At 41.2% G+C, this 104,571-nt stretch overlaps 5 protein-coding genes and 1 non-coding gene across 22 annotated transcripts in view; 5 read left to right on the forward strand and 1 right to left on the reverse strand.

Annotated features, from left to right (window-relative positions):
* The window catches only part of LOC110492134 (tyrosine-protein phosphatase non-receptor type 1), a 13,965-nt gene extending 2,675 nt beyond the window's left edge, over positions 1–11,290 (reverse strand). Inside the window, exons 1-7 of the mRNA XM_021566170.2 lie at positions 11,036–11,290; positions 9,993–10,083; positions 8,627–8,727; positions 7,420–7,518; positions 5,817–5,954; positions 528–737; positions 184–345 (exon numbers count right to left, since the gene is read on the reverse strand). Coding sequence (XP_021421845.1) covers positions 184–345; positions 528–737; positions 5,817–5,954; positions 7,420–7,518; positions 8,627–8,727; positions 9,993–10,083; positions 11,036–11,092 — 858 coding nt within the window. The 5' untranslated portion in view covers positions 11,093–11,290. The remainder of the gene's footprint in view (positions 1–183; positions 346–527; positions 738–5,816; positions 5,955–7,419; positions 7,519–8,626; positions 8,728–9,992; positions 10,084–11,035) is intronic.
* Positions 11,291–14,211: 2,921 nt separating this feature from the next.
* LOC110492135 (kelch-like protein 12) lies at positions 14,212–31,119 on the forward strand. Of its 5 annotated transcripts, none has more exons than XR_002468955.2 (13): positions 14,212–14,455; positions 16,988–17,227; positions 17,962–18,115; positions 23,004–23,221; positions 27,678–27,827; positions 28,046–28,160; positions 28,288–28,394; positions 28,475–28,670; positions 28,835–28,993; positions 29,106–29,204; positions 29,328–29,514; positions 29,627–29,830; positions 30,003–30,136. XR_002468955.2 is itself a non-coding variant. In XM_021566173.2 (12 exons), exons 2-12 carry the CDS (start codon positions 17,045–17,047, stop codon positions 30,127–30,129), a joined length of 1,695 nt encoding a protein of 564 aa, XP_021421848.1. In that variant the 5' UTR covers positions 14,212–14,817; positions 16,988–17,044; the 3' UTR covers positions 30,130–31,119. The 5 variants fall into 5 exon arrangements, 3 of the variants coding, with proteins under 3 accessions (XP_021421848.1, XP_021421849.1, XP_021421846.1); XR_002468956.2 differs by having other exon boundaries at positions 29,627–29,806; XM_021566173.2 differs by lacking the exon at positions 29,627–29,830 and having other exon boundaries at positions 14,212–14,817; positions 30,003–31,119.
* A 530-nt stretch (positions 31,120–31,649) lies between these two features.
* tuba5 (tubulin alpha 5) lies at positions 31,650–39,700 on the forward strand. 3 transcript variants are annotated; one of them, XM_036945810.1, is made up of 5 exons: positions 31,832–32,013; positions 34,419–34,640; positions 35,462–35,610; positions 35,744–35,852; positions 38,169–39,700. In XM_036945810.1, exons 3-5 carry the CDS (start codon positions 35,479–35,481, stop codon positions 38,210–38,212), a joined length of 285 nt encoding a protein of 94 aa, XP_036801705.1. In that variant the 5' UTR covers positions 31,832–32,013; positions 34,419–34,640; positions 35,462–35,478; the 3' UTR covers positions 38,213–39,700. The 3 variants fall into 3 exon arrangements, with proteins under 3 accessions (XP_036801704.1, XP_036801703.1, XP_036801705.1); XM_036945809.1 differs by lacking the exons at positions 35,462–35,610; positions 35,744–35,852; positions 38,169–39,700 and adding an exon at positions 34,752–34,926 and having other exon boundaries at positions 31,650–32,013; positions 34,419–34,644; XM_036945808.1 differs by lacking the exons at positions 35,462–35,610; positions 35,744–35,852; positions 38,169–39,700 and adding an exon at positions 34,752–34,926 and having other exon boundaries at positions 31,806–32,013.
* A 130-nt stretch (positions 39,701–39,830) lies between these two features.
* kdm5bb (lysine (K)-specific demethylase 5Bb) lies at positions 39,831–75,874 on the forward strand. 3 transcript variants are annotated; one of them, XM_021567190.2, is made up of 28 exons: positions 39,831–40,192; positions 44,093–44,170; positions 47,440–47,562; positions 48,053–48,223; positions 49,268–49,324; positions 49,588–49,788; positions 50,033–50,132; positions 50,379–50,494; positions 52,259–52,417; positions 59,351–59,470; positions 59,556–59,714; positions 59,893–60,074; positions 60,296–60,458; positions 60,571–60,690; positions 60,791–60,985; positions 61,320–61,501; positions 62,865–62,989; positions 64,621–64,771; positions 64,967–65,081; positions 66,332–66,687; positions 67,947–68,085; positions 68,219–68,398; positions 68,513–68,662; positions 68,852–69,301; positions 69,438–69,522; positions 69,709–69,917; positions 74,781–75,044; positions 75,277–75,874. In XM_021567190.2, exons 1-28 carry the CDS (start codon positions 40,040–40,042, stop codon positions 75,403–75,405), a joined length of 4,632 nt encoding a protein of 1,543 aa, XP_021422865.2. In that variant the 5' UTR covers positions 39,831–40,039; the 3' UTR covers positions 75,406–75,874. The 3 variants fall into 3 exon arrangements, 2 of the variants coding, with proteins under 2 accessions (XP_021422865.2, XP_021422866.2); XM_021567191.2 differs by having other exon boundaries at positions 49,588–49,728; XR_002469072.2 differs by lacking the exon at positions 75,277–75,874 and having other exon boundaries at positions 69,457–69,522; positions 74,781–74,898.
* Positions 75,875–77,361: 1,487 nt separating this feature from the next.
* LOC110492736 lies at positions 77,362–87,995 on the forward strand. Of its 7 annotated transcripts, none has more exons than XR_005036382.1 (7): positions 77,362–79,435; positions 81,735–81,927; positions 84,324–86,962; positions 87,090–87,150; positions 87,246–87,353; positions 87,458–87,501; positions 87,648–87,995. It is a non-coding gene; the product is annotated as an uncharacterized LOC110492736 (transcript). The 7 variants fall into 7 exon arrangements; XR_005036384.1 differs by having other exon boundaries at positions 84,324–86,217; positions 86,447–86,779; positions 86,871–86,962; positions 87,246–87,995; XR_005036381.1 differs by having other exon boundaries at positions 87,246–87,501.
* Positions 87,996–89,644: 1,649 nt separating this feature from the next.
* Positions 89,645–101,966, forward strand: LOC110492737 (ras-related protein Rap-1b). Of its 3 annotated transcripts, XM_036945811.1 has the most exons (9): positions 89,835–89,989; positions 94,458–94,604; positions 98,529–98,617; positions 99,728–99,796; positions 99,881–99,937; positions 100,031–100,171; positions 100,612–100,755; positions 100,928–101,043; positions 101,228–101,966. In XM_036945811.1, the coding sequence occupies exons 3-8, from the start codon at positions 98,561–98,563 to the stop codon at positions 101,012–101,014; spliced, it is 555 nt and encodes a 184-aa protein (XP_036801706.1). In that variant the 5' UTR covers positions 89,835–89,989; positions 94,458–94,604; positions 98,529–98,560; the 3' UTR covers positions 101,015–101,043; positions 101,228–101,966. The 3 variants fall into 3 exon arrangements, with proteins under 3 accessions (XP_036801707.1, XP_036801706.1, XP_021422871.1); XM_036945812.1 differs by lacking the exon at positions 94,458–94,604 and having other exon boundaries at positions 89,645–89,989; XM_021567196.2 differs by lacking the exons at positions 94,458–94,604; positions 98,529–98,617 and having other exon boundaries at positions 89,901–89,989.
* The last annotated feature ends 2,605 nt before the right edge of the window (positions 101,967–104,571 follow it).

Raw genomic sequence — 104,571 nt, forward strand, 5'->3', positions numbered from 1 at the left:
TCCAAACTATTCAAATAAACGACGACCTAATTAGCCTTTTTCAATTTTTCATTAATATATATATATATATATATATATATATATATATATATGGCCAACGAGGAGACTATATTTGGATGTGCTTGCATGATCTACTATAACACTTTGGTTCGTGGCAGCAACTAAAAGAGAAATTTAATTTACCTGCAACGATGTGTCTCCCATGATGCACTTGGCACCTTCAATAACAGCGAGGTAGGAAAATCTGAGTTGGTCAGCGGTCTGAATCAGGCCCATCCGATAGCGTCGCATCTCCAGCAGCACGTCACGAATACGCACAGTTGATGGGTCTTTGCGCATGGACATCTGCAATCAGAAATGTCACAAAGTTAGTTACAAAACAATAAATAATAACCTGGCATGAAGTTATGAGTCTTCATAAAGCCAGAGAATGCACAACTCATTCTCAATACCACATTTGCACAATTTCCCCTTGTAGGAGGAATAAAGTTTGACATTTTTAATGGAATTCCCAGTCCAGTACTGACCAGTAAGAGGCAGGTGTCGACGAGACAGAAGGTTCCAGAGCGGCCGATGCCTGCGCTGCAGTGCACCACCACAGGCCCCTGGTCAGAGTTGAGGCACCCAGACTCCCGCACCTTAAACAGGAAGTTGAGGAAGGAGGCTGGAGATTCGGGCACCCCAAAGTCAGGCCAGGTGGTGTAGTGAAAATGTAGGATCTCTCTAGTTTCCAGAGTCTGTAAGAAGGACAAATAAAACAGAATAAGCATAAAATAGAACAGAGATATCGATTGCTGTATTGCCCTATCATAACAAGTATGAACAAGTAAAAAATGTTTAAAAAAATGTAATGTTATAAATGACTTTGGAACGTGATAGTCTGTAGTTGCTTGTAGAAGGAAGTCATAAACCCGTCGCTTGTATACGGATGTCATAAACCCACCGAAGCTGCTTCTAAACACTTTATTAGGTACACCACCCCCATTCACAAAAATGGTCCACGTGGCCGTGAGCCTATATAAAGCAGGAGGCATCGGCGTCGAGGCATTCAGTTATTGTTCATTTGAACGTCAGAATGAGCAAAACGAGTGACCTAAGCGACTTTGAGCATAGTATGATCGTCAGGTCCCAGTATCGCAGAAATGTCCGGCTTCCAGGGCTTTTCACGCACGAGCGACAAACAAAAAAAACAGCCAGTCAGCGGCAGTCCTGTGGGCGAAAACAGCCTGTTGATGAGATATCGAAAGAGAAATGGCAAGAATCGTGCAAGCTAACAGGCGGGCCACAAAACAGGCAAATAACGATGCAGTACAACAATAGTGTGTAGAACAGCATCTCGGAACGTACAACACATCGATTCTTGTCACAGATGGGCTATTGCAGCAGACTAACACACAGGGTTCAACTCCTATCAGCTAAAAACAAGAAGCGTCTCCAGTGAGAATGCGATCACCAACACTGGCCAATTGGGGGGGGGGGCCTGGTCCGATGAATCCCAGTTCCAGTTGCGTCATGCTGATGACAGGGTCAGTATTTGGCATAAGCAGCATGAGTCCATGACCCCATCGTACCTGTGTCAACGGTACAGGCTGGTGGCGGTGGTGTAATGGTGTGGGGAATGTTTTCCTGGCACACATTGGGTGCCTTGGGGGATGGGTGTAGCTAAGGGGATGGGTGTACCTAATAATGTCCACTGAGTGTATATACACAAATACCACACCCCCAAGACATGCTAACCTCTCACCATTACAATAACAGGGTAAGTTTTTGGGGGTAGGATATTTCTGCATCTGTAACTTTCTAATTTATTCACGATTATCAGTTATCATGATAGAATATATTTCTAAACACTATTCCTTTTTACAATAAAAGTGACTCAAATGACACAGTACGTTATTTACCATTAATTTATGTTGGGAACAAAATCATCTGAAACACAACCAAAACAAACAGCAAATGCATCCAACAAATTTGTCACAAACTTGATGTCATTGCGTGCTATGAACATGGGAACAAATACTTTACTTTTTACTACTTCAACACACATATACAGTACCAGTCAAAAGTTGGGACACACCTATTCATTCAAGGGTTTTCTTTATTTTATTTTTTACAATTCTCTACATTGAAGAATAATAGCGAAGACATCAACACTATGAAATAACACATATGGAATCATGGAGTAACCAAAAATAGTGTTCAACAAATCAAAATATATTTTAGATTTTTCAAAGTACCAACCCTTTGCCTTGATGACAGCTGTGCACACTCTTGGCATTCTCTCAACCAGCTTCATGAGGAAGGCTTTTCCAACAGTCTTGAAGGAGTTCCCATATATGCTGAGCACTTGTTGGCTGCTTTTCCCAAATCACCTCAATTGGGTTGAGGTCAGGTGATTGATGGTGACTGATGCAGCCCTTCATCACTCTCCTTCTTTGTCAAATAGCCCTTACACAGCCTGGAGGTGTGTTTTGGGTCGTTGTCCTGTTGGAAAAAAATTATAGTCCCACTAAGCGCAAACCAGATGGGATGGCATTTCGCTGCAGAATGCTGTGGTAGCCATGCTGGTTAAGTGTGCCTTGAATTATAAATATATCACAGACAGTATCACCAGTAAAGCACCCCCACACCATCAAACCTCCTCCTCCATGCTTCACTGTGGGAACTACACATGCGGAGATCATCCGTTCACCTACTCTGCGTCTCACAAAGACACGAAGGTTGCAATTTGGACTCATCAGACCAAAGGACACCGGTCTAATGTCCATTGATTGTGATTCTTGGCCCAAGCAAGTCTCTTCTTATTATTGGTGTCCTTCAGTAGTGGTTTCTTTGCAGCAATTCGACCATGAAGGTCCTCTGAAAAGGTTGATGTTGAGATGTGTGTTACTTGAACTCTGAAGCATTTATTTGGGCTGCAATCTGAGGTGCAGTTACTTCTAATCAATTTATTCTCTGCAGCAGAGGTAACTCTGAGTCTTCCTTTCCTGTGGCGGTCCTCATGAGAGGCAGGTTCATCATAGTGCTTGGTTTTTGCGACTGCACTTGAAGAAACGTTCAAATTTCTTGAAGTTTTCCAGATTGACTGACCTTCATGTCTTAAAGTAATGATGGACTGTCGTTTCTGTTTGCTTATTTGAGCTGTTCTTGCCATAATATGGACTTGGTCTTTTACCAAATAAGGCTTTCTTCAGTATACCACCCCTAACTTGTCAAAACACAGCTTAATGGCTCAAACACATTAACTTCTTTGATATAGGGGGCGCTCTTTTAATTTTTGGATGAAAAACGTTCCCGTTTTAAACAAGATATTTTGTCACGAAAAGATGCTCGACTATGCATATAATTGACAGCTTTGGAAAGAAAACACTGACGTTTCCAAAACTGCAAAGATATTGTCTGAGTGCCACAGAACTGATGTTACAGAAAAAACCCAGATAAAAATACAATCAGGAAGTGCCAGATTTTTTGAAACCGCCTCATGGCAATGACTCCTTATATGGCTGTGGAGGAGCTAGGAGTCAGCTTACCTTTTCCACGTTTTCCCCAATGTGTCTGCAGCATTGTGACGTATTTGTAGGCATATCATTGGAAGATTGACCATAAGAGACTACATTTACCAGGTGGTCGCTTGGTGTCCTCCGTCGCAATTATTGCGTAATCTCCAGCTGCAGTATTTTTCCGTTTGCCTCTGAGAAACCGACTGCCAGGAATGATTTTTCATCTAATAGAATTGTGAAAAACACCTTGAGGGTTGATTCTAAACAACGTTTGCCATGTTTCTGTCGATATTATGGAGCTAATTTGGAAAAAAGTTTGGCGTTGTAAGTGACTGCATTTTCTGTTTTTTTTCTTAGCCAAACGTGATGAACAAAAGGGAGCCATTTCTCTTACACAAATAATATTTTTGGAAAAAATGAACATTTGCTATCTAACTGAGAGTCTCGTCATTGAAAACATCTGAAGTTCTTCAAAGGTAAATGATTTTATTTGAATGCTTTTCTTGTTTTTGTTAAAATGTTGCCTGCTGAATGCTAGGCTTAATGCTATGCTAGGCTATCAATACTCTTACACAAATGCTTGTGTAGCTTTGGTTAAAGCATATTTTGAAAATCTGAGATGACAGTGTTGTTAACAAAAGGCTAAGCTTGTGTTTCAATATATTTATTTCATTTCATTTGCGATTTTCATGAATAGGAAACGTTGCGTTATGGTAATGAGCTTGAGGCTATGATTACGCTCCCGGATACGGGATTGCTCGACGCTAGAGGTTAAGAAGGAAAGAAATTGCACAAATGAACTTTTAACAAGGCAAACTGTTAATTTAAATGTATTCCAGGTGACTACCTTAACTTCTCTAGGGTAGGGGGCATTATTTTCACCTCCGGATGAAAAGCGTGCCCAAAGTAAACTGCCTGCTTCTCAGGCACAGAAGCTAGGATCTGCATATAACTGGTAGATTTGGATAGAAAACACTCTAAAGTTTCCAAAACTGTTACAATAATGTCTGTGAGTGAGTATAACAGAACTGATTTGGCCGGCGAAAACCTGAGAAAAATCCATCCAGGAAGTAGGGTTTTTACATTTTTGTAGTTTTCTATTCAATGCCATTACAGTATCCATTGACTTAGGAATCAAATTGCAGATCCTAGATGTCAACAGTCTTTAGAAATTGTTTCAGGCTTGTATTCTGAAAAATGAGGGCGTAAGACCAGTCTGAATGACTGGAACTTGAAGTGTCACAGAGCTTTTTCATGTGCAATCCCGAGAGTGCGCCTTTCTTGTTTACTTTTTATATTGAGGCTGTTATTGTCCGGTTGAAATATTATCAATTATTTAGGCTAAAAACAACCCGAGGCTTGAATATAAACATCGTTTGACATGTTTCTATGAACTTTACGGATACAATTTGGATTTTTTGTCTGCCTGGTGTGACTGTGTTTGAGCCTGTGGATTACTGAAGAAAACGTGCAAACAAAGAGAGACTTTATCGAACAAAACAAACATTTATTGAGTAAATGAATGTCTTCTGAGTGCAACCATATGAATATCATCAAAGGTAAGTGATTCATTTGATCTATATTTCTGACTTGTGTAACTCTTCTACTTGGTTGGTTACTGTTTGTAATGATTTGTCTGCTGAGTGATGTTCTCAAATAATCGCAAGGTATGCTTTCGCCGTAAAGCCTTTTTGAAATCTGACACCTGTGGTTGGATTCACAAGAAGTTCATCTTTAAACCTATGTATAACACTTGTATGTTTTCTGAATTTTTATAATCAGTATTTCAATTTCACTGGATGTTGGTCAGGTGGGACGCTACCGTCCCGCGTTCCCGTTTTACTTTATTCTACAATGTAGAATATAGTAAAAAAAATAAAGAAAAACCCTGGAATGAGTACTGTAGGTGTGTCCAAACTTTTGACTGGTACTGTAAGTGAACTTGTTCTAATACTTTTGCTCCCCTAAAATGGGGGGGACCATGCACAAAAAGTGCTGTAATTTCTAAACGGTTAACCAGATATGGATGAAAATACCCTCAAATTAAGGTTGAGAGTGTGCACTTTAACCTCATAGTCATTGTTTGGTTTCAAATACAAATGTTTGAAGTATACAGCCAAAAAAAGAAAAAATGCACTGTAGATCAGTGAAAATAGCACTGTAACACGAAGTGTAACCATTTGTTCAATGTTTGTTTTTATGCATAAGTATTTCATTAAAAATGATCATAGGATGCTGTGTTGGGATCCACTGGTTCTATGGGTAGATAAATCTGAGGAGAACAGAAGAGGGCACAACGAGGAAGAGGAATCTTACCGACAGATTTTCCAGCTCCAGCTGACGAACAGTGTAGTAAGACTTAATGTCTTCTGAAACAAGTGTAAGCTTGAAATTTGTGTCTTCAAAGATCGCCTCCCTCTCCGCTCTAGGTGGCCAGTACTGTGCACACTTCACCTGAAAACAGAAGTGCATACATCTGACAGGGATATTTACATTGAATATGTACAGTACCAGTCAAACGTTTAGACACCTACTCATTCAAGGGGTTTTCTTTATTTTTTCGTATTTTCCACATTGTAGAATAATAGTGAAGATGTCAAAACTATGAATTAACACATATGGAATCATGTAGTAACTAAAAGAAGTGTTACATCTAAATATATTTGAGATTCTTCAAATTAGCCACCCTTTGCCTTGGTGACAGCTTTACACACTCTTGGCATTCTCTCAACCAGCTTCACCTAGAATACATTTCCGTCAGTCTTGAAAGAGTTCCCACATATGCTGAGCACTTGTTGCCTGCTTTTCCTTCACTCTGCGGTCCAACTCATCCCAAACCATCTCAATTAGGTTGAGGTGGGGTGATTGTGGAGGCCAGGTCATCTGATGCAGCACTCCATCTCTCTCCTTCTTTGTCAAATAGCCCTTACACAGCCTGGAGGTGTATTGGGTCATTGTCCTGTTGATCAACAAATTAAAGTCCTGCTAACCGCAAACCAGTTGGGATGGCGTATCGCTGCAGAATGCTGTGGTAGCCATGCTGGTTAAGTGTGCCTTGAATTCTAAATAAATCATTGACCGTGTCACCAGCAAAGCACCCCGACACCATCACACCTCCAAACATGCAGAGATAATCCGTTCACCTACTCTGTGTTTCACAGACACGGCGGTTAGAACCAAAAATATCAAAGGACAGATTTCCACCGATCTAAATGTCCATCTTATTAGTGTCCTTTAGTAGTGGTTTCTTCGCAGCAATTGGACCATGAAGGCCTGATTCACGCAGTCTCCTCTGAATAGTTGATGTTGATTGGTCTGAGGGCTGCAATTACTGAGGCTGTTAACTCTAATGAACTTATCCTCTGCAGCAGAGGTAACTCTGGTGGTCCTCCTTTTCGAGCTAGTTTCATCATATCGCATGATGGTTTTTGCGACTGCACTTGAAGTAACTTTCAAAATTATTGACATGCATTCCAGGTGACTACCTCATGAAGCTGGTTGACAGAATGCCAAGAGTGTGCAAAGCTGTCATCAAGGCAAAGGGTGGCTCCTTTGAAGAATCTCAAATAAAAAAATATATATATTTTTGTTTAACACTTTTTTGGTTACAACAGGATTCCATAGGTGTTATTTCGTAGTTTTGATGTCTTTACTAGTATTCTAAAATGTAGAAAATAGTAAAAATAGAGAAAAGCCTGGAATGAGTGGGTGTGTCCAAACTTTTGACTGGTACTGTATAATATTGATATTTTGAGATAGGAAGAGGAAAGGCCCTTATGTGAACCACTTTTCATTGCCCCTCTGTCTTACTTAAACAGAGTAGCGCTCTCTAACTGGAGGCCCATAGTGGTTAATGAAGTTCAATATTCAAGGCAGATCATATGAATGAAATACTAATAATAATCATTGATATACTCACAGATCCTTTCTCAATGACACGGTTCAGCATCACCACTCCCATGGTCCCCTGCTCCCAAACCATCTCCCAGAAGTGGCCACATGTGTTTGGAAGGGGTCCCTTTAGAATAAGAAGAGGGGGAGGAGGTATTGTTAGAAATAGCCCCAAGTTATGCTGCAAGCACCTCTCATCCGTTCTTTTTACGTCAATCGGTAATAAATGTGACCGGCTACCCGTAGAAGGAGCATGTCGGTGAAGATTCAAATGAAGTGTTACCCACTTTTGATATGGATATCATGACACTAAAGACAGAGTGACACTTTTACACAATCCTAAAATTAAACCTCAGTGAGTGTACATCTTAGAAAATAACCCATGTGATGTTAATATGATAAAACATTTATTCTTTATTAGCAAAACGGAAAATACTGATAAACTGGTATGTATGTAAGTATGTAAACCTCAGTGCTTCAGCATGGACATTTGGTTAAAGGACTTCATGACTAAGGAATGAGCTGAATCAGACCTCCAGGACTATTACAATAGACTAGATGGTCATTGGGACATTATAAGAAAATATATAAACCAGAGAGCATAGCCTACTGTGGGTGCGTTCATAAATTGTCTCTGAGTGCCAGAAAGCACTCAGAGTGCGCTCTGGGTGATCATAAATTCAGAACTTTGTCAGATTGTCCGTTGGTAAATTCAGAGCGTTTCGATCTCGGAGCGTTTAGAGCGCACACTGGACGCTCTGGCAGAGGAGTAGGGTCGATCCTAAAGTTAGCTAGCTTGTTAGCTACTTTCAGACATAAATGAGAGAACAATTGAAGTAAGCTTTTTTTTTGCCAATGTTTACTGACACCGGCCATATTCAACAGGTATTGAGTGTTCGTAAATTCATCAGTAATTCTGCGCTCTGGCACACTCAGACGAGAGTGCTTTAAAATCGGAATAGATATCCAGAGTGAATTTACAAACGCGCCCTATATCAATTGTATACATGTTTATGAACTGTACCCCCCCACGCCAGGTCACACAGGATGCCCGGCTTGCTTTTGAAGGGTTTGCTAGATGTTCTTTATTGTCATGTTTGGATGTTTGTTGTCACTGTGCTGTTGTTGTCTTTATAAATTAGAAGTCGGACATTCTGAACCAGGTAAAATTGCTGTGATCTCTTGGCATAAAGACAACAATATATTCCCACAACCTTCTAGCCCAGAGTACAAACCTGAGTAAGAATGTAGCTTCTCTGTGCCTCGTCTACAGAAATTAGGCTGGCGTTAATGTAGTCGTTCGCACCCAGTTGCAGGCGGATTCTGCTGTGGTCAACTGCAGAGAATGAAAGAACTTTGATGAAAAGAAAACCCTTTTGACTTTGCAATTTGTAATATCCTAAGGGACTTCTGTTTAGAGATCCAGTTCTCAAGAGACATGTGTACAGTACATCCAACAGGTCTATCTGTGACTGAAACACAGCAGTGTTTATTTCTTCTCCCATGTTCTAATCCATTCAACTAAACAGGAAATACTATCTCTTTCTTCTAATCTAAATCAAAAGATAGAGTTGGAATGGGACTAAAGTAAATAACCAAGATTTAAAATACTTCAAGTCTAGTGTATGGTTGTTTCACTTTACCTCAAACCAGGAAACAAGAACATATGGACACCCTGGTTGACATGTGACTGGTCTGTCCCATAGGGTTTAGGTTTGGTTTTTGCATCTTTGTGAAAAGAGGAAACCACAACAGCTTTGCTGTGTCGAGTTACCATGAAGGAAGATTAAAAATATATACTTTAAAAGCTTGTTCTGTTGAACTGCTTCTGAGGAATCTGACCTTGAAAGATCCATCTGTTGCCATACATGAGATGTTTCAAAGACTACAGCTTAACACGGTTCAGTCACAGTATATAGCACCTAAATACAAAAACAGTGTTGATTTTGAAGAGAAAATTGTGCAGGTATCAAAAGCTGTCCTGCATAATGCATCAACTTTATTATAAACTGTACTTTTATCAAATGTGTCAGCCTGTTATTATTGTGTTATTGGCATGTTTTTATCTTATGTTATGCTTCTGTAGAGATTCAAGTTCCTTGGTGTCCACATCACCAACAAACTAACATGGTCCAAGCACAACAAGACATTCGTGAAGAGGGCACGACAAAACCTATTCCCCCGCGGGAGACTGAAAAGATTTGGCGTGGGTCCTCAGATCCTCAAAAGGTTCTACAGCTGCACCACCAAGAGCATCCCGACTGGTTGCATCACTGCCTGGTATGGCAACTGCTCATCCTCCGACTGCAAGGCACTACAGAGGGTAGTGCGTACAGCCCAGTACATCACTGGGGACATGCTTCCTGCCATCCAGGAACTCTCTATATATTTTACTGCTGCCCTTTAATTACTTTTATTTCTTATTCTTATTTTTCTTACTGCATTGTTGGTTAGGGGCTCGTACGTAAGCATTTCACTCTAAGGTCCTGTTTTATTCAGCGCATGTGACTAATACAATTTGATTTTATTTGTATCTAGAACGAGGAATCTCAGCAGCTCAATCCTCATTCCTCTATATGGAGTCAAGAGTACAAAACTTACATGGGCTGACATCTCTGTAGCGATTCCGAGTTTTGTTTTCAGGTAATTTGGCAAGTTTGCAGGGCAGCTCACTTGATTGCTGACGGATTTCCTGAGAGCAAAAAACAACAATACATTCAAACTTAATTTCTTAACTTGGGAGATATCTTTGTTTTGGGAGGCAAATGGTTGTTCCTATGGTTGCACTCTCACTGGTATTCTCCCCAAAAGGTGCTCTGTTTATTACAACTAGTTTAAACTCTGAGCATGTACTACTGTGCAGATGTATGGTGTGTCTGGATGATTCTGTGTTTCTTGATGTTCAAATACCATTTTCTAAAACTAAGGTTGTTCTTTACAACACAATAACAGGATACTTGTGGTATCTATTCTTAGTATGACATCTAAAGGATATTTCCCTGAACCAAATTTTTGTCTGCAGTTATACAAATTATGCTGACACTATAATAGAATTGTCATCCACCTCATTATTCTCAAATATGACACATCTTGGCCACACAGTCACGCTTAGGCAATGTCTGTAATGCAGAGTATTTTAATAGTTAATAGATGTGTTAGTTAGATAAATGTGATTGAAATTGTGGTGTGCCCCTTTTTGTAGTAACATTCATGATGTCTGAACTGTGGCATGGAGTAAGTAGGGGAATCTGTCTACATTTAACTATCGATGACTCCGTCAATGACTGCCAATGTAACAACACTAATCTTCTACAAGGTTTCAACCACGTGCAGGTAAACGTTACAAATGTGACAACCTGCGCTACATGGCCTACTCGATTTTACAACTGTATCATTCGAAATAGTGGGGCTTGCTAGGACAGCACCGAGGAGATTGGTCATTAAAAAAAACTCGGAACAAGGTAATCTAGTTAGCTGGCTATGGTATCAAAATTGGTACATAATACATCTGAAATAATACTTTATAACCACGACACACTTGTAATAAAGTCGTTGTAAACCCATAATGTTACCATCTAGCCGACTAGGCACAGAACATGAAACTTCAAAGCCACCTTGATTTGCCAAGACGAACCTAACGTTACCTGGTAAATGGCGTTCCAACTCCCGGGTTCATCGATTTTCCGAAACTCGGCTTCCATTGCCTTGCTACAGCCGACTCTTTTCCCGACGACCAATCGATATCTATTTGTAAAGGTTAGGCAAATTGGACAGACGTTGTCCAACAAAGTGGACAACTCTTTCTATACTGTTTTTTATTTTCAGTAGCTACATAGATTACTGTTACTATTTTCTCTCTCGGCCTGGTTTTACCGGAAACACGCCGTTACGCTCCTCCTTATCAAGACTGTCCTTGGGTGGTTCTAATCCCCGCCTTCATTTCTTGATATTGGCCAATCGAGTAACGTATTTGACGGAACTGTCAGGAACGAAGCCAACCAGTCCAGTCCAAATAACGGGGGTGAGGCCCCAAAAAACTATGGGTTAATCTTACTTGTTTTATTTTTTCAGGATTTTTCACAAACAAATAGGAACATTTTGCGTACAAGAAATAAACACTTGTTCTAATAAACAGACCCAGCAACTAGAAAATGCATAATTCATAATAGAAAATATTAGTTTACTTAAATAAACAAAACTAAGACTCAAAGTGGTCTAATCAGGGATCAGAGTACAAAAGTTATTATAAAGACGTAGTGCTTGTTTAGATTGAACTAATTTCAAAGATATCTTGATCAATGTAGCCTAACCTCATTCAAAAATATTACAAACAAAGAGGTCGTTTTTAAGAAACTACTATATTTACCATAATAATCAAATTATTGTACATACATTAATCATGTATGTCCTCCATTAGGAAACCAAATATGACATTATTATAACTTAAAGTGGGTATAATAAGATCATTATAATGTAATTCAGTATTGAAATGCATTCCAAAAGGTTTTAGTGAGTTGACGTGAAAAAATATGTTATGCCATTTCAATAGAGTTACAAATAACACAATGATTAAAGTCAAAGTTACATCTCTGTCTTAAGAAATCATTACATGTGTAAATGTAATTCATTGTTTTGAGATGAACTTATTGAGCTTTAGGTGATAAAGGAAAATAACAGTATTTGGTCCTTATTCTGACTAAATCCTAATAAAATCTTGTAAAATACAGTGCATTCGGAAAATGTTCAGACCCCTTGACTTTTTCCACATTTTGTTATGTTCCCCCTAATCAAGCTACACACAATACCCCATAATGACAAAGCAAAACAGGTTTTTAGAAATGTTTGCAAGTTCATAAAATATAAAACACTGAAATATCACATTCACATACAGTACCAGTCAAAAGGACATTCCTTTTTCTTTAATTTGACTATTTTACTGTTGTAGAATAATAGTGAAGACATCACAATGATGAAATAACTAATGTGGAATCATGTAGTAACCAAAAAAGTTGTAAACAAATCAAAATATATTTTATATTTGAGATTCTTCAAAGTAGCCACCCTTTGCCTTGATGACATCTTTGCACACTCTTGCCATTCTCTCAACCAGCTTCACCTGGAATGCTTTTCCAACAGTCTTGAAGGAGTTTCCACATATGCTGAGCACTTGTTGCCTGCTTTTCCTTCACTCTGCAGTCCAACTCATCCCAAACCATCTCAATTGAGTTGAGGTAGGGTGATTGTGGTGGCCAGGTCATCTGATGCAGCACTCCATCACTCTCTTTCTTGGTCAAATAGCCCTTACACAGCCTGGAGGTGTGTTGGGTCATTGTCCTGTTGAAAAACAAATTATAGTCCCACTAAGTGCAAACCAGAGGGGATGGCGTATCACTGCAGAATGTTGTGGTAGCCATGCTGGTTAAGTGTGCCTAGAATTCTAAATAAAATCACAGACAGTGTCACCAGAAAAGCACCATCACACCACCTACTCCGTGCTTCACAGTGGGAACCACACATGCGGAGATCGTCTGTTCACCTACTCTGCATTTCATAAAGACACGGCGGTTGGAACCAAAAATCTAAAATTTGGACTCATCAGACCAACTTTCCACTGGTCTAATGTCCATTGTAAGTGTTTCTTGGCCCAAGAAAGTCTATTCCTCTTATTGGTGTCCTTTCATAGTGGTTTCTTTGCAGCAATTTGACCATGAAGGCCTGATTCACGCAGTCTCCTCTAAACAGTTGATGTTGAAATGTGTCTGTTATTTGAACTGTGAAGCATTTATTTTGCTGGTAACTCTTGCTGGTAACTCTAATTTATCCTCTGCAGCAGAGGTAACTCTGGGTCTTCCATTCCTGTGGCGGTCCTCATGAGAGCCAGTTTCATCATAGAGCTTTATGGTTTTTGTGACTGCACTTAAAGAAACTTTTCAAATTTCTTGACATTTTCTGGATTGGACCTTCACTGAACCTTCATATCTTAAAGTAATGATGGACTGTCATTTCTCTTTGCTTACTTGAGCTGTTATTGCAATAATTTGGACTTGGTCTTTTACCAAATAGGGCTATCTTTTGTATACCAGCCCTACCCTGTCACAACACAACTGATTGGCTAGAATGCATTAAGAAGGAAAGAATGGCATAGGCAAGATGCAGTAGATGGTATAGAGTACAGTTTATACATATGAGATGAGTAATGTAGGGTATGTAAACATTTTATAATGTGCCATTGTTTAAAGTGACTAGTGATACATTTATTACATCCAATTTTTTATTGTTGAAGTGGCTAGAGATTTGAGTCAGTATGTTGGCAGCAGCCACTCAATGTTAGTGATGGCTGTTTAACAGTCTGATGGCCTTGAGATAGAAGCTGTTATTTCATAGTTTTGATGTCTTCACTATTATTCTTCAATGTGGAAAATAGTAAAAATAAAGAAAAACCCTTGAATGAGTAGGTGTGTCCAAACTTTTGACTGGTACTGTATATATAGTAGGAATGATGTCCCAGGGACTAAATATACTCTTGTGGATGAGCACCGGTGTGCGCCAAGTTGACGATGTTGCACTTTTGGCACCATTCATAAGAAATCGAACTCCAGCGACCCTGCGCCTGCGATTTCAAGCAGGCGGTCACAACAATAAACAAACAAAAATTCCCTTGCTAAATTTGTTAAAAAGGGAGAGAAAAAAAATGTATTGCTTTGATTCTGAGTTTTTGCGGGTGTGTTTACATTGGTTCAGTGTTTACTTTCAATAGTAAAAACATGCACATTCACATTAGAGGTCTGCTTGTGCGTATGTGAGTCGTGACGTATAGTCATCGTGTTTTTGTCAAAGGCTACACTGACTGCGGAAGGCTTTCCCAGCAAGATTTGTTGCGACATCCTTGAAATTCATATTTTGTTAGTAATTACTTTGAAAAACGAATTCGCAATAGCCCACACTATTGTAGGAAAGCACACGCTACCATGGATCACATTTGGCATCTTCAACTCTGACTTGGACGCCTGCCATCATTGCATTGGAGTTAGCTAGATAGCATTAGCAAGCTAACTAGCTAGGTGGTGGGTAGTTGTATTGCTTGATACTGTGTGTGCCATTCGTGTTCCTTATTTGGTAGTTTGTCTGTCATATTCATTCAAACCATTAACTCGTAGTTAGCAACGGTTATCTGCGGCTAGTTAGCCTTGGCATAACCACCTGCTAGTTAGTTAGCTATTTGGAGTTGGAAAACGTCATAAGGTGACATCTTATTTAAAATCCTTGCTTTTAGTAAATCTAATTCAACTCGACTTGGACGTATGCCAGTGTAGCGTCGCTTATTTAACGAGTACAACTTCCTTCCAATTCGGCCTATACCTGGCACTAACTCGGAACCTCTGCCTTGCTGTTTGTTGACGCATGTGGGGACACTTCAGACTGAGGAGTAAGTTCCACACCAGTTTAGCCAAAGAAATGGAACGTTAGCTAGCTATTGGAATCCAGCTGTGTTCGAATACTCGTACTTAAGTATGTAGTATGATTATTGGTCATAGTATGGATATAGTTAGTATGCCAAAAGTTCCCGGATGTCATACTACATTCGCCAAAATACAAGTATTCTTAAGCATTAAGGTCCGAGGAGGTGTGGTATATGGCCAATATATGCCGGCTAGGGCTGTTCCTACGCACAACACAACGCGGAGTACCTGGACACTGCCCTTAGCTGTGGTATATTGACCACGGCCATATACCACAAACCCCCGAGGAGCCTTATTACTATTGTAAACTGATTACCAACATAATTAGAGCAGTACAACTAAATGTTTTGTCATACCTGTGGTATACTGTCTGATACGCCATGACTTTCAGCCAATCAGAATTCAGGGCTCAAACCACCCAGTTCATAAAAGTATACTTTACAAGATCCCTGTCATGCCTAAAGATTTTACAGTTGTTTAAGATGCCATTCCCTCAGGTGTTGCTTTATTATTCAGGAAAATGTCAAGACCTGATCCTCAGAACATGACCTTAACCCCCCGTCCCCGCAGTAGGGCTTTTGCCTTTTGGTAGGCCGTCATTGTAAATAAGAATGTGTTATTAACTTACTTGCCTCTAGTTAAATGAAGGTTAAATAAAAACATACCTATGATTAACCCTGTTGACTCATTGGTAGGAAAGATTTGTTTTTCTTTTGGTCCATTCAACAACAATAGAGCTATACAAGCCTTTTGTCAACAGGTTGTTGTATCTATACTTTATGTCATGCTTTATTGGAATGGTTTTATTGATAATATCGGTTGGAAAAAAGGTTGGATGTTGCCACACATACATACTTATTAACAAAATGAAGGAAGTTTCTTCTTTTTTTTCACTATATGAATTAGTAAAAAATATATATATTGTAGTGACCACCCAGAAACAGTGTTGAATATTTTTTGCCATTGTATTCATGTAAGAAATCTGTGGCAAGACATCAGTAGATTTATAATTGAACACATTTATGAAGATTCTTTACCTATGATAGAAATAAGTTGAAACAATTTTACGTAATTTTAATTTACGTAATTATTCTTTTGGCCAAAATTATTATTTATAAATGTAAATTTACAAATAAAACACATTTTCTTACCTTACAAAAATAAATTGAACTATATTTTAAAGACAATTAAATACTCTACCAACAAAAAAGCTTTTAGAATTATAAATGTATGTATGTCCCTTGAGGTCCTTGTGTAATGTGATATTGTACCCCCTAGCCCAATTGTCCTTTGCATATTCTTTATATGTACTTGTGTTCCCCTATGTAAAATAAATGAAAAATAATACAAAAATAAAAACAATTTCTCTAAAAAATAAATACAAATAAAATCCTAAATAAGCAGTGGATACAATTGCCGTGCTTTGAGGGCCCATAATGCAATTCTTCAGAAAATGGGCGTGCCTTCACAGCATTTTCAGGTTTGAAGAAAATGGTGCAAAATATAAGTATTTACTTTTCATATCAGTTACGTTACACATTATGTTGGCACACAATTTCATATCCCCCTCACCAGCTTTAAGCACAAGCTGTCAGAGCAGCTCACAAATCACCGCACTTGTACGTAGCCCAAATAAACCATCCAACTACCTCATCCCCATACTGTATTTATTTATTTATCTTGCTCCTTTGCACCCCAGTATCTCTACTTGCACATTCATATTCTGCACATTCTACCATTCCAGTGTTTATTAATTGCTATATTGTAATTACTTTGCCACCATGGCCTATTTATTGCCTTTACCTCCCTATCCTACCTCATTTGCACATGCTGTATATAGACTTTTTCTGCTGTATTATTGATTGTATGTTTGCTCTCTTGTATGTTTGTCCATGTGTAACTCTGTGTTGTTGTATGTGTCGAACTGCTTTGCTTTATCTTGGCCAGGTTGCAGTTGCAAATGAGAACTTGTTCTCAACTAGCCTACCTGGTTAAATAAAGGTGAAATAAAAACATGTATTTTGCCTGCACATTAAACAGCTGTAAACCTCAGTGGTCGAGGTCTCATGTAATGTATCATAATTTGTCATCTTTGCCTGCAAACTATGTTCAATCGCGCTTTTCTGTTTTTGCCAGATATTGCAGCACGTTGAGATTCTTGAAACTTGAGGCCCTCTTGTCAAGTACAGTACCATGGCTCCCAAAGACATCATGACCAACTCCCATGCCAAATCCATCCTCAATGCCATGAACGCACTTCGTAAGAGCAACACACTCTGTGACATCACTTTGAGAGTGGAGAATACTGACTTTCCTGTGCACCGCATTGTCCTGGCAGCCTGCAGTGACTACTTCTGCGCCATGTTCACCAGCGAGGTAACTGTAAGCACAAGACTGGCGATAATGTAGAGGTGACTCCTCAAAAAACCAGGACAAAAAAAGGTTGCCCGGAAATCTAATCCTAACCAGACTGATCACCAGTGTCATCAGCAATAATAACTTTCTAAATACTTTTGCTGGTGGTTCTCTTTATATGCAGAAAGAGACAGGGAATAATTGATTAACTGATTCTGAGGTTGACATTACCAAAATAGTTTCTACATATCCCTTGTGCTTAGAACCCAGCTAAGATTTGTGTAGGCTGAAATTAAACTGCTATTCATTTTTTGAGAAATATGTCTTTCGGTGTCTTATCGGACTGCCATCTGGTTATTCATTTAATAAAAACTTGAACTAAATTGCATGGATCATATTCACAACCTTGAAAAAGCCATGAAAGTGCATAGCAGAAATAGTCCAATGCTAATTATTTCTCTGCAGCTCAGTTGACCTAGTTTCTTTCCTTTAACATTTTTAGCTCTATGAATAATCAGGTGAGCATTGCTCTTTTACTAACAAAGCTGACTATAATTCACTGCTTCCTACACATGTATGACAAATAATAAACTATTTATATTTTTTGTGTGATGTATTCCCCTAGTCTAGTCTCTTCTCACAGCCAGATGGAGCGTGCGGAGCATCCAGGGTCTGGCGAGAGAGACTACAACTAGTACTACTAGTAGCTAGTCATTTAAGCTGACGTGTCTGTCTTTGCTGTTGTTCTTTTGCAGCTGTCAGAGAAAGGGAAATCCTTCGTAGACATTCAGGGGTTGACTGCGTCCACCATGGAGATCCTGCTGGACTTTGTTTACACAGAGACAGTCCTGGTCACAGTGGAGAATGTCCAGGAACTGCTTCCTGCTGCCTGTCTGCTGCAGCTCAAAGGTAAATTGAGCAGTCAAAAAATAATATGACAACCCTTGGACAGGGTGTGCTATATGCACTATACTTTACATCCACAGTATGTACTCTGCGGAATAAAGTACCATTTTGTTTTACTTAAAAAAAAAAAAAAATAACTAGGAAAGTCAGAACAAATTCTTACTTACAATGATGGCCAACCAAAAGGCCTCCTGCGGGGATGGGAACTGGGATTAAATATATATATATATATATATATATATATAATAGGACAAAACACACATCACAATAAGAGAGACACCACAACAGTAGATAAAGAGAGACCTAAGACAACATAACATGGCAGCAACACATAACACAGCATGACAGCAACACAACATGACAACAACATGGTAGCAGCACAAAACATTGTGCAAACATTATTGGGCACAGACAACAGCACAAAGGGCAAGAAGGTAGAGACAACAATACATCACGTGAAGCAGCCACAACTCTCAGTAAGAGTGTCCATAATTGAGTCTTTGAATGAAGAAATTGAGATAAAACTGTCCAGTTTGAGTGTTTGTTGTGGCTCATTTCAGTCGCTAGCTGCCATTAAAATGAAAAAAGACAAGCGATCCAGGGATGTGTGTGCTTTGGCGATCTTTTTTGACGATGTGCGCTGAGAGTCGGGAAGCAAGTTCAGGGAGTGAGTGTTTTAATAAATAAACGCAACATAATACAAAACAAGAAACACGAACAACGCACAGTCATGAAACAGAAACAAGAACGCCTGGGGAAGGAACCAAAGGGAGTGACATATATAGGGAAGGTAATCAGGGAAGTGATGGAGTCCAGGTGAGTCTGATGACGCGTAGGTGCGCGTAATGATGGTGACAGGTGTGCACCATAATGAGCAGCCTGGTGACCTAGAGGCTGGAGAGGGAGCACACCTTTAACAGAATGTGACTGGTGGAACGGGTGTTGTATGTGGAGAATGAGCGCTGCAGTAGATAGCTCAGATAGGGGGGAGTGAGGCCTGAGAGGGTTTTATAAATAAGCATCAACCAGTGGGTCTTGCGACGGGTATACAGAGTTGACCAGTTTATAGAGGAGTATCGAGTGCAGTGATGTGTCCTATAAGGAGCAGTGGTGGCAAATCTGATGGCAGAATGGTAAAGAACATCTAGCCACCCGAGTGCACCCTTACCTGTCAATCTATAAATTACATCTCCGTAATCGAACATGGGTAGGATGGTCATCTGAATAAGGGTTAGTTTGGCAGCTGGGGTGAAAGAGGAGCGATTACGATAGAGGAAACCAAGTCTAGATTTAACTTTAGCCTGTAGCTTTGATATGTGCTGAGAGAAGGACAGTGTACCATCTAGCCATACTCGCAAGTACTTGTATGAGGTGACTACCTCAAGCTTTAAACCCTCAGGAGGTAGTAATCATACCGGTGGGGAGAAGGGCATTCTTCTTACCAAACCACATGACCTTAGTTTTGGAGGTGTGCAGAACAAGATTAAGGAATGGACACTTTTTTTCCCATTTTTGCCTAAAATGATGTACCCAAATCCAGAAACAGCAGGGGTTCAAACTTTAAATCAAATCAAATGTATTTATATAGCCCTTCTTACATCAGCTGATATCTCAAAGTGCTGTACAGAAACCCAGCCTAAAACCCCAAACAGCAAGCAATGCAGGTGTAGAAGCACGGTGGCTAGGAAAAACTCCCTAGAAAGGCCAAAACCTAGGAAGAAACCGAGAGAGGAACCAGGCTATGAGGGGTGGCCAGTCCTCTTCTGGCTGTGCCGGGTGGAGATTATAACAGAACATGGCCAAGATGTTCAAATGTTCATAAATGACCAGCATGGTCAAATAATAATAATCAGAGTAGTTGTCGAGGGTGCAACAAGTCAGCACCTCAGGAGTAAATGTAATTTGGCATTTCATAGTTGATCATTAAGAGTATCTCTACCGCTCCTGCTGTCTCTAGAGAGTTGAAAACAGCAGGTCCGGGACAGGTAGCACGTCCGGTGAACAGGTCAGGTTCCATAGGTTCCATAGCCGCAGGCAGAACAGTTGAAACTGGAGCAGCAACACGGCCAGGTGGACTGGGGACAGCAAGGAGTCGTCATGCCAGATAGTCCTCAGGCATGGTCCTAGGGCTCAGGTCCTCTGAGAGCGAGAGAGAGAGAGAGAGAGAGATAGCATACTTAAATTCACACAGGACACCGGATAAAACAGGAGAAGTACTCCAGAAATAACAGACTGACCCTAGCCCCCTGACACATGAACTACTGCAGCATAAATAATGGAGGCTGAAACAGGAGGGGTCAGGAGACACTGTGGCCCCATCCGATGATACCCCCGGACAGGGCAAAACAGGCAGGATATAACCCCACCCACTTTGCCAAAGCACAGTGCCCACACCACTAGAGGGATATCTTCAACCACCAACTTACCATCCTGAGACAAGGCCGAGTATAGCCCACAAAGATCTCCACCACGGCACAACCCAAGTGGAGGCGCCAACCCAGATAGGAAGATCAATGAAATTCTAGGGACAATTAGAAGGGCTGCATCTTGTGACCGTAGCGTACGTGTAGGTATGTACGGCAGGACCAAATCGGAAAGATAGGTAGGAGCAAGCCCATGTAATGCTTTGTAGGTTAGCAGTAAAACCTTGAAATCAGCCCTTGCCTTAACAGGAAGCCAGTGTAGGAGGCTAGCACTGGAGTAATATGATCAAATGTTTTGGTTCTAGTCAGGATTCTAGCAGCCGTATTAAGCACTAACTGAAGTTTATTTAGTGCTTTATCCGGGTAGCCGGAAAGTAGAGCATTGCAGTAGTCTAACCTAGAAGTAACAAAAGCATGGATTAATTTTGCTGCATCATTTTTGTACAGAAAGTTTCTGATTTTTGCAATGTTACATAGATGGAAAAAAGCTGTACTTGAAACAGTCTTGATATGTTAGTCAAAAGAGAGATCAGGGTCCAGAGTAAAGCCGAGGTCCTTCACAGTTTTATTTGAGACGACTGTACAACCATCAAGATTAATTGTCAGATTTAACAGAAGATCTCTTTGTTTCTTGGGACCTAGATCAAGCATCTCTGTTTTGTCCGAGTTTAAAAGTAGAAAGTTTGCAGCCATCCACTTCCTTATGTCTGAAACACAGGCTTCTAGCGAGGGCAATTTTGGTGCTTCACTATGTTTCATTGAAATGTACAGCTGTGTGTCATCCGCATAGCAGTGAAAGTTAACATTATGTTTATCGAATGACATCCGCAAGAGGTAAAATATATAGTGAAAACAATAGTGGTCCTAAAAGGGAACTTTGAGGAACACTGAAATTTACAGTTGATTTGTCAGAAGACAAACCATTCACAGAGACAAACCGATATCTTTCTGACAGATAAGATCTAAACCAGGCCAGAACTTGTCCGTGTAGACCAATTTGGGTTTCCAATCTCTTCAAAAGAATGCGGTGATCGATGGTATCAAAAGCAGCACTAAGGTCTAGGAGCACTAGGACAGATGCAGAGCCTCGGTCTGACACCATTAAAAGGTCATTTACCACCTTCACAAGTGCAGTTTCAGAAACTTCAGAACCCAGTTCCTACATTTGAATATAAAATTTGATTTTAGCAAACAAAACTATGCTACATTTTTATCTCTGGGACCCTCAGGATAACAAATAAGAGCAATATTACTGAATGTAAGTACATTATTTACCTTCAGCGGTGAATGTTCAAACCATTTGCCGTGATAAGATTTTTGTTGTTGTACACTCTCCTCAAACAATAGCATGGTATTTTTGTCACTGTAATAGCTACTGTAAATTGGACAGTGCAGTGAGATTAACAATAATTTAAGTTTTCTGCCCATATAAGACAAGTGTCCTGGGAAATGTTCTTGTTACTTACAACATCATGCTAATCACATTAGCACATGTTAGCTCAATCATCCCGGTGAAGGGACACTGATCCCGTAGAGGATAATGACTTGGGGCTAGCCACTGTAAGTTCAGAGTCACTCGCCACAACAATGCGTGTGTGCTGAAGGCGAGCGATAGCTCGGGAGAGAGGGGGGAGTGTAGCGAGGGTACCTGTACCAGACAGGGGGAGACAGGTAGTAGGTGTCACACCCACTTGGGAGAAGCTTTTTTCTGGAGGCAGATTTCTGGTATAAAATGCCAGTGAATGGACTGAACAGTGGGAGGGGGCTTCAAAGGCCTCTCAATTTGGGTGGGGTAGGCTGTGAGAGACTCCTGCCATTGTTGGCTTTGGCCTTTGTTGTATTTGTTCTGTCCTAGCAAGCTTGTATTGTACTCAATTTGTATTTTTTCTTCTTGGCTTTCAAAACAGCTGAATGACAGTTAAATCTAAATCTGCTCCTTTGTAAAAGGAAATGCACACCCATCACCACCCCTTATCAGGTTTGTGCAATATGATTGGCTAATGTGTTGCTAATTTGATAATATAGTTGAAACATTGTTAATTTATCTCAACAAGTTTTTAGCAAAAATAAAGATGCACTAGGCAGAAATCACTCTGCCATTTCCAGGTTGCTAAAATACAAATTTCATTTTGTGAAAAAAACAAGCAGGTATAGTGTAGAGAATCATTGTACCATCTAAACCGCTGTGAAATATATTTTCTATAACCAAAAATATTGTATTTTCAGTTGTTTGAAGCTAGTGTACAAAACCAACAGTGAAAGACACAAAAACAACGGGAAGCAAAGAAATGACACACATAGAACATATATACCGCTTCTTAGACTTGCTTTTAATGAGAGTGACAGATAATATAACACACATTTCTATGTGAATTTTGTCAGGTTGCCCAAAAAGTTACATATTGCAGTTTTAAATACTTCAACATTATTTCACAAATTAACGTCCTGCACTTCTTTGTATTCCTCAGGAGTGAAAAGAGCATGTTGTGACTTTCTGGATAGTCAGCTTGATCCCACAAACTGCCTGGGCATTCGGGACTTTGCTGAGACCCACAATTGCCTTGACCTGATGCAGGCCGCTGAGCTCTTCTCTCAGAAGCACTTCCCTGAGGTTGTTCAACATGAGGAGTTTATGCTGCTCTGCCAGAACGAGGTTGAAAAACTAGTTAAATGCGATGAAATCCAGGTAAACAAAGGTGGATTTGATGAGGTATTATACCTGTGTTTTAACGCTCTAATTGGATTGTAATATTGTTGTTTTACATTGTAGCCTTTGTAAATTAGGTAGCCTTTGTAAATTAGGTAGCCATTAGTTAGCCTTTGTAAATTAGGTAGCCATTAGGTAGCCTTTGTAAATTAGGTAGCCTTTGTAAATTAGGTAGCCATTAGTTAGCCTTTGTAAATTAGGTAGCCATTAGTTAGCCTTTGTAAATTAGGTAGCCATTAGGTAGCCATTAGTTAGCCTTTGTAAATTAGGTAGCCATTAGTTAGCCTTTGTAAATTAGGTAGCCATTAGTTAGCCTTTGTAAATTAGGTAGCCATTAGGTAGCCTTTGTAAATTAGGTAGCCTTTAATGGAGTTTAATGGTTTTTGTAATAGGAAAAGTCACTGTTCCTCTTTTGTAATTACAACTCAATTTCTATGCAATTAAACTACAATTACTGAAGAACTAAGTAACAACATGCTAATACAATGTTGTTACTGGTGTAATTATGATGTTACTAAGCTATAAGAGAAACTTGATGTAAAGTGCTACCAAAGTTGAATAGTGTACCGAATTTGTTTGTGAATTCAGAGAGCACACAGTCATGCTGCCTCGGGTGCATTTCTGATCTCCATTCAGGGTCGTCTTTGAAAGCGTGGGGTCACTTTTCCCAAGTCTCAAATTGGAAAGGAACAGTGCAAGTGTAGACCTGCAATAATCTCCATTAATGGGGCCCCCTGTGCAGATTTTCCTGGCTCTGAAATTATGGGGAAGACAATTTGATTTAAGTATGCTTTCGTGCTCTGAAAATTCCTGTCTTTAACTGCACAGCGCATATCTTTCTTTATAAAAAATAATTCTAACCATGGGACTTTATTTATAGTTTACCTATGAATTCAAAGTATTTTTGTTTGTCATGATTTTCGTGATCAAATGTCTGTAATATACGGTGCATTTGGAAAGTATTCAGACCCCTTGACCTTTTCCACATTTTGTTACGTTACAGCCTTATTCTAAAATGGATTAAATAATTTCACCCCCTCATCAATCTACACACAATACCCCAGAATAACAAAGACAAAAACTGGTTTTTAGAAATGTTTGCAAATGTATAAAAAAAACAGAAATATTACATTAACACAAGTATTCAGACATTTTCCTCAGTACTTTGTTGAAGCACCTTTGGAGGCGATTACAGCCTCAAGACTTCTTGGGTATGGCGCTAGAAGCTTGGCACAGCCATATTTTGGGAGTTTCTCCCATTCTTCTCTGCAGATCCTCTCAAGCTCTGTCAGGTTGGATGGGGAGCCTTGCTGCACAGCTATTTTTAGGTCTCCCCGGAGATGTTCAATCGGGTGCATGTCTAGGCTCTGGCTGGGCCACTCAAGGACATTCAGAGACTTGTCCCGAAGCCACTCCTGGGTTGTCTTGGCTGTGTACTTAGGGTTGTTATCCTGTTGGAAGTTGAACCTTCGCCCCAGTCTGAGGTCCTGAGTGCTCTGGAGCAGGTTTTCATAAAGGATCTCTCTGTACTTTGCTCCGTTCATCTTTCCCTCATTCCTGCCTAATCTCCCAGTCCCGGCCGCCGAAAAACATCCCCACAGCATGATGCTGCCACCACCATGCTTCTCCGTAGGGATGGTGCCCTGGTTTCCTCCAGACGCGATGCTTGGCATTCAGGCCAGAGTTCAATCTTGGTTTTGTCAGACCAGAGAATCTTGTCTCTCATGGTCTGAGAGTTCTTTTGATGCCTTTTGGCAAACTCCAATCGGGCTGTCATGTGCCTTTTACTGAGGAGTGGCTTCTGTCTGGCCACTCTACCATTAAGGCCTGATTGGTGGAGTGCTGCATAGATGGTTGTTCTTCTAGAAGGTTATCCCATCTCCACAGAGGAACTCTGGAGCTCTGTCACAGTGATCATTGGGTTCTTGGTCACATCCCTGAACAAGGCCCTTCTCCCTCGATTGCTCAGTTTGGCTGGGCTGCCAGCTCTAGGAAGAGTCTTAATGGTTCCAAACTTCTTCCATTTAAGAATGATGGAGGCCACTGTGTTCTTGGGGACCTTCAATGCTGAAGAAATGTTTTGGTACCCTTCTCCAGATCTCTGCCTCGACACAATCCTGTCTCGGAGCTCTACGGACAATTCCTTCGACCTCATGACTTGGTTTTTGCTCTGACATGCATTGTCAATTGTGGGACCTTATATACTGTAGACAGCTGTGTGTGCCTGAATGTCCAATCAATTGAATTTACCACAGGTAGACTGCAATCGAGTTGTAGAAACATCAAGGATGATCAATGGAAACAGGATGCACCTGATCTCAATATCGAGTCTCACAGCAAAGGGTCTGAATACTTATGTAAATAAGGTATTTGTTTTTTATTTGTAATACATTTGCAAAACTGTCTAAAACTTGTTTTCACCGTCATGGGGTATTGTGCGTAGATTGAAGAGGGCATTTTTTTTATAGAATAAGGCTGTAATGTAACAAAATGTGGAAAAGGGGAAGGGGTCTGAACATTTTCTGAATGCACTGTACACTTAGTTAAATCAAAGGCACAATTTCCTGTTATTTTTGTAACTGTGCCCTAGTTGACTGTATCTAAAACCTGACTGACTTTTCTCTTGAAGTGAAGTTGATCTCAGTTATTTGGACACAGAAAATTGGCCAGTGTTACCTAGTGTTGATTTTTCGGTCTAAAATGTGTAGTGTTGATTCAGGAGTTAAATGAACTCTGTGTTAAATTAACAGTTATTGGTATAAAATAACCCCAGTGTTGGTGTTAATAACTAGTGATATTACATTTGATACAGGAGCTCAGAGGAATGTGTGTGTCGATGCGTACATCACTTTATCAGAAGTCAAATCAAATCATCAATGACGTCCGAAGCTTCATTTGATCATGTGCTTTTTCAAAACATGTGTTGGGAGATCCCACTGATTTGGCTGTGGTTTCGGTGCTTTCTTAGATTCTAAGTGGCTTTCAAACACCGACCTCTACTGGACACCATACTTACTTTATAGTTTTCTGTACAAAAACTTTCACCTGACCAGTAGCTTTGCAAGTAGAGTATGGAACATTCGGGGATGTGAGGGTGTGAGGTTATGAGGTCGAATCCTGTTGAAGACCTACTGTTTTGAAAATAGTTTTATGTGAAACCACACTTTCTGCATTGTTGTTGTTTGTTTTATTTAATTTTTTGTTTTATTTAGTATAGTAAAAGCTTATGTTTTAAGCATCCTAAATAATGCCATAGATTCAGTTTTTGAAAAAAAGTCAACTTGAAGGCAAAAAAGGGCAGTATGATATAAAGGTGCAAATATGGTATTCCAACTGATTATAGGCTACTAAAGCTAAAAACTTACCGCTGCACCACAGAGTTTTAATGAAAACAGTGGAGTAAAAATGTATATCTGATAATCACATGCTGCTATTTATTGCTGACCGGTTGATGTCACTAATGAGCATTGTGAACAGATAGTCGAAGCGCAGAGTAAATAACAATTTCAGAAAGCCTCAGTTTCCCTTCACTATTAATAATCAGAGTTGAACCAAAACCACGCCCATCATTATCATATTTCCCAGAATGCTCTATTTCAGGTAGATTTTTAGAATTGTTTGTTTCAATATCTATGTCTTGCATGTACGTTGATTTATTGATTAATTAATCTTATGCCACTTAAATATAAATAACAAATGTTTCTAAACTAATCCAATCTGTTACTTGGACTCATTGCACACGTTACTGAAATGGTTTTTAAAGTTTATATGCTTTAGGAAGTCTCATATCTTAGTCTTCCCAACCCTGGCAGTCATTCTGAATGCAGGTTGCGGGTGAATAAGAATTCCAAATGTTGGATATCCCCACTCTGGCTGGATTCCAATTGGAATTACATATCACTTTGCAAGCCAGGACAAGTGGACTTGAAGGCATGATATGGCCTGTAAACTGTGCATTTCAGACCACTGTATTAGGGTAAAACCAGGCCCTCAGTATAAGGCCTTATGAAATACCTATTGTATTGTCAAAAAAATGTATTATGAAAGCATTTTCGCTTAGAATCTCACTGGGTGAAGGCCACAGGACTGAAAATGAATGAATGCAACAATCATGTGTGTCTGTCACTAACAAATACGGTCTTGAAACACAATTCACTAGAAAGGCAAAGAACACTGGGAAATATGCAAATAAGGCTTTACACTGGGCAGTGTGTTAATTATAACTGAAAAGTGTGGACCCTTATAGACACTGGAACACTACTAAATGTAATACCGTGTTGATTTAAAACTGGAGAATTTACTGTGAAGAAATCAGTGTGATTGAATGCATGTTTGACCTTGGGTGGTTATACTCGAGGATTAACATTTTTACAACAAGCATGTTTGGTTTTATTGTCAGGGTGTGGTTGTCAATACATATTTTCTCTATTTGCAGGTGGACTCAGAGGAGCCTGTATTCGAGGCAGTGTTGAATTGGGTTAAACACAATAGGAAAGAGAGGGAGACGTATTTATCGGAGATGCTGGAGCATGTGCGGATGCCTTTGCTTACTCCGCGCTATATCACAGACATTATCGACTCCGAGGTGAGGCAGTAATACATCAACAGCCAGTTTCCCGTACATAAATTAAACCTAGTCCTGGCCTAAAATCCACTTTCAATAAAGATTCTCCATTGAGAATGATTAATACTGTGAGCCGGGAAAACACGCCGCAAGTGTTGAGCAGGGGAATAAACTTTTGTGTTGTTTTATGTGTTATTAATGTCTGGATAAAGTACTGTATATGTTCTGACGTGTTCCAGCCCCTCATTCGATGCAGTCTTCCCTGTCGAGACCTTGTGGATGAGGCCAAGAAATTTCACCTTAGACCTGAGCTGAGGAGTGAGATGCAGGGGCAACGCACCCAAGCCAGATTAGGTACAGCACTGCCCTCCCTTTTTTGAGGTGCTTTTCTTGTCCTAATAATAGGGATACAATACAAGCTTAGTGGGAGTTGCCACCTTGTTATTGATGTGAAGAAGTGATTCACTGTTGTTCTTTCAAGGTGCCAAGGAGGTCCTGCTTGTTATTGGAGGATTCGGCAGTCAACAATCCCCTATAGATATTGTTGAGAAGTATGATCCTAAAACTCAGGAGTGGAGCTTTTTACCTGTAAGTAGCATTTTTTTTCATTAGACATTTTGGCTCTATTCTCTGATCATGGTTAACTTATCCCAAGCATATTTTTAAAGAACATTGCTCGGAAAAGGCGTTACGTGGCTACCGTGTCCCTCAATGACCGCGTGTATGTGATTGGCGGCTACGATGGTCGATCACGGCTTAGCTCGGTGGAGTGCTTGGACTACACGGCCGACGAGGATGGTATCTGGTACAACGTCGCCACTATGAATGTACGGCGGGGCCTTGCCGGGGCGACAACACTCGGAGGTAAAGGATCTTCTCTGATTGACAGTCCTCATTGTCACGGGGTTTACAAAAGCAAATAGCACTGAAGAGAATGACTGTCCTCAGGTGTAACAAAACCCTGTAAGTGTTATCTAAAGCAGACTTCCAAAAAGTTGTTGGAACGTTTCTCACTTTTCTGCCCACAGATATGATCTATGTTGCTGGAGGCTTTGATGGTAGTCGCCGTCACACCAGCATGGAACGATATGACCCCAATATTGACCAGTGGAGTATGCTGGGGGACATGCAGACAGCCAGGGAAGGGGCTGGCCTGGTGGTGGCTAGTGGACTCATATACTGTCTAGGTGGGTATTAAAGATGTTTTATTTAAGTTTGTAATGGTGTTGATGTATAAATATGTAAAATACCACCTGTTTTCCCCCTGACCTTAGTAAGGATGTATGTAATTTGTTGCAGGTGGGTACGACGGATTGAACATCCTCAATTCAGTGGAACGGTATGACCCTCACACAGGACACTGGACTAATGTTACCCCCATGGCTACCAAACGCTCAGGTCAGTACTCCAGACTATGACAATATAATAGTATCAGGGCTGTATATAGACTATATACAGTATGGCTCTCTCTACATATGGCTATGGTTAGTATGTCTGAAGGGCCTGTAATCTTTGTTGCAGGGGCCAGTGTAGCCTTGCTCAACGACCACATCTATGTGGTGGGAGGCTTTGATGGAACAGCGCATCTTGACTCTGTGGAGTTTTACAACATTAGGACAGACTATTGGACCACAGTAGCCAGTATGACCACTCCCCGCTGCTACGTAGGAGCTACTGTCCTCCGGGGACGACTCTACGCCATAGCTGGGTAAGCCTAAACATCCCAAACCCTCTCCGACTTTAATATATTTCAAATATCCAATATTTTAAAGGAGTGGAAATTCACTGTCCTTTCATATGTTTATTGCTTTTAATGACAGACAGATGAGAAACAAATGGGGGAGACAGGTGAAGAGGAGATACAGAGTCAAGGGAGGACACAGGGATTGAACCCCGGTCTCCGGCTGAGAGTTGTACATGTGCATAGAGCCAGGAGTGTTACCATCCGACCGCGACTCTGTACCCAACTTCAGTATTGACAGAGATATAGATGCATTTTGGTTGGGATTATTCATATAAATTATGTATGACAACTCTTTTAATTGATTTATATTATTCTTGCTTAGATAACATTGTAATATCTGAATCATAAAAGCAACCTCCCCTTATGGTCCAGTCTTCGATTATGAGGATGTGACTGAACACAGCCATATGATGTTGTTCATTCTCCCCTGTGCTCTTTTGTCCTCTCTCCAGGTATGATGGAAACTCCCTTCTGAGCAGTATCGAGTGTTACGACCCAGTGATTGACAACTGGGAGGTGGTCACCTCCATGGCCACACAGCGCTGCGATGCAGGAGTGTGTGTCCTGCGAGAGAAGTGAGATTTACCTCAGAAAAGTCGGATGAAGCGGAAGAGGGCAGGCAGCTAGTCCTGAACCTGAATTTGATATTTATGTGCCACTACTATGGAGTGACACATGGATCACTCACTTGCAGCCAGTGTGCTATATGCCCTCCCCGAAGTCTCTTGATTGATTATTTATCAGACTTTCTCATCTGAGTTTGGTTACTTCTATGGGAAAACCCTTGGCATTCAATGGATAAGGGACAGGGGGTGTATAACAGAGATGAGTTATTTCAGTCTCCTCATCAACAGTTGTGGCATCCAAGAAGACATCCATCCCAACCCACTCGATCGCATGACACTCTTTTAGTGGTTCCCGTTGTTGTGGTTACCTATGAGGTACATTTTTGACTCGTCTTTTAAAGTGCAATATATTTCTCTACTTCTGTTATGAACCATGGAGCAGAAGAAACACAAGAGACTCCAGTTTGCTGCTGCTATATGCCTTATGCCCCTGTGGCCCACATTGAACATAACAACCATGATGCCTCATTAGGACTGTGATGATTGTTGTCATACCATCAAGTATGATGATTATTTAGCTTTTGCCAGGTTATCAATTAGAAAACCCTTTGTAGATTTTGTAATTATGTATAAAGTGCTTTTAGAAACAAATAACTTCTTGAATAATTGGTATTTGCCTGACACAGTCCTTATTTTCAATGTATCAAAGACATTTTAAAATGAATTACATTTTAGGGAAAGCGGTTCATAATCGCACATGATTCCTTGCTCTTTTGCTGTTCTGTCATCTTGTCAAAATCCCTTTGTCCCCAGCGACAGACTGAAGAACACTGCTAATAAAGCAAAAGAGCAAAAAGTATTTTTTTGATGTGTGTATGGTGCATGCATTTGTCCCCAGTGGATTTGTTTGGACAAGAAAAAAACTTGACTCCTATTCTCCAGGGCAAGTACAAAATACTGACTAGTCTTTGTTGTTACTTGAAAAGTGAATAAACATTGTGATAATTTAGCACTTTTATATTTGTATTCAGTTATGAAGGCAATTCAGAATGTTATGCTGATGTGTACTGTGGTGACCTTTAGTACAAGCCTAGTGATTTTGTCAAGGGGTTCGGACCTCTTGGTTTCATGGCTAAGGTGTTGGACTGACAGTCGCACCCGCAGGGACCTGGGTTTGAGTCCAGGTTGGACTAATCCCTGAACTGATTAGTCAGAAGTGGGATGACACGACTGTGGGGCTATCAGGGGTGTGGATGGATGTTTGGAGGGGCAGGGATGTGTTTCCCATAAGAGAGGGTGGTCTTGTGATCCTTGATAAGAGCTTTATGACCGACTCCCCCAATGCGAGACCTGGTTCAGTTCCAACCGGGCTACCTCCCAAATTCACAACAATATCTACATATAGATGGAGTATGAACCAAATCACATATACTGTATATGTAAACATTTGTTTATGTTGTTCAAACATCAATACTGTAGTCAGTTTATCAAATAAGGGGTCATCTTGTGACCCTTGATAAGAGCAGACTGACCCAAGGCCAGAGCCTGGTTCAGTTCCAACCTGGCTACCTCCCAAAATCACAACAATATCTACATGTAGATGGAGTATGAACCAAATCACATATTTTAGGTTGCATGTAAATCCCTTTTTGAAACGTCATCATACCTACACCGTCACCACTGGGATCCAATGACAATTCGACTGGAGTGCTCAGGTATTTTAGTAGTGTGCAAGGCGGTGTGCTCAAAGTGCAGCGCAGACCCAGTCTACATTCCTGTGTTGGCGGTGACCATTGTCGACCGAGCTGTAGCAAAACTTTTCGCGCCTTTTACTGTATTCATTTTCTAACCCTTTTTTACGCGTCTTCAATCATCCGAATCTTGACAGGAGGAAATGGTATGCCCGCACTATACATAACTATTTAATTTTTCTCTTTTTGCATTGAAATTCTAAATGGGGTTAGTGCATTTTCCCCAATTTTCAGTGTTATTATTAATATTTGCCACCCTCAAAGGCAAATGATTTGTTCATGCAGTCTGAAAATGTGGACCACTCGACTATTTCAGATGTTTCATTTGAAAAAAAGTTGTTATTGCCTTATGCATATAGCCTCGGCCGTGCGTAGGGCCCTACCCCTATCCATTGAATGTATTCATTAGTATGAAAGTTGATACTTTGTTACTACGTTCTTACAACAATGTAATACAAAAGACAGTGAGTAGCCTATAGTATGAAGATAGGCAGAAACTGCTTCTCCAATAGAAATCCCCAATCACACTTGAAGGCGATTTCATGGCGACTTCGGCAAGCTAAACGCATGCGCAGAAATATGTCATGTCAAACGGTCGTCTCGCACCGAACTGCGCATGTGCGGACCGCACTCCTTCGATATGTAGTTGATTTTTAGGAAAATGAAAACGTGTGACTTTCACGATGTTGGACCAATAACATGTTCAACTACTTAAGACATTGTCTCGAATCTAGGTTGTGCCTTTAGATTTTTTGAAAATGAAGAAATAGGGAATATTTTTTCACCTCTCTCTCATTTACTTCTCAACCCCTGGCCTGGTCTGCTTTGTTTATTATTATTATTTATTTTTTTCACTTTTATTTAACCAGGTAGGCTAGTTGAGAACAATTTCTCATTTGCAACTGCGACCTGGCCAAGATAAAGCGTAGCAATTCGACACATACAACAACACAGAGTTACACATGGAATAAGCTAAACATACAGTCAACAATACAGTAGAACAAAAGAAAACAAAAAGTCTATATACAGTGAGTGAAGATGAGGTAAGTTAAGGAAATAAATAGGCCATGGTGGCGAAGTAATTACAATATAGCAATTAAACACTGAAATGGTAGATCTGCATGCGTTCCCGGAAGTCTTGCGCTGTTGCGCCTCTGGATTTAGAAACTGTGGTAATACTGTATGCGTGGGAATGTATACTGTCTGTGTCTGAAAGAGTGGAATCCAATGAATCTGTTGAGCCTGTGTGAGGAAGCGGAAAGTGGTATGGTGTGGGCAAAGATGGTGGATAAATTAAGATAGTTCACTCAGGCCTTTTACCATTTAAAAAAAGAGTCAGTTCCGGTCTACTTTACTGGGTGTCCTCAAGACACCAATGCAATAGCAGCTGAGTCTGGTCTACTTAGTTCATTGAACCACAACAACAAAAAACAGCGAGTTGTCTTCCGTCTCTGGTAGGGGGCAGACGCAGCAGATTGAGTCACATGCTTGACAAACTTTTCAACTTTCAAATGATAAATACATCTGTTAAAAGATTAGCTTACTATACCTGTATTTAGGCAGGAGTCTAGGAAAGTAATGTACTGTGATACAGTAACTTCCAAAATCAGTTGTGTACATCAACGAAACATGTAGTCTAGTACATAGCCTATGGGCCTATGCATGATACCTTGTGCTTTTTAAAGAATCAGCCATTAAAAAAATATAACAAGCATGCCAAGCCCCTTTCACGTCATCATACAATAAGTTACTTTGTATTCCTAATTTAGGAGTTATATTTGTCTTTGTGACTTATTGTATCACGCATATTACACAGCATTTTAGTTTTACATTTTTCCAGATACCATTTCCTTTTCAAATGTCAGTTTATTACCACCTTGTGAGAACCTAGAATTCCCTCCCCCTGAGATCCAGTGCCAAGACTACGAATTTGGACCTGCTGAAACATGTGTCTGGCAGTTTGCCTAAAATATATTCTTTAAAGGTACAGTTTCCCAGAGTCAGATTAGGCCTAGTTCTGGACAAAAAAGTTCTGGACAAAAAAAAAAGCACCCTGATTTCAAGTCCAGGACTAGGGTCAATCTGTGTCTGGGAAACTGTCTATCAAAGGAATAAATCATTTTTATTTGACCAGATTTAAGTTCAGGATCTTTGGGGATCATTATTTAGAGTTGACATAGTTACTTTAAATTTGGAGCTACCATATTGCTCTCTACTTTTGGCATTATCTTTAAATACTTGAACCACGTGGTAATGTATTTCTTGATTTTTTTCTATATCCGGTTTTGCTTTTCTATCAACTTTAAATCGACCCCTTCAGTTGACTGTGCTTACTGAGGTGTAAACAACCAGCCAAAGCAGAAAAGATAACATACACAAATGTTGTTATTAGTAAATCCTAGATGTCAGCATAGTTGAATTCATTGTGTGTTAATATAGTCCGATTTACAGTATCTGTGTATCAGATGGGCTTTGCTGTTTATGTATTTTCCACTTCAGCCAGATGGTTTGAGGAACAGGAAGTAGTCATGCTGTCGTTTTTTGCCAACAGAGAGAGTGTATCTCCATCCACGTGGGCCAGGCGGGAGTTCAGACTGGCAATGCATGCTGGGAACTCTTCTGCTTGGAACACGGTGTGGGGCCAGACGGGGTGCTCAATGAAGAGGACCAGGGGCCTAATTCACGGACTGACCCCTCCAACACCTTTTTTAACACAGGAAGTTCTGGCCGCCATGTTCCCAGGGCCATATTTGTGGACCTGGAGCCAACAGTGGTCAGTAAGCAATTTCATTTGTAACATTTTGTTTCTCTCCACCCATCATTCATGTTTGTGTGTGTGATTGCACATGTGTAGTGTAAATGCATATCCATCCTCATGGGCCAGGCAGGAGTGCTAATTGGGAATGCATGCGGGGACCTGTGCTGGATGGAGCATGGTATCCAAGAGACAAGACCATTGGTGGTGGCGGTGATGACCCCTTTTACACTTTCTTCAATGAGCGTGGCTCAGGATAGCTTGTACAAAGGGCTGTATTTGTGGACCTAGCCAGCTGTAATTGGTAAGTGGTGGTGTAGAATATTGATACAAAGAAGAAGAGATGGTAAAATAATTAAATGTTGAATAAATGAGGGGTTTATTAGTGATACACATCCCAAACTTTCACAACAATAACAACTGGGCCAACAACAAAACGATGAATGAATAAAGAAAGCCCACACACAGCATATGCTGCTCCAAAGTACACACAAGTAGCCCTTGCCAAGTAATAATGAATAAAATGCAAGGTTACTTCTAATGAACTGCAGTATGTCTGTTAAGTAGTGTGCATTAATCAAAACACTAACACTACTGTAGCAGTTCTAGAAGTGTTACTACTGCACATTAATAAATACAAAAAAATCTGATTGTTAAAATTGTGAATCTACATTACACTGTGGGTGGATGTAAGTACAGCTTTATAGGCTACATAATATCAATGCACAGGACTGCCAACCAAGAGCAAATCAACAATTAATTGATACTACTGTGGTAATTTAGGTGACATTTCCAGTTGATGTCCTATATTTGTTGATGAGTGATTGTTTTCCCTGCAGATGAGGTCAGGACGGGAATGTACAGGCAGCTCTACCATCCTGAGCAGCTCATCTCTGGAAAGGAGGATGCAGCCAATAACTACGCCCGTGGACACTACACCGTGGGTAAGGAGATCATTGACGGGGTTCTGGAGCGTGTCCGTAAAATGGTAAGTATCACATTAAGACCAGATCTTGGTCATACAGTCAAAGGAAGGATTTGAGTCATAATGTAGTAATAATATAGGCTAAGGCCAATATATATGTGCATCACTGGTGTTGGTCAATTGTTTTTCTCCCTAGACTGACCAGTGCACAGGGCTACAAGGATTCCTCATCTTCCACAGCTTCGGAGGAGGCACTGGCTCTGGTTTCACCTCTCTGCTGATGGAGCGCCTGTCTGTTGACTACGGTAAGAAGTCCAAGCTGGAGTTTGCCATCTACCCAGCTCCCCAAGTGTCCACAGCTGTGGTAGAGCCATATGATTCCATTCTGACCACCCACACCACCCTGGATCACTCTGACTGTGCCTTCATGGTGGACAATGAGGCCATCTACGACATCTGTCGCCGCAACCTTGATGTTGAGCGCCCATCCTACACCAACCTCAACAGATTGATCGGTCAGATCGTTTCCTCCATCACTGCCTCCCTACGCTTTGATGGTGCCTTGAATGTTGACCTCACAGAGTTCCAGACCAATTTAGTCCCATTCCCGCATTCATTTCCCCCTGGTCACCTACGCGCCCATTATCTCCGCTGAGAAGGCCTACCATGAGCAGCTAACCATCTCTGAGATCACCACTGCCTGCTTCGAGCCAGCCAATCAGATGGTCAAGTGTGACCCTCGCCATGGCATGTACATAGCCTGCTGTATGCTGTACCGTGGCGATGTGGTGCCCAAAGATGTGAACTCTGCCATTCAAAATATCAAGACCAAACGTTCCATCCAGTTTGTGGATTGGTGCCCCACCGGTTTCACGGTACAGTGCCTTGCGAACGTATTCGGCCCCCTTGAACTTTGCGACCTTTTGCCACATTTCAGGCTTCAAACATAAAGATATAAAACTGTATTTTTTTGTGAAGAATCAACAACAAGTGGGACACAATCATGAAGTGGAACGACATTTATTGGATATTTCAAACTTTTTTAACAAATCAAAAACTGAAAAATTGGGCGTGCAAAATTATTCAGCCCCTTTACTTTCAGTGCAGCAAACTCTCTCCAGAAGTTCAGTGAGGATCTCTGAATGATCCAATGTTGACCTAAATGACTAATGATGATAAATACAATCCACCTGTGTGTAATCAAGTCTCCGTATAAATGCACCTGCACTGTGATAGTCTCAGAGGTCCGTCAAAAGCGCAGAGAGCATCATGAAGAACAAGGAACACACCAGGCAGGTCCGAGATACTGTTGTGAAGAAGTTTAAAGCCGGATTTGGATACAAAAAGATTTCCCAAGCTTTAAACATCCCAAGGATGCAAGCGATAATATTGAAATGGAAGGAGGATCAGACCACTGCAAATCTACCAAGACCTGGCCGTCCCTCTAAACTTTCAGCTCATACAAGGAGAAGACTGATCAGAGATGCAGCCAAGAGCCCATGCAGCCCATGATCACTCTGGATGAACTGCAGAGATCTACAGCTGAGGTGGGAGACTCTGTCCATAGGACAACAATCAGTCGTATATTGCACAAATATGGCCTTTATGGAAGAGTGGCAAGAAGATAGCCATTTCTTAAAGATATCCATAAATAGTGTCGTTTAAAGTTTGCCACAAGCCACCTGGGAGACACACCAAACATGTGGAAGAAGGTGCTCTGGTCAGATGAAACCAAAATTGAACTTTTTGGCAACAATGCAAAACGTTATGTTTGGCGTAAAAGCAACACAGCTCATCACCCTGAACACACCATCCCCACTGTCAAACATGGTGGTGGCAGCATCATGGTTTGGGCCTGCTTTTCTTCAGCAGGGACAGGGAAGATGGTTCAAATTGATGGGAAGATGGATGGAGCCAAATACAGGACCATTCTGGAAGAGAACCTGATGGAGTCTGCAAAAGACCTGAGACTGGGACGGAGATTTGTCTTCCAACAAGACAATGATCCAAAACATAAAGCAAAATCTACAATGGAATGGTTCAAAAATAAACATATCCAGGTGTTAGAATGGCCAAGTCAAAGTCCAGACCTGAATCCAATCGAGAATCTGTGGAAAGAACTGAAAACTGCTGTTCACAAATGCTCTCCATCCAACCTCACTGAGCTCGAGCTGTTTTGCAAGGAGGAATGGGAAAAAATGTCAGTCTCTCGATGTGCAAAACTGATAGAGACATACCCCAAGCGACTTACAGCTGTAATCGCAGCAAAAGGTGGCGCTACAAAGTATTAACTTAAGGGGGCTGAATAATTTTGCACGCCCAATTTGTCAGTTTTTGATTTGTTAAAAAAGTTTGAAATATCCAATAAATGTCGTTCCACTTCATGATTGTGTCCCACTTGTTGTTGATTCTTCACAAAAAAATACAGTTTTATATCTTTATGTTTGAAGCCTGAAATGTGGCAAAAGGTCGCAAAGTTCAAGGGGGCCGAAAACTTTCGCAAGGCACTGTAAGTAACATGATTGCCTCCTGTATATGGTTTATATTGCGATTTGAGATGAACACCATATTTCTTTCGCGGCCTAAGGGGTCATTTGTTTATTTTATTTATATCTCACCAGGTTGGGATCAACTATCAGCCCCCGACTGCCGTACCTGGAGGTGATCTAGCTAAAGTCCAGAGGGCTGTGTGCATGCTGAGCAACACCACTGCCATTGCTGAAGCCTGGGCCCGTTTGGACCACAAGTTTGACCTCATGTATGCCAAACGTGCCTTTGTGCACTGGTATGTAGGTGAGGGCATGGAGGAGGGAGAGTTCTCTGAGGCCAGAGAAGACATGGCTTGCCTGGAGATGGATTATGAAGAGCTGGGCAGAACAAGCACAGAATCTGATGATGATGAAGCGGGTGAGGAATATTAATAACCAAATAACCATGATGTCCAATCTGTCTATTAAAAATGTAATATTCTGTCTTTGTATTCTTTCTTATAACAATATATTGTTGTATCTGCCTGCCCTGAACAAAAACATCTGAAGTTGTATAAACAGCCAGATGCACTTTTTTTGTGGTTTATTAACACCTTGTTAATCGGTATGTTTCAAAGTGCCATGTTTTGCAATTGCAATAGTTTTCAGCTTCTGAATAAAATCGGTCTTGAGTACAACATTGCAAAATATATTTTTTGTTTGGCCCTAGCATGTTACAGCTAGGGCCAAACTCAACCAGGAGTAGAGTACCTTACCCACGTTCTGTTGTCATGTTCTGTTTCAGTAATTATATATTGAGGATTTATATTTAGGTTACTAACAGTATATTATGAGTCTATAGATGTATAAATATTTTATAATTATGTAATAACCAGTTGTAACCCATTGCTGGTTGCATTCAGTGAGCTGATTACTGTTGCTACTGGGCTATGGTCTCTGGATCATTATTGTGGAGCGCGTCGATGTAATTTGCGACTAGCCTCAAACTGTGTTACATATTAAAACTCATCAATGCTCGCCCCCTGCAAAGCAGATACATCCAATCAAAATACTCCCATCGGGGCTATTTAAAGAACAAGATCCGGCAGCGGTGAAGGTGTCACCTGAAAATATCCCTCCGCAATAATAAACAGTAGCCAGTGAGGATACAATGAAAAGCATTTTCAAGAATGAATTCTCTGAAATCAAATTTTACCAATCAAAATGGTGCACAATTACGGATATTCAACTTGTCAATAAGACGATGTTTTGTTAGACGAACAGTATTTGACACTATAATGAAGATGCTGGTTTGGATGTAGCATAGGCTTCAAATGCACTGTGTGCTACAGTACTTCACGGAGCACATCAGTCGGGTGCATTCAATCTTGTGACTTAATAATAGGCCTCTACATAGCCTATATATGTTTCATTACAATTTAGTTTTTAAAAAATTATTAGAGTCTGACTAAAGAAAATAGTAATTTATGCGTAGTTAATACTCAATTTTTTCCAACATAATTCTGTGTAAATTACACTAAATTCAACACGACAATGGTGTGTCAAAACAAACGGGTATTTGTATATTTACATATTCATGTATGTATGTATGTATGTATGTATGTGATTAACAGTTGAAATATTTAGAAATATATTGGTGAAATCGACAATAATCACAATCCATGTAATAAAAGCCTATAATATATCTTGATTTACGATGTTTAACATGCAGTACGATTGATGTCTAAGGTCAGAGAATAAGATTGCAAACATAAGAGGTTTTAGAAAAATTATATGGTATCTACTTTTTTAGGCGGACGTAGTCACTGCCTTAGAACATTCGTTTCACTGTGTGTGTATGTGTGTTTGGCTGAGCTGCCTCGTATTGTTGATCCCGATTGACTTCGAGAGACCCTGACATTGGAAATTAGAAGGATATACCTCCGGACAGACCATAAGATAGGTGACACACTGTTGTGACTAGGCTACCTGTGTTGTCTGAGCTCTAAGATTGGATCAAGACCATGACCCAGCCTCGGCCGGACGAGTTCAAGCCGCCTCAGGAGTGCCCAGTCTTCGAACCAAGCTGGGAGGAATTTGCCGATCCTTTTGCTTATATAAATAAGATTCGTCCAATTGCGGAAAAAACGGGTATTTGTAAGGTCCGCCCGCCTCCGGTAAGTGTGGTCGCGCTGCTGAATGGTTTAACATAATCTTTAAACCCGTTTTAACAAAACTGACAACCACAAACACGGGGGGTTAAAGGGACCTTTTCAACATGGCGGATGAAGGTTCTGCTGATTCTTTTGTATCATTAATGTTTATATAGCTAGCTAACTAACTACATAATCAAGCTAGTTTTAATAGTTAACGTTAGCTACCTGACGAACTGAATTGACGTTAGTGGCATTGTGTAACTGCAGCAGGCAGCGTTAATGAAAATAGCTTGCTAACGTAACCTGCTAAGACAATGTTGACTGCTTCTTCAATCACTGAAATCGTCGTGCTCGCTAATTGAGCTAGCTGGCTAACGTTAGCTGACTAACAAATCGTGAGATTATCCTTTCGTTAACGACTGATGTTAAACTAGCTAGTGCGATGACCGACAGTGAAGTCTGTCAGTTCAGTGTAAAACGACAAATCAGCCGACGTTAGTAGTAACAGCTAACGTTAGCTAGTTAACGTTACATAAAACAAAAAGCATTCAATAAACAAAAGCTACCAATGTCAGTTGAATTTACGTGGAGACTTACAGCTGGTTCCATTAGTTAGCCGCTTGCTATCAAGACTGATCAGCGTAGTTTTGTCATCAGGCGAGAAAACAATACACACGCATACACCATTTGTCTTTGGCAGAAGATACCGACCCTACCGTTATGCTTGTTTACACTCAGCTGCATTGGGATCTGAACGCAATCATGGCTACATTAATACACTGTGGAGCCAGCATGAAATATGGGTCGGAAAACTTACTTCAATGCAGGGATGGGATATGCCACTGTACTCCAAATTGTACCTATAAACACACTGCCCAATTGAGAAGATTGAAATACTGTTTTCTCCCCCCAGAAAACTTCCCTTTTTGTTTTCATGCTAGTTAACAGCAGCCATTATGGAATGGCATACGGAGTTGATTGGCTGACATTGCCATTCCAGAATGGCTACTGCTAGCTAGCATGCGATGAGGATGAAAAGAGCAGTTTTCTGAGAGAACTATAAGTATTTAAATCTTCCAGTCGATGTATCAGTGTGGATAAAGGTAGAATTTGGAGTACAGTGGCATATCCCATCCCTGCATTGAGGTACATTTTCTGACCCATACCTTCATTTAACCCCAGTGCAGCTCGATGTAAACAAGCGTAACATTAGGGTCGGTATCTTCTGGAAACTTTTGTCTTTAATTGATTAGCTTGGTAGATTAAAAAATAATAGGCAACCTTTTGACATTGTCGGACCATAGTCACTGGTAGGGTTTCAACATTTCTGTGAACTTTCAATACATTTCCAGGTTTTTCAGAAATCCTGGTTACTGATTAAGAATTTTTCCAACCAGGAGTTTGTGAAAACCAGGGAATTTATTGAAAGTGCCTAGAATTTTGCAACCCTAGTCACTGGTAATGCCAAAGAGCTGTAACTTTACAGAGATGGGTAATGTTGGTTGATTAGTTACTATGAATGATGTTTTTAATGTAATTCAGACAAACTTCCAACTTCCCACAACTAAGGATCACCTGTATTTATTAGTCTCCAGTTTGGTGTAGCCTAAACTTATTTATAACTGTGACCTTTTTGTAAGCTGAAATAAAAAGGCCCCATGAACCCAAAAAGATGGAATCCATAAATGAATAATAGGCATCAGTCAAATAACATATATTATTAGATAGGAGTTTATTAGTCACATGCACAGGATTGCAGATGTAATCCTAGGGTACACTAAAATTCTTATGCGCCGAGATCCAACACTACAGTAAAAAAAAAAGAAGAGACAAGTATTGGTTATAACTATCCATCAATATTGGATGTAGTCTAAAATTAGTGATAAGTAATTTCATTGATGGATGTAAATGTCCTGGTGGAATGGAATGTTAACTCAGTAGCCCTTGGCTGTTGAATTCCATCTAGCCATTTTGTTGGTCTTTAGTTAGTTAGGCTAGTGGGTTTAAGATAAGGAATCAATCGTGCTGTATGCTCTACAATGCTCATGTTGTAACCCTAAAATAACTAGAAAATTGTATTGAGAAAAAAGTAATGATGTACAGTTGAAGTTGGACGTTTAACAGACACTTAGGTTGGAATCATTATAACTCGTTTTTCAACCACTCCACAAATTTCTTGTTAACAAACTATAGTTTTGGCAAGTCGGTTAGGACATCTACTTTGTGCATGACAAGTAATTTTTCCAACAATTGTTTACAGACAGATTATATAACTTATCACAATTCCAGTGGGTCGGAAGTTTACACACTAAGTTGACTGTGCCTTTAAACAGCTTGGAAAATTCCAGAAAATTATGTCATGGCTTCTGATAGGCTAATTGACATCATTTGAGTCATTTGGAGGTGTACCTGTGGATGTATTTCAAGGCCTACATTCAAACTCAGTGCCTCTTTGCTTGACATCATGGGAAAATCAAAAGAAATCAGCCAATACCTCAGAAAAAAATTGTAGACCTCCACAAGTCTGGTTCATCCGTGTGAGCAATTTTCAAACGCCTGAATGTACCACGTTCATCTGTACAAACAATAGTATGCAAGTATAAACACCATGGGACCACACATCCGTCATACCAATCAGGAAGAGAGGCGTTCTGTCTCCTAGAGATGAACGTACATTGGTGCGAAAAGTGCCAGAACAACAGTGCCAGAACAACAGCAATGGACCCTGTGAAGATGCTGGAGGAAACCGGTACAAAAGTATCTATATCCACAGTAAAACAAGTCCTTTATCAACATAACCTGAAAGGCCGCTCAGCAAGGAAGAAGCCACTGCTCCAAACTGCCATAAAAAAGCCAGACTACAGTTTGCAACTGCACATGGGGACAAAGATCGTACTTTTTGGAGAAATGTCCTCTGGTCTGATGAAACAAAAATAGAACTGTTTGGCCATAATGACCATCGTTATGTTTGGAGGAAAAAGGTGGAGGCTTGCAACCGTGAAGCACGGGGGTGGCAGCATCATGTTGTGGGGGTGCTTTGCTGCAGGAGGGACTGGTGCACTTCACAAAATAGATGGCATTATGAGGAAGTAAAATTATGTGGATATATTGAAGCAACATCTCAAGACATCAGTCAGGAAGTTAAAGCTTGGTTGCAAATGGGTCTTGCAAATGGACAATGGCCCTAAGCACTCCAATACCTAGACTTGTTGTCTAGGTGTGGCAAAATGGCTTAAGAACAACAAGTCTAGGTATTGGAGTGGTCATCACAAAGCCCTGACCTCAATCCTATAGAACATTTGTGGGCAGAACTGAAAAAGCGTGTGCGAGCAAGGAGGCCTACAAAACTGACTCGGTTACACCAGCTCTGTCAGGAGGAATGGGCCAAAATTCATTCAACTTATTGTGGGATGCTTGTGGAAGGCTAGCCAAAACGTTTGACCCAAGTTAAACAATTTAAAGGCAATGCTACCGAATACCAATTGAGTGTATGTGAACTTCTGACCCACTGGGAATGTGATGAAAGAAATAAAAGCTGAAATAAATAATTCTCTACTATTATCCTGACATTTCACATTCTTAAAATAAAGTGGTGATCCTAAGACGGGGAATTTCTGCTAGGATTAAATATCAGCAATTGTGAAAAACTGAGTTTAAATGTAGTTGGCTACGGTGTATGTAAACTTCCGACTGTAACTCCATGACCACGGTAGACAAATAGACAGACTTAGAGTTGTAGGCTAAACATCTGTTACTGATCGGTGTCCCATACATGGCAAGGACTGGTTTATTGTATGATGTCTCCCTACTGCTGGGTGTTATGTGGTTCTTTGAATAATCTTTTCAGCTGTGCGATATACCTACTTATTATGTGTAATATTTAAGTCATTCTAATAATAATATTTTATTGTGTCCTCATAGGACTGGCAGCCTCCATTTGCATGTGATGTTGACAGACTGCACTTCACTCCTCGGATACAGAGGCTAAATGAACTGGAGGTAGGGAGCAATTTTCCCTCAATGTTTTCAGCACTGAGCAAATTTCAGGTCTGCTGAGCGCAAACTTGAACGTTGTGAAAATTGTGCAACTTCCTGCTTGCGTTTACTATGAACACTGAGGCTGTACCTGCTTTAAGTTAGTTTCAGACAGTGGTCAAGTAGGCTACTGTGGCTATTTTATCATAATGTAGGCCTACCAAAATGCATCCCATAACATTTTACCATGGAAATAGCTGATCTATCATTCAGCCTACAGTAGCAGCCAACGTGTGGTGTTCAATGTAGGCCTACATTCCATGAGACCTTTGAAAAAAAAACCTGCAGGGCTTGACATGAACCTGTTTATCCACTTGTCCTTCAGACAAGGTAACTGGAAATGTTTTTGTGGTGTGATTCCCATACCATTATTACAGAGAATCAGACAGATTATGCTACCCTCTGCCTATAGGCTACTTAGCTTATTCAAGCAGGGGAGGCAGGGTAGCCTAGTGGTTAGAGCTTTGGATGAGTAACCGAAAGGTTGCAAGTTCAAATCCCAGAGCTGACAAGGTACAAACAAACCTGTCGTTCTGCTCCTGAACAGGCAGTTAACCCACTGTTCCTAGGCCGTCATTGAAAATAAGAATCTGTTCTTAACTGACTTGCCTAGTTAAATAAAGTTTTTTTTAAAAGCCTGTCTCAAAATACAACACTGCACCTTTAAAGTAAAAAAAAAAAAAAAGCTCTTCACCTGCCTCGCTTTTCAATGTTGTCTAAAAATGCACAGGTTTGTGCTCTTGAAGGAAGCAATCACTCCCCCATTGCTGACTACAAATGATCTATAACTGGGCTCACTAACAAATGATATGAGCAAATGTGCACAGGTGGCTACATGCAGCTCTCACTTTGATCTCAAAACAAGCGCATCTACCTGGAGTGGCAGGTAGCCTAGTGGTTAGAGCGTTGGGCCAGTAACTGAAATGTTGCTAATAGAGGTCTACCGATTATGATTTTTCAACGCTGATACCGATTATTGTAGGACAAAAAAAAAGCCGATACCGATTAATCAGACAATTACATTTTTTATTTTATTTGTAATAAACCAAATTTTTATTTGTAATAATGACAATATCAACAATACTGAATGTACACTTATTTTAACTTAATATAATACATCCATAATATAAACTTAGCCTCAAATAAATAATGAAACATCTTCAATTTGGTTTAAATAATGCAAAAACAAAGTGTTGGAGAAGATATTGCACTTTTACTATGTGCCATGTAAAAAAGCTAACGTTTAAGTTAGCAGCGTTTCAAAGCAGCGTTACCCATGCAGAGCAAGTGGAACAACCACTCCAAGTCTCAGAGCGAGTGACGTTTGAAACGCTATTAGCGCGCACCCCGCTAACTAGCTAGCCATTTCACATAGGTTACACCAGCTTAATCTCGGGAGTTGATAGGCTTGAAGTCATAACAGTGCAATGCTTGAAGAATTGCGAAGAGCTGCTGGCAAACGCACTAAATGCTGTTTGAATGGTACGAGCCTGCTGCTGCCTACCATCGCTCAGTTAGACTGCTCTATCAAATATCAAATCAGACTTAATTATAACATAATAACACAGAGAAATACGAGCCTTTGGTCATGAATATGGTCGAATCCAGAAACTATCATTTCGAAAACAAAACGTTTATTCTTTCAGTGAAATACGGAACCGCTACGTATTTTATCTAACGGGTGGCATCCCTAAGTCTAAATATTGCTGTTACATTGCACATCCTTCAATGTTATGTCATAAATATGTACAATTCTTGCAAATTAATTACGGCCCAAACTGCTGCATATACCCTGACTGCTTGCACGGAACGCAAGAGAAGTGACACAATTTCCCTAGTTAAAAGAAATTCACGTTAGCAGGCAATATTAACTAAATATGCAGGTTTTAAAATATATACTTGTGTATTGATTTTAAAGAAAGGCATTGATTATGGTTAGGTCCATTGGTGCAACGACATTGCTTTTTTTCCGCAAATGCGCTTGTTAAATCATAACACGTTTGTCGAAGTAGGCTGTGATTCGATGAGAAATTAACAGGCACCGCATCGATTATATGCAAAGCAGGACACGCTAGATAAACTAGTAATATCATCAACCATGTGTAATTAACTAGTGATTATGTTAAGATTGTTTTTTCTTTTTACAAGATAAGTTTAATGCTAGCTAGCAACTTACCTTGGCTTCTTGCTGCCCTCACGTAACAGGTAGTCAGCCTGCCATGCAGGCTCCTCGTGGAGTGCAATGTAAGGCAGGTGGTTAGTGTTGGACTAGTAACCGGAAGGTTGCAAAAACAAATCCCCGAGCTGACAAGGTCAAAATCTGTCGTTCTGCCCCTGAACAAGGCAGTTAACCCACTGTTCCTAGGCCATCATTATAAATAGGAATTTGTAATTTACTAGTTAAATAAAATACTCACGACCCCTCATGCTGTAAACAGTCCATATCAAAGTGAATTGCACAGATCCATATATGGCAATGGTCTATTTGCATATAGGCCTACTGCAGCTCTGATTGGTTATGCTGCACCGGTCTGTGTAGAGTACTGGCTGTGTAGAGTCTTGCATGTCAATGCAATAGAATCCTAATCCGATGCGTTCTGCCTACAACAAAATCTCTTGCATAGTTAGTTTTACATACTAAGTCTTGCTCAGTTTGTTTTATTGCGGTATGTTGCATTGAAGGTGGCTAATATTGCGTTGATTCGATCACAATTCCCAGAGTAAAGGGAAACATTGAACTTTTCCCCCTTAGTTAACACTATCAATCTCGTGCTTCTCTATGCGGGCTGATATTTCTTCTGCGGGCCCACACATTCGCGCTGGTTAGAGGGAAAATTGGTACGGAAGTCACTTTGCATGATGTGTAGCCTAGATTTTAGTTTAATAAACAATACCCTTGAAGATGTGCACCACTTTGACACCTTGGCCTATAAAGGGGAATTAAACTGATTGGTCAGGGTCCCTGTCAATGCAGTTGTCTCGTTGACGTAGCACTAAAGGTTTTCTATTGTGCCTACTGCCAACCATTTATTAATCACCCCCTTCAGAAACTTTGGTGAAAGGAAAGGCAAAGGTTGCTTGCGCAGGAGCCGGTCAGCAGAAACATTTTATTTTCAGTGGACCGTTTTTTTTATTGCATCACATAGCTGAGCCAGGACACTTATCACCGCCATGATTCTCTAAATTAGAATTCCTACAGTGACTAATATATCACCCTTGTTTCCCTTTCCTAGGCACAGACCAGAGTTAAGCTTAACTTCTTGGACCAGATTGCAAAGTTCTGGGAGTTGCAGGGGTGTTCTCTGAAGATTCCTCATGTGGAAAGGAAGATATTGGACCTGTATCAACTCAACAAGGTTGGGTGTTTAGTAGTGATAGATTTGATACCAGAGCTCCGAGGCATGGGTCAAAATCGCTAAGCAGTTTTCTTCAAAGCAGTGTGCCGATTATAATTTTATCAGAATCATGTGATCAATGATCACATGGTCAACGTCTGAAGCTTTGTTTCATCAAACAACTACCTAATTGGCTTGGCAACGGTTTTGGTAGAAGACAAAGGCTACCCTGCGCACACGCTATGGCATGTGGGACGTTATATGTGTAATCATTTGGCTGCTCTAAATTATTTTGACCAGCAGGTACCACTAGTGTACACTGTGTTGATCATAGCCTTGAGTAATGAAACTATTTTCACACAATTGGCTGGAAAGCCTCAATGTTTCAAGAATTTTGTTTATCCATCACTAGTGTTTAGCGTTGTTTCAAACTACTATACATTTATTCCATCTTAAATAGCATTGCACAGAATCCACTGACTCTACCTAACTTTTACACATTTTATTTCAGAATGTTGCAGATGAGGGCGGATTTGATATTGTGTGTCGCGATAGACGTTGGACGGCGATTGCGCTTAAGATGGGCTTTGCTCCTGGCAAGGCTGTTGGCTCTCACTTACGGTCACACTATGAGAGACTTCTCTACCCCTACAACCTCTTCCAGAGCGGAGCCAACCTCCTGGTAAGTTGGACAGATGCCCCAACACCAATTATTTTCCAATGGTTTCGTTATGAACATAACCATTATATTTTTACGTTCTATTCCACTGTTTCCGACCAGCAAAATAAAGTTCTGAACTGATTCAAACCCCAAAAAAAGTAACAGTTTATATCGTTCTTTTTTTTACATTTCACTCGACTTTAAATTAGTTGACCAATGGATAGAGGAGCTTTCTATGGAGCGGGCAAGCTATGTACATGCATTGGACAGACAAGTGTAGTGTGCCCTTGGTCATGAATCTCGGTTCAATTACATTACACATAATGCTGCCTAGAGGTTTCAAGAGCTAGACCAGAGCTAGCTAACAAGCTTGTGTGTGCAGAGCGGCAACAAATTAAAAATACGTCTTTTTGTAGTTAATACATCTATTGTGAAACAGGAAGACTATAGTATCCTTAACTAGCATTTATTTCTGAATCACGGTAATGTCAGTAGCTACAGTAGACTATGCATGCTTCAGAAGGAGGGGAAGGTAGCATATACACACACATGCCAAACATTTTCAGCTGGCAGGCAGACACTGGAAAAAGTTTGAGTTGCGTTTTTTTGTGGGACTATGCGGGGAAAAAAGGGCCAGAACGTTATTAACCGGTTCACATGCTTTTAAAATAACATTTCTGTTCCAGAACAGTATAGATCACTTTTGTTCTCCGTTCTGTTCCTCAGAAAATGTCATTCTTTTCTGGTTTTCGGTTCTGTTCCCTGAATCGGTTCCAACCCCTGCCTAACTCTCATGGTTAATCTGTCTGTGTCTATTCGCATTGCACTCAGAGCTTTATGAATCAGCTAATGCTTTATTAAGCACTTGGTTGGCTCATCTGTAGGCAAGTTGAGCACTGTTCAACAATAGTTTTACTGCTGTTATGCGGGAAGTATGTTTGTCTAATGTCTAGTGAGGATCGTTTTCAATATTGAATACATTTATTGAACACTGTAGAGAAAGCGTACAGAGTGAACATAGATTGGGTCGTTGTTGTTAACTTTGGAAGCTCTCTCTTGCTTTAGGCACCAGAGCTTGCGTCCAAGCTGATGCGCTTAGTGTCTGCTCCTGAACTTGACACGGTATGTCTGCCTCATGGTTATTATCTAATAATTAACAGATAGCACATTTTTGGTTACACAGACATGTTAGACTGCAATACAACCATTCTTTGTTTAAAATGGTCTCATAGTGCTTTGTCTGTGCACCGCTGCCATAGTCTGGGTGTCCTTGCTGCAATAGATGTGTGCCATGTCTTTTGATTTGTTGTTGGTTGTACGTTTATTCTACATTTTGTAATGGATTAACTATGTATTGTATAACATTACATTGTATATGCCTGCAGTTTGTCCAGGAGCCAACCCTGCCAGTTGACACGAGTGACAAGGAGTGTAAACCCCCTGACCTGACCAAGAGGCAGCACTTTGTTGAGCCAACCGAGTCCTGCTGCAACAGCGCCCACAGAGCAAAGCGGATGAGAGCTGAGGTGGATGCCCTTGCCGCACAGAGCCACACACACTTGTCAGAAGAACTCCTCTTAAAACCAGTAATTCAGATTGTACAACTACCCTGTAACCATCTACTTTACTCTATCCCCTTCAAATCTTTAAGTCACAAAATGGAGGAGTTGCTTAAGAAAACCAATTTGAATGTAATTTGCCTAAAGCCTTATGGGCATTCTCAATTATTCATGAATGCATTGGCACATTTCTCTCTATTGCATATAAACTTTGTAAGATCATTAGTGGTATTTACTGTAGTTAAGTAGAACTCTATTTCTCCACCCACAGTCGGATTGTGTGAAGACAGAACCAGGAACTGAACCCTGTGAAAACAACAGACCAAATCTGAGGAGGAGGATGGGCTCTTTTGTTGCCAAGCCCGAGCCAGGTCAGTACTGACGAGGCTTTACTTTAACCACAGAAGAGTTGACACAATATGTGTGATCAGTGCCAATATCTACACACTTGTATACTACTCAATCCATGTATTGGGCCATGCATTAAGAGTGAATATTGGAAGTTAATGAATGATGTTCAGGCTAGGGTGTAAGATACACCGTGGGTAATTCATTAGTTAAATCCTCTGATGTTCCTCATTATGCTCATCATATGTCATTTTTCTTTACATAAAAAGACATTCCCATTCTAGTGAAACAAGAACCCATCGAGCCGGTGAGCGAGGCAGACAAAAACAAGTCTCGATATAAGAAAAAAACAAGTCTTGATGCCCCACCTCCTGCAGTGAGTGTAGTAAGTGTGGCTTTATTTAATCCATTCCTTTGAGAGAGAATACAATTAAATTGATTATCAACAGTATAATGTATTTATACCAGAACACATTGAAAAAAAATTGTGTAACAAACACTACCTGTCAAAAGTTTTAGAATACCTACTCATTCAAGGGTTTTTCTTTATTTTTACTATTTTCTACATTGTAGAATAGTAGTGAATAGTAGTGAGGACATCAACACTATGAAATAAGACATGGAATCATGTAGTAACCAAAAAGTGTTAAACAAATCAAAATATATTTTACAAGTGAGATTCTTCAAAGTAGCCAGCCTTTGCCTTGATGACAGCTTTGCACACTCTTTACATTCTCTCAACCAGCTTCATGAGGTAGTCACCTGGAATGCATTTTAATTAACAGGTGTGCCTTATTAAAAGTTCATTTGTGGAATTTCTTTCCTTAATGCGTTTGAGCCAATCAGTTGTGTTGTGACAAGGTAGGGGGGTATACAGAAGATAGCCCTATTTGGTAAAAGACCAAGTCCATATTAAGGCAAGAACAGCTCAAATAAGCAAAGAAAAATTACAGTCCATCATTACTTTAAGACATGAAGGTCAGTTAATACGGAACATTTCAATAACTTTGAACATTTCTTCAAGTGCAGTCGCAAAAACCATCAAGCGCTATGATGAAACTGACCCTAATGAGGACCACCACAGGAATGGAAGACCCAGAGTTACCTCTGCTGCAGAGGATAAATTAGAGTTACCAGCCTCAGAGTTCAAATAACAGACATATCTCAACATCAACTGTTCAGAGGAGACTGTGTGAATCAGGCCTTCATGGTCGAATTGCTGCAAAGAAACCACTACTAAAGGACACCAATAAGAAGAGACTTGCTTGGGCCAAGAAACACGAGCAATGGACATTAGACCAGTGGAATTTTGTCCTTTGGTCTGGAGTCCAAGTTGGAGATTTTTGGTTCCAACCACTGTGTCTTTGTGAGACGCGGTGTGGGTGAATGGATGATCTCTGCATGTGTATTTTCCACCGTAAAGCATGGAGGAGGAGGTGTTATGGTGTGGGAGTACTTTGCTGGTGACACTGATTCATTTAGAATTCAAGGCACACTTAACCAGCATGGCTACCACAGCATTCTGCAGCGACATACCATCCCATATGGTTTGTGCTTAGTGGGACTATAATTTGTTTTACAACAGGACAATGACCCAATACACCTCCAGGCTGTGGGCTATTTGACCAAGAAGGAGAGTGATGGAGTGCTGCATCAGATGACATGTCCTCCACAATTACCTGACCTCAACCAAATTGAGATGGTTTGGGACGAGTAGGACCGCAGAGTGAAGGAAAAGCAGCCAACAAGTCCTTAGCATATGTGGATACTCCTTCAATACTGTTGGAAAAGCATTCCAGGTGAAGCTGGTTGAGAGAATGCCAAGAGTGTGCAAAGCTGTTACAAAGGCAAAGGGTGATTATTTTGAAGAATCTCAAATATAATAGATTTTTAATTTGTTTAACAATTTTTTGGGTCACTACATGATTCCATATGTGTTATTTCATAGTTTGTCTTCTATTATTCTACAATGTAGAAAATAATACAAAAATTAAGAAAAACCCTTGGATGAGTAGGTGTTCTAAAACTTTTGACCGGTAGTGTATAGGAAGTTGAAGAAATGTGATTATGTGAACAAAAGTTGAATTGTAGTTCCCTTTGGTTATTCATTAGTTTTATATTAAACAACTTTATTCCCTCTGTTCTGTAGGTGGACCTGTATATGTGTCTGGTGTGTGGCAGCGGGAGTGACGAGGATCGTCTTCTGTTGTGTGATGGCTGTGACGCCAGTTACCACACCTTCTGTCTCATACCCCCTCTGCACGACATCCCCAAAGGAGACTGGAGGTGCCCCAAGTGCCTGACTCAAGTGAGTAGTGATGTCTAGTCACCTCATCACACCAATAACCACATTCAAATGGAAGAGACAAGTGGAAGGGGGAGAAAGTAAGGAACTTGTCTGTTGGCCTTGCATTAAAGAACAAAATTGGTTAAAGAAAATTGTGATAAATAAAAAAGAAAACCAGTTTAATTTAAGAACCAAAAAATAGTGCCATATAGATTGCGTCAACTTTGTTTTTCAATATAAATTATTATACAAAATTCTTGCAACCAATAGAATGTTATATACAGTATATAGGGGATACAACCATCCCAGCGCTGCAGATTTTGCTGCGAAGAGACAATCATTCAATCATTTGTTTTGGTACTGTCCGTATGAAGCTGGATTTTGGTCCCAGGTTCAGGAATGGCTGAAGAATTGCAACATTTACCTGGATCCAACTCTGCAAATTAGCACTGATGGGTGATTTGAAAAGTCAGTCAACCGATCAATAATATATACCGAACAAAAATATAAACGCAATATGTAAAGTGTTGGTCCCATGTTACATGAGCTGAAATAAAAGATCCCAGACATTTTCCATACGCACAAAAAGCGTATCTACATTTTCTTAGCACAAATTAGTTTACATCCCAGTTAGTGAGCATTTGATCCTTTGTCAAGATAATCCATCCACCTACCTGACAGGTGTGCATATCTAGAAGTTGATTAAACAGCATGATCTCAACAAAGGTGCACCTTGTGCCGGGGACAATAAAAGGCCACTCTAACATGTGCAGTTTTGTCACACAATGCCACAGATGTCTTATGTTTTGAGGGAGTGTGCAATTGGCATGCTTATTGCAGGAATGTCCACCAGAGCTTTTGCCAGAGAATTGAAAGTTAATTTCTCTACCATAAGCCTCCTCCGTTGTTTTAGAGAATTTGGCATCCAGTACATCCAACCGGCCTCACAACAGCAGAGCACGTGTATGACGTTGTGTGGGCGAGCGGTTTGCTGATGTCAGCGTTGTGAACAGAGTGCCCCATGGTAGGGTTATGATATGGGCAGGCATAAGCTACGGACAACGGACACAATTGCATTTTATCGATGGCAATTTGAATGCACAAAAATTCCATGAAGAGATCCCGAGGGCCATTGTGAGGCCCATCTGTGACCAACAGATGCATATCTGTATTCCCAGTCGTGAAATCCATAGATTAGGGACTAATGAATTTATTTCAATTGACTGATTTCCTCATATGATTTCCTCAGTAAAGTCAATGAAATTGTTGCTTGTTGCGTTTTATATTTTGGTTCAGTATAATACTCCTAGCAAAAAAAAAAAAAAGTACAATCTGGAGAAAATGAGAATAGAAAGGTTCAGAACTTTTGTGAAACGGCACAATTGAAAAATATATGCCAAGTAGAAATCCAAACTGGATGATGTTCAGAGATGGATGGGAGGGGATGAGTGGAGCTGAAGGACGGGACTAAAAATAACTCATGTAAAATATACTGTCTGTAAAAAATAGATATATTTCTCGTCATCAATCTACACAAAATAGCCCATAATGACAAAGTGAAAAAAGGTTAAGAAATTGTAGCAAATTTATAAAAAAACGTAAATACCTTATTTCCGTAAGTGTTCAGACCCTTTGCTATGAGACACAATTGAGCTCAGGTGCATCCTGTTTCCATTTATCATCCTTGATGTTTCTACAACTTGATTGGAGTCCATCTGTGGTAAATTCAATTGATTGGACATGATTTGGAAAGGCACATATCTGTCTATATAAGGACCCACAGTTGACAGTGCATGTCAGAGCAAAAACCAAGCCATGATGTCAAAGGAATTGTTCGTAGAGGTCTGGGACCGGATTAGATCGAGGCACAGATCTGGGAAAGGATACCAAAAAAAATATGCAGCATTGAAGGTCCCCAAGAACACAGTGGCCTCCATTATTCTTAAATGGAAGAAGTTTGGAACCACCAAGCCTCTTCCTAGAGCTGGTCGCCCGGCCAAACTGAGCAATCGGGGGAGAAGGGCCTTAGTCAGGGAGGTGACCAAGAACCCAATGGTCACTCTGACAGAGCTCCAGAGTTCCTCTGTTGATGGTTGTCCTTCTGGAAGGTTCTCCCATGTCTGCAGCAATCCATCAATCAGGCCTTTATGGTAGAGTGGCCAGGCGGAAGTCATGGCTAAGTAAAAGGCATTTGACAGACCGCTTGGAGTTTGCCAAAATACACCCAAAGGACTCTGGCCATGAGAAACAAGATTCTCTGGACTGATTAAACCAAGATGGAACTCTTTGGCCTGAATGCTAAGCGTCACGTCGGGAGGAAACCTGGCACCATCCCTACGGTGAAGCATGGTGGTGGCAGCATCATGCTGTGGGGATGTTTTTTAGTGGCAGGGACTGGGAGACTAGTCAGGATCGAGGGAAAGAGGAACAGAGAGATCCTTGATGAAAAACTGCTCCAGAGCGCTCAGGACTTCAGACTGGGCGAAGGTTCACCTTCCAACAGTACAATGACCCTAAGCACACAGTCAAGACAACCCAGGAGTGGCTTCACGACAAGTCTCTGAATGTCCTTGAGTGGCCCGGACTTGACCCCGATCAAATATCTCTGGAGAGACCTGAAAATAGCTGTGAAGCGACGCTCCCATCCAACCTGAAAGAGCTTGAGAGGATCTGCCGAGAAGAATGGGAGGAACTCCCCAAATACATGTGTGTCAAGCTTGTAGCATCATACTCAAGAAGACTCAAGGCTGTAATCGCTGCCAAAGGTGCTTCAACAAAGTACTGAGTAAAGGGTCTAAAGATCATCAAGGACAACAACCACCCGAGCCACTGCCTGTTCACCCCGCTATCATCCAGAAGGCGAGGTCAGTACAGGTGCATCAAAGCTGGGTCCGAGAGACTGAAAAACAGCTTCTATCTCAAGGCCATCAGACTGTTAAACAGCCACCATTAACATTGAGTGGCTGCTGCCAACACACTAACTGAACTCCAGCCACTTTAATAATGGGAATTGATGGGAAATGTAAAATATATCACTAGCCACTTTAAACAATGCTACCTAATATAATGTTTACATACCCTACATTATTCATCTCATATGTATATGTATATACTGTACTCTATATCATCTACTGCATCCTTATGTAATACATGTATCACTAGCCACTTTAACTATGCCACTTTGTTTACATACTCATCTCATATGTATATACTGTACTCGATACCATCTACTGTATCTTGCCTATGCTGCTCTGTACCATCACTCATCCATATATCTTTATGTACATATTCTTTATCCCCCGTGTATAAGACAGTAGTTTTGGAATTGTTAGTTAGATTACTTGTTGGTTATTGTCGGAACTAGAAGCACAAGCATTTCGCTACACTCTCATTAACATCTGCTAACCATGTGTATGTGACAAATAAAATTAGATTTGATTTGAATACTTACGTAAATGTAATATTTCATTTTTTAAATAAATGTGCACATTTCAATGCAAAAACAGGTTTTGTCATGATGGGATATTGTGTGTAGATTGGGGGGGGAGGGGGACAAACTATCGGAATGCACTGTATATATTGTCTATATTTACAAAAAACATGTGTGGGGGATTGGAAATTATGCAGACAATTACATTGATGGAAGCCACAATCTATCTGCAATAGTAAAGCTGATCTACCCCCTAAAAAATGTATAGAAGATAGAATAAATAATCACATTCACAGTTTAGAGTCTGTCTGTACTGGCTCCTGTGAGTGTATAATATGAATGTGTTCAGCGCTGTTACTTATACAGAGTACCAAAGTTGTTAGTGGTACCTATATGTGTTAGCTATAGACATTTTCAACTGTCAATAACACATTCTATATGCACACGCAACCAAGGGGTTCCCCAATAAACACACGGCGCTGCAGCATGCCATAATTGTACAAAATGACAAGATCGTTGTTCTTGATCCTACAAAAAAACAGAACAAACACATTGACTTGTTGCTACCAGATCCACTAAACAAAATCATCAGACATGTATTTCCTGTTTATTATCCATTTGCTCTGGTGGTGTTGGCTACATTTGGCTAGCACAGCAAATAACCACAGAACTAGTGTGATGTGAAGGTAGAGAAAGATCATCTTACCTTGTTAACCAGCTAGATATATGGATTTCTCTCACAACAGCCAACTAAACTAAATGTAGCTAGCATACGAGTCCAATGATTGACGGCCACATTGTTTCCATCAGAAGTTAGCTAGCAGCAGCAATTACCCCACTGTCGGCCTCTTTCCCCCCTCAATAATGTCTCTCCTTCGTTTGCTTCTTCTCCAAAACGCAACTATATTTTGCCCACTTAGTTTAAATTAAGAAACGTACTGTAATTTTATTGAACCGACAGTTTGTGATAGGCATGTATTCACTTCACGCGACATTGTTTAGTAAAGCTAAACTATATTACAAATGCTGACATCTTGTGGTGATAATGTTGAACTGCATATTAATTACACCAGGATGTATTACGTTTTTTATGTTACCTTTACTTAACTAGGCAAGTCAGTTAAGAACAAATTCTTATTTTCGATGACAGCCTAGTTAACTGTCTTGTTCAGGGGCAGGACGACAGACTTGTACCTTGTCAGCTCGGGGATTCGATCTAGCAACCTTTCGGTTACTAGTCCAACGCTCTAACCACCTGCCTCCCCATGAAGCACACAAGCAAGATGTATTTTAATTAAACCACATGAACCTTGAAATATAACTTTCTGCACACCCACATGATAGTGATATTTGCGAATAATGTCTCTCTCCTGTGTATGTTATCCTTATGGCCTACCTTCATTACAAGGGTAGGGCTCGCACTAATCCATTTCATGACTGCATATACAGTAGCAGTATAAATCAAATCTGGTAACCTTCAGCATGTTTAGACTCATTAATTGTCTAATGAAAAAGAAAAACCCACACACTGATCTTGCCAGTATGAGTAAATTATTAGCAAATTATTCCCACATACAAATTCTCAGATGTGAGTGCTTTTCTAATAGTATCATTTAAAATGGAGAAAGCGGCTCGACAAAATGTAAACAATGCGTGAGGGTTTGCTGATCTTGTTTCAGTATAGAAATGACAAGTCACATGTACAAGTACATTAGACATGCCCACGAGGCCAATACTAATCCCATCATATGTCTGCACTGGGCGTGCATGCAATAAATAATCTCACATCTGCTGTAACCAAAAGGGTAGAGCATGGATAGTGGAGGCAAGAGAGAAATACCCTGAAGGGCCACTTTTTTTTTTATATGAGCTGCAAAGTAGCCATGTAATGTATGAGTTTCGTCCTCATATGGCTGCCCGGTGCCGGGACGTAAACCCTAATTAAATTATACTTGAAGCTAGTATGCCAACCACAGGAGGAGGAGGACAGTGAGTGTAGCAGAATGGAGCAAATTGGCCCAAAATTGCAGGAGGAGATCCTCCCGTAGCTGAGATGCTTACGGTATTAAAATATAGATACATTTTTGATAGACAGGAGGAGACACCTCTTCGAGTCTCAAGGGGATCACATCACAGTTGCCACTCGAGCTCACCTCTGCTACAGTCACACCCTTTTCACCTCCTACACCACCGACAGTATAACGCAGCCGCCAACTGGGTGATCTGGGCCAATGTAGCAGAATGAAATACCCCCAAAATGTATTCTGTGGGTTGACTCAGTTCACAGTCTGCTCTGCTGGTACCTTCACCTCCAATACAATTGTGTTAAAATACAGGTGAGGGGATAGGATGCGAGTAATCAAGGAAAAACAAAGTGAGACAAAGCCCTAGTAGGCATAGTGTGGTGATGTCACCTGCTCTGAGACCTAAAGTACTGTTATTCTATCCCCGTGTTTCCCAACCAGGGTTAATAGGACTCCTGGGGGGGTGCTTGGCCTATCCACAGGGGGTACATGAGAAGACTCCTGAGACCATAGGCTTACTGGTAAAATTTACATGAGGGAGTGCTTCGGGGGTACTCCGGGCAGAGCAAAATATACTTGGTGGTACAGTAACCAAAAAAGGTTGGGAACCACTGTTCTAGCCCAACCAAGATCATGGTTTTGGTAGGATAATGGATGTTGCTTTGTGGGTATGAAGTGCTGTTATGTACAGGGGTTGTGTCCTATATCAGCCATACAGGGATTGTTACACCCACGCCTATGATCTAGGACATCCGCTGCAAATCTGTGCAATATCATCAGACAAAGTGAGAGAGTAAGTGACAACGAAATAAAACCGACAAACGGAATGTTAAATGACCCAAAAATACACTATACTTAATTCAAAGAATCAACACTATTTCATATCGTACAAAGAACGCCTCTGTAAATGGTTAGTGGGTTTAGACATTCATCTTACTCCAAAACAACAGAATAGTAATTTGAAAAGTGTTGAATACAAATAATAAGCAGAATGTCAGGGCTGGACTGGAACAGAAACCTTCACACCCAGTAGCTAGATTTCTAGGCGCAAGGTTGGCCGTACATGTTCTAGGTCTATGCATTGTTACTTTAAATTGTATATTTGTAGTCCTACAACCAATTCTAACAGTAAACCAGTAGCATATGTAACCCATTGGAGATAGACCCTTCAGTCTCTCCAGGACTTGGGACTTCCTTTGGGACTTTCATCTGCAGACTGGGTTTAGTAGCTTTCACTGATCTCTGTATCTGAGGTTAGGAAACAAGGAAATTTAGACTACGGCTTTCTTTGTTATTCTCAAGTGATATAAAATATGATATGTTTCGTTGCAATTGTGTTTTTGTATTATCATAGTTCTCTCTTTGGGACTGGAAATCTGAAAACCTCCTCAAAAAGCCATTTAAAAGCTCTATGCGGAATGCCGAATGCGTTTGTCTGTGAAAAGAAAACTGTTATTAAGGTGTGATTTCTACCCTTTTTTTTCTTCTTCTTTTGAACAGGAGTGCAGCAAACCTCAGGAGGCATTTGGCTTTGAGCAGGCATACAGGGACTACTCTTTGCGGGCTTTTGGAGAAATGGCAGACTCCTTCAAATCTGATTACTTCAACATGCCAGTTCATGTAAGTAGAATGTGTCTAATCCATTAAGGAAGGTCTTACAATTTTAACCTGTTGTAATTGATTCACAACTGTTTGTTTGTTTCAGATGGTTCCCACAGAGTTGGTGGAAAAAGAGTTCTGGCGCTTGGTGAGCACCATCGAAGAGGACGTCACAGTGGAGTACGGAGCAGATATAGCCTCCAAGGAGTTTGGGAGCGGATTCCCCATCAAGAATGGAAGATTTAAGGTTTCAGAAAAGGATGAGGTAGGCAGCTGTATTCAAATTAATGGGTAACCAAACCAATTCAGTATATCACACAGTAGACTTAGGATATAATGGAAAAACGTGTCTTTCAATTTTAATGTCTTGCCAATGTACCATTTTAATCGGAATAAAAATAGATTTCAAAAATGGCTAAACTCTTTCTCATGATCTCTTACAGAAGTACCTGAAGTGTGGCTGGAACCTGAACAACATGGCGATGATGGACCCGTCAGTGTTGACTCATGTCACAGCAGACATCTGTGGGATGACTCTACCTTGGCTCTATGTAGGCATGTGCTTCTCCTCCTTCTGCTGGCACATTGAGGACCACTGGAGCTACTCCATCAACTACCTGCACTGGTACTGATGTTGACCAACCACTCTTTATTTAGGGATGTTGAAACTAAGTAATTAGTAACATGGTACAATCATAACACAAAGTACCATTTAGCTTATGATCAGGGATTTTTAGTTTTCCACATTTTCTGTTTGGAGTCAGGACAATATTTTCAAGCTATTAATATCACCTTGGATACCTTGTTTGCATGATGTTCAAGAATCAAGTTTTTTGTTTTTGAAAGGGGGGAGCCAAAGACATGGTATGGAGCACCTGGCTTTGCTGCGGAACAGCTGGAAGCTGTGATGAAGAAACTAGCTCCAGAGCTGTTTCAGATTCAGCCAGATCTCCTCCACCAGCTGGTCACCATCATGAACCCTAACACCCTCATGTCCTACGGGGTTCCGGTAAGTGTCTCCCTCAATGTAACTAGACTTACACCCACGGATTTCCATAGAATACTATATCATTTCAGTAACAGAGACATCATCTTGAAAGCAATATTTTCTGTGTCCCCAGATTTACAGAACCAATCAGTGTGCTGGTGAGTTTGTCATCACTTTCCCCAGAGCCTATCACAGTGGTTTTAACCAAGGTTTTAACTTCGCTGAGGCTGTCAACTTCTGTACTGTGGACTGGGTAAGATACTCATTGGCTTTCTCATTGATATTATATTGCAGGGGTTAGTTTATGTGAAGTCGACTGTTTACTAATATAGTCTCTCTTTCGTTAATCTCAGATGGCATTAGGCCGCCAATGCGTTGACCACTACAGACTGCTGCATCGGTACTGCGTTTTCTCCCACGACGAGATGATCTGCCAGATGGCCTCCAAGGCCAACAGTCTGGACGTGGTCCTGGCGTCGGCTGTCCAGAAGGATATGAAGGATATGGTCAGAGAGGAACAGGACCTACGAGATAAAGTCCGCAAGATGGTAAAGAGCACCTACAACAGACATTTATTTTTCACTTTTCAAATCAATTAATCAAAATATTTTTTTTCTTCTAAAAAATAAGCGAGTAATAAGCAATAATATTATATCATTGCTTTATATTTCTGTATTTTCAGGTAATAATATATCACAATATATTATTTTGATAGGCAGAGCAAGGAGACCTAAACAGATCATTTTGATGTATGCATTTTTAGAGGCTTATCAAACACTAATGATATATTGTTCACTCCAATTAAGGAGCACAGCTGTCTGGTTCCCCCGTCTCTCGGGTCTTCGTTTATAACATGATTGGGTCTGTGTCTTTCTCCCCAAGGGGGTGTTGCGTTGTGAGCAAGCGGAGTACGATCTCCTGCAGGATGATGAGCGGCAGTGTGCCAAATGTAGGACCACCTGTTTCCTGTCTGCCATCACCTGCCCCTGCAGCCCCGGCCAGCTGGTCTGTCTCCACCACATCCAGGACCTCTGCTCCTGCCCTCTCACCAACTACACACTGAAGTGAGCCATGTCTCATGTCCTGTCCTCCGACACTTCTAGTCTATCCACAGCACACCAGTTTGGCTTTAATCTCCACAGATTTTTTTCCCTTTTCCACACTGAAGTGAGTCCCGGGGTGCATTCAACAGGGCACAATGTTGTCGAACGTTCAAATATAAATACTCTATATAAATAAAAATGTGTTCAAATTAGTGGATTCAGCTATTTCAGCCACACCCGTTGCTAACAGGTGTATAAAATCGAGCACACAGCCATGCAATCCCCATAGACAAACATTGGCAGTAGAATGGCCTTACTGAACGAAGACTCACTTTTAACATGGCACCATCATAGGATGCCACCTTTCCAACAAGTCAGTTCGTCTGCAGAGTGTTGAAGAATGTAGAAATCATCTGTCCTCGGTTGCAACACTCACTACAGAGTTCCAAACTGCCTCTGGAAGCAAAGTCAGCACAATAACTGCTCATCGAGAGCTCCATGAAATGGGTTTCCATGGCAGAGCTGCCGCACACAAGCCTAAGATCACCATGCTCAATTCCAAGCCTTGGCTGGAGTGGTGTAAAGCTCCGCCGCCATTGGACTCTGGAGAAGTGGAAACACGTTCTCTGAAGTGATGAATCACACTTCAACACCTGGCAGTCCGACGGACGAATCTGGGTTTGGCGGATGCCAGGACAACACTACCTGTCCCGAATGCATAGTGCCAACTGTAATGTTTGGTGGAGGGATAATGGTCTGGGGCTGTTTTTCATGGTTCAGGCTAGGCCACTTAGTTCCAGTGAAGGGAAATCTTAACACTACACCATACAATGACATTCTAGAAGATTTTGTGCTTCCAACTTTGTGGCAATAGTTTGGGAAAGGCCCTTTCCTGTTTTAGCATGTCAATGCCCCCGTGCACAAAGCGAGGTCCGTACAGAAATGGTTTGTCCAGATCGGTGTGGAAGAACTTGACTGGCCTGCACAGAGTCCTGACCTCAACGGCATTGAACACCTTTGGGATGAATCGGTATGCTGACTACGAGCCTAATCGCCTTACCTCACTAATGCTCTTGTGGCTGAATGGAAGCAAGTCCCCGCAGCAATGTTCCAACATCTAGTAGAAAGCCTTCCCAGAACAGTGGAGGCTGTTTATAGCAGCAAAGGGGGGACCAACTCCATATTAATGCAAATGAGATGTTCTACGAACAGGTGTCCACATACGTTTGTTCATGTAGTGTAAGTTGTAAACATGCCTCTGACATGTAGAATAAGGAGGCACATCAGCTCCTTTAATTACATTTCTGTAGTCCCCGGTGTCCTCAGATGGCTCATCTGCTCTGGCTTTGACCTCTACTGATATTATTCCCTTTTCCACTTTCAGTTATAGATTTACACTGGATGATCTGTACCCCATGATGAACGTGGTGAAGCAGCGAGCTGAGACCTACGACGAGTGGGCATCCCGCGTGACGGAGACTCTGGAGGCTAAGTTGGACAAGAAAAAAAGTGAGAGACAAATTCCGCTTGTCTATATTCTTCTCTCCGTTAAAAGTACTTTGAAATCCAGAAATGAACCTTAATCTGGGTTTGGAAAACCGCCCCTTAGAGTTGAACTGTATTCACTCTGAACAAAAATCTAAACGCAACGTGCAACAATTTCTAAGATTTTACTGAGTTACAGTTCATATAAGGAAATCAATCAATTGACATGAATTCGTTATGCCCTAATCTATGGATTTCACATGATTTGGGAATACGGATATGCATCGCTTGGTCGCAGATAATTTACAAAACAAGGTAGGGGCGTGTAGCAGAAAACCAGTCAGTATCTGGTGTGACCACCATTTGCCTCATGCAGTGCGACTCACCTCCTTTGAAAAGAGTTGATCAGGCTGTTGAGTGTGGCCTGTGGAATGTTGTCCCACTCTTCTTCAATGGCTGTGCGAACTGGAATGCGCTGTCGTACACGTAGATCCAAAGCATCTCAAACATCCTCAATGGGTGACATGTCTGGTGAGTATGCAGGCCATGGAAGAACTGGGACATTTTCAGCTTCCAGGAATTGTGTACAGATCCTTGCGACATGGAGCCATGCATTATCATGCTGAACCATTTTTATTTTTTATTTAACCTTTATTTAAATTGAACAAATTCTTATTTACAATGACGGCCTCCCCCGCTCATACCCGGACAACGCTGGGCCAATTGTGCGCCCCCCTATGGGACTCCCAATGACAGCTGGATGTGATACAGAGGTGATGGCGGTGGACGAATGGCACGACAATGTGCCTCCAGGATCTCATCACGTTATCTGTGTGCATTCAAATTGCCATCGATAAAATGCAAATGTATTCGTTGTCCGTAGCTTATGTATGCCCATACCCTAACCCCACCGCCACCATGGGGCACTCTGTTCCCAACGTTGACATCAGCAAACCGTTTGTCCCACACCTCTGCTATCTGCCCGGTACAGTTGAAACCGGGATTCATCCGTGACGAGCACACTTCTCCAGTGTACCAGTGGCCATCGAAAGTTAGTATTTGCCCACTGGCGTCGTTTACGATGCCGAACTGCAGTCAGGTCAAGACCCTGGTGAGGACGACGAGCACGCAGATGAGTTTGTGCAGAAATTATTCGGTTTTGCAAACCCAATGCCAAATTCTCTTAAATTAAGTTAGAGCCACCTTATAGTAGAGAAATTAACATTCAATTCTCTGGCAACATCTCTGGTGGACATTCTTGCAGCCAGCATGCTAATTGCACGCTCCCTCAACTTGGGACATCTGTTGTGTTGTGTGGCAAAACTACACATTTTAGAGTGACATTTTATTGTCCCTGCACAAGGTGCTTCTGTTAATGATCATGCTGTTTAATCATCTTATTGACATGCCACACCTGTCAGGTGGATGGATTATCTTGGCAGAGGAGAAATGCTCACTAACAGGGATGTAAAAAAAATTGTGCACAACATTTGAGAGGAGCTTTTGTGTGGATGGAACATTTCTGGGATCTTATATTTCAGCTCATGAAACATTGGACCAACACTTTACATGTGATGTTTATATTTTTGTTCCGTATAGTTGTGAATCAGGCCTCTCATAACCTATTGGTTGAAATGTTGACCTTCTCTCCTCAGGCTTGTCAGTCTTCCGCTCCCTCATTAACGAATCAGAGTCCAAGATGTTCCCTGACAATGACCTCTTGCGTCAGCTCCGTTTAGTCACACAGGATGCAGAGAAGTGCTTCTCAGTGGCCCAGCAGCTACTCAACGGCAAAAGGCAGACTAGGTACCACTAACACAGTCAGATGTAACAGGAGTATCAGCACTGGATCATTTCCCTCCCCTGCCCACACATGATCAACTATGTCTTGAATATTCAATTCCTCAACAAACCAACTGTTTATTTAAATTTCATTACCAGTTTGATTCAAGGGTTTGCATGATGCAGTTTGATTCAATTGTTGTGATAATTCTCTCTCAGGTATCGGTGTGGTGGGGGGAAGACCCAGAGCCAGCTGACCGTGCAGGAGCTGAGGTCATTTGTCAGGCAGCTTTACAACATCCCTTGCAGCCTTCCTCAAGCCCCCAAATTAAAGGTCCAATAGATACTACATGCCATGCAATGAGGAAGTTCAATATCTAAATGCCATGATATTGCAGCCATTAGAAAATGTCATTGGAATTGATTAGACCTAACTAAGATGACTGTGGAGCTATGTTTAACGTGATTGGTCAGAGATGGAATGCAAATTTCGGTAAATTTTCCTGCCAATTTAAACCGACCCTCATTAACCAGTTAACCAACTGCAAAAATAAATCCCAACAGTAAAATGACATGACACAAAATGTTATGCATGCATACAAGGAACAGACATTTGGCTCACAGCCAAAAGGCTATATTATTTAACATGCAACTATTGTAATGAAGCAGCTAATAAAACACAATTTTCAAACTTTCACCAGAATGTAAGTCGCAGTAAAACACAGTTCTTAACAGGACACCTGATGTGAGCGGTTCCATATGACAGAGATCAACATCTCTGTTAGAAACATGGAAAGAGAGGGAATCCAATAGCAACAACTATGATGGGTTGCTAATATGACTGGGATGGTGCCTTTGGCTTCTGGACAACGAAAGAAAGTTGACATGGAAAATAAATTCCATGTTTCTATGGTCGGATTTTGGCTAGGCTACTTTGAAGCAGGGTAAGACATGCCTCATAATAGGAAGTAAAACATTCAGGTTTCAATGAATGAAGTATATTTTACCAAATTGCATAGAGCCTCCAGCTCTGATTGCAAAGTGGTGGGTGATGCGCTTAATAGCCTGCCTACCGTTGCCTAATCCTATGCACTTGAATGGTGAATGGGAAGTGCGCTTCAATTACGAGTTGAGGAAGAAAAATAGTATAAATGAAAAGCTGGGACCCTCTTTTTAATCGTGGCCATCAAAACTTTGTTTTTTAACACGTGATTGCGTTTAGAATTGTTGCGCAATGACTGGGCTTTTCACTCCAGCAGAAACTAGCTGTTTGAGGAGCAGCTGCAGCTCTCGCGCTGTTCGACAGGTGATATTCCACTCAAACTAGGGTCTGTATGCTGTGCGAGTGTGATAAATAAAATGCATGACGACTAACAAAAACACATGCGGCAATGTAATTTCATTACATTATTCAAATTAACCTTTTGACCGATGTGCATGACCGATCAAATGTTAACCGTTAACATCCCTAATCAGAAAGTATTCCTCTCAAGGTTAAAGCATAAACCCAAATAAAACCCATCTGAATCCTCAATCATTGTAGAATCGTATTCATAATGATATGAATGACGTTTATTTTCTTAGGATCTCTTGAATTGCATCGAAGACTTCCAGCAGCACAGTGAGAAAGTTCTGATGGATGAGGCCACCAGCACAGCGGTGATCCAGAGTCTTCTAGACGTTAGCTTTGACTTTGATGTGGAGCTGCCTGAACTTCCAATACTACGGGAGAGGCTGGAGCAAGCCCGTTGGCTGGAGGGTGTGCAGCAGACCAGCGCCCAGCCCTCCACCCTCACCCTGGAGACCATGCGGAGGCTGATAGACCAGGGTGTGGGCCTGACCCCTCACCCCTCCGTGGAGAAGGGCATGGCTCATCTGCAGGAGCTACTCACGGTGTCTGAACATTGGGAGGAAAAGACCAGCATCCTCCTCAAGGCCAGGTGAAGGCCGCACACACCGAGGATTTCTTGTTTACATCTGTAATCTTAATCTGTAAACCAGGTATTTCAGGGTTGTTTTTTTTAGGAGTCCAATGTCAAAGAAGACAGGCCAAAATTTTAGATGAGTGGATTTTAACAATAGGTTTAAGGTCATCTTCTGGGCTTTGTTATTCTGGATCATTTAGACCTGAATTTACAATAATTGTGTCCTCAGAGATTCAACTCTGGGTCTTGAATTTGAACTTTCTCTACTCTTAGCCAAAATGAGCCATGTGGTTATGGCACTTGTATTAAAGCTAGTGAGGTTTCTCTTTAACGAATGTACAAACATACGGGATTACTGATTTGTACATTAGCAGAAATACAGTATGTCAGTGTCCCTGATTTTGCTTCATTTTAATTCCAGCTAGTGCAAAATGCTGCTGCTAGAATATTCAACAAGATCTACAAAAAGTGAGCATGCATATCTAGTTCTGCTTTCATCCCATTTGGTACCCAGTGCATTTTAATAATCACTGTCACCGGCGTTTTTTTCAAACAGCTTTTTTTTAATGGCATGGCTCTCCCAAGGAATGTGCATCTATTCTGTGCGCGCCACATATCCACACGGTTTTAGCAATCTTTTTCAGTCCAGTTTTAATTGTCTGCATCTTTCTAGAGCTAGAGTTCTCATTCAAATGTTCTGTCATTTTAGTGCTTAGTCTAGTGAGAAGTGTCTTTCTTTTTTATCTCCTCAAGGACGGATGGATAGTTTGTTTCTTTATGACTTTATCAGTATGTTGAACATTTTCTTTATTATAGAATTGTGCACAGCCCAGACCACGGTAACTGTATATACCACCAATGGTTTGAAAGTGTAAAAGTGTGTCATGGTTGCAAGGGGTCAGTATAGATGGCTATGTAAAGCTACTAACACTAAACAATCCATCAGCCGTCAGAGGAAAAACGTTGCATGGTTCACAACCCTCACAACAGTGATGTCTGCTTACGTCAGAAAGATCTTGAATTGACTTTTTATGAAAGATGGAGTGAATAGCAACAAATATTGAACAACAAGGGAAGTGGAATTGTCAAAGGTTTTTTTTTCTTCATGATAGTACATTCATATTTTTATGATTGACACACACCTGAGGACATTTCTCCATAGTCCATACAGATGGATAAATATGATATGTATGCTTCCTGTCAGCCGGATAACTGGGCCCCCTTGTGCTGGTGACTGACCAGTCTTTTGACCTAACTATTTTCTTCTCCACCAGGCCCCCCCCATCTATAGAAGTCCTCTCTGAAGCAGCTGAGAAGATGGTGGGTATACCTGCTTACCTCCCCAATTGTCTGATGCTGAAGGACTCCATCAGTAGGGCCAGGGAATGGCTTCAGGAAGCAGAGGCATTTCAGGTACGGAAGAATAAAACACCACGTTTTCACAATGATGTTATACATGATTTTTATAGAAACGATGCTCCCAGGTTGACATGTAAAGGTGGAACCATTTATGTATAGAAAATGTGTATTCTGTGTACTTTTATAGGATGGAGAGTCCATTCCATTGTTTGACAAGCTCTCTGATATGGTTCTACGAGGACAAGCCATCCCAGTCCAGCTGGACCCTCTAAAGCATCTGGAGTTTCTGGTAACAGAGCTGCAGGCCTGGAAAGAGTCTGCAGCTGAAACCTTCCTCATCAAAAACTCTCACTTCACTCTGCTTGAGGTAATCGGCTGTAATGCACCACCTATGAATGTTCTATGAGTGATGTACAATATAAAGCAGTTTATTTCCCAGAAATGCATTCACCAGAATTCACAATTTTGTTCTTGTCCACAGGTTCTGTGTCCAAGATTTGAGGTTGGAGCAGGGTCTCCGAAAAGGAAGTCGAAAAAAGCTAAAGACTGCAGTAAGAAGAAGATGGTGAAGCTAGACTGTCTCAGTGATGTGGAAAAAGCCCTCTTAGAGACCAAGGACACTACCTCAGCTGTAAGTACACCTACAATGGCCATGTCTCAAACTGAATACATCTTTTATTTTCCAACTCAGTTCAAAGTGCGGACCTTGGCTTTCTCTACTTCTTTCTAGTACTGGATATGTATTGTATCTCAATGAACGTTGGACATGAACTTGCATTCAAATTCTATAAATTAAAATGATTTTACGTTTATTTACCAGCTGGCAACTCTCGGGGAAGTGCGGTTACGGGAGATGTGGGCCCTCTCCTCCATCCGGGCAGCTAACGAGTCCAAGCTCCTCCCCACGGCAGACTGCATGGACCTGAAGGTGTGTGTGTGTCAGAATCCCCCCATGGGAGCCATGTTACAGTGTGAGCTCTGCCGGGACGCCTTCCACAGCGTGTGTGTGAGGGCTCCCTCAGACTCCCGTTCAACCCAGGCCTGGCTGTGTCCAGACTGCCGACGCTCGGAGAAGCCCTCCCTGGACAAGGTCCTGCCCTTGCTGGCGTCGCTGCAGCGTATCCAGGTGCGTCTACCGGAAGGCGATGCGCTTCACTATTTGGTTGAGAGAACAGTCAGCTGGCAACAGCGAGCACGACAGGTCTCTGCCTCCTGTGGCCTTCCAGACCTGGAGGAGAGTTTTAGATCTTCACCATCTCCGGTTGGAAAGGTCAGTCACACCCCTTCTCTGAAATGTAGTTATCTATCCATTTTAAAGTGATATAATTCAGAATTAACAGAGTTATGTTAATGACCAGATTAGTAATGAATTTGATATATATATATATTTTTATATATATAAACAGCCACCATGTTTGACTCCAGAGTGGAACAGGACAAGTCATGATCAGATGGTCTTCTACACCGAGCAACGATGCATTCCTCTGCCGGGTCAGTTCTGCGTTACAAAGCAGTGTTGTAGAATCATTTGTCATTCTTATCACCAGCTGGACTTCTTGATAACATCATTATATTGATTAGCGCTCTACTGATGACTACTGATTATTTAACCAGCACGGTAGTTGATTGAGAACATTTGTCTTTTACAATAACCTGATGTGTGCTGTGCTGCTGCAGGTCTGAGTGTGGAGCTGGAGGAGCTGATGGTGGAAGGGCTCCTGCTGCAGGTGTCTCTGCCAGAGATCACACAGCTCTACCACGCGTTACTGAACGGGCTGGGAACGCATCACACCCACGGACGCACGTCACAGCAAGAGGACGACCCCTCGGACTGTGACAAACGCAAGCAGTGCAACTCTCAGGGAAGAAGCTCTCCACAAAAAGAGGTGTGTGTGTGTCAGCATGCTAGCTATCAAGTACTGTAACTGAGTACTTGGTGGACTATATATTCTACTTTATGTTCGCTCTCGTGTGCTGATAAGGGCACAGATGACAAGACGGAGGAGTGCGGTCTAGGTGGTTTAATGACGCTGAAGATTCACAGTACGGGCACGGAACAGCACCGTGTATGTAGCATGGATGGGCCAAGGCACTTAGTGGTATGGCACCTTGCAAGAAGTGTGTACGTGGTCTGCAAGTAAAGAGAGAAATAAAGATGCAATATTGAATGCCAGATGTAGAGTGTATACAAAATACAATCTCTAGTTCACGATACGATAAACAATATGCATGTAATAATAACGTGGTTATAATGGCTTAATGCTATACAAGGCAAGACGGAGCCATGCAACATGACCCCACTAAGGTTCAGACCCAGGGCCCCAAGCTTAATGATGAGCTTGGAGGGTACTATGGTGTTGAAGGCTGAGCTGTAGTCAATGAACAGCATTCTTACATAGGTATTCCTCTTGTCCAGATGGGATAGGACAGTGTGCAGTGCAATGGCGATTGCGTCATCTGTGGATCTATTGGGGCGGTATGCAAACTGAAGTGGGTCTAGATTATCAGGTAAGATGGAGGTGACATGATCCTTAACTAGCCTCTCAAAGCACTTCATGATGACGGAAGTGAGTGCTACAGTGCGATAGTAATTTACTTCAGTTACCATTTCTTGGGTACAGGAACCATAGTGGACATCTTGAAGCAAGTGAGGACAGCAGACTGGGATAAGGAGAGATTGAATATGTCCGTAAACACTCCAGACAGCTGGTCTGCGCATGCTCAGAGGACGCGGCTAGGTATGCCGTCTGGGCCGGCAGCCCTGCGAGGGTTAACACTCTTAAATGTCTTACTCACATCGGCCACAGAGAATGAGAGCCCACAGTCCTTGGGGTCAGGCCGCGTCAGTGCCACTGTGTTATCCTTAAAGCGGGCAACGGTGTTTAGCTAATCCAGGAGCAAGACTTCCGTCTCTGCGCCGTGGCTGGTTTTCTCTTTGTAATCTGTGGTTGTCTGTAGACCCTGCCACATACAGTGCCTTGCGAAAGTATTCGGCCCCCTTGAACTTTGCGACCTTTTGCCACATTTCAGGCTTCAAACATAAAGATATAAAACTGTATTTTTCTGTGAAGAATCAACAACAAGTGGGACACAATCATGAAGTGGAACGACATTTATTGGATATTTCAAACTTTTTTAACAAATCAAAAACTGAAAAATTGGGCGTGCAAAATTATTCAGCCCCCTTAAGTTAATACTTTGTAGCGCCACCTTTTGCTGCGATTACAGCTGTAAGTCGCTTGGGGTATGTCTCTATCAGTTTTGCACATCGAGAGACTGAAATGTTTTCCCATTCCTCCTTGCAAAACAGCTCGAGCTCAGTGAGGTTGGATGGAGAGCATTTGTGAACAGCAGTTTTCAGTTCTTTCCACAGATTCTCGATTGGATTCAGGTCTGGACTTTGACTTGGCCATTCTAACACCTGGATATGTTTATTTTTGAACCATTCCATTGTAGATTTTGCTTTATGTTTTGGATCATTGTCTTGTTGGAAGACAAATCTCCGTCCCAGTCTCAGGTCTTTTGCAGACTCCATCAGGTTTTCTTCCAGAATGGTCCTGTATTTGGCTCCATCCATCTTCCCATCAATTTTAACCATCTTCCCTGTCCCTGCTGAAGAAAAGCAGGCCCAAACCATGATGCTGCCACCACCATGTTTGACAGTGGGGATGGTGTGTTGCTTTTACGCCAAACATAACGTTTTGCATTGTTGACAAAAAGTTCAATTTTGGTTTCATCTGACCAGAGCACATTCTTCCACATGTTTGGTGTGTCTCCCAGGTGGCTTGTGGCAAACTTTAAACAACACTTTTTATGGATATCTTTAAGAAATGGCTTTCTTCTTGCCACTCTTCCATAAAGGCCAGATTTGTGCAATATACGACTGATTGTCGTAGTCTCCCACCTCAGTCTCCCACCTCAGCTGAGTCTCCCACCTCAGTCTCCCACCTCAGCTGAGTCTCCCACCTCAGCTGTAGATCTCTGCAGTTCATCCAGAGTGATCATCTCTGATCAGTCTTCTCCTTGTATGAGCTGAAAGTTTAGAGGGACGGCCAGGTCTTGGTAGATTTGCAGTGGTCTGATACTCCTTCCATTTCAATATTATCGCTTGCACAGTGCTCCTTGGGATGTTTAAAGCTTGGGAAATCTTTTTGTATCCAAATCCGGCTTTACACTTCTTCACAACAGTATCTCGGACCTGCCTGGTGTGTTCCTTGTTCTTCATGATGCTCTCTGCGCTTTTAACGGACCTCTGAGACTATCACAGTGCAGGTGCATTTATACGGAGACTTGATTACACACAGGTGGATTGTATTTATCATCATTAGTCATTTAGGTCAACATTGGATCATTGAGATCCTCACTGAACTTCTGGAGAGAGTTTGCTGCACTGAAAGTAAAGGGGCTGAATAATTTTGCACGCCCAATTTTTCAGTTTTTGATTTGTTAAAAAAGTTTGAAATATCCAATAAATGTCGTTCCACTTCATGATTGTGTCCCACTTGTTGTTGATTCTTCACAAAAAAATACAGTTTTATATCTTTATGTTTGAAGCCTGAAATGTGGCAAAAGGTCGCAGAGTTCAAGGGGGCCGAATACTTTCGCAAGGCACTGTACGTCTCGGGTCTGAGCTGTGGAATTGCGACTCCACGTTTTGCCTGTTTGATTTCCTTACGGAGGGAATAATTACACTGTTTATATTCCCAGTTACCTTGCCGTGGTTAAGTGGTGGTTGCTTTCTGTTTTGCGCGAATGCTACCATCTACCTGCGGTTTTTGGTTTGGGTAGGTGTTAATAGTCAGTGGGAACAACATCCCCTATACACTTCCCGATGAACTCAGTCACCATGTCCGTGTATATGTCAATGTTATTCTCAGAGGCAACCCGGAACATATCCCAGTCGCCGTGATCTAAACAATCTTGAACCATGGATTCTGATTGGTCAGACCAGCGTTGAATAGACCTTAGCACGCGTACTTCCTATTTTGACTTTCTGCATATAGGAAGGTAGGTGCAAAATAGAGTCAATCTGATTTGCCAAAGGGAGAGTGGGGGAGGGCCTTGAAGCCATCCCGGAAGGGGGAGTAACAATGGTTGAGAGATTTTGTAGCACGAGTACTACAGGCAATGTGTTGATGGAATTTCGGTAGTGTGTTCTCAAATTCCGTTTTGTTTTAAATCCCCACCTACCAATAAGTGCGGCCTCAGGATATGTGATTTCCAGTTTGCAGAAAGTCCAGTGTAGTTCCTTGACGGCTGTCCTGGTATCGGCTTGAGAGGAATTTTCACAGCTCTTACTATAACCAAAGAGAATTATCTTGGAAGTTAATACTGTCGACATTTGATTAAGATATTCTAGGTTGGGTGAACAAAAGGACTTGAGTTCCTGTACGTTATCACAATCACACCATGTGTAGTTAATCATGAAACATACACCCCCGCCTTTCTTCTTCCCAGAGAATTCTTTATTCCTGTCTGCGCAATGTACTGAGAACCCAGCTGGCTGTATGGATGGGGATAGTATACCTGGAGAGAGCCATGATTTTGTGAAACAGTATGTTACAGTTCCTGATGTCTCTCTGGAAGGGGATCCTCGCCCTAAGCTCATCTACTTTATTGTCCAAGGACCGAACATTAGCGAGTAAAATACTCTGAAGTGGTGGATGGACTCGAAGTCCACTCTGAATACCTCTTCTCTGCCGGCGGCGTCTTGGAGCAGCCTCTGAAATAAGTTCAAATTGCCCTCCGCCTTCTTCCCGGAGAGTTCTTTGTTCATATCTGCACTGTGTACTGAGAACCCAGGTGGCTGAATGGACGGGGACAGTGTATCCATATACTCTGAAGTGGTGGATGGTGTTCACGCCTCCTGAGTCGGAAAAGAAGTCCACTCAGAATACCTCTCCTCCGCCGGTGGCATCTTGGAGCAGCATCAGGATTAAATAAAATTGCCTTGCGGGGAATGAACAAAGGATTCAAATTCGAGAAAGTCATATTTCTGATCGTAATGTTGGTGAGTTACCGCCACTCTGATATCCAAAAGTTATTTCCGGCTGTATGTAACAACACAAACGTTCTGGGCTAATAATGTAAGAAATGACACAAAAAAACGAAATACTGAAAAGTTGCTTAGGAGCTAGAACCAGAGCTTCCATGTCTGTCGGTGCCATCTTCTGGACATCTATACAGGGTATGTAAAAAAAGGCACTGAGGAACATTACACAATACGAATTCTAGGATAAATGTCAGAAATAATATGATCGGCGAGATGGAGCTAGCAAGCTTTGTTACAGTTGCTAGCTCTTGATGGCTCGCAGTAGAAATGCATAATTAGCGTATCCATAAAATGATATTGTCCCCAATTGTGTCTTTAGACAAACACCTGAAGGATATTAAAAATGTACTTGCATATCAACAAGGAGGCTAACACAATGAAGCTAACTTGTGGAAAACCACAGGATGGCTGGAACTTTCTCTCACTTGACTTCTCTGAGCTGGAATTGCCCAGCATGTTTTTCTCCATTTCACTGGTGGGCGGAGCTACAGCTCTGATATGACTAACTTCTATCTATTCGACTTTGATGACTACCATTTCTCCACAGCCTTTCATACAAATACATTAAATTAAATTGTAAGTATTTTTATTATTGGCCTATAAAAGCATTTAGTTTATTACTGTTACCGTATCATCACTGATGAAAATAAGAAATACAGTTTACTTACTTTAAGATGTTGTTTTTTTATCTCTTCAGGATGGCCTGAAAAAAGAAGTAGTTAACAGAGCAGAGAAGAAGGCCAAGCGACGCCTGGAGAGGGAGGCTCTGGAGACAGAGCGCAGGGACAAGGCCAAGAAGCTCCAAAACAAGAGACAGAAAATGAACAAGGAGAAGAACCTGGAACGCAGAGCAGCCTCGACCTCCTCATCTCCTCGTTCCGACTTCTCCCAGTCAGACGACTCTGAAGAGGAGATGGCCATGTGTCCAGCAGAGGGATGCCAGCAGCCAGAAGGAGATGAGGTCAAATAAATCACTCACTGATAAGAAAATATGAAATAATGAGCAATATTTTATTAATTGCGAAAAACCTGATTGACTGGCTGCTAGTGTTGGAGTTCAAATAAAGGAGAGAGGGACAGAATGCCTAGCAGTTTGTTAGTCGTAGAAATTGTCAAATGTACTGAATGTTCAGTTCCTTGTCTGTCTTATGTCACTTGAGTTTTCTTTATTTGGTGTTTTTGACTTATTTCAGGTGGACTGGGTCCAGTGTGACGGCAGCTGTAACCAGTGGTTCCACCAGGTCTGTGTGGGTGTGACAGCCGAGTTGGCTGAGAAAGAGGACTATGTGTGTGTCGGCTGTACAATAAGCGATGGCCGCTGAGGATTTGAGGAGAGAATGGATGGAGTTTTGGAAGGAAAGTCTGACGGTTTTCGGCCTACTCCGTTAGCAACCTGGCCACACAAGTCAGGATGTCACAGACACCTCACTTGTCCTCATCCCCTTTGTGACAACGGTGCTATCTCCTCCTCTTTATTGGGTTGTTGTCCAGAACTATACTGTTTGTTACTTTTTTTTTTTTTACATATTTTTCTTTCCTCCTTTGAACTGTTTGTGGTTGTGACATGATGTGGAGTCAGTGTGCTGCATGGGTTTCCATATAATGGGTGGTGCAAAGGAGTCAAACAATAAGGCACTCTGAAAAGATCCAAGGGTATATTGAACTTCCTTGCATGCAAAACCTGAGACAGATGGTTAAGGTCCCCTCCTTCCCCGTAATAAATCATGTGATGGAGAGAACTGTATTTTCTGGGAAACCCAATACTTAGTACTTCCATCATACTGACTTATATCAGTCGACTAAGTTTATTTATCTGAGCAATAATGTTTGTCTCAATTGAATTCAATGGATTGGTCTCCTCTGAACTACGTGTTGATGCTTCAGCAATGGTTTGATGTACAGAACAGAAAGCGTATCGACTGGGGTAAGTTACAGTTGTAGACTAGCAATGTAGCAGACAGAAGGAACTGGATCAACTGCCACATACACTATACAGTGCCTTTGGAAAGTATTCAAACCCCTTGACTTTATCCACATTTTGTTACATTATAGCCTTATTCTAAAATGGGTTAAATAAATACAAATCCTCAAATCTACACACAATACTACATAATGACAAAGCAAAAACCTGTTTTGGGAAATTTTAGCAAATGTATTAAAAAATACATAAGACTTCAGACCCTTTGCTATGAGACTTGAAATTGAGCTCAGGCGCATCCTGTTTCCATTGATCATCCTTGATGTTTCTACAACTTGATTGCAATCTACCTGTGGTAAATTCAATTGATTGGACATGATTTGGAATTGTCCGTAGAGCTCTGAGACAGGATTGTGGCGGCGCTGCTCGGGGGAAGGGTACCAAAGAATGTATGCAGCATTTGAAGGTCCCCAAGAACACAGTGGGCTCCATCATTCCTAAATGGAAGAAGTTTGGACCCACCAAGACTCTACCTAGAGCTGGCCGCACGGCTAAACTGAGCAAACGAGGGAGAAGGGTCTTGGTTAGGGAGGTGACCAATGGTCACTCTGTCAGAACTCCAGAGTTCCTCATGGAGATGGAAGAACCTTCCACAATGACAACCATCTATAAAGCACTCCACCAAATCAGGCCTTTTATGGTAGAGTGACCAGATGGAAGCCACTCCTCAGTAAAAGGCACATGACAGCCCGCTTGGGAGTTTGTTAAAAGGCACCTAAAGACTCTGACCATGAAAAACAAGATTCTCTGGTCTAATGAAACCAAGTTGAACTCTTTGGCATGAATGCCAAGCGTCACATCTGGAGGAAACCTGGCACTATCCCTGCGGTTAAGCATGGTGGTGGCAGCATGCTGTGGGGATGGTTTTCAGCGGCAGGGACTGGAGGGAAAGATGAACGGAGCAAAGTACGGCGATCCTTGATGAAAACCTGCTCTGGGGCGAAGGTTCAATGCAGGACTGGCTTCGGAACAAGTCTCAATGTCCTTGAGTGGCCTGTACTTGAACCCGATCGAGCATCTCTGGAAAGACCTGAAAATAGCTGTGCAGAAACGCTCTCCATCCAACCTGACAGAGCTTGAGAGGATCTGCAGAGAAGAATGGGAGAAACTCTCCAAATACAGGTGTGCCAAGCTTCTAGTGTCATACCCAAGGCGGCTCGAGGCTGTAATTGCTGCCAAAGGGGCTTCAACAAAGTACTTAGTAAAGGGTTTGAATACTTATATAAATGTGATATTTATGTGTAGAATTTTTATTTATATATAAGGTTGTAACCTAACAAAACATGGAAAAAGTCTAGGGGTCTGAATACTTTCCGAAGGCTCTTTTACATACAGAAGTATGTGGACACCTTCAAATTAGTGGATTTGGCTATTTCAGCCACACCCGTTCCTGACAGCTGTATAAAATCGAGCACACAGCCATGAAATTTCCATAGACAAATGTATGAAATGAATGGCTAGTGAAGAGCTCAATGACTTTCAACATGCCAGTACGTAAAATTTCTACCTAGAGCTGCCCCGGTCAACTGTAAGTGCTGTTCTTGTGAAGTGGAAACATCTAGGAGCAACAACGGCTCAGCCGTGAAGTGGTAGACCACACAAGCTCGCAGAAAGGTACCGTTGAAGCACATAGTGTGTCAAAATTGTCGGTACTCGGCTGCGACATTCGCGACAGGGTTCAAAACTGCTTCTGGAATCAACGTCAGCACAATAACTGTTGTTTGGGAGCTTCATGAAATGGGTCTCCATGGCTGAGCGGCCGCACACAAACCTAAGATCACCATGCGCTATGCTAAGCGTCAACTGGAGTGGTGTGAAGCTCACCGCCATTGGACTCTGGAGCAGTGGAAACACATTGCTCTGGAGTGATGAATCACGCTTCACCACCTGGCAGTCTGACTGACAAATATGGGTTTGGCTGATGCCAGGAGAATGCTACCGATCCCAAATGCATAGTGCCAACTGTTTATTTTGGTGGAAAAATAGTCGTCTAGGGTTGTTTTTCATGGTTCGGGCTAGGCCCCTTAGTTCCAGTGAAGAGAAATCTTAACGCTACAGCATACAATGACATTCTGGACAATTCTGTGCATTCAACTTTGTGGCAACAGTTTGGGGAAGGTCCTTTCCTTTTTCAGCATGGCAATGCCCCCGTGCAGAAAGCGAGGTCCATACTGAAATTGCTTGTCGAAATCGTGTGGAAGAACTTGACTGGCCTGCACAGAGCCCTGACCTCAACCCCATCGAACACCTTTTGGATGAATTGACTATGAGCCAGGCTTAATCGGCCAACATCAGTGCCCGACCTCACTAATGCTCTTGTGGCTGAATGGAAGCAAGTCCCCACAGCAATGTTCCAACATCCTAGTGGAAAGCCTTCCTAGAAGAGTGGGGGCTGTTATAGCAGCAAGGGGGGGACCAACTCTATATTAATGCCCATGATTTTGGAATGAGATGTTTGACGAACCAGTTGTCCACATACTTTTGGTCATGTAGTGTATGCTTGGGTGGGTTACTTTGGGAAGGAATGGAGAGAGGTAGTTTGAGACATTGCAGTTTATATTGTGGAATAAAAACATTTTCTCCTAATATCAAAGGGACTGTTTTATCTTTTAATTTGGTCCACTAGATGTCGTAATGTCAACACTTGTGTTGTACCACTATCCTATAAGCAGGTTTCTTGCGTGATGAATGCATAAGGATTATTGGTGTTAGTCAAAAGAACCTTGAATTAAATGGCCATAATAGGCTACAAAAGTATAAATCTCTTGATGACATCATGCACAAACTTATAATAGCCCCATACAAAATATAGATGATTTAATAGCTATCAATTTGCATTTTTCCTTGTGTTGTCATATGGCTCCAGTCCAGCTCCAGTGCGCTGATCTCAAATTGGGCATTGAGCTAAACAGTTATTCGAGAGGCGGCCCAGGCAGTCCTATTGATAGTTTGGACAAGGAGATGGTACTGACCTATTTCAATTGCACTAAAGGACAATTTCAAAGAGAGACTGGAGAGGTCAATGAACCTGAGATTAGTGTTCCAATACAACTATTATTATCAAAGGACTTTTGGAGACCGGACGTACCAATTACGCACCGGTTTGCCTAACAGGACATTTTCGTGGGAAATAATGTGGAATGTGCAGAATCAATGCCCCGTGGAGAGCGAGGAGGATTCCGATATTGACAAACTGTTAGCCGCTCTGACATCCGCCGAAGTGGAAGAGCTGCAGTGCGAACTGACCGTTATTGACCCGGATCCAACTCTGCCAGTCGGGCTCCGGCAGAGGAACCAGACAGACAAGCAGCCGTCAATAAAATACAAGTGAGCGCGAAACCAAGAAACTCATTCAAATGGAGCTGTCCTTTGAGGTATGATGCCAATGTCGTTAGTTTTGCGTAAAGGACAGCTTGTAACCAATAAAAAATACAATCGTTAGAAGTTATTTTTGCTGGTTGAACTCTGAAATGGTGTTATTACAGTGGTAATAGTGTATCCTAGATGTATGAACAGCTGTCAATTGAGTACTTTAAGTTGGCCTACCAATTTGACACCTTATTCAAGTGCCCAAGTATATCAGGACCCTCAACCTGTCAACCCTGGATTCCAGACATGGTGTAGTAATTTCAGGATTCAAGACCAGGGATGATGAATACTTTTGTGGGCAATATTTCACCCACTAACTTCAAATATAGCTGCTGTTAGTGTCTCTACTGGAAATAAATCTATAATTGTTTGGCGTTTGACAGAAATAGGAATACAGACATACAGTGGGGTCCCAAAATGATTGACACCCTTGCTAAGATTAGCAAAAATTACTATAAAATACTTAACTGAAATACTGAGCTGTATTGTACGCAACCCCCCCCAAAAGGGGAATTATATTTTATACTAATTAAATTGCTTAGAGAAGAACATTTTGCTTAACAAGTAATGTTTAGTTTTTCTCAAAAAGGTAGGAGTCAAAATTGACACCCCTGTTTTCAATACCTCACCTTGTGAAGGTAACTGCACTGAGCCTTTTCCTAAAATGAGTTTGAGAACACATTGGGAGGGATCTTAGGCCATTCCTCTATACAGAATCCTTCCAGATCCTTGGCCAGGTGGTGGGTTTGGTGTCAAAATGAGAGTGCATAAGCAGAAAAGAACCCCATACCTACTGTAAAATATGGTGGTGGGTCTTTGATGTTATGGGGCTATTTTGAATCCACTGGTCCTTGTTAAGGTCAACAGCATCATGAACTTTACCCAGTACAAGGACATGTTTTGCCCAAAACCTGGTTGCCTCGGCCAGGAGGCTGAAATTTGGCCGCAAGTAGATCTTCCAACAAGACAATAACCCCAAGCACACATCAAAATCCTCAGAAATGGTTAATTGGCCACAAAATCAAAATTTTGCAATGGCTATCAGTCTCCGGACTTGAACCCCATTGAAAACCTGTGGGTTGAATTGAAGAGTGCAGCCCATAAGTGCAGACTAATGATATCAATGATCTGGAAAGGATTCTGTATGGAGGAATGGTCTAAGATCCCTCCCAGCTCATAAAACCTTTTTTAAAGGCTCAGTGCCGTTATCCTCGCAAGGTGAAAGGCATTGAAAACAGTCATTTTGAACCCTACCTATTTTTATGAGAAAAAAATGACTTGTTAATCAAAATCTTTCTCTGAGCAATTGTATTAGTGTAAAATATAAATATGACATATTACACAAGTCTCAGATCTTGACTGTGACGACCCCGTGTCCTATTTTGTAAATGAAGTAAATTTTTTCAGATGATACAATAATATCCTAATGATTTAATAAGCTCACTGTCTAAGCTTCTCTTTATCTTTAGAGACCCAGAGTATGTTGACACTCGGCTGTTGGATAAAGGCTCCAACAGGTTGCAAGTAAGGAATCGTGAGCAATGTTGAAACAGCTGCGTGTATAGAGACTATAGAGAAGTCTTGTGAACGGGCAAAATGTCACCTACACACTGGGGCATCATGAGTCTGAGGAGTTGCTAGGCAGCCCCATTTTTTTCTTTTTAAATCCTAAACAAATGAACCCCTGAGCCATAAAGAGAACATGTATAAATAGCAGGATATATGATTCACACTGTATTCAAATGTTAACCAATTATGTAGCAGTAGTATAGTTATCAATACTTAATTTCCATCCTACAAAGCTGTACTTGGCCATCTGTAGGGTGTTTGCATGTCGTCTTGTTTTCACAAAGCCCCTTGAGATCTGGAGAAGGTTTTGATGAACAAGGTAAAATACAGGCTCATGGAATAATGAGTCTGGTTAATGCTGGCATGCTGGTTCCAATTCTAAGACGAATGAAATTCCAGAGCAGAACGCTCTGACCCATACTGCCTTTTAAGGAAACATCTGCCAGAGTTACTTACACAGTGGCTCGCAGATCCCTACCGACGCATCGCCCTGTAAGGGATGAAAAAATCCTGATTGCTATATGCAAGATATACAGTTTTACAGAAGGTGCTCGTAGAGGCAAAGTTTCATAGGTTTTACATAAGCTGTGTCCTGACTTATGGACATTCCAGAAGCATTCAGAAAATATATGAAATGAACATACACTACATTATTAAATAATGATTAATCTAATACTGCATGTCATACTTGTATGATTCATGCAACTATCTTTTCTTAAATACTTCATACTTAAGGAGCCAACAACTGACAGAGTGAAATGGGAACGCCTGAAGAAGATGGGGAAGAGCTGTGCTAGTTTCTTCTACTTCAAGTCAGATGACCTGGATGACCAGGATGTCATAGACCTAAACTTCTCTGCTGTGGAGACCACTAAGGAGTACATATCCAAGGACAAAGAGGAAAAACCAGAGAGCAAGAACTTGAAGGGTGAGGGAGGGAGTATCAAATCAAATCAAAATCAAATCAAATTTTATTTGTCACATACACATGGTTAGCAGATGTTAATGCGAGTGTAGCGAAATGCTTGTGCTTCTAGTTCCGACAATGCAGTAATAACCAACAAGTAATCTAACTAACAATTCCAAAACTACTGTCTTGTACACAGTGTGAGGGGATAAAGAATATGTACATAAGGATATATGAATGAGTGATGGTACAGAGCAGCATAGGCAAGATACAGTAGATGGTATCGAGTACAGTATATACATGAGATGAGTATGTAAACAAAGTGGCATAGTTAAAGTGGCTAGTGATACATGTATTACATAAGGATACAGTCGATGATATAGAGTACAGTATATACGTATGCATATGAGATGAATAATGTAAGGTAAGTAACATTATATAAGGTAGCATTGTTTAAAGTGGCTAGTGATATATTTACATAATTTCCCATTATTAAAGTGGCTGGAGTTGAGTCAGTGTCAGTGTGTTGGCGACAGCCACTCAATGTTAGTGGTGGTTGTTTAACAGTCTGATGGCCTTGAGATAGAAGCTGTTTTTCAGTCTCTCGGTCCCAGCTTTGATGCACCTGTACTGACCTCGCCTTCTGGATGATAGCGGGGTGAACAGGCAGTGGCTCGGGTGGTTGATGTCCTTGATGATCTTTATGGCCTTCCTGTGACATCGGGTGGTGTAGGTGTCCTGGAGGGCAGGTAGTTTTCCCCCGGTGATGCGTTGTGCAGACCTCACTACCCTCTGGAGAGCCTTACGGTTGAGGGCGGAGCAGTTGCCGTACCAGGCGGTGATACAGCCCGCCAGGATGCTCTCGATTGTGCATCTGTAGAAGTTTGTGAGTGCTTTTGGTGACAAGCCGAATTTCTTCAGCCTCCTGAGGTTGAAGAGGGGCTGCTGCGCCTTCTTCACAATGCTGTCTGTGTGAGTGGACCAATTCAGTTTGTCTGTGATGTGTATGCCGAGGAACTTAAAACTTGCTACCCTCTCCACTACTGTTCCATCGATGTGGATAGGGTGGTGTTCCCTCTGCTGTTTCCTGAAGTCCACAATCATCTCCTTAGTTTTGTTGACGTTGAGTGTGAGGTTATTTTCCTGACACCACACTCCGAGGGCCCTCACCTCCTCCCTGTAGGCCGTCTCGTCGTTGTTGGTAATCAAGCCTACCACTGTTGTGTCGTCCGCAAACTTGATGATTGAGTTGGAGGCGTGCGTGGCCACGCAGTCGTGGGTGAACAGGGAGTACAGGAGAGGGCTCAGAACGCACCCTTGTGGGGCCCCAGTGTTGAGGATCAGCGGGGAGGAGATGTTGTTGCCTACCCTCACCACCTGGGGGCGGCCCGTCAGGAAGTCCAGTACCCAGTTGCACAGGGCGGGGTCGAGACCCAGGGTCTCGAGCTTGATGACGAGCTTGGAGGGTACTATGGTGTTGAATGCCGAGCTGTAGTCAATGAACAGCATTCTCACATAGGTATTCCTCTTGTCCAGATGGGTTAGGGCAGTGTGCAGTGTGGTTGAGATTGCATCGTCTGTGGACCTATTTGGGCGGTAAGCAAATTGGAGTGGGTCTAGGGTGTCAGGTAGGGTGGAGGTGATATGGTCCTTGACTAGTCTCTCAAAGCACTTCATGACGGAAGTGAGTGCTACGGGGCGGTAGTCGTTTAACTCAGTTACCTTAGCTTTCTTGGGAACAGGAACAATGGTGGCCCTCTTGAAGCATGTGGGAACAGCAGACTGGTATAGGGATTGATTGAATATGTCCGTAAACACACCGGCCAGCTGGTCTGCGCATGCTCTGAGGGCGCGGCTGGGGATGCCGTCTGGGCCTGCAGCCTTGCGAGGGTTAACACGTTTAAATGTCTTACTCACCTCGGCTGCAGTGAAGGAGAGACCGCAAGTTTTCGTTGCAGGCCGTGTCAGTGGCACTGTATTGTCCTCAAAGCGGGCAAAAAAGTTATTTAGTCTGCCTGGGAGCAGGACATCCTGGTCCGTGACTGGGCTGGATTTCTTCCTGTAGTCCGTGATTGACTGTAGACCCTGCCACATGCCTCTTGTGTCTGAGCCGTTGAATTGAGATTCTACTTTGTCTCTGTACTGACGCTTAGCTTGTTTGATAGCCTTGCGGAGGGAATAGCTGCACTGTTTGTATTCGGTCATGTTACCAGACACCTTGCCCTGATTAAAAGCAGTGGTTCGCGCTTTCACGCTTTCAGTGTAGAGAGGAAAATGAGGAAAGACCACATTATATATATATATATATATATATATATATATATATATATATATATAAAGCCAGCATTTCTCTTGAATTTACAGTCAGGAAGAATATCGGTGAATAAATCTCATCTAAATATTTTACCCTCTTGCAGGTTGATGTTCCAAAGCTGCTTCAGTAATGGGCAGGTGATCACAGGAAGAAGAAGTTGGACTTGATACAGAAACGGAACTGCATTTGTCTTATAGTAGTACCTGGGGTGAAGCCTTGCTTCCGTTGTTGCTGCTGAGATATGGAGAGATATCTAATGCAGTGGGTACTGTGAGTCAGAAGGTGGTGTTGGTGAAACCACCTTAGGCTACACTGTTAGGCCTGTTGACTTCCGTCTCCCTCAGTTGAATCTCTCCTTCCTTTTCTCCTTAATGTTCATATTTGGTCATTGCATTGAAGACACAGTATGACGTAAGAATAATTTCTAATTATTTTTTAATTACTGGATGATGGTCAGTTGGATGTTCTGCTCTTTCATGTGAGGCTTTGTCCAGCTAAGAGGTGGGGAGAATGGGGGAGTTGCACAGCGGAAACAGAAAAGTTCAAAGGGGAAAACAACTGAAAGGAAAGGCTTACACATTGCAAGTCACCATATTTTTTGTATTTTTAGACAGTTAATAAGTAGAGTAAGAGGAATGAACAGACATTTTTTAAATGTTTTTTTAAAGATCATTTTCCAGTGTCACGATTAAAGGATATTATATACAGAACCAAACTATAAACCCAACATGCAACAATTATTTATTTTTATTTTTTATTTTTATTACCCCCTTTTCTCCTTAATTATGTGATATCCAATTGGTAGTTAGTCTTGTCCCATCGCTGCAACTCCCCTACGGACTCGGAAGAGGACAAGGTCGAGAGAGTTGTGTGACAAACTGCACATTTTAGAGTGTCCTTTTATTGTTCCCAGCACAAGGTGCACCTGTGTAATTATCATGCTGTTTAATCAGCCTCTTGATATGCCACATCTGTCAAGTGGATGGATTATCTTGGCAAATGGGAAAGGCTCATTAACAGTGATATAAACTAATTACTGCACAACGTTTGAGAGAAATATGCTTTTTGTGCATATGGAAAAAATTCTGGTATCTTTTATTTCAGCTCATGAAACATTAGACCAACACTTTACATGTTGCGTTTATATTTTTGTTCAGTATAGCTAAATAAAACATTTAACCGAACACATAGCTAGTATGCAACACACAACTTGTATCTGAAGTGTGCGTAGGTTCTTAATCTGGTCAATGTGTAATATAATAGCAGTTAATCGCTATTAGTTGTCTTTCGGGATGGCAGTTGCTTACAACATGAAAGTATGAGGGACTTCCCTATAGATGGCAGGAGACCCCTTGACCTTTGCAAACATTTCACTGTGATAGATTGTGTCCTGAGAGGGAGGGAATATATTTTGAGAATGCTTTTGAGAATGTTGTGTTGTTTAGAATTGACTCATGAAGGGTACATACTGTATCATACAGATGTTTTATGACATGAAAATATACCAAGACAAGTAAAGATTTTTAACTACTAGTAGAGGACAGTAAAGCACTGCGGTTGACCGGTCAGGCCACAGGTGTTACCTGTTGTGTTCAAGTGCAAATTCTAAAATGTATTTACAGAACCAAACAAAACACATTCATATGTCTGGTTTCGAGAGTGCATCTAATAGCTAATAACCAGGTCATTTAATTCCTCCAGATGAACAATTATGGGATATTTCGTCTGTCTTTGATGTCTCCGTCTGCCTCATAGGCTTTTGATTTAACAAAAGTAGCATTTGTCTGTAGCACTTCCTTCCTGAAACATTGCAATCAGTTTATTTTTTCACTTCCTGTAATAAAGCAAAAACAGCCCAAAGCCACTGCAAGTGATGCTGCTGGGTAGAGACTGATATAGTGACAGTAGGATCATTTGAGAGAAAAAGGGATCTGTGGTGAAATAAGAAAAACATTTAAACATGAAATTCTATCTGATGATTCTCCTTTACTTGCCAGGTGAGTTTTAACACAAACCATTTTTGTTGTTGTTGATTTGTTGTTGTTGATTACAATTGCAGACCATTTTTGTTGTTGATTATTTTCTTTGTGAAAGAGACTCCTGCATAGTGCAAATTGTATAGAATATACTTTTGCCGAACAATTCCACAAAGTTTTTGTTTATTTCACGTTTCAACTATTATTTGTTATTATGATAAAGAATAACATTGTCTTCTCTTTTATCAAGTTTTAAGCTGTTATGCAAAAAGGAGCAACATTGGAGAGCATGGAAATGAAGGTGGATCTTTAGACATTAAGTGTTCATATCCAGATGGATATCAATATAAGCCCAAATATTTGTGTCGCCACCCATGTTCCTACAGTGACGTTCTCATCAGAAGTGTGAAAGTGGACACATTTGTCACAGTAGGAAGATTTTCTGGGTATGACAATATCCATGGACATACTTTCATTGCCACCATCAAAAACCTGAATTTACAGGACTCTGGACTTTACTATTGTGGACTTGATCAGTGGGGAAGAGATGTTTTAACAAAAGTAGATGTCTCTGTGAGTAAAGGTATGCATATTGTTTTGCTTTTATCCCATTTGATTGTCTTTGAATGCACAAAAATCATACTCGGTCTACCCTCTACTGTTTCTACCCACAGCTCCATTGGTCACTTCACTGTTTACACCTGATAAGAAGGACACCACACAAACAAACAGATATGTGTCCCCAGAGGTCCCCACATTTACACAGGTTGATATAACTTTAAATAGCTTAAAAAATAAGCTCCTATTGTCCAATTATTGTTTTATTCTAATAAATGTTCCATTTATGTTCTGTATGCTTTTGTTATGTCACTTTAATGGTGCCATGCAAAAAGTTACCTGTTGCAGATTGGGATGTCGCACCAACATCCTCATCGATTCTGATTGACAGCACAGGTAATTTAACTTTAGGCCACTCTATTTTGTTCTAAAAACACTGGAAAATGGGTTTGATTGAGATTTTGTTGAATTATTCTCTTTCTTTACTTTAGGTTTTGTACGTGTCCATGTTGTTGTGGGAGCTGTCGGACTGTTGATGTGTTGCACTGTGGTTGCACTTTGTGTATTCTTCAGAAAACGATCAATGCCGTGCTCACTGAGTAAGACCAAGTTCCCTTTCTTTGATATCTTACCTACATATAATGCAGGTACGATAATATTATTTGTTTATGATATGTTGAAGCCTCTAATTTGTGTCCCTCAGCATTTACAGCATCTAAAGTATCAGATCCTGTAGCCATTGCACAGGTGAATTGGATCTTGGTTTATGCTTTATCATAGTTTGAATAAGATTTTGCATGTCCTCATCAGACAGCCGTCATTCTGCACCAACTCGGTCAACAAATAAACTCTACCCAATTCCCGCTCTCTCTTGTTCTCTTCCTCTCTCTCAGGGTGAAGAGGACACTTGTCATGTGTATGATGAGATAATTATGAAAAGCTCCAACATTCTTCCCCAGGAAGCCAGTGACTTGTACTGCACCGCACATTTAGGAGAACCCCCACTGAAAATAGATGACAATGCTCTCTACTCTCTCCTGACACTAAAGCTACAAGGACCTCAGTGAGAGTCACAAGTCTTTAGTTTATAGAGGGCATTCTCACAACACTGCAAGCTGTTGATAGTGTACATATGTACAGTATCTAGAAGCTTTGGTTTGCAATAAATATTGCTATTGTTTTGTGTATATATATATACACTGCTCAAAAAAATAAAGGGAACACTTGAACAACACAATGTAACTCCAAGTCAATCACACTTCTGTGAAATCAAACTGTCCACTTAGGAAGCAACACTGATTGACAATACATTTCACATGCTGTTGTGCAAATGGAATAGACAACAGGTGGAAATTATAGGCATTTAGCAAGACACCCCCAATAAAGGAGTGGTTCTGCAGGTGGTGACCACAGACCACTTCTCAGTTCCTATGCTTCCTGGCTGATGTTTTGGTCACTTTTGAATGCTGGCGGTGCTTTCACTCTAGTGGTAGCATGAGACGGAGTCTACAACCCACACAAGTGAGTCAGGTAGTGCAGCTCATCCAGGATGGCACATCAATGCGAGCTGTGGCAAGAAGGTTTGCTGTGTCTGTCAGCGTAGTGTCCAGAGCATGGAGGCGCTACCGGGAGACAGGCCAGTACATCAGGAGACGTGGAGGAGGCCGTAGGAGGGCAACAACTCAGCAGCAGGACCGCTACCTCCGCCTTTGTGCAAGGAGGAGCAGGAGGAGCACTGCCAGAGCCCTGCAAAATGACCTCCAACAGGCCACAAATGTGCATGTGTCTGCTCGTGGCGTTGCACCACATACTGTCCAGGAGTTGGCGGATGCTTTAGTCCAGGTCTGAGAGGAGATCCCATGTTCTGTCATAATCTCCACCCGGCACAGCCAGAAGAGGACTGGCCATCCCACATATGCTCTCTCTAATTCTCTCTTTCTTTCTCTCTCTCGGAGGACCTGAGCCCTAGGACCATGCCCCAGAAATACCTGACATGATGACCCCTTGCTGTCCCCAGTCCACCTGACTGTGCTGCTGCTCCAGTTTCAACTGTTCTGCCTTATTATTATTCGACCATGCTGGTCATTTATGAACATTTGAACATCTTGACCATGTTCTGTTATAATCTCCACCCGGCACAGCCAGAAGAGGACTGGCCACCCCACATATCCTGGTTCCTCTCCAGGTTTCTTCCTAGGTTTTGGCCTTTCTAGGGAGTTTTTCCTAGCCACCGTGCTTCTACACCTGCATTGCTTGTTGTTTGGGGTTTTAGGCTGGGTTTCTGTACAGCACTTTGAGATATCAGCTGATGTACGAAGGGCTATATAAATGCATTTGATTTGATTTGATCCCTCAGGAGACCATCCGCCACCTCATCAGGAGCATCCTCAGGCGCTGTAGGGAGGTCATACAGGCACGTGGAGGCCACACACACTACTGAGCCTCATTTGGACTTTTTTAAGGACATTACATCAAAGTTGGATCAGCCTGTAGTGTGGTTTCCACTTTAATTTTGAGTGTGACTCCAAATCCAGACCTCCATGGGTTGATAAATTTGATTTCCATTGATAATATTTGTGTGATTTTGTTGTCAGCACATTCAACTATGTAAAGAAAAAAGTATTTAATAAGAATATTTCATTCAGATCTAGGATGTGTTATTTTAGTGCTCCCTTTATTTTTTTGAGTAGTGTGTGTATATATATATATATATATATATATATATATATATATATATGTGTGTGTGTGTGTGTGTGTGTGTGTGTGTGTGTGTGTTTGGCTTGAAGTTGAAGACCCTTGCTTTTTCCTTGCATCTGTTTGAGATGGCTTATTTCTGGGACTTCAAGTGGAAAGTATGCTTTCTAATTGCATACACGACTACAGTATTCTGCATGCCCACATTATCCAAACAAATTTTGTATGGCAGTAGGCCTACTTTATAGTTTTTGTCAGTCCTCAAGTTTATAACGCGAAGACTATGGAAATAAAATTGTAATATCTTATTTAATAACATTTGCACTTTCAGTGAGTGCATGGTTGCCATGATACTCAGATGAGCCATTATGGTTTTATGGACTACAACATTGTGAATCGTCAGGCTCCCTTGAAACTACAGTAGCTAGTGTGCACCGTCCGTTGCCATTTATGGTGGGAGAGGTTAGCTAGCTAGGGATTGACGTTTCCGGAGGTTCATTGAAGTCAGCTATCTAGTGAGGTGGCGGGGAGACAAAACACGGTGAGTAACGATTATCTCTGGTCATAGCAACAGTTTGGGGATAATCAATACTCGAACATGTATATAGGTCGTGAAAATGTTAGAAACGTGTCGGATGGCCAAGTAGGACAGCTAACGTTCAGGCCGGATAGAACGTCTAAGGGAGGCTAACGTTAGCGAAGCAGCTAGCTAACACAACAAGCCGAAGGGAGTTGTCTGTAGCTAGTTCACACCAGTGGTTCACACGCCTTAGTTAGCTAGCCGTGTTGACTAGTTGAACATTAATTGACTAACTATTAAGAATTTAGCCAGGCACTACCCGGTTGGCTCGCCTAGCTACATTAGTTGTTAACTATAACTTTGAATCGGACCGGGGGGACGTTAGCTTAGCTAGCAAACTTCGCCATCTAACTTGACTGGCTAGGTACAGCTGATCCCTTCCTCTGAGTTTTAACGTTACACTGAAACGTTCTTTTGTCGAAGTGATTTCAGACACTGCAAGTTATGTTTCCTATTATTTAGCTTGTTAGCCAACTAGTCGGGGTTTCCCAAACTCAGTGCACGTTCTGGTTTTTGACCTAAGTACAGTAGAAACGTTACACAGCTGATTCAAATAATCAACGAATCATCACGTTTTGATCATTTGAATCCGCATTGTAGTGTTGGGGCAAAAATCTAAACGTGGGATCCCGAGGACCTCAGAGTTGTTTCCCCAGCTGATCTAGATGGATAGATTGAGGGGCGGCAGGTAGCCTAGTGGTTAGAGCGTTGGCCCAGTTACTGAAAGGTTGCTGGATAAATCCCAGAGCTGTTAACACTTTTCCTAGGCCGTCATTGTAAATACGAATTTGTTCTTAACTGACTTGCCTAGTTAACTAGTTGCTAAATGCAACCTTTATTTATGTAAATAAGGGTGGCTGGTGTTGTCTTTTGAGAATGTAAGATTGTAAGATTTGACACGTGATTTGACATTCAGGAGCACACCCATGTGCAATAAAAGCAATATCCCATCAGGTGTTCCTTTTGTATGCATTCAAGTCAGGATTTTTAGACCATATCTGTCAAGTTTAAGAGTGTAGCCCAATATGTCCTCTTAAAGGAACAAAACTGTACCGTTGCTCCTTTAGGTCCAACTAAGGTCCTTGCATGTTATTTTCATTGCCAAATTACTCCATCTAAACGTGAATCGATTCTCAAATGCAAAATACACACTTACTGTACACTGTTTTACCGGCTTCATTACGGTTGGATCAAACTTCTAGTGGCCCCCTTCTGTTACGCAAAGGTGATTTGACCTAGATGGGCGTCTGGGGAAGGTACTTGTGCTGTTTTAAAGCTAATTCTATGTATTTTGACATGGCTTAGGCCTATGACCACGTTAGATGAATTCAGAATGCTTTGAACATTAAACGAACACTCAAAATTCGATGACTTTGAAATGTAAAGTATGCTCATATTTTTGTCACTCTTTTTAGGTCGTTTGACAATTTATACAGACAGTACATACTAGAGGTCGACCGATTATGATTTTTCAACGCCGATACAGATTATTGGAGGGGGAAAAAAAGCCAATACCGATTAATCGGCCGATTTAAAAAAAAATAAATAATAAAAAGTAAATTAAATTTAAAAAAAAAAATATATATATATATATATATGTATGTATATATATATATATATGTATATATGTATGTATGTATATGTATGTATGTATATATATATATATATATATATATATATATACACCGACATCAATGCAGCGTTACCCATCACTCCACAAAAGCCGCGTCCCTTGCAGAGCAAGGGGAACAACCACTCCAAGTCTCAGAGCGAGTGACGTTTGAAACGCTACTAGCGCGCTAACTAGCTAGCCATTTCACATCGGTTACACCAGCCTAATCTCGGGAGTTGATAGGCTTGAAGTCATAAACAGCTCAATGCTTGAAGCACAGCGACGAGCTGCTGGCAAAATGCACGAAATTGCTGTTTGAATGAATGCTTACAAGCCTGCTGGTGCTTACCATCGCTCAGTCAGACTGCTCTATCAAATATCAAATCATAGACTTAATTATAACATAATAACACACAGAAATACGAGCCTTAGGTCATTAATATGGTCGAATCCAAAAACTATCATCTCGAAAACAAGACATTTGATCTTTCAGTGAAATACGGAACCGTTCCGTATTTTATCTAACGGGTGGCATCCATAAGTCTAAATATTGCTGTTACATTGCACAACCTTCAATGTTATGTCATAATTACGTAAAATTCTGACAAATTAGGCGGCCCAAACTGTTGCATATACACTGACTCTGCGTGCAATGAACGCAAGAGAAGTGACACAATTTCACCTGGCTAATATTGCCTGCTAACCTGGATTTATTTTAGCAAAATATGCAGGTTTAAAAATATTTACTTCTGTGTATTGATTTTAAGAAAGGCATTGATGATTATGGTTAGGCGCTTTTGTTAAATCATCCCCCGTTTGGCGAAGTTCGCTGTCTTTGTACGGAATAAATAGTCTTCAGAGTTCGCAACAAGCCAGGTTAGCAGGCAATATTAACTAAATATGCAGGTTTAAAAATATATACTTGTGTATTGATTTTAAGAAAGGCATTGATGTTTATGGTTAGGTACACATTGGAGCAAGACAGTCCTTTTTTGTGAATACGCACCGCATCGATTATATGCAACGCAGGACACGCTAGATAAACTAGTAATATCATCAACCATGTGTAGTTAACTAGTGATTGATTGATTGTTTTCTGCTAGTTTAATGCTAGCTAGCAACTTACCTTGGCTTCTTACTGCATTCGCGTAACAGGCAGTCTCCTCGTGGAGTGCAATGTAATCAGGTGGTTAAAGCGTTGGACTAGTTAACTGTAAGGTTGCAAGATTGAATCCCCGAGCTGACAAGGTAAAAATCTGTCATTCTGCCCCTGGACAAAGCAGTTAACCCACCGTTCGTAGGCTGTCATTGAAAATAAGAATGTGTTCTTAACTGACTTGCCTAGTTAAATAAAGGATAAATAAAGGTGTAAAAAAAAAAAACTGCCAAATCGGTGTCCAAAAATACAAATTTCCGATTGTTATGAAAACTTGAAATCGGCCCTAATTAATCATCCATTCCGATTAATCGGTCGACCTCTAGTACATACATATTTTGCCTTGCCCATTCACCCTCTGAATGGCACACATACACAATCCATCTCAAGGCTTAAAAATCCTTCTTTAACCTGTCTCCTCCCCTTCTTCTACACTAATTGAAGTGAATTTAACAAGTGACATCAATAAGGGATCATAGCATTCACCTGGTCAGTCTGTCATGGAAAGAGCAGGAGTTCGTAATATTTTGTACATTCAGTGTACACGTACAGTAGTTCAACTAGCTAGTTCATTACATTTTCCAGTAGCTTGGTGGTAGTTGAACTAAATAAAAATCTAGGTACAGTTTTCAGTAGTTAATTACTTTTATGCCGTGTAGCTAGGCTAACTACTGGAACTACACAACTTTTTAAAATGTACTTTTTCGTTATCGGACTTGCCTAATTCTCACTTGAAGCTGTTTTGGGGTTTAATTAATAGGCTAAATTCCATTAATCCGTTACACATTCTGTTAACATATGACCCCAAAGTGATTTGTTCTTGCAATTTGTAGTCTGACAATACAGATTTACTGATGACACATTTTCACAACGTAGTTTGGATGAACTACCTCATCAAAGTAACTTTTGTTAGGTAAACTATAGTTTTCTTAAGAGTAGCTTTAGTCTAGTGTAACTTCTTCCAATCTGAAGCTTCCCCAACACAGCACGGTAGCATGCACACAATAATGTGATTATTGTGGATAGTCAGGTTAATGTAATAGTCCCGTTTACATGACAGACACATGAAATCAGGCTACTGATGGGACTTTTGATCAATGTAGGAAATACCCAATCAAAATAAACAGTCTACCACTGACTTATTTTTGAGAAGACTTTTTGATTTCTGAGTTCTGACGAAAAGTTTGTATGTGAAAAATATTTACAAGATGATGCATACGTTCAGTTTTTCAGAACTCACTTCACTCGCACATAAGAGGGATGCTTGCGCTACCACACACTGGCAAATGCGCAAATCAAATATCCAGCTGGAGCGATGATTAAGCTGTTACCATGTCCTAATCATTTGAAAGATTGCTCAGAAAACCAGGTGTTTTAATCGGCGTATGATTACCTCGATTATGACATTACGCCAATTTAGATAAGCAGAGTAAGGTGTTTACGTGACTGACGCCATACTCGGCATTCTGTCATAATCAGTTTAATATTGTTTACATGCGGTGTGCATGTAAACATACTCACTGATGAGTAGATGATTCAGGCTAATGTACACCTACTGTTTGGCAATGTGTGTCCCACTCCCAACTCTGTCAAAGTGCAGGCCTAAGATTATTCACAAAAAGTTAAATGCAATTTATATATTTCTTCTGTCTTTTTCCTAGTTTTGTGGGGATTCTTTGGAGTAGCCTAGCTCCTTTGGCTCCCAACACAGCATCCACACCTGCCCACAGATGTCAGTGTGTCCTGGGAACTGCTAGCCTTCCCTCACTAGATGTAGTGGGGAGTTGTCCTTTCCAGCCTTGAGCACAGTAGGTTATGTCCTTAGAGTGGGTGTTTTTGCTATAAAATGAGTTTCAGTGCAGAAACTAGGCTATTCTATGCTGACTGGGAACGCACCACTCACAGGCTTATGTTAAGAGAATACTGGTTCTGAACCCTCACTGACTTATAACATTTCAAGATGCTGTGCAGTGGGCATGGTGGATTTGCCAAATTCTTGTCAACATGGAGACACTCACCATATCAGCTGTGTTTTGCAGGAATACTGACATTGGAATTGACCATGTGAAGTTCTACAGGCATTTGCAGTGATCTACTAAAGTATTGGGGACAGGGAAACTTTGTTGTTATTTGGGCTCTTGTTCTTCAGCGCTTTAGATTTGAAATGGTACAATGACTGAGGTTAAATTGCAGACAAATATACAACCAAACTTCTATTTTTGGTGTAAATGGAATGTTATACAGTAGAAGGGTCCAGACACATTTTTTGTGATGACATGTATGATATTTGTGCGTCTAACTTTCTCCCAAACTTTCATACTTATTCACGATTCATTCAGGATTATCTGTAATAATGGTAGCATCCACATGAAGGTAGATGTGTTTAGAAACCTATTCTAGTCACAATAAAAGTGACTCCAAAATGACACTACATTATTTATCATTCGTTTCTATTGGGCACAAAATAATCTGAAACACAACCAAAACAAACAGAAAATGCATTCAACAAATTGAGTCAAGCTTGATGTAGTCATTCTGTTCTATGAATATGGGGCCAAATACTTAACTTTTTACTACTTTACTACTTTCTTACTAATAAACATACAGTGGGGAGAACAAGTATTTGATACACTGCTGATTTTGCAGGTTTTCCTACTTACAAAGCATGTAGAGGTCTGTAATTTTTATCATAGGTGCACTTCAACTGAGACGGAATCTAAAACAAAAATCCAGAAAATCACATTGTATGATTTAAGTAATTAATTAGCATTTTATTGCATGACATATCAGAAAAGCAGAACTAAATATTTGGTACAGAAACCTTTGTTTGCAATTACAGAGATTATACGTTTCCTGTAGTTCTTGACCAGGTTTGCACACACTGCAGCAGGGATTTTGGCCCACTCCTCCATACAGACCATCTCCAGATCCTTCAGGTTTCGGGGCTGTTGCTGGGCAATACAGACTTTCAGCTCCCTCCAAAGATTATCTATTGGGTTTAGGTCTGGAGACTGGCTAGGCCTCTATAGGACCTTGAGATGCTTCTTACCAAGCCACTCCTTAGTTGCCCTGGCTGTGTGTTTCGAGTCGTTGTCATGCTGGAAGACCCAGCCACGACCCATCTTCAATGCTTGTACTGAGGGAAGGAGGTTGTTGGTCAAGATCTCACGATACATGGCCCCATCCATCCTCCCCTCAATACGGTGCAGTCGTCCTGTCCCTTTTGCAGAAAAGCATCCCCAAAGAATGTTTCCACCTCCATGCTTCACGGTTGGAATGGTGTTCTTGGGGTTGTACTCATCCTTCTTCCTCCAAACATGGCGAGTGGAGTTCAGACCAAAAAGCTCTATTTTTGTCTCATCAGACCACATGACCATCTCCCATTCCTCCTCTGGATCATCCAGATGGTCATTGGAAAACTTCAGACGGGCCTGGACATGCGCTGGCTTGAGCAGGGGGACCTTGCGAGCGCTGCAGGATTTTGATCCATGACGGCGTAGCGTGTTACTAATGGGTTTCTTTGAGACTGTGGTCCCAGCTCTCTTCAGGTCATTGACCAGGTCCTGCCGTGTAGTTCTAGGCTGATCCCTCACCTTCCTCATGAGCATTGATGCCCCATGAGGTGAGAGCTTGCAGACCGAGGGTGATTGACCGTCATCTTGAACTTCTTCCATTTTCTAATAATTGCGCCAACAGTTGTTGCCTTCTCACCAAGCTGCTTGCCTATTGTCCTGTAGCCCATCCCAGCCTTGTGCAGGTCTACAATTTTAGCCCTGATGTCCTTACACAGCTCTCTGGTCTTGGCCGTTGTGGAGAGGTTGGAGTCTGATTGAGTGTGTGGACAGGTGTCTCTTATACAGGTAACGAGTTCAAACAGGTGCAGTTAATAAAGGTAATGAGTGGAGAACAGGAAGGCTTCTTAAAGAAAAACAAACAGGTCTGTGAGAGCCGGAATTCTTACTGGTTGGTAGGTGATCAAATACTTATATCATGCAATAAAAAGCAAATTAATTACTTAAAAATCATACAATGTGATTTTCTGGATTTTTGTTTTAGATTCCGTCTATCACAGTTGAAGTGTACCTATGATAAGAATTACAGACCTCTACATGCTTTGTAAGTAGGAAAACCTGCAAAATCAGCAGTGTATCAAATACTTGTTCTCCCCACTGTATAAGTGAATTTATCCCAACACTTTTGGTCCCCTAAAATGCGGGGACTATGTACAATTTCTAAACAGTTCACCTGATATGGATGAAAATACCTTCAAATTAAAGCTGACAGTCTGCACTTTAACCTCCTTGTCCATTGTATCATTTCAAATCCAAAGTGCTGGAGTACAGAGCCAAAACATCAACAAATGTGTGACTGTCCCAATACTTTTGGAGCTCACTGTATTTGCTTAAGCGCTATTCCAGATGTTTCACCTGTAATCAGTCAACTAAAGGCCATCAGATAAAAGTGAAATGTCTTTCTGAAACCTTTGTGACACATACTTTGTTTCGTATTCTTACTGCAGCTGTAGGTTTAACTTCTGCTTCTAAAAATGGGCTAATATCAGAAACAAACACAGAAGTGTCCTTTCTTGGTCTGGTCACTATTTAAGAAGCGCAATTGTCATTCTCTTACTATGATCTCTGTTCTGTTTTTTCTATATGCACATAATTTTCACAGAGGAAGGGGTGTATCGCAATGGCCTGAGGATTGAATGGACCTTTGTAACATACCGCCCAACTCTCATGCTGCTGCCGCTTGGAATTTGTTAGGTTTGCATAGCTAGATAATGATAGTGGGTTTGGATTATTTCTCTGCACAGCACATAAAATGTATTTTCTCATGGAAGAGTTTTTGCCTATGCCTGTTAGTAATTCCTATTGGACATAAAGAGGCATTGAATCTTTTCCTCCAATAAATCAATGACAACACGTTGAAGCGATCCCACTTATTTTCAACGTGGTCCCGTTGGAATACAGACAAAATAAAACAATAACAAAGGTGTCATGGGGATAATATTCTGTAGAGAAAAGTTTATCTTGGCAGGTGCCTCACGTTTCCATGGCTTGCTCCAAGACAGAACAGGAAACGATTACGGGATAGCTTTGTAATATCAAGTCATAAAAACTGATGAGTTTTTTTATAATGTTGTGCTATTTTAACAAGCCTTACTTCTCACCTTGCCAAGCTGATAGAGGCAGTGACGCCTCACCCCACATGGCCTTCTCCTATGCATGCTAATTAGATGAAGCTATTTGTGGCACTATGGCTATTGCCTACCGTCTCCATAGAGACTGAGCTTTTTGACAATTAGCATCAGTTCACTGTCACTCAAGTGTTATAGGGCGTCATTTTATAATGGGGAAATAAATCTCTGGGTCATCTTGGCTCTATTTGTTTTCTTCTTTTGAAAAGAAGGCCTTGTCATGCCGGCAGATGTACCTGGATAGTGAGTCAGAAAGAGAGCTCCTTCTTTTGGCAGAGGGGAGTTTCAGTTTCTGAATATGTATTGTCAAAGGGGATTACCGCGACAAAGCAGTTATGTTTAGGCTTGGCTATGTATAACTAAAGTAGTTAGATAATGGACAAGCCAAGGGAACCGCCCACAATGTGGCGTCTAGAGCTGATGAAAACCGAAGGGAATTATTGGCTTCTCCTCATGTGTGGCCTGCAATGTGTAAAATTATATAAATAAGTAGGCCTAACCAATGTTCTCTCTCTTGTCTCATCTCTTGCAGACTTTTGTGCCGTCGAGTGAAGTAACCCCACCATGCGTGAATACAAGCTAGTGGTTTTAGGCTCAGGAGGTGTAGGCAAATCTGCACTGGTTAGTAGTAAAGGTTTCTGTTTTGAGTCATTCTGGGTGCATTGAGTGCAGGGCTTTAAAGTGTGACCATTTTGGTCGCATATGCCCCTAAATATTTTGCTGTGTGACTTGGAATTTCAATTTGTGAGCACCAGTGTGCACCTAGAACAAAAAATCAGCCAGATAATAATTGTTGTAATGATTAAGCTGCCCTAGAGAAAAAAAACAGCTCGTCTGTAGCCCAAACCGTTGAAAAGTTGTGACCATATTACCGGCACTACGTTTTTTTTCCCCCTTCTATTGCGCATTGGCGCTGCAGCTGGATGCATCTTCATTGGCGGGCCATATTTTCCATTCATAAACCATGTCGCGGGCCATATTTTCCATTCATAAACCATGTCGCGGGCCATATTTTCCATTCATAAACCATGTCGCGGGCCATATTTTCCATTCATAAACCATGTTGCGGGCCATATTTTCCATTCATAAACCATGTCGCGGGCCATATTTTCCATTCATAAACCATGTCGCGGGCCATATTTTCCATTCATAAACCATGTCGCGGGCCATATTTTCCATTCATAAACCATGTCGCGGGCCATATTTTCCATTCATAAACCATGTCGCGGGCCATATTTTCCATTCATAAACCATGTTGTGGGCCGTTAACAACTTGTTCAGTCATGTTACCGCATTATGCAGCTCATTAGGAAACTGTTTTTTTTTCACAATGTTAGCTAACCTAATATTCCACAAATTACTTTGTCATTTCAATGACAGGTATTTGTATCCACATTTTAACTTTTATAATAAACAGATGTTGTACCCTGGAAACAGATTAGTTTCCTGGGCACAACATGTGCTTCAAAAATATTGACAAGTCATATAGGCCCAATGAACGCTGTATCTAAATCAATTTAAAAAATCTTATTTTCTGGTGTCTTATTTTCCAGAAAATACGATTTAGGTACAGCCTTTATTGGGCCAATATGACTTATTTTTGAAGCACATGTTGTGCTACCAATGAAAGTGTTTCATTTAGAGCCCTGATTGAGTGGCTGTTTTGATTTGGAGAATGTACGAGTCACTCTCTACATTCATGTTCTCCTCCCCTTGCCTTTTCTCTTCCAGACTGTCCAATTTGTACAGGGTATTTTTGTGGAAAAATATGACCCCACAATAGAAGACTCCTACAGAAAGGTAAGCTGCCCTATAGTTACCAACTTTTCAATTGCCACCACTGATGTCAAAATGCTACTAAACGTTACTCCCTCTCTCCCACAGCAAGTTGAAGTGGATGGGCAGCAGTGCATGCTTGAAATCCTTGACACAGCTGGAACAGTAGGTAGAATGTGTCCATGTTAGCCATGGTGACAGATTTTAACAGTAAATATGACCAGTATGTCATGGAGTCTTTCCTCTGCTGTTCTACAGGAGCAGTTCACAGCGATGAGGGACTTGTACATGAAGAACGGTCAAGGCTTCGCTCTTGTATACTCCATCACGGCGCAGTCCACATTTAATGATCTACAGGACCTTCGGGAACAGATCCTGAGAGTAAAGGACACTGAGGATGTGAGTATTGTAGCTTATCAGGGCTCAGTCACTGTCATTGACGTGCTTCCAACACTTGGGCCTCGTTGTCAATGCATTTATTACAGCTGCTATGAAATCTATGATACGTTTATGATTTATATGCAATTTTAATGGTGTTTTAAATGAAAGAGTGTGTTGGCTCTTAACTTGTAATCCTACTGCTCTGAGAGCCATAGGTTCTCTCAAAGGGTATTCTCTGTGCGGGAAGAGCATAGCAATAACAAAGTAGAAATGTCATGAGAGATGTTTGCCAGTTTCAGTTTAGCTCTAATTTCTGCCACATGCAGAGTTTGTACAGTATTGATTTGTTGTCACGTTATGGAGACTTATATGGCCTATATTTTTGCTTTGGAAAGCAACAGGGTAAAGAGCTATAGTCTCTCATTGTCTTCTATCTATTTCTCATTATTTTGTATCAGGTCCCCATGATCCTGGTGGGCAACAAGTGTGACCTGGAGGATGAGCGTGTGGTGGGCAAGGAGCAGGGTCAGAACTTGGCCAGACAGTGGAACAACTGTGCCTTTCTAGAGTCCTCAGCTAAATCAAAGATCAACGTTAATGAGGTAAGCCCCACCGCTTTCATTTCCAGTCACCTGAACTGAATGAATGTATGTTACGTCTCGGAGTTGACGAGAATTGCAATAAGAATATACATCTCATTAAGTAAACAAGTGTGATTATCTGGGGCTTACAACAGATGTATCTCTAACTACTGGCTCCTTTGGTCTGCTTTAGATTTTCTATGACCTGGTCAGACAGATCAATAGGAAAACACCGATAGAAAGGAAGAAGGAAAAGAAGTCAAATTGCACACTGCTCTGAAGCTCCCCCTTACAGCAGCTCTGAGCCAAGTGAGTGGGCTAAGATGGGATCCAATGGGTGATATGGAATCTGTGTCTAATGTTATCATCGTCCCATGAGTATGGCACCAGCTAATGTACTTGCATTGATATATTTGTTTTCTGTCAGAATAAACTGAAAAAAGGAATAAAAAAAGTACCTGTGGAGTTACATGTCCTCTGTCTCTTCTTGTAGGAAGCTGCAATACAATACTGGTGCCCAGTTGGAAGGTGCCAGCATTTCAAGCCCTTTCAATAACGAATGGAGATGTTTGACAATAGCAGAAAATTTAATTCTCTACTTCACCACTCTAATAATGGAGGATTCTTCATGGATACTCTTTGCTTTGTAATGGTTAAGAAATCCAGACCTTTTTCTCTCTTTTTAATTTTGTCAATGGGACCGCCTTGTGATGAAGAGTTTTCCCTTTCCCCTGTTTTATAAATTACAATTTATAACAAAGAAGACTACCAAGCAATTTATTGTGGATTTGGACAATTAGGTTGTTTGCAGATATTTTCATATCTTTGGCTCATTTCAAAATGTTTGCAAAATAAATCATGGTAAATATTGGCCCTTTTCATTACCTTACCCATCTGCACTAATTGTGTCAACAGTAATGCATCAACTTCCATGTTTTCTTTCTCCTATTACTTTTAAGAAGTTGTATTCATCAAATAACATATTTACTAAGTGACTGTTTTATTTGGGAAGCTGCAAGGCTTTCGTTTTTCCCATAATATATTCTTGTTTTGTTTTTTTGAATAATGAAGCTGTGGGAAGTGTGTTTTATAGAATAGGGGAAATAAGGAGACTTGATTTCTGTCTTGAGGTTGAAAATATGTTGTACTAAACCAACTCTATTGTGTCTTGTTACCTTGTCGCAAATGATTTTCCAGCTTTTATGAATGATAAAAAATGTACATTTTCATTATCTTTTGTCAATGCATTTTATTTTCTCTATACATGAATCAATATAATTTTTGCCTGTTGCAAGTCTCTAGTGTTTTGCGGGAACATTAAATGATTGTTGGCATAGAATTAGAATGAGACAGCTCGCCTTTCTGAAATACAGCCATTTCGCATCGTTACTGATGCGCCAACTGCTGCCTCCAATCGTCACAGTTCATCCTGTCTAATTCAGGCCCATTATTTTTAGCCTGATTTAGAGTTTCCTTTTTTTAAATGATATGATTTAAAAGCCTGATAACTTATCCTAGAAAATGACCGATGCAGCAGACAAGCTCGAGGTGTTCACATGCAGGAATTGGAGAAATTCAACAGCAGTGGCTCTTCATGAGATGTGGCCACAGCAAAAGGCCTACTACTTGGCTTATGAGGAACCACCCAAGCAGGTGCAGGGTGTGTGCCAGGCTTGCTGAGCGGAAAGGCAGACAAGTCACCTGTTATTGTTCTGCAACGGCAACAGGGTTCGCTTCCGCGGCTGTGTCACGAATGTCAGACCTAGCTGACTAAACTCAACTCCATGCTGAAGGAAGTTACTGATGAACTCCACCAATGGGGTTGAGCAGATTCCAGGCTTTGTGGAATTCAGCTCCCACTACATCAATTCGCCCAAGCTCAATACTTAAAAAATGTTTAATTATGAAATGCTTTACCTTGTACCTATGTTTGTCCTCTGTGGTGAATGCCTTTGTTAGCAGAAATCCATACTTTTTCAATAAACGTTAATCAAATACAACCCCCCCCAAACAAACGACCCGCTGTCGTGGGCTGCTCAGCTTGGCACTCTTATTGTCGCTTCAAAAGCAGCTAAATCTGTGGGAAGCTGCAAAGGAAATGGGGAAGAAGGGTGTTTAACCTGGCCACTGTGCCCAGGTTAATGAGGCCACATTGTTGACGAAAAAGGCCTCCAAATAAGTAAATTAATCCAATCAGCTGAATAATTATTCAGAACGGATAACTTTTTTCTCCATGTATATATTTCATATTAAACTGTGATTATATTTTCTCAAAATAGTAGAAACAAGTTTAAAGTTTTATTAGGACATCAACATTGATGGAGCAATTCCCATACCAGACAGTCAGGATGCTCTTGATTGTGCAGCGGTAGTATATGAGGAAGACCGTGCTTCTACACTTGCATTGTTTGCTGTTTGGGTTTTTATGCTGGGTTTCTGTACAGCACTTTGTGACATCAGCTGATGTAAGAAGGGCTTTATAAATACATTTGATTGATTGATTGATTGACCTGGGGCGACATGCCAAATTTCTTCAGCGGCCTTAGGAAGTAGAGACGCTGCTGTGCCTTCTTGGTGAGTGGTGGTGGTGTTGGTCCATGACAAGTTCTCTGTGATGTGGACTCCGAGGAACTTGTGACACTGCTGCAGTCCCGTTGATGTGGAATGGGGCATGTTCCCTCCTCGGCTTTCTGAAATCAACTATCAACTCCTTGGTTTGCTGATGTTGAGGGAAAGGTTGATTCAACAATGCCAGTTCTCTTACCTCCTCGCTATAGGCTGACTCGTTGTAGGTTAACAGGCCTACAATCGTTGTGTCATCAGCAAACTTGATGATGGGGTTGGTGTCGTGCAAAGCCACACAGTCGTGGGTGAAAAGGGAGTAGAGGACTTAGGACACACCCCTGGGGGGACCCTGTGTTAAGAGTGTTCACAATCCTCACAGCCTGTGGTCTGCCCGTTCAGAGGTTCAAGATCCAGTTGCAGAGGGATGTGTCCAGACCCAGGGCTTGGCAACAATAGTGTTGAATGCTGAACTGTAGTCAATGAACAGCATTCTCACATAGGTGTTTCTCTTGTGCAGATGTGTGATTTGGTTGTGGAGCCAATAAGAATCATTGGGATTGATTCTGCTGACATTAAATGCTGCAGTACGGGCTTTCAACATTGTACAGATATCTCTGTTTATCCAAGGTTTTTGGTTGGGGTTTGTAGGCAAATTGGAGTGGGTCCAGTGTCTCTAGCCTTGAAGTTCATTGAGTGCCGCCTTGGGGTTTGCTTGTAGCGGTATGTACACAGTTATGATAATAACACATTCATTCCCTCTGCATATAGTGGGTTCTGCATTTTAACATCAAGAAACTCCAGGCTGGGCGAACAGCAGTTGCAATGTTTTTAACTTTGATACACCAGGAATTGTTTGAGAAAACATGCCTCTCACCCTGATTTACCAGAATAGAAGATTCAAGTGTACGTAAGCCATGTCTCAGTAAAAAGAGACAGCATATCCTGATGTCCGTCTGCGATTGAATCACCCACGGACTGGTTTATAATAATATACTATTCTACCCTGAAGAGTTTGCGTGCATTGTTTCACACGATATGATTGTAAAAGTGACTTTGATTGAAATTAAGTTGCAGCAATGAGACGCTTTCAGAGCGGGGCAGAGAAAAGAAAAATAAAGATTTAATTTGAACAGAAAAATTACACATTTCTTTAGTAAAAAGACAGGTGCTGGTAATAATACTGCCATTGTTGTCGAAGCAGAGGACATGTACAGCATCAGATACATACACTGAGTGCACAAAACTTTAGGAACACTTACTCTTTCCTTGACA

The sequence above is a fragment of the Oncorhynchus mykiss genome, chromosome 16, assembly GCF_013265735.2.
Source record: "Oncorhynchus mykiss isolate Arlee chromosome 16, USDA_OmykA_1.1, whole genome shotgun sequence".
NCBI classification, from domain to species: Eukaryota; Metazoa; Chordata; class Actinopteri; order Salmoniformes; family Salmonidae; genus Oncorhynchus; species Oncorhynchus mykiss.

What these genes read in the sequence shown, in the direction of transcription:
- kdm5bb (XM_021567190.2), top strand. Translation starts at nt 40,040, where the DNA reads ATGACCCAGCCTCGGCCGGACGAGTTCAAGCCGCCTCAGGAGTGCCCA. An exon ending in AGAGCGGAGCCAACCTCCTG is followed by an intron (nt 48,224 to 49,267) that starts GTAAGTTGGACA and finishes CTCTTGCTTTAG; the next exon opens with GCACCAGAGCTTGCGTCCAA. An exon ending in AGGAAGCAGAGGCATTTCAG is followed by an intron (nt 68,086 to 68,218) that starts GTACGGAAGAAT and finishes GTACTTTTATAG; the next exon opens with GATGGAGAGTCCATTCCATT.
- LOC110492135 (XM_021566173.2), top strand. Translation starts at nt 17,045, where the DNA reads ATGGCTCCCAAAGACATCATGACCAACTCCCATGCCAAATCCATCCTC. An exon ending in CTGTCTGCTGCAGCTCAAAG is followed by an intron (nt 18,116 to 23,003) that starts GTAAATTGAGCA and finishes TGTATTCCTCAG; the next exon opens with GAGTGAAAAGAGCATGTTGT. An exon ending in AGGAGTGGAGCTTTTTACCT is followed by an intron (nt 28,395 to 28,474) that starts GTAAGTAGCATT and finishes ATATTTTTAAAG; the next exon opens with AACATTGCTCGGAAAAGGCG.
- LOC110492737 (XM_036945812.1), top strand. Translation starts at nt 98,561, where the DNA reads ATGCGTGAATACAAGCTAGTGGTTTTAGGCTCAGGAGGTGTAGGCAAA. An exon ending in GTGTAGGCAAATCTGCACTG is followed by an intron (nt 98,618 to 99,727) that starts GTTAGTAGTAAA and finishes TTTCTCTTCCAG; the next exon opens with ACTGTCCAATTTGTACAGGG. An exon ending in TAGAAGACTCCTACAGAAAG is followed by an intron (nt 99,797 to 99,880) that starts GTAAGCTGCCCT and finishes TCTCTCCCACAG; the next exon opens with CAAGTTGAAGTGGATGGGCA.
- tuba5 (XM_036945808.1), top strand. An exon ending in TGGACCTGGAGCCAACAGTG is followed by an intron (nt 34,641 to 34,751) that starts GTCAGTAAGCAA and finishes CTCATGGGCCAG; the next exon opens with GCAGGAGTGCTAATTGGGAA.